This window comes from Nyctibius grandis, chromosome 1 (genome assembly GCF_013368605.1).
Source record: "Nyctibius grandis isolate bNycGra1 chromosome 1, bNycGra1.pri, whole genome shotgun sequence".
In the NCBI taxonomy this organism is placed as follows: Eukaryota; Metazoa; Chordata; class Aves; order Nyctibiiformes; family Nyctibiidae; genus Nyctibius; species Nyctibius grandis.
The window spans coordinates 17,656,828-17,782,374 of record NC_090658.1 but is presented as its reverse complement, the minus strand read 5'-3'; the positions used below and the strand labels follow the sequence as shown (position 1 = coordinate 17,782,374).

The window sequence follows — 125,547 nt, the reverse complement described above, 5'->3', positions numbered from 1 at the left end:
AAGGTGGCTGCCAGCCTGCGCTCGTCCTGGGTGGGGACAGGCCTGGAAACCGGCCAGGGCAACACAGAGGACAGATCTGCCAGCTTAATCCACTGCCCCTGCCCACGGTCAGCCTACACCCATACCGCAGCAGTGAGAAGCGCTCAAAAATAAAGTCCAGGGAAAATTAGAGGCCAGCAAACTGCAGATCAGGCAGCTTTGGTCTGTGGATGAGCAGGGAAATAATCCGGATGCTCCACGCTGTTCGCACACCCGAAGAGAAATGGGGATGGGAGGTATGGCTGGGAGAAGATGGGGAGCAAGGAGAGACAGCGGCACAGTGCTCCTTAACTGAGGATTTCAGCACACAGTGCTCCTTAACTTGACATGAACATGCCAAGTGTTCATGAATGCTTAACACAGTGAAATGTTTATCACCAACAGCTGTGTAAAGGGACTTGGTTAAGGTCACATGTAATCGCTGGTAGATTTAAGCACAGAACTCAGAAATCTGGATTTCCCAGTTATTTTAGTTACGAATTGGAGGAGCGAAAGTAGCGACTTTCCAAGAAGGCTCTTCAGAGGGTGCTTATCCAGTGCTGTAAACCTAATAAGGATCTAAATCCAAACACTAGTAATCTCTAAGAAACCCAGGCAGTGGTAAAACCCATTTTCATATGGCTCGAGCCCAGGCTACTTTAGGGGAATTTGACCTGGATAAAAACTCAGACAGGTCCTGCTATATTTCTATCCTCAATGTGAGTCGCTAGTAAGTAAATATAACTGATGTTTGTAACCAGGGTTTTTTTGTTGTTTTTCCAGTGGTAATATTAATTGTGGAGGGGAGGCAGGACAAATAATAGGAATGACAAGTGGAAATTACCTCAAGTGAAGTACTGGAAAAGTCAAGAGCTGTAAGTGCTCTCAGATCCCAGAGACTTGAAAACTGAAAGAAGTGGAACATGGAGTTGCAGTTCCGATAGTAAACATGATACCAGATGGCTAGAGAAAAGCTAAGATAATTCTTCCATTTCTTAGAAATGTTCCATACTTTGGAAAAAGCAAAGAAAAATCGTAATCCAGGAAAATGAAGGCCTGCTATTTTCACCTCAAGGGTACTTTAGAAAAAGAGTTTGAAGTATAACCAAAGACATGGATGTAAGCAAGATCAAATGTGAGCTTAGTATTATTATGCTTGATGTTCTGGGCAAAGGAAATGTTTTATGACTGATACTGAATAATGGACTGTAGTAAAGTGCCTGAAATGGAAATTATTAGCAATTCTGAAGAAGACTAGAATGTAGGAGAACTTCAACAGAGGTAAAGTGCAAGCACAGGGGGAAACAATGTTGAGTAGAGTTGAATGGAAAGTACTGGGCTGAGGAAGGTTACTGATGACATCCTGGGGTATTATTCTTGGAACTAATCTTTGTTTCATATTTTCCTTTAATGATTTTGACAGGAAAAAACAGGAAACTGATGAGACAAAAAGAATGGAAATATTTGCTCTTAAAAAGGAATGAACTAATAACATTGATGTACAGGATCATTTTATGAAAGTGACTGAGGAAGAGAAAGATGTGATTGTAGTTGACAGTTACACAATGGACATCATTGCCAACACGATGCAATGGCATAAAAAGCAAACACTTATCTTAGGATGGGTAACTGGAGGCTTGTGGCAGGGAAGTATTCATGCCGGCAGGTTCTGCCATCCCTCTGGGAAATTGCACGCAGTTCTGACCACCTTTCTTCAGCAAGAGGCAGCTAATCTAGCATGTCCAGAGATGATTTGCTAGCACAGTCAAGGAAAAGAACAGTCTATTTTAGAGGTTACCAGAGCATGGTTTGTTTAATGCAGCAGAATGAAAGCTGAGACAGAGGGCAAGCCATAAACCATGGAAAATGGTGTGTGAATTCAAAGGTAATGTTGAATATGAGGATAAAACTGTGTGTGAATACTTTTATTCTAGAAAATGAAAGCAAGCACCTAACAAAGCATCTCAGGTTCTAGAATATCCTTCTGGTTGGAGCAGTAAAGGCAAAAACCCAAACATTTTAGCTCAGAGTGAATCCTGTTATTGCTGCAGCGGCAAGGGAGATTAGACACCATTGCCTGACAAAACCTCTGCCTGTCCTGACTTCAACCCCTGGGCCCAGCCATGGAAATTTAAAAAAAAAATATTTAAACCTCATTCTGTAGCTTTTCACAATACCTTTTTCAGCCACTCCTACATGCCAGGATATGAGTTTAAATAAAAGTCTGTTCAGCCTATCCTGTCTGGCTCATTCAGTGCTGCCGTGGGCAGCAAGGTTGCTGAGCACCTGGAGAACTCAAAACAATGGGCTGCAGCAGCTCTGACTGCCTCCGGAGGAAGATGGGGAAACAATGCCTGTGAGCAACAAGCCTGTTTTAACTAAAATATTATTTCACTTCTTGTTTCTCCTTTGGGCAGAAACAGGGCATTACTAACCAGGTCCTCCATCTTCACAAATGCGCATGTCAGAGGAAAGAGATCATTTAAATGTCTTTGGAAGACATGGCAGCTTCAAGTAGAGCCACTCCAGAGCAAGGTTTAGGGCAGCAGAGAGGTTCTGAAAGTGAGCATGCTTACGTACCACCTTCAGTGCAGCTTCAGGACAGCAAGCATGTTCAAAAGATGATTGATACTCCAGGAGCTACCCTCAGAGCTGGGCGTGAAACAAGGAAGCTGCATATCCACCTACAGCCAGGACATTTCTCTCCTACAAAAAAGGCTGCCAGTCATTGTCAGTCTTTCCAGCCCTGCCCATTATTTCCCTGAGGGACACGCCACCCTTCCTCCTTCCAAACATCAGCCAGCACCCTGCCATGTAAATTGCCCTTTCCAGTTTCTGCTAGGTGTGCCAACTCCCAGCTCCTCAGATCACATCCACCACTTCTGGATCCACAGCCTCGAGCCTAGCATTTCATCAAGAGCCACTTGGCTCCTCTCTCATTGGTGCCAAGGCACTGGAAGGAGATAATCTCTCCAGAGTAAATGCCTGCTCTGCATACACACATGTCAGGACTCGCACCAGGATGGCTGCCCCGGTACACCACACTGCTAGGCAGCAGCTGCCATGCTCCAGGCTACCTGCAGGTTTGACGTGGTTTCACACAACTATTGGTGCACACACGGTGGTTGGATATACTCTGCGAGAGGAAGCCAGGAGGAATTCTGTATTTATCTCAATTTTCAGGGAAATCCTGAGACACTTTAGGTGAGAGAACCCACTGGGAACTGGAAGAGGCATGAGGCTAAATAGCTGCTCTCTTTTCTATGGCATCCTGGGATATTTTTCAGGAATATGAATCACCTGGACCTCACTTATAGGTCCTAAATCAACACTACCGCCTTCCACTAGAAATGACAGAAGCCACTGCCTGCCTGTTGAATTGCTAGTCCCTCACCTGATAGGAACTTGCTTCCTTGAAATTGCTCCACAACCACAAACCTGCTTCCACTTGTGAGAACTGACATAACCATTGCCTAGGCTAATGGGACTGTCCCCTTTTAATTTTCTAGATTTGCATAACTCTGGAAATCTATACTTAAAGCTTTATGCTGTTTCACATAATTCTTGGTCTTACCTCTTACCTTTTGGCACTTACTGTCTTGACCATTGAAACCAGCAGTGAATGTATTAGTTATGACAGATAGCAAGCTTTTAAGTACCCATGGATTTCTTAGCAAAGAGAAACTATGACTAAGTGACCAGAATACATATTCCAAAAATAATAGACAAATGTAAATATATCTCACAAAACTACTGCTGACCTCGAGTGGTCATACAATTTTTCTCGACTCCTTTGGGTCATCTGAGTGTACCAACAGCCCTGTGCAGGCAAACCCCCCAAACTGACTCTCTTCACTTTCGTGCTTACGTTTCTTCCTCTGTTAATTCATTTATAAAGTATTTTTGCTAGAAAAGGAAACTGGTTTTCTACCTGTTTTCAACAACTGTTTTTTCTTGTCCTGCTGCCGTTGAAAAAAAAAAAAGCCTGTTTTTGCAAACAGGTTTTTGAAAGCATTGAGTTCACATGTATTGTCTCATGCAATCGGTCTGAAGCAATTTACTTAGAAATAAAAAAAAAAAAGAGAAGGCGTGAGTTGAGCTTCAGACAGACAGTTCTGAAAAGTTTATCCTTGACCCAGAATCAAGATGAATTTTGTCTTTCATTTGCACCATCACCGCTAATAAAGGCTCTGTATAGACTCACTGGTTTCATTTAATTCTTTGCAACTAGATTTTCTTCAAACCGTGATATTCCTATTCCTTACCATTGTCAACAGGTTTCCACAGGGGAAACATGATGAAGCTTTGTAAGTATTTCTGTTAGTGATTACAGAAAGGAGCGAATCTACTCCATGTCCCAGAACATTGTCAGCTCTAGAGAAGAAGCTGAAATAAAAAGCAGCAATTTCTTATTTATTCAGTGATATCTAGGCCAACAATATGAACAGCTCCCTGCTTATATTCAATTTGCTGATATAAAAGAAGAAAAAGCAGGTTTCTTTCAGAGTAAAATATCTCTTTGGAGTTGTTGTTACCACTCAAGCTCTCCACAATTCCTCAGTGAGCAGAAATTCACTTACCCCAGAAGTCATCCACAAATACAAACCTTAAATTTTTAAGACCCTGCATGAGCATTTGTGCGTATTCCCCTTTTAAAGCCTGCAACCTCTCAAAAACAGTCCCTCATTGTCATTTTCCCTTGTTTCCATAATTTTTAAACTTATGTTCCTAGATTCACACTGAAATTTCATAATGTTTTTAATCAATTGACTCTTGTTTTCATAAGGCCCTAAAATCCATCCCATGGTTGCGGCATTGGTTACACCTTTGGGGTCTGAGTACTGCACATCTCCGGTACTCAGAGATGTTCAGGCCTTATTCTTGCCTTTTCTAGGGCACTTATAGTGCCACTTTCAGACTAGTCTTTGGTTTTCATCGTCTGTTGCACCAACTATGTCTGACAAGGTTTGAACATTTAAGTTCTTTCCTCGAGGAGTGCTACATGACCAGGCAGCTCCCTCAAAATGAGAATACTGTCAGTTTTAACTGCAGGAAGAAAGTATATGAAAGGAAGAGCAAAGGCAATTTACACACAATCCACATGCAAGGGAAAGCCTCCTTTAATCCTTAATTATCTTATTTTTGGTGCTTTCCTAGGGTCTGTTCCTCAAACAGAGTTTTGTGTTCATCTGGGGTACTTGTAAAATTGCTCAAGTCAGCAAGTATACAGGTAACAACACTTGGGCGTCTACTTGAACATGACTGTTTCTTTTTCAATTTATGTTCTGCAAACAGTAGCATTGTAAACCAAAATATATTACTATAGTAACTGCACCAGGAATGACATCAACATATAGCATTCATAAATTACAGATTACAGTTTCATCTAATCCTCTTACACTCAAAAATATTTCCTTGTCATTCTCCTCATCGATATTCTCTTGTAGCACTGACTGGTTTTTGCCTAACTTACCCATTTTGTCTTCTCTTTTATCGCATGACCATGAGACAAAGCATTTTCCTTAGCATTTTCCATGAGGTAAAGTATTTGGGTTTTTCTGAAGCGCCTCAGACATGCAAAGCAATATATAACTACTTAGTAACAAGAATATTGATGAGGAAAATGCAGTTTCATAAGTGGTTGGAAACAGGCACATCAAAGTTCCTCTCTCTCATAGAAGCTAAAAAATTTGATGCAACATTAAATAGTCAGATTGCATATACATGCAAACTGCAATTAAAGTTAGGATAAAAGAGATGCCTTGTTGAAACGTGTTTTCTATGACCCCGGATTTCTATTTAATAATAAATAAATAATAAACTGAATATTGGTTTAATACTAATATTTAAAATAATAAATGACTACCTAATAAATAACCATAAACCAGGATTTATCATTTTTTTAACCATGCATGTATTTCCTGTAAGATGTTAATGCATGGCCTGAAAATAACTAGGAAAAAAACAAACAAAAGTGACATGACTGTAAAATCAAAGGAAAAAGTGAAGAAAAAGAACTTCCCAAATAAAACAAACAACTCATATGGGTGTTAATTGTCAAAATTCCCAGTGCAAACAACAGAACTGTTGGAGCTGCTTTTTGAAGAAAAGTCACAAGAGATTTTATTGCACAAGTATTATGCAGCTACATAAAGATGTCTCAACTCCCACTGTAAACAGAAGAGGTGCATTAAAAGGCAATGCAAAAAGAGCTGGGACTGTAGTGTAGAAACACAACATGGTGAGATACAGAAGCAGCCAGAGCGTGATCTACATGACTTGCAAGAAGCAGAGCCAAGAAGTAATTGCCTGACACTTCCCAGAAAAGCATTGAGGGAAATGACTATGCCATCACGTATATTAAGTACAATTTATGTGTTCCAGAAAAATTACTTTAGAGAAAGCACATAGAGTTTTAAAAATGTTCCTGGGAATCACTGTCATGCCTTGTCCCCTGTAAAATCAGGCAATTTTGCTGCCCCTGTTGAACAGAAAAAGAGCTTTGAACAATGAGGCTACAGAGAATGAGTTTCCTTGCAGATATTCAGCTATTGCAGTCCAACACCAAGGAATGAATCATGTAACCAGTTCTTTAAAGTCTAAGAATGTTTTATAGGCTTGGCAGCATGCAAAGATTTTTGGAAATCAGATGAGATACCCACAACCATGCAGTGAGAATTCACATTGCTAGAGAGAAGCCATCATTAGAGTTGGCCACCGTTGTCTGTAACCTTTACAACACTGAGAAATGGCCACCTTCAGCAGAAAAGCTGCATCTGGAAATTAAAAGACAAATCCATTTAGGCCAGTCTGAGTAATGAAGAGGGAGGTTGGGGGTGATTGCTCTTATCACCCTCATTCACACACTGCCCTTCCAAAATAAATACTTGAAAAAGATAAATATCTTCTGCTTCCTCCAGTTCCTACTTTGGCTTCTTTCATTTCTCTTTCAGAGTGGTATTATTCTGTCCTGGCCTCAGAAGTGATTCAGACAACAGCTTTTTTATTTGTTTTGGTTTTTTTTTCAGAAATGGTTCTATATTTTTATTTTGCTAGCTTTTCTTCTTAGAGTTTTAACCCATAAAGTCTTGCAGTTAAAAGAACTAAGCCCTGGCCAATGAAAAAGAAGTAAAAGTAAGCAAGTCACTTTTGTGACTTCAAATTTTATCCCAAGACACTCAGAGGAAGGAAAAAATCAATTTTCATTTAATGTTTTTTTAATCTGAAATTCTACAGTTTAGAACCACTAGATCATCGAATCATAGAATGGTTTGAGTTGGATGGGACCTTAAAGATCATCTAGTTCTAACCCCCCTGCTACAGGCAGGGACACCTTCCACTAGACCATGTTCTCAGAGCCCCATCCAACCTGTCCTTAAACACTACCAGGGAGGGGCATCCACAGCTTCTCTGGGCAACCTGTTCCAGTGTCTCACCACCCTCAAAGTAAAGAATTTCTTCCTGATATCTAATCTAAATCTCCCCTCTTTCAGTTTAAAACCATTATCCCTGGTCCTATCACTACAAGCAGGTGCAGACACCATCTTAACAACATACGGAAAACTTATTCTACAAATACTATTATTGTGCAGTTTGGATTTTCAGGTTGGGAAGTTATCTAGAAGAGAAAAAAAACTTTCCAAGAATGATCACCTGAGGGGAAGAAAAAAAATCAAAATGTTGTTTGGAAGTCTTAGAAGGAAAAAGTAAACAGCTTATCACTTGGAAATTGGGGAAAATTTTGAAGACCCTCAAGGCAGAAGTCTAACAGGCATCTCTAACCCATCTGATTTTGTGTCTTGTACTCTCCAGTGGGTACGTACTCAGTCAAGGTCACCTTTCTCGTGGTTAAGGAGTATTTAGTGGCATTTACGCGCCTGCTCAAATAGTTTCCCTTCAAAAAGGCTTCAAAATACAGTCTCTTCCTTTGAATCTCTTCATTCAATTGTATGTTATGTTTTTGCAACACGGGAAAAAAGGAGGGACAGGTACCAAGTCCTTTTGCCTACCAATATAGTGCAGAAAAAAATCTGCCCTTATAAAAACAACACGGGTGCTGACTGGCTGGTGACTGCTTACCCTAATGAGCTTAAAATCTTATTTGTAGTGGACATCTGTCAAGACAGAAGTGAGGCACGCAAGTCCGCTTTATCCATTAGCTCTAAATCCAGCAGAGCTTTCACACTCCTTTTTTGAATCAAAGAAGAAAACCTGAGTCGGAAAGTACAATGCAACAGTGCACAACTTCAAGAGCAGATCCTAGGCAGTAAGCACGTGAGATTTCAAGGCAAACAACAATGAAAACTGACAACAAAACTGGGATCGTGATGGAAAACTCATGAGAAAAAGGCCAGCCTGCAGTCCAGGATGAAACAGTGAGTTTGATTCTTTGTTGTGTTTTCTCTCGTTCATCTGGATTTTTAATCAAAAATAAAGCCAAAGACAGAGAAAGGATGGGCTGCGCACCTTCTCGCAGTGAGATTGCTAATACCATTGCAAGAAGTGGTCTTAAAGCTTTGAATAGACCCAAAAATACTTTGCGTATTGATCCAGGAGATAAAGGAATCCCTCTGCTAGTTAAAGGTTCATCTTGCTACAGTATAGATGAATTCCACCAGTATGAGATCCAGAGGAAAGACTACCTGACAGAAAAGGAGGATAAACTATCAGAGCAGGACAAAAATTATAATTTGCAGTTATCTTCCAAGGCTCATTCAGATCCCCAGATTTCCAGGGAAGACAAGAGAATTGAGAGGACAGCCACAGATGCTGAAGTCGTTATGTCCAAACTGATTGAGTCTCAAAAACACATCACTGAGGCCATACAGATCAGAAAGCAAAGCTCCTGTGAATCAGAAACATCAGCTTTTATTTGGGATGACAAGAATGAAAGCAATGCAAAGCAAATCCCAAAGAAAGGAAAGAAGCAAAAAAATCATAAGCTGGCAAAACAAGGTCGACCTAGCAAAATTAAAGAAAAGTCCATTTTGGCCCACTATGAGACAGAGGAAAAGGTAGATTTCCCAGAATTGCTTGTTAAGGCTCATCAGAGTGCTTATGCCTACTTAAATCCCAACCTCTCCAAGTATGAAACTATACTTCACATGGCCAACCAGGCTACCCAGACTCAGCTCTTCCTACAACAGATGGTAAGCTTTCTCGTGCTTCGCTTTGATGAAATCAACCAACTCTTAGAAGAAATTGTCAATGATGGGGAAAATCTTCTCAAAGACGTAGGTGGGAATCTGGCATGGCCAGCAGAAAAAGGTGATTTGAAGGAGCACCCTGATCTTCTGCAACAACTACTGCAGTACACGGTCAATAAAATGCAGTTACTGAGTGGGATGCTGGCCTCCCTCACCTCCGATGCCCTGCAGGAGACATGCAGCTACCTGCAGTCTGCTGCAAGCAACTTGGAAGGAAAACTGAAAGCAAAGCAAAGCTTTGATGAGCGCCTGCTGCGGACGGTAAGGCTGCTTGAAGCCTCAACGGTGGGATCTTCTCAGTCCAACGGTGATGACAGGACTCTCTATTCTGTAGACAGTGGCATTTGCGTGGACAATGAATCCCTGAAAGAGTTCAGTGCTCTCAGCCAGCATGGAGGACAAGCAAGCTGTGATTCCTCTGCACATGGACATCTGTCCCAAAAGCACGCCAGAACAGTGGAGCATGTGCGTGATGGGACAGTGTCACTGGGCACAGCCACATTCCATGACTGTGCACTTGAAAAGCATTTTAAAGATGCATTTTACTCATCCGTGCAGAGCAGGGAAGCGACTTCTTGTCAGGGTGTGGTACCAGAAGGCATTTCTACTATGCCCCAATATGCAAGCTTGAGCAAAAGCCGTTCCTGTAACTCCTTCCAATCTGACTCTACTCAGGAGGGTGAACATTTCAAAATCTGTGAATCAACAGATTTTGCTTCTGATGATGATGATGACAACAATGAAGGGAGCACCCTGGGGGAGGATGATGACAACACAAGTTTGTCAGAAATGGGGAAGGATGCTCTGCCGACAAGGCCCCTGTCTTCGCCTGCAGTCACTGATAATACACAAAGGCAGTCCATTAAGAGGACAGAGAATGTAGAGGCAGAGGAAATTATTCTGAAGATGAAAGATGCCATCAGTGAAAAAATCAAGTTCGTCCCAGCTAAATCCAGGCGTAAAGAATGGACAGAGGATGAGAGCGGAAAAGCAGTCCTAACGACAAGGCCCAGTACAGCAACGGGCCGCCAGAAAACCTTCAGGAAACAACGGCGGTCCAGGTCAGAGGAGTCCCTCAGAAGCCAGGCAGAGGACCCAACCCTCCTAGAGCTTCAGAGAACTCAAAAAGAGCTCAACAAAAAACTGGAAATGTTTTATGGAAAGAAGAATACAGATAACAACACAGAGCCTTGCAAATCAAGAACAGCACCTTATTTGCAGGATGAACAAAATACATCTAGGTCCTCTAGCAAACTGAAGGCGTGCCTCTCAAAAAATTTCAGCATCCTGCCGAACCAGGATAAAGCCCCTTTGTTCATGGTTGATCAAAATCCTGCCCATCAGCTGGATGAAAAAAGAGGCAGGAAGCCTTTAAGAGCTACTGTGCCCATGCAGGAGACATCAGAAGGCAAAGAAAAGGAGCCTCCTGGAGCACAAACACTCAGTGGCAGCAACTGTGTCCCCCGACAGTCTGTCAAAAAGCTTATTGAAACGTTCAGTCCTACTGATGATCTTGTAAAAGCCGCACCCTTAAGGTCTTTAGGACCAATAAAGTGCATCAGAAAATTTGGACTTCCGGTCATTCCACCCACCATTCCCTTTCAGAAAGGCCTGGCACCTTTAAATCTTAAGCATCGTATTTCACCAGTAGAAGACACAAACCCTTCAAACACCAACGGAGTTTCTTCTAGCTTTCCAAATGCCTTTCCTCCTGCACCAGATGCAGATTTAAGCAAGAAGGACACAAAGGAAGACACTGATGAAGACACTGAGAACCTGCCACCACCACCACCTGAAATGTTAATGGACACCTCTTTTGACGTATCTGAGCCTGAAGAAACTGCAAGAATAGAAGGAAACTCCTCAGAAGATGCCAAAAAGCCTGCCAAAACAGAATTTCATGCTACTAAGAGATCACAAGTTTCCTCAAAAATGAAAGCCTCCCTTCAGTCCATTGACTTATTGCCAAGTAAAAATATCAGCGGCCCCAGTGCGATCGCTAATAAAGGTCTAAGGAATACCGGAGCAGGGGATGAGAAACTGCAGAGGTACTCTCTGGAGCTGAACCCTGCCAATGTGCACATCCCTAGCCAGGAGGAGATATTGGCAACCCAGAGAAAAGAGGCTATGGATTTGTACAAGCAAACCCATAAAATTATTCCTCTTCAAGATCCCAGTGGGGTTTCAAAACCATGGAGCAACAGCACAGAGAGCAAAGAGTCCAATTCACCTGCGACTTCAGTGCAATACCAGAAGCACGGTTCTCCTGATTTGCTCAAGAGAAATGAAAAAAGCCAAGCACTTGCCAGGAAGGTCTCCCCAACGAGAACTCCTCCTTCTTCTCCACCAACTGAGAAACGGCTTTTCAGCCCCCCAACACACCACAGACACTCTGTGCAGGCTTTTAGCAACCCACAACCGATCTCACCCACCATGCAGAGGAAACCCAGTCCCCCCTCTAGCCCCAGGGTACCCAGCCCACCCTCTCAGAAGAAGCTGCCCTCTCAGCCACCCCAGCGAAAACCACTCAGCCCTCCTGCGGGGCACAAGCAAAGCTCGCCAATGCCGCACCATCTGCTGGGCTCCCCAGTCTACCGCCGAGATGTAAGCCCCCCTCCATTCCCCACCACCCCCTCCTCACCAACCTCCCCATCCCGCTCCTACAAGGGGCCAAGAGCTGGGCTGGATGCTGGGGATGAGCACCAGCTCTCCACCTCCAAGAGGGGCAGCAATGTCTGTTCGATATTTTGCCCGGCCACCTCTTCCTTATTTGAAGCCAGACCTCCACTGGTACCCAGCAAACCTGCTGTGGAGGTGAACAGCCAGCCTGAAGCTTCACCACTTTCCCAAAAGAGCAGTCTGCTTTTCCAGCAGCCTGGAGACCGGATCAGAAAGCTGTCTCTGAGCGCCGCCAATCCTCGGCCATTTGTGAAGAGAAGTTTCTCTGACCGCCGACCAGGGGTCCAGTTTCGTATTCCAGCTCCTGTAACAGCTGGCAGTGAACCCACGCTTAACCAAGCAAGGTAAGAAACTTTCCACTTTAGGCCAAGAAAGCAGAAGCATAGCACTGCATTGGCTTTCTGGACTCCTAATGGGAATTTAATGGCATTAAGAGATTGTCCAGAAAAGTGCCCTGTTCATGTGCAGAACAGATGGCTGGGCAAAGATAACATTGTAGTTGGACTAGATGATTGTTGTAGGTCCCTTCCAACCAAAATATTCTATTCTATTGTCTTGCCCCAGATTTCAGCAGACTACTAGTCTGAATAAAGGGAAGAGTTAGCTTTCCATGGCTTGCTCAAGCCTTACGCTTTACACATCTGCTGTGACAGGCACCTCAAGGAAAATTCAGTGTTGGTTTCATGGCACAGAACTCCCCTTATTTGTGTCGGGGCTAAGGACACCCACATTAAATTCTTAAAACTCTGAAGTAACCCTCAGGTTATAAACATCTTTAAATAACCATGAGAAGGTAGGCTTGGACCAAGAGGAAAGGTATCATCAGCCTCTAAGCCACTAAACTGTTCAGCTGAAATCTGTATTATAATGTTTCAAATCAGCTGGCAAGAATGACGGACAGATAATATGTAGGCAAGGATCTGTATGGATGTAATTATAGCTTGAAATTTTGAGCTTCTCCTGTAGGCTTTCAGATCTAGGTGCTGATTTCAAGTCTGATGAGTCCACAGGCCAAGCTCAGTTTTCAAAGTGGGAAAACCTCCCATGGCTACTGGAGATTCATTGCTCTGAAAAAGTCAGTTTAAAGAAATTGAAGCATCAACATGCCAATTCCATGTTTGCAACCATTGGTGGTCATTTTTTTAAAATCTGGGCTTAGCTTTAAATTTTCTATACCACTTAAAAAAAAAAAAATCACAAAACCAGCCAGGAAACAGAAATGGGTATTTGGGAATACTCAAAGATCAGTGTAACAGCCTGGAAGTACAGAGTGTTGTTATTCTGATTTCTTAGCATTTTAGGATGTTGAAGTCCATTAAGCTCTAAGCTACGGAAGAGGAATAATACCCTTCTCAGGTAACCTTTCCTCATGTGAGGAGTGTTTTTACTCTTGCCACAGAACAGCTGAAATCACATGAATCGTCCCCATGAGTAGGCATTGCAAGACCAACCCTAACAGGAGATAAAATTGCACTTGTAAGTGCACAAGCACTCACTGCATTGTGAGTATAGGGACAGTCATGGATACTGAAGTCCATGTCCAGGCATTCCCTCCCCAAAGACAGAAAAAGGACCAAGTTTCCCACATTGACAGTAGAGAAACATGCTGAACAAAACATGCAAAAAACACCGGGAAATGCACACTGTTTTTCATTCTCAGTTCTAATATTGCATTATATTCTGACATTTGAAGATTTCCTAAAAGTCCTGTACATTGTTGCTGGGTTTGCTGTTGTTGTTATGTACTGTGTGAAGTCAGCGTTGTGCACTCCAGTGCCTGCTAGCAGAAATAAATGTTTTCAAAAGAGGCTTTATGTCAAATCTTGCAAGACAAAATCCCTGACAGTTTTATGGATCAATTTTAAAAACAGTCTATTATAAACTGTTAGCTAATTTATGCTTCAGTGGGGTCTATTATCTTTCTATTGTAGTCTGCCAGAGCATAGAGAGTAATATAAAAAACCCACTGTAAATAAAATCAACCCTTTCATGAAAATAATTATATATCCTGGTGTTATGATATACAGCATTTTGGAAGAACTAAATATATTCTGAGCCATATTCATCCAGGGCATCCTCTGCTTTGCACTTCATTCAGCTGACAGAGGGAAATTTCAAAATGTCTCCCTAAACCAGATGTTGTATATCTAAACCTCCTCATCCTGGCCATGTTTGCATCTGGTCTCAAATTCACAAGCTATTCCTACCCAGCTGCCAGTCTCCTTTCCTTCCTTCCTTCCTTCCTTCCTTCCTTCCTTCCTTCCTTCCCTCCCTCGCTCCCTCCCTCCCTTGTTCTACATCTCTCAAAATACAACAATGCCTTTTTTTTTTGTCTGTGTGGGGTTTTCGTGTGTTATTAGCAGCTTCAAGCACTAGTTGCAGGGAGAAGGGAGACAGAGTCAAACCTGCAATAGCATCACTCTTTCATAGGTAAACCATTTTGAAAATCAATGATTTAGCCAGTTTCTCCCATGCTCCCAAACTCTGGGATATAACCCTCCACTTTTTCCATGCCCAATTAAAACATCCATTTGCTGAGAAGCAGATTGCTAAAGATAATCTGGCAGGAGCTTGTACAAGCAACATGTTCCTCATCAGGCAGCTGAATGCCCTCTCCCCCCCACCCCATTTTAGCAGAAACACCAAAAAAAAGAGGCAACTTCCATCTCATTTTGCTAGCTAGCACTGCCAGGCATTAAATGTCAGTGCTCTGTGCAGATTTGCACATCTCCTGCACACTCCCTGCACCCACAGAAGGCAAAAAGAGCTCCCTCCCCAAGCATGTGTCTTGCCCATCCCATGCTCTAAGGAATATCAGGACTTAAAACATTGTTAGCCCTAACTAGGGCTGGAGTTAGAGCTTTTGTGTTTAGTCTTAGGGCACCTGGACAAGAGGTTCAGGTTTCAGTGCTCAAGTCAGTACAACTGGTTCCCATTTGGACAGCCTGTGGCTGGATAGACTGAGCTAACTTTGCTGGTTTCTAAGCTTGGTCATTTGACAGCAATCAGCAGTTATTGCCATCTCATCAAGGCGTAACATGTACAATTGCTCTGCTCATAAAAATCCTGTTAATCTGTAATAGGATTTCTGGGTATGCAGTTAAATGAAATAATATTTCATTGAGACTGCTGATCTCTCAAGAGGTAGAGCAGAGACAGAAGATTAAATGCTGTTACCTTTAATATATTATTCAAGGAGGGTTTGAGAATTGATTGGGTTCACTGAATCAGGCCCAAAGCAAGTAGCCCAAGTGAGACCTTCTGCAGTTGGGGGATATTTGAATCTGTATTAGTTTCATGACTGATCATGTATCACCAATCTCTTCACTCAGCAGTTCAAATCACTGAAGTCCTAGCAGTCAGAATAGGAACATAACAGCTTGTCTGTAGTTGAAAGCTAATTCAGTTTAGCAGTTTATATACTTAAAATACAGTAATGATTCCCAGATAACCCTGGAATATTTCCCCATGTTGAGTTTAAACCACTTTAATTCGTTACAGCAACACAGGGCACATTTCAGCATGAAGGCCCATGGTGTGAGATATTCATGACTAGCTCCACTGCTATAATCAGTCTTGATTCATGAAGTCCCTGTGCCCCTAGAGATTGCTAGTGTAACCTCAGGAACATCATTTACACTTTCTGTGTCTCAGTTCTCCTGTCTCCAGAGTGGCAGATTTATGCCACCAGAATATACATCCCACAGTCATACTCAGCATACTGGCATACTCAGAAATCACTGTAACCACGCTAAGCAGATGCATAACAAAGGTAAGACCTTTCCTCCAGCGGAGTCTGGAACAAGACTTTTCACTCAAATCTGTCTCTATCTGCAAGTCAACCTAAGTTCACACTGATCCCCTGTTAAACATACAAAATGTTTGCTTCCCAAGAGAGTTTTGGGAGGGGACAGCACAGTGCATTTGGCATCACAAGAATAAAATCTGTATGGTGCATATAAAGAGCACGTATATAGGAGGAGACAGGGAATGACATAGTATCATGCAGCATTTGTGCTTCATGGGCTAACGTGGTATAATCAGCACTGTTTTAAAAAGTCACAATTCATTAGCCTCTTAACTTAAGCATCTTGCCTTCTGCAGCTTGGAGGAGAGCCCTAGAAAAGCAGGCGACTCTTGGACCAGCCCTTGCGTTCCTGAAATCAAAGAGTCCAACAGATCCGCTTCCCACCCTGAGCTCTATGTCGTGGGCCAGGGGCTGCAGAGGGACTGACAGCAGAAGCACTCACGAAGGCAGAGGCACGAGCAAGGCCAGAAGCCCCAGAGGGAGGAAGCAGCCTTACCCAAGCCTCCAAAACCTGGATTCATTTTTTCTCACAAGGAAACTATATGAAGGCATTGCATCTAAAAACCCAAACTGGCCCCAACAACCTAATGAAATATCAGCAGAATGGTAGCCAGCTGCTTCTCCTTTGGATTGCATTTCATGTTTTAACTCAAAGATCTACATTGAGCAAAAGAAACGCTTTGCAGCTGGGTGAGTATGAGGCAAATTGGTTTGATAAAGACGGGACCTGTAGCCAAGACCTTAGTTTTTGAACTCCTTTATCTAAACAGTGAAACAATCAGAAATTATCATTATTTGGCATGTTATTTATTCAGAGGCATCACAGTTTGTTGTGTAAAAAGTGGCTGTTGTGATGTTTCCAGGGGGGAGGTAAAATCCTGAACCCATTGACTTTTATTGCAAAAACATCACTGGCTTCAGCAAAGCCACATCTTTACACTAGGTATTTGTCAACATACAGAGAGAAAATAAGGTTAAATACAAGTTTAAAAAAAATAACCCCTTTTAAAGGAATAAAATTAGGGATCTTATTCCCTCAAAAAGGCTTTGATCTTCTAAATCACCTTTGATTATCACGTAATCTCATCGCCTCTAGTTTCCAGGGTACAAGGCTTAATCCTGATTAGTTTTGTAATAGCCCAATCAAACAACATTATAAATCCTGAGGCACCTAAGGACGTGTATCTTTTTTTCATAAAAGAAGAGAATGCTACCATAGAGATTCCTGTTCTCCCCGAAACAGGTTTATATTCTTTCTGATTTATGCAGTTTGAGGGGATTTATTGTAATTTCACTGAAGAGTCTAGACATTGTTGTTAACAAAAACACAGGTTATTTACAATCAATTAATCCTAGGCTTTTACAGCACCCACAGGAATACAGTTTCAGAATTTACTGGATCTTGCTTACCTAACTAATTTATCATCGCAATTAAGATGCAACTTTTAGTTAATGTAATCTTAATTAATTTAATTTGATGTGTTTTCATATGCAACTTTAGTACAGAACAAGATCGAGAAAAAAAGTCATTTGTAGTCCTATTTTGATAGGAATAGTTTTAATTTTTCCTACAGTTTTCATGATAGGCACTTCAACTTCATGTAGGATTTTTAACCCTTCCTGCCCACAGTCATGATGGGGGTACTGAGGCTTGTCTTATGCTGTATAAGGATCCCTTTGGATACTGAACTCCTGAGTTTTAGTCTAGTGCCTTAATCACAACCATCCTTCAAAAAGTTCAGTACCATTTTATGCCACAGACACAAGGAAACCTTAATTGTTATGTTTAAGGTGGGGGGTTGAATATAAAGAAGAAACTCATAGTGAATAGATGCTTTGGATTGTCAGGGGCTTGGGAGCTTGAGTGGCAAAGCAGCCATACCCATAGCGAACAGCTAGGAGATGTCAACAGATCCACCTTGTAATCGCATGGAGAATGCACCATCCTCCATCAAGTTAGGCAATGACCAGGGAGACACTGCAAAGATAATCATCAGGGCAAACTCTGCAGGCCCGTCTTCCCCCTCATCAGAAGTGTAGTTCTCTCCCAACTGCATAAAAACACAAACACATTTTTGCATGCATTTTGGGTTTGTGTGTTCTGCGGGCAGTACCACACAGAATAGAAACAAACTGGAAACACGACAGCAGAAAACTGGCACTTCCATGCCTAATCGTAGCTTTGAAGATGAAAACGTAACAGAGTGGGAGGGCAGCTTCTGCTCAGCTACTACAATCATTTTATGTCTATATGGTTTCATGCTGAAATGTCCCAGCATCCATGATGGGTGATAAGAGAAAGTATTTATTTATATCACCCAAGCACCAAATTCTGTGGTGCAAGAGCTACAGCAGCACAAGAGGCAACACTTCAGCAATCAAGCCGGAAACCTCCTCACATGTGTGTTAGCTGGATATGGAGTCAGCCAAAGCATATTCCCCCAACAAGCAGGCTCCCCTGAAGACATGGTACATGAGTTGGCATCCTACCACAGCATCTCTCCCAGCTTTGACTAAGGCTGTGGTGATCAGGAGGCTCATTGCAAACACACCCCCACCTATACACTGCAGCTGCTGAAGGATTCTGATGCTGCCCTAAGGATGCTGCAGCAAACTGAGCATTGTATTCAAGAAACAGAGCTTCTCCAGGAGGGATCTACAAGTTTGCAACATGAACTCATGACTACATATAGCTAATGGATTCTCTTCAGCACAGTTAATGTACAGGACTCTTGCAAATAAGGTGTTTGCAAACCTTCAATTTGTATTGCAAGCATGAGATTAAGGGTAACTATAGTATGCAGCAAATGATAGTTTGGCTCACCACTTTTTTGAAAAAATGCTTTTTTTTTTTTTTACAGGTTTTTTGGACAACACTTCCATTTTTCACGAATACGACATTTATGGAATACAATTGTTTTATAAGGCCATACTCAACTTTAAGATTTATTTTTTACTGATGTAAATAAATCAGAGTTTTTATATGCAAGATGAGTTTGATCTCTTTTACTTTCTGTATACCGCCAGCCTAAATCTTAGCCCAATGTTATACTATTGATTCCTTCCTTAGTGCACTAACTAGTGCCCTATGCTATAAAAAGTCCATTTGCTTCCTTCTTCCTCACCTCAGCACAAGCTTGTCTTGTTTTGTGTTTTATTGGTACATCAATTAATTTAGGTTGCATTTCCATTAAGCAAATAAGTCTTTTTTAGGCTACAAGATCCAGCCTGGACACTGACAGACCAGAGCATAGGTCAGCTGTTCTTCCACTCCTCCCCTGCCCTGATTTAAGCTTGAGCTACCTGGCAGTTATGTACTCGGTTCAGTACAGTTTCCATGTACAACCACGGCTATCTCAAGCACGGGGTAGTGGTTTTGTCCTAAGGGTTAAAATCAGAGTGCACCTGCTGCAGTGGAGTTTCATTGCAGAGGGGCTGAGGACAGAGTGAAGCAGTATCAGTTTTCCAGCCAGGGCTTCACAGCTGCCAAAACAGCAGCTAACAGCTCCGTGCTATACTTCATCTGCAGACCTTTATCAAGCTGGCAGATGCCCTTGCTTCCAGTGACACTGCTCAAATCTCAGACCTTTAAGGGACTTGTCATTTCATACCCTCAACATCTGAAGATGACTAGAACACCAAAGCACTATACACACTCCAGTTGCTTTATTTGACTTCAAGAACTACCTCAGATATTAGGAATATGGTTGAGAATGCTATGCAGGTTATCAGTAAACTGTATTACAGTGTTTTCACTGCCACACCTCTTAACATCCAAGGCATTTCATAATCATTTATGAAGTTTTGTCATTAAGAGGAATAATCTGAGAAGTTACCCCCCTTGCTATAAGAAGGAAAGAAATCACAGCATAGAGATGAAGTAACCTGTTCTTACTGTCACATCTCACCAGTAAGGAATTGCCAACGTCTCCTGGATAGAAATCCTTCTAGATTAGCAAATCATTAATCCTTCCACATCAAATATACTCAGTGCCATGATCACTACAGCATGTAGAGATGCATGTTGCAGGCATGAACTTCAAACTGAGATTTTGATCTTCCTGGGCAAGATCCTGAAGGTTTCATACCACTTGCAATATGGATTAGCTGCTCACTTCCATGTTGCTCTCAGGTAAAGGTGAAGGTTAATACAAACTCACAACTGTATATTGGATCATCTGAAAATTGGGGGCAAAGATCCCAAGTTTGCATTTCTTGCCCATTGCCCTTTTTGGATCAATAATGAAAATATTAGTGTCAAAAAAAGATGTGCAGATACAGACAGTAAATACTCAGCGGGACAAGGTGATCAAGACCCAGTATGACATTATCCCTCTGATCCCATTTCCGTTCGTCTCACATATGCCCACCCTGCATCTATCCTGTTCCACCACTGCCAGCACAAAATTATCTACAGCCCTCATTGCCCCCAGTTGCTCTCCACTTTACTGACATTCTGAATTTCAAAATCTGGTCTCTTACCTCTCCTCATCATATTCTTTTCTCTTTCTTTACTAATATAGAACTTTGTTACCCTGTGAGGATTTCTGAAGTTAGACTGTGAAGAGTACACCCTTTATCAAGGTTACTTTAAAGGAGAAAGGGGCAATAAGCCTACCTTACTCCATATGGATCCCTCCTGCTTTAATAAAGTTTTCCTTGAGGCATAGATGAGCTGATTATGTAGCAATTAAAGAGAAACTGAAAGCTTTCGATGTTATAGGCTGCCCTTCATTTATTACTACTTCTACTGAACCATTGGGTCTTTAGTATATGAATGAACCAAAGCTGAAGCTTAAGGATGCTGAAAAGACCCATCCTTCCCCACAGCAGTAACTGTAAAGCTATGAACAAAACTTTCCAGGCGTTCCAGCAGACACACAGAGACATGTAACAAGGCTGAGATGACTCTACAGATAACACCAAAACCAACAAATTCACTAGCTGCTTGGCTTTCAAATGTGACTCTAAGAAGTCAATCTAATGGGGCAATTTCCATCTTGCAGCCTTACCCCCTCTTATACCTAATATCAGTTTAATATCTCTTACATCCAAACTGGAAATGAAACCTGCCAGTACAATACAATGGCACTTTTTTTTTTATTTTTTAGATGTTTTCCTCCACTTTGAAACTTTGTGTCTCTTTGCTCATAAATATAGTTAACATGGACAATCAGGGCACTAGGCAATGCATCTTTCTGGACTTTTTTGAATATTGAGGTTTTTATCAATAACCTGATATCCACACAGATCCTTTCATCTTTATATTTCAGAGAAAACACATGCATATACATACATGCATTAATTATCATAAGAGACTTGGCATGCAGGTAGGTTTACATAGCACAGTTTTTCATGTAGCTAAGCCAGGGAACAGGGAGCATCAGGGATGCCCTGCTGTCACACAGTGCTCTGCAGTTGAGCAGCTAGTAAGACACAGGACTTCTGGTACGCAGTTACCTAATTCTGAATCTTAGACAAACTTCATATCAGTACACATAGCATATTAACAACAGTTGGTAACAGGGTATGTCTAAGATGCAAACTAAAGAAATGATCTAGAAAACACCTTGGAAAAATTAAAAAAAAATACAATACTACATTCTTCATGTTGAAAAACTCAATACTTCAGAACTATTTATCCTACCAATAGCCAAGAGAGGGAGAAAACATGTACTGCGTATCTCTGAGCTCTGCTAGCCAATGACTTCCCATTTCCAGCCCCACAGAGTTCCCTTGACAGCCAAATAGCTAGATTAAGCTTTTCCATAGAAAAAAAAAGCCACCGGAAACAACACAACATGAGGAGTGCTGTAGGCATTTAGACGCTCAGCGTATTCCCAGTTTCCCTTGGCTGTCCAATGTCTCTGCAGCCTGTCTACTCCCAACACATGATGAAGCTTGTTGTAACCTCTTCAGAGGTTGTTTACAAAACAGCAAAAATAGAAAGGTACTTCTTTAAATAAACAGTGTACTAATAACTTTAAGAGTCCTTTGATAGGTTTAATTTAGAATCCTTGCAGCAAAAAGGAGACTAGGACTCGTGTGATCTTCCCTGTTCTTCAGATGATGCTTCCCAGGAGACTTATATGCTGCAGAAGTACAAAGCAACAGCGCTGGGGCTGACCACCTCCCACCCACCCATTTGGGGATGACAACCCAGTCCTGCAAAAACGTAAGCAGAAAGCTAGCACAGGGTCCAATGGATCCAATTATCTCAAGTTTTCTATCTCAAATTTTCTTTTCCTGCTAAATTTGCATAAAACTGAGCCAAGACCCAAGCTTTATCTAAATTTACTTTTGTAAGCCAAGCACTTACCAGTTCTCCAAAGTATCATCAGGAGGACCATGCATCATCCAGGTTTGTTTATTACGATGTTTGAAGACTAAGAATTGTTTCTGGTATGAAAGAGCAATGACTTTAAGGAAAGAAGAAACGGTCAAAACCCTTCAAACAGTGGATGTGCAGGCAGGTGTGAAGTTTCACTGCCTTTACTATGATGTTTTAAAAAGATCTGAGAGAATATTGGGGTGGGGAGGCTGGCAAACAGACAGTTTATCTCCCTAATTTTGTCTCCAAAGAAAATCCAAAAGGACACGTTCACCGTGCTGGTAACGGCAACCCTGGAAGCTCATGGACTGCTCTTCTCTGCAACGTGCTACCCTGCCTGGGCTTTACTAGGCCAGGATTAGATCCATAGCTAAGCAAACACACATGGCCACATAAAATAGATTTTTTTCCTTCAGAAAGCCTAATTAACACATCACACATGCATTTTCTTCTGTAACATCAGAAACTGGCAACCATGCAGAATTTGCTGTCAAAATGTTACAGCTGCACTGGGCTGTGAAGTGTTTTTCCCTAAGGCAGAGGAATAACAGGAGCTACAAATTAAAATGTAAGTTTAAAAGATTCAAATGATTATGAAATGAAACTGTTAAATAATTTCTCAAAAGGCAGCATTGTCAATGACCACGCAGTCCACCAAGAGTCGGAGGCAAACCCAGAAGTTCTTGTTCCAGCTACACAGGAATTCATTACGCTGGCAAGTGCTGGCCCATGGCAATAAATTATCACATAGCTCTGGGCTGAATGGCACCCAGGCTGGAGTATAAATAGATTTGAGAAACCCTTCTCACCTGTTATTGGCCTCGCGGTCAACTCATCCTTCTGCAAACAAGTTATAAACAACACTACTTGACTGCTGTCCTGGGTAAATACACATATATACACCTTTTCAAAAGCCGTGAATCTTTTCCCAGTGAAATATGTTTCCTCTTCTTACATATGAAATTGTGATTGAAGATAGCTATGAGCCAGAAATGACTCAGATTGCAAATGTGCGAAGCTTTGGGATTTGGGCCAAGTTTTCTTTGTTCAGGTCTATTGTGAGCACAGAATACATCTAGTTAGAAAACTTTATTCTATACAGGACCTTTTGGGTACTTTGTCCCCCAAACATGTAAATAAATGGCACCATTGTAACGCCAAATAATGAATAGCAGCAGCAGATTACACAAAGAAGCCACAGCAAAAGAGGAAGAGGAGGAGAGGGCCAGTGAGGAAAGGATATGGTGGGGCAGATTTATTCCTTATTGGAATCGCACTGAGGAAGATTTTAGGCCAACACTAAAAAATGGGTTCCTACAGGTGTGAAATGTGAACTACTGTCATCCTTGGGCAGGACCAGGAGAGAGGCACGCTGTTACCATCACCTTCAAATGGGGTATTAATTGCAGGATCACTGAAGAATGAAACAGCAGTACCTTCCAGCAGCTGCCAGACTGCGCAGGGAGGTCCCACAGCTGCTAAGGTCCCATCTGCAAGGGCACCCACCAGAGCCATTGGGCTGATTTAGCTGGAGGGCAGCTGTTCCCTGGGGAAACAGGAGCATGTTTTGTTTGCACTGGGTGATACTGAAAATAAAAAACTGCCAGAACAATACAGCAGTCAAAGCAATAGAGATCCCAGTAGGAGCACAATTATATCCATATGAAAGTCATCTTATTAGTATAGCCAATTTCCCTTCTGGAAATAACATGTTCAAATATTTGCACTGACAGAAGTGCGTCAACACTACGCAGTTTTACAGCCTAATATATTATATACACTGACAGTATACACAGAGGAGGACTATTGTGTAGAGGAAGCGTCTCCATGCACAGACGCATGTGTATAGATGTGTGCGCGTGTCTGGAGGGGAAGCTGGAGCAGCAGCAGTCGAATCACAAGGGACGTGAAGTTTCAGGCTGTGCCTGAGAGCCGGGGCTTAACTGCAGTTAAGTACGGCCTTTCCAGGGCCCAGCAGTGGGTAGTGACAGACCTGTGCACCCTGCAGCCTTCACCCCAGTCTCCACAGGGAGAGTTCTTACTATGTGCTCTCAAATGCAGCAGAGGTGAAACATGATAAATGGCTGTGAATGTAGCACAGCCTTCATTTACCCAGGGCACAGCTATTAGCACAGAGAGAGGCTTTACAAGCTCCTTTACCACTGCCAACTGCATTCAAAAACTATTGGGGGGGCTTTTAAGGATACACAGTGGCTGTTTGTTGGCCAAAGTTACTGTTTCTTTCAGCTAAAGATAGCAAGACAGAGCCAGGGCTTAAATGTTCAGGTCAACTCTAATTTTAACTAGAATGGATTTCTCACCTCTGCCTGTATCAAAGGCAGTACCAGAGTATCAGGATTCAGTGTCAGCTGTCAGAGATTTGGTAGCAATGCAACCACTTTTATTCCCATCATCACTATTTAACAAGGATGGAAATAGCCACCTCAGTGCAGCCGCCCTCCCTCTGCTTGAGAGAGAGACTTCAGCAGCTGGTTCCCAAGCCCACCTTTAACCTTGGCAAGACCAAACTCTACCAGAATCACCTTATTACACTCCATGACCTAGCTGCATCTCTGCAAAAGCAGCTCCCTTCAGGTACATCCTTTAATTCTCTGCTTCACCTCTCACAGCAGCACCACGAGACAGCATCGACATTATTTACAACAGGAGCCTTCAGCCTCTGCACCATACTTCAGGTCCATCCTTCCTTCCTAGTCCTCCCTCTCTGGCCACCCACCCTATTTGACATTCGTTTCTCCATACCATCCCCAAAGTCTTCTTGGCACTGCCAAGTTCATGCATTTACATTCCTGCAGGGGTTTGTGGTTGCATTCCCACAGGAGATTCAGAGTCCAGCTAACACATTTGCGTGGCACAAACACCCTGAAGAGCAGAGGAGCAATGACACCAGGCATGTGCTTTGTCTCTTGGTGAGAAGAAAATGCCCATTTGAGGATATGATGAATTTTGTAGACTAGATTCAGAGTACATAGCACCAGTCTCTGCTCATGCAACTTCAGAGCTCTAATGCCCCCTTGCATGGGAGATGGCACAAGACCACTCTCTTCCTACTTGTAGGGGAACATGAGCTTTCTTCGCTCCTTTATGATAAAAGCCATGTTACCTTTTATCGCCCACCTTCCCTTGATGATAACAACTCTTACCTTCATCAAGCAAGAGGAACCACCTGTGACAGCCAGGGTCTGTCTTGGGGCTCTGAAAGGATGTAGGGTAAGAGTAAGCCAATGTATCAGATGATTGCCATGTATTTCTTCTGCTATACTAACTTCCGTGGGTTAGCAGCTGCACTGCACATTAAATGCAATAATTAAATGAACTAAACTGGCCCTGCAAATGCAGCAGTCTCCTCTCTGGTGAGACTTCTGTAATAAAATTATAATAAGTTAGAAAAATTAAATATTTACATTCTTACCAGTGCTGGAAGAAGGTCCAACACTGCTCTGCCTTTTGTTTGTATCATCCAAAAACCTTCCTAGCTGCTTAATAACTTCTGAGATGTGCATCTGTGCAAACATGCAGCAGACAATCTCACCCGAGCTCAATTAACCCCTACCCATTAAACCCCTCTGCTTGCCAGTGCAGTCACATTGCCAGGTAAATTTGATCTCGCTGTGGTAGGAGTGCCCCTCTCGTGGGGAAACTATCTCAGCTGGAGAGTTAAAAAAATAAAACACTTAGACAGAAAACAGGTACAGGCAGGCAATGCTTTATTCTCATCGACTGTGGGGAACAGCATGCATGAAAGTACCACTTGAGGTCAATAGAAAGTTAGGAAACCAGTTACATGGGTTACTTTTCAAACCTGCTTTCTAAGTACTACAATAGATGCACAAAAACAAGCTCTAGGAGGCCTCATATGATGCGCACAAAAGCTTTTTTTCTCCAAAGTGCAGAAACTTCCCCCCACATTCCCAAGGGCCCGAGCAAGGCGAAGGGAAAGTAAAGGCAAAGAGCTTTTATTCAGCCCAGAAAAAGCAGCCTGCACAGGACAGCATTTACGGGGCTACAGAGGGAGAGATCTGCAGAGGAGGGAAAGAGCAAGAACAACTTTTGAGGTAGAAGATGCAAAACCAGGAGGCCCTCTTAGAGATGCCAACCACCAAAAAAAAAATGTTGTCTGTTAAAATAGATGTCAGACAGTAGCAAACTGCAGGTGCTTAATGAAGTGACATAGTTCAAGATCTGCTATGTAAACTCAGCCACCTTCTAACATTCTCCAGCGTTTCACCCTTCGCATTTGGGCGCACATGTATACTCTGTGGAGCCCTCTCACACCTGCAAAACAACTGCATGCTACGAGGCTGTTCCTGTGTCTGGTAAGCTGTTAGAAAAATTTATTGAGATGCTAAACTCCAAAATGCTCTAGCAGATCTGCAAGACTGACTTTCCCCAGGCTCTGCAGGATTCTCAGAGACACCGGTGTTTAGAGACAGGTCCCTGGCCTAGATCACATGCCAAGACTTCACGGAGATGAGTTCCTGAGCACTCCCTGCTGCCAAAAGTTGGGAGTTAAAAAAGCAGCAACAAAGAAACACTTTAGAAGAGTCTACTAAATAATTTCACCACTCTAGTACTGTACTGAAAAGAAAAAGAGATTCCTTAAGAGGTGACCCAATGCAATGATAGTATCTGGAAAGTTGGAGTCCCATATAGCCTTAGACATACCAAACAATGCAGCAAATAAACACAAGACCCCAAGACCCTGGGATGGGCAGATCTCCCTGCAGTATTCTTTGGCCCCCCAGCTTCATACAAGGTCCTTGTACCTGTCAAGAACCTGCCAAGGCTCTTTTAACCTTCCATGGGCCCAGTATGCCTCATGCTGTTATTTTCCTGGTTTTACTTCTTCCCAAAACTTCCATTTTAATTTCTTTGAAAACTCTGCCAGTATGTGGAGGATTATAGGAACATAGATCAGGCCGCTCTGCTTTCATATCTGACTATACAGATGTACCAACATCTTCTGCTTTCAGCCCTCCTCCTCTTCTCTCATCACTTCTCCCCTTTGTGCTTCCAAACCTTTGTATGGTGAAGGACTGGCACATCCCTTCCTCGCTCTGTTTCCTGAATCTCAGGTTCAGAAGTGCTTTATTGGTCCGCATATAAGGCAATCCCTTCACTTCTCCAAAGACAGAAAAAAAAACATGTAGAAAATGTGTATATTTAAAGGAATTATACCTTGTCCCACAACGCCTGCCCACAGCTTACCTCTCCCCAGCTTCTGTAGGACACCCTCAGTCCACTCACTGCCCAGCACCCCATGTGTCACCCAGCACCCCCTGCAAGGTGGCACAGCCCCCTGCCCCAAGCCCCTCTCCTGCACCTCCCCAGGGGTGTCCCAAGGTGCTGGGAGACAGTTGGATGGCACCGGTCACCTCACCATGTCAGTCCGTCACACAGGGGAGCACAGGGGACTACAGAGATGATGCATCCCCTGAAAAGGGAAGAAAATGTCAGCGCAGCTGGGGAGATTGCTGCTGTCATGGGACTGGGGGTCTGAGCTTGACCGGGACATCTTGGGTATCTGCCATTGCACCAGCAGCTACCAGAGACTTGTAAAGGGGCCACCTGGGAGCTTGGCACCTACGGGCTACACTGGGACATACAGTGAGCTGCACATCCTCCTACAACTCCACCGCATATCCTCGGGGTGAGCAGGTCCTGGTCTCTCATTCTCTGCTTCCTGAGTCAAGCCATCTAATCCTATAGCCCCAATGCGTCCAAAGCCCATCTCTTACTTTGTAAGTAAATATATATATAAATATATGCACGTCTCTTACTTTCTAAGTAAGTATATAAATATATTATTTTCCTTTTTACAGTTACAAATTGCATTTACACACAGAGGTTTTCTTTTTGGTATCTATGCGAGCTTCTTAAGGAAGATGAGCTCAAGATATAAAACTTTTGAAAAATGCTACCTTTTATTTTTTATTATTTTTTAAAAGCCTACATCACATTGTACTGTGTACATCTTTAGCTATAAACTCTATCAGGTTTAGCTATAAACTCTATCTGGGAACTACAAGCCTGTCAGTCTGACCTCGGTGCGGGGGAATGATATGGAGCAGATCATCTTGAGTGGCATCACCTGGCACGTACAGGACAACCAGGCGATCAGGCCCAGTCAGCATGGGTTTATGAAAGGCAGGTCATGCTTGACTGACCTGATCTCCTTCTATGACAAGATGACCCGCATACTGGATGAGGGAAAGGCTGTGGATGTTGTCTACCTAGACTTTAGTAAAGCCTTTGACACTGTTTCCTACAGCATTCTCCTGGAGAACTGACTGGTCATGGCTTGGACGGGTGTATACTTCACTGGGTAAAAAACTGGTTGGATGGCTGGGCCCAAAGAGTTGCGGTGAATGGATTTAAATCCAGTTGGCGTCCAGTCACAAGCGGTGTTCACCGGGGCTCAGTGTTGGGGCCAGTTCTCTGTAATATCTTTATCAATTATCTGGACGAGGGATCGAATACACCCTCAGTAAGTTTCCAGACGACACCAAGTTGGGCAGGAGTGTTCATCTGCTTGAGGGTAGGAAGGCTTTGCAGAGGGATCCGGACAGGATGGATCTATGGGCCAAGACCAACCGTATGAGGTTCAACAAGGCCAAGTGTTGGGTCCTGCACTTGGGGCACAACAACCCCATGTAACGCTACAGGCTTGGGAAGAGTGGCTGGAAAGCTGCCTGGCGAAAAAGGACCTGGGTGTTGGTCAACAGCTAGCTGAATATGAGCCAGCAGTGTGCCCAGGTGGCAAGAAGGCCAACAGCATCCCGGCTTGCATCAGAAATAGTGTGGCCAGCAGGACCAGGGAAGTGATCATCCCCCTGTACTCGGCACTGGTGAGGCTGCACCTCGAATACTGTGTTCAGTTTTGGGCCCCTCGCTACAAGAAAGACATTGAGGTGCTGGAGTGAGTCCAAAGAAGGGCAACGAAGCTGGTGAAGGGTCTGGAGCACAAGTCCTATGAGGAGCGGCTGAGGGAACGGGGGTTGTTTAGTCTGAAGAAGGGGAGGCTGAGGGGAGACCTTATCGCTCTCTACAGCTACCTGAAAGGAGGCTGTAGCAAAGTGGGTATCGGTCCCTTCTCTCAAGTAACAAACAACAGGATGAGAGGAAAGAGCCTCAAGCTGCACCAGGGGAGGTTTAGGTTGGATATCAGGAAAAAATTCTTCACTGAAACGGTTGTCAAACATTGTAACAGGCTGCCCAGGGAAGTGGTTGAGTCACCATCCCTGGAGGTATTTAAAAGACGTGTGGATGTGGTACTTAAGGACATGGTTTAGTGGTGGACTTGGCAGTCCTAGGTTGATGGTTGGACTTGATGATCTTATGAGTCCTTTCCAACCAAAATGATTCTATGATTCCATGATTAGAGGTAAATACTGTTCTTCAAACACACAGAATAAAACGAATGCCACCGCCACGTCCACCTTTGCCTCCACCTGTCCCACTCAGCACCTCTCCATCATCTTCCTGGAGCACACCAAGCCTTCACTCGACATTCAGGTCCAAAATGTCGCAGAGGTTTTTCGCGACATGCTGAGGCTGGCTGGCGGCATGCTCCTTCAGCCCGGAGCCCATCACTTGGTAGAGGCTCTTCGCAAGCCTGGCAACCACAGCCTTGACATTGCCGCTTCGGACAGGGAGGACCCTGTTTCCCAGGAAGAACCAGAGCACGGGCAGGGCGTAGCGCTTGACGGCTTTGGGTTTCTGGGGATAAACAGATGCCACGAGCACTGCAGGCCAAGAGAGACAAGCTTCTTACCAACCTTAATGAAAACAAGTACCTACCTTTCTTTTTGGTTCTTGGAAGCCTTTTCTGGCTAATATCAGCAAGCACAAAGAGCTCAATGATCCATAAACAGGCAACAGTGGCTGATCATCCACTGACAGAACAACCAGCCTCTGAGGGCCTTAATTTCTCCAAATCAGAGGCTTTGTATCCGTGATAGACTTAGCAAAGTGAATCATACACATTTTGTAAATCATTTCGCTGTCTGCTTCTGCATTACAAATGACAAAAACTGTCAAATCACTATTTATTTCCATCAAGTAGTTGCCTAAACCAGCTGCTGAAGATTTTGAAGTGCAGCTGAGAGAGGTAATTGGAAGATTTCTAATAAAAAGGATGATTACTTTTTTGTGACCTTTGATGAAAAATGCCATAAGTCTAAGCTGGCAGTTCCCTTTGCTCAGTGGCACACAGCAAACGGCAGTATTATACCACACTTCAAAGCTCCAGCCCACAAAAGGTGTGTGCTGCTTGATAGTTTTATTGGAAACACCAGAGACTAACTGATGTCTTTGGCAGAATGGTCTAATTTGAGCTTTTTTCCTACTCATATTTGGTGGCTTCTAATGAACAGCTGTTTCAAACTTCAGGATGTCTTAGATAATTACCCAGACCCCACTGCCATGGCATTTGAGCATCTCACAACTTTAATGGCATTTACCCTCACACTGTTCCCTGAAATAGGGAAAATCTTACACAGGGGGCTGACATTTAACCAAAAAACAAGCGTTCCCACTCATTCTCCCTGAAGTCTGTTCTCGGCTCATTTGCGGAACTGAACTATATTAAATGCAAACAAAAATTTACTACCAATAGGCTCCTTGCGTGGCAGATTTTGCTGAGAGATCAAAATCTGAAATGGTCTGGAGACAGACTTCTTACTTTCTGTTCAGTGGAAATGTTATGCAGTAACCATTTATTATTCTGTAGTGGAAGGACCTTCATTTCCTCTACACTGTTAATCTAGCATCAGTCATCTACAATTAAACAGCTCCTGAAAGTACCTAAAACCAATTCTGGTAAGCAGGAAAAGGGTTATGGTACCTATTTTAAAATGGGAGTCAATTTGAGTGTAAATGCTATTAAACACAGTGGTCCCTACGGAGCTTCAGAAGAGCAAGAGCTGTCCCCACTAAATCCCAGAGAGACCACCTGCTCTCTCTAAAGTAATCTCAATCTATTTTCAAATGCTTTATTTGAAAAAGAGATAAAAATTACTGTAAAATTACATTCTATGTTTATGGACATTTACTTTATTCAAATTAACTTTAAAGGCCCTTTTACATTCGTTATGGCTAAACATGCCTTTTTGAGATGCATAATGAAGAAGCAAAGTGTATTAAACCTTGGATTAAAAGATGCTGGCATAATTAGCAGTGGATTTAGCCCTAATTAGAGGAAGGCTATAAATAGTCTTCTCTAGTATATATCACAGATATATAGAGATTTTAATTTTTTCCATTCCTTGGCTATTGCTGACATAGCAAGTTACTATTATAAATCCATTATCAGCTGCATTTTTAGTGTGTCGGACACCCTGATACAGAAATCGTGAAATGCTCAGAGCCCGATGTCGTATCTGCAATACAGGCAGGGAGCCTCGGTGTGTTGGGCTGAACTGCCCGCTTCTGCCCATCTGCCCCCAATCCTGCCTTGCACAAAATCCTTGCCTGTAATACGTGTGTTGAGTTTTCCCCTACGCTATGACCCTCAGGCTCTGCAGGATTCAGCCTCAAAAGTTTCCAAGAGGAAAACAAGAATCCTGTGATGACAAAACAAAGTGACCCTCAGAAATACCAGTTGCCACATTTTTTCTAAAGGATGGTCGTTCGCTGTAGAAAAGGCACCTCTTACAGACCTCCATGACCTTCACTGTGCTGTCCTTCAAAGAGAGGAGCCAGCCAGGGTATTTTTAGCCCCTCTCCTTCCTGGAGGCAGGTCCTGAGATGCCCCAGTGAGAGCCCAGTGCTGCAGCCCAGCGCTGTCCTCATCTCACATGCTGCACGCCCCCGCAGCAGCCAGGCAAACCCCTGCCAAATACACCTAGTTTGGGCATTTTGCAGGAGGGACAAGCTCAGGACCTTCTGGTATTTGATGAGCTACCATCTATTGAGAGGCATTCCCTCTAAATATTCCCTCTGAAGACTTTGTGACTTAGAAGTGGAGATTAGCTGAAGCAGGTGGTACCTGAGATATATTCTGTGACATCCAGCAGAGCTTGGCCGCTGAGGAAACACACTCGCTGGGCAAGAACTTGGAGCAGCAAGGTGTTATCTGAAAGAGAAACATTTATTTCTGCTTGCTCTTCTGTGGTTATAAGGAAAAACAAAGAAAGTAGGGGAGGGGAAAGGGCAGAGGTAGCTGCATTTGGTCAAATAAAGTAAATTCCTGACAGTTTCTGAGTCCTTTTCTTCTTCTTTCCTTCCAGCTTACCTGGAAGGATTTTAAATTCAAAAAGAAAAGCTCTCATTTCACATTTGTGAATCCAAAGGTGACTGCTGTACAAGGAGCCCTGTTAAACATTTTGCATCAGGGCCCTCAAAATTTAAATCACATGTGAGAAGTGAAAAGGTTTCATGTCCCGGAGCTTTGCGGAAGTGACCTCCTCCCTCCTCTAAGGCAAAGGGTGAGAAGGCTCAAAAGTCCACGCATCCACTCACACTTTAAGGACAAGCTCATGTTAAATCTTTAAGTTTCCTGTTGGGATCTACGGACAAGACCCCAAGTTACTCTTACAAGAGAGAATTACTGCTCATTACCAACATCATCCGCTCTTGGGGGCTCTTGTAACATCTCTGAAATCAGATCTTGGCAGAGAGACTGGAAAACAAACTCATTTCCCAATACTTGACTGTCACGTATAGTTTAGTTTTTCCTGTGCTGCCTGTTGTTGCTTTGGGGTCTTATTTTAATTTATAAACTGTTGCCTGGATTGGTCTGCAAGCCTCCAGTCTGACCGCTTTGATCAGCCAAGCAAAGCTTTTCTTGCAGGCAGAATGCGCATGGGATGCGCTACGATACCTCGCGGTGTCACCAGGAGCGGCACCGATAAAGCAGGCAACCTGCTGCTTTGTGAATGATTACAAAGCCAAATCCCAAAGTAGTTTTAAGTAGCACTGTGCTATTAAGTGCTCCTTTTTGCATGAGGAAGTCCCTAATGATGCTCTTGCAAGCGTGCAGTAAAGAACTGATCCTGCTACGCTAATTAAGCTTCTGCTTTGGTAATTACACTCTTCTCATTCACCTTGTCAAACAGACACTTCACTTTTTGCCTCACACTCTTGCAGTATTGGCAGACACTGTTTCACACTTGCTGTTCCTCCCCAGAGAGTTACCTTACAGCTTCTGCTTTGAAAAAAAGCCCTGAGATCTGCAGATCTTGAAGGAGCACAAAATGTTAATTAATCGTTAATATCGTTAATATGAGCAAAAGAAGAATCTGCTTCTCCGCGCTCTCATTTTCACTGCGTTCCCCTCTTTGCTACGTTAACACCTACAGGGGAAATTTCCCATCCTCACTTGCAGAGGGCTGGTTCCTCTGGGAGCTACTTGGGCTGCTGGCTTGACTCCATGCCCTGGTGTCAGGCAGTGGCCATCTGAAAGGCATCTCTTTCATGACAGAGGACAGGGTAGGACAGATGTCAGAGGAGAGCAAGATCTATGTCCCGGTTCCACTGCAGTCAGGCTTGATTTGCTGATTCACCCCCATCTCCAAGGTGGCTCCCTCGAGTGGGATTAGGGTCCCAGGTCACAGCTAATGAATGTGTGTGACCTTCAGCTGGGGACATCCAAGCCAGTGTCAGGGTTAAGGTAAATAAATGATCCAGGCATTATTTGGAAGCAAATTAGTTTGTTTGTAGGTAGAATTTTGGTCTTTGGGATGGGGGGTTTTTGGTTTTTTTGGGGGGGATTTTTTGTTCTAACATCGAGTGATCAAGCAATTTTAAAACCAGCTTGCATTTTTGCATGGATCATTAAAGATGACAGATGAGGAAGTCTCATCTAAAACTCAGAATCAGAGGCAGGTCAACAGTGTCTCGAAGCAATAGCTGGGCTCTTAGCTATGAAACTCAGCGGAGCAATAGGGCAAGATGTTGCGCTCACTTACCCTAAGCTAGGAGCGCTGCACAGTCCTTTAGATTTCTGAGGGGTTTTTGTCATTTGCCACTTCATTTTAAATTGTAAAGGCAGACAATTTTAAAGCATGCGGAAAGGTTTCGCTCATGCATTTTTCCAGTAGAGCCTTCCTTCCCCCACTAAAGCCCTAGGTCTTGAATTTTGAAATATTTGTGATTCAGTTGCCTGTTTGGATTTTTGCAAATGTCCAGAAAAATGAGCAGAACCAAAAAAATATATCCCACCCTGTTTGCTTGAACCTGTCTCTGGGTAAAGTCAGTGTGATGAGAGGCAGTTGTGCCTCGCTCCTGTTCTGACATATGCCAGCAAGGAAAATTTACAGTCATCTCCCAGAACTGGTGAGAGGGGAACAACAGAAAGCTCCATCCAAAACCCTGAAGGGATCTGTTTGCCGCATCCTCTGTTAGCAGGATTATGCAACTTTCCCCAACCTTCACCCAGGCACCACAGACAATTGGTAAGGGCCATGAGCAGTACAGGTATCACACTCTTCTCCCTACTCATGGTCAGGAACAACCCTATACCCAGGACACAGAAAGGCAGCAAATTCACCGAGTTCACAAAGCAGCTGATGTGGAGAAAGTTGCTAATTCCCCTTGTCACGGTTTAAAGCTGGGCTAGCTATTAACCAGGTGGCAGATGCTCTCTATTAACCCTCTCCCCCCCCACTAAGGGAAAGGGAAAGGGAAAAGGGAGAGAGACTTATGGGTTGGAAAGTTAAAACAGTTTTAATAAACTATAGTAATGAAAAAGAATATAATAACAATAATAATAGAAATAACCAAATATATACAAATATATACAAAGCCAAGATTGAGAGCTTGGAAATCCTCCTCGGGCAGAGTTGCTCCCCCAGCATGGGCAGAGGGGAAAATGCAGTAGCTCCACCCAGCACGGGCAGAGGGCAAAATGCAAAAGCCCCACTGCCATCACACCTGCAGGCTTTTAACTGGAGATTTGGCAAAGCTGGTACCAATCAGTGGGAGACAGGAGGGCCCCTCCCTCCTGGGCCCCACCTCCAGGAGGCAGTGGGTTAGTGATAAACAGGAAAGTGAGAATGACATGTATGGGATGGAATACCTTGCTGGTCAATCCTGGGTCACCTGCCCCGTCCACTCCTCCCTGCAGGTACAACCCCCTTCGGCTCTTTACTCGTAAGCAGTGACCTTGGGTTCTCTAAGGCTATTTGGCCTGGTTTGAGCCAAACCAGGACACCCCTTTAAGACCTGCCTCTTCAACACTACATTTTTCAGGCATATTCACCCAGTGCTGCATTTTCACAGCTGCCATAAATCTGCGTGGCAAGGGAATTTACAGCAGACCTTGGCTATGTAGTTATTGGCTATAGCAGTCTTGCCCCATGCAGAACAACGTTTGGAACAAGCCATCATTTACAGCTGGATTTATACCTCTTTGTTCTGAAGAAATGAACTTGGCAAATCATAAATTCTCTTTAAAAAAACAAATACAAAGAAGAAAGGGGGAAAACAGACAGGACCAGCTAATGCCCATTATGTAGAGTCTTCCAGAAATCTTCTGCAGAAGCTCTGATGGGCCAGTGTCCCTCCACTCCAAAAGCAAAGAAAATCATTTGGGAAGTCAAATTGGGCCCAAACAACCTCCAAAAATCCCTTTGTCCCTGAATTCTAGCAAAATTGTACTCCAGGATTTATTCAGCTCCTTCTGTAGCAAAGCAGGTGATCAGCACAGAGCCAAAGGCTCCTGGGACTTTGGGGAAACACTGGTACACATTCAAGCCTGTCTGGTAACTGGTGTGTAGGGACTCCACCACCACAGGTTCTGGTTACCCAGCTCACCAGTTACAGTTGGCAGGAATACGGGTCCTTTGATAGAGAGCATAAATGACACGAGTGATCTGCAAACCTAGCATCAACCATAGAACCCAAACACTTTATGTGGAAGCTGCTTTTCTGTAGTAGATTTTGATCAGTGTAAAAAAAAACTCCTGGTGAACACTTTTATTGACGACATCCATCTTTCAAAAACCAAACTCCTTGCACGCATAAGTACGCACACACCAGCTCTCATCTCACGTCTCAACAGAAGTCAGAGCTGGAGTAAACAGCAGATGAAGAGCACCAGGGACTAGGAACTTCTGGTCACAGTGGTAACACAAGTATTGCCAGTGTGCTTCTGAATCTACACTAGATCAAGAGGGAAATTCAGGCCTGGATTCAGCTCACAAAACTTTAAACACTTCACTGAGGTTTCAGTGGGCAGACATAAACACCTCCAGCAAGTTACACAAAGCAGCCTTAGTCTCCATTCCTGATGGAAATGCGTGCAAAAAGAAAAGCAAGCAACATCAACACCTCTCCACTAGATCCTTGCAGCTGGATCCTCCAGGAGATCCAGCTGCCTAAAATAAAGTGCATAAGAATAACCTAAGAGTCACAGAGAACAACACTTGCTACAGACCAGGGTCTAGTTTTCAACTGTGTCCTCTGGCCGCAACCAACCCTACCAGCCCCTTTTTCACTTAGACAGCCACCCAGTTGTCTATCATTGTACTCATTGTTGTGAACCATTAATAGCAACCATAAAACTGAGGTGAGAGAAAAAAAAATCCTAGTATAATCCTTTTATTTCTGCTTTTCTGACTCCCTTATTTTTAGGCTACTGCATCCAAATTAAGACAAATTGAAACCTGTGGCAGGTGAGGGGAAGCAGGGAGCTCACATCAGAACAGTATCTCCATATGCTTTTAATACATACATACTACCCACATGCATACAATCAGTTTCTAGAGTAGATCACAGGGGAATAATTCCAAAGACGCTGACCAAAAAGTAGCTGGTAAAAGCTGTTTTGATGAACTGTAAAGACACCAACGTAGACTTCTGTAGTATTACCCGTGAAGGAACATGCTACTGTATTTGCCAGGCCATAGCATGCAAACACGTAGCTTTTGGACAGCGATAAGGGATGGGCTGGAGGTGCACTCTGCAGGGCAGGTGCTCCCAGCTGAAACGAGCCTGAGCATCCCTGAGAGCTTCAGCACAACCCTGGTAGGCAGCAGAAGACATGCTGCACAATCTGCAGTGGGCCATATGGTTCAAGACGCAGGGCAGATCAGGACCTCACCCTCTCCCTCCTGCAGGTACATATTTTACATGAACAGGCATACTTGCGGCCCCATGCTCAAGCATCCAGAAAAGGGGACGATAATGGGCTCCTTCCCCTTCTGGAAGAAGGGAGCCAAGGCACTTCTAACCCCATATAACCTCCAGGCTGACGACGGAACAAGCATTTCATCCTTCCTCTGATCTCCAATACGATCTTTCATAACACAGTATCTTATTAAATTCCAAGTCTCAGTCTTTCAATTCAAAAGGACGTTTTCATTGGGGCTTTACATGGCTAAACTACTATCTGAAACAGCAAAAGGAGTAACTGAGTTCAAAGCTTTTCATACTGGGGTCAGCAAGGGCCCGAAGCATCTGCTTGGCAGAGCCACCACCAACAGAGTGTGGAACGAAGCCCAGCAAGAGCAAGTAGCCTCCACTGCCCTTCCCACCATGTGTTTCAAGTAAAAAGCACATTCCTTTCATCTTGTTTCGGTGAATGTAAACGTAACAGAATGCACATCTTCCAAACCCAATTCAATAAAAACAAAACACATGCAGTTTCCCAGGAGGAAGGGGGAAAAACAGTCACGATAGATCCTAGTCACTTCCCTCATGCTCTTCTGGCAGGAACTTCAAATAATCCCTAGAATGTCTTCTCTACTGAGTTAATAGTCAGGCATATGATCCAGGTGATAAGCAGCATCCATTCAGCTGCACATCACAATATGATACAGCAGATTGGGACAGAAAGAATGCAGGCAGGACTTCAGAAACATCTTGTAGCAGCTGGATATTTCCACAGACAACAACAGCTAACAACAGACTAGGTGTTCACTTGGCTCCAAGATGGAGGAGCCGCAGCTGAGGAGAGTCAATGTCAGAGCTCAGCCTTACCTAGGTGAGCAATGGATGCTTCCAGCACCTTCACAGCTGCAGCATAAATCCCCAAGTGCTTTGAGTTCAGGTTCTCAGTGACTGCTTCTACCAGAGAGACCACCACTGGGTGTAAGGTGACTTTGAGCAAGGGTGTCATCAAAGCCAGCGCCTCCAGCGCCTGCTGGTTCACTTTCTTGTTGCAATCCTGAAGTCTCAGGACAAAGACATCAAATATCTGTTAAGAAAACAAACGACATGAAAGATGGATTAAAATGTCTTTGTTTCAAGAAGGGATGTAGAAAGAAGTACCCAGCACTGTAAAAGATGAAGGTTATGCTTTCCGTCAGGTCAGCGCTTGCTAGCACAATTTCACTCTTTTCCTGTGGGCTACTCACTGTAGTGGTTGCACAGCTTCATGCTGGTTGAAAAGATTTTCGTATTTTATTGAGAGGTTTGAGTAGGGGCAGGGTAGATCATATGGTGTTTCCCTTTACCTATAAATCATTAAATTAATCCCATTTAATAATGCAAAATAGTATCTTTGGTATAGAGGTATGAAAACAGGTTTTTACGATGCCCATTTTTCCATAATGTTGTCTCAAGTACTGAGGGTAGTTTTGATTTTGCCAAAACTGTGGCTGGACAAGATCCAAATTTTGTTTTATCCATCTCAGAACCTGCATCTGGAGGAATGCAGGGCTCTGATGAACTCTCCAGGATCCAGACCATTTGTCTAGCCAACAGGTCCACTTCTGAAGTTTAACGTGCTGTGCAGTTCTCATTAGAGCAGGTTCAGTCCCTTGACAGCCACATTATCAGGTATCATTTTCTGGAAAAGGGGAAAAAAGCAGCTGCTGGGAGGAGAAGGAAGAGAAGATCTATCTCTAGCCATTTTCCTCCTCTTTCCAAAGAGTAAAGAGGACCCCCAGGAAGGGTGAGAACAGTCTTTCCCAAGCAGGAAAGGGATGAGGACAGAAGTGAATCAGCAGAGTCGTGTCTGCGCAAGACAAGATAAAGTTTACAGGACCATCCTTTAAAAAACATATGTTTTTTTATATCAACCCAGCCTGATACTTCTCTCCCTCATCCCAACCCATTTTTCTTCTAGGGAATAATTGCCAAGCTTTCAGTGGCTGGATTGCCTTCATTTCAACCTCAGTGGTAGCAGGAGACAGCAGAAACTACAGCAACAGAGAATTCTGTCATCATCTCATGAACAGCACTAATAGGCACCTGCCAGAGAAATACATCTGGACTGAAATTAGTTGTCCTGAAGCCTGGAGCTGAATTAAATTATTTGGGGTAAGAAGTGACCAGCCTTCCCGAAGGACTAGTACGTAGTGCCAAGACACACTGAGTTAACTTTACTGGTACAGGCTTGGGAAGGGAACTAAGGGGAAAGGAGCAATAGAGAGGCCCTACATACCTGGACAATGTTAGTGGAAACGAGCTGGGGGCTGCTTTTGCATTGATCTAGGAGTAGCACCACTCCCTCCATTCGTGTCTGAAACTCCTTGGCTGTCAGGAGCTGGTAAAGCTTCTTGAGCTGTTCAGTCTCTTCCACAGTGCGAAGTGGCGTGTGACGGACTCTCCGATGGGGTAAGGCGAGTACGTCAGAGCCAGACCTGAAAGTGGAAAATAAACCAAGGTAAAACCTTTTGGAGATAATATCTTCAGTTAATTGTGAGGAAAACATCTCGAGGAGACTTCCTAATGATGTGATTTCAGCTAGGCCCTGATCTGAAAAGCAACTTTGATCTCCTAACAATCATTACAGGAGACAGTCTGCAAGTAACATTATTGCTAGCGCTTCTCAGGAAAACCAAGGCACTGAGGATGAGATTCATCTCGTTTATCTTCAGATGTCTTCCCAGGTACTGATCTAGCATCCATTTGTGGGGAAAATAGGCACTACTTCAAAGTTTAAATGCCTCTTCTTAATGGAGGTGTGTGTATTATAAGGAAATTAATTACTCTGGAGAAGTGTCTCTCCAACAGGTATGGGAATCTGGATACAAGGCTCAGATGCATCTGAACAGATGAATCCTACCCAGAGAGATTAAGGGGCGTATCTGAAAGGATCCAGAGGATCAGTAACAGAGATAAAAACAGAAGCCAACCATCCCACTACTATGCTCATCTTATTGCTTCCCTAGGGACTGGATCCACAGCTTAACAAACCCAATGGGAACAATTCTCTTGGGTCAACCTCTCTCTGCCATGAGCATGGGGAGATCCTAACTATGCAAGTGAGGCGTGTGGTCACCTTCCTGCCACTGCTGAGCACGTGGCGATGGGTCTGAACAACACAGATGGCTACAGAAAAAGACCATGCTGAGACATGTGTCGACCAGAACTGCTCAAGAATTGTCTTGCTCATACTGTTTGAGGGCCAGAAAGGAATGATTCAGCCAGGCCAAACCCCATGCATGGAAAGTGCTATTTTGAGGAGTGGCATCTTGGTTCTAGACTGGGACTTCTCATCAAACCACCCATATAAAAAAGACTCCACTCAGATAAGAATATCCCGATTGAAATTACTTGTCCCAAGTCAAACTGCAGAGACACAACCCTTGCACAGCCTCTGCAACACTGTCCTCACCACTGCACGGGATCTTCTGAGCTGCAACCAGTGGTTGTCTCTTCCTCTCTCTCAATTTTTGTGGAAAACCTTCCAGAGAAGTTGTGTTCAGCCTACTGCAGAAGTAGACATTTTTTATCATAGAAGATTTGTGGGTCAAGAAAACAATCTCTGCTGCAGCTCATATCCACCAGAAAGATTTTACTGAGGAAGAGACAGGTAAAGCTTGTCACGTGCTTTGTCAGATAGAACAGAAGTGCTCAGTACCTTCCATCAGAAGGCAAGTTGTCCAGGACCATCATCAAGTCGTCGTTCCTGGACTTCCTGGGGTCCTTGGCAGATGGAGGTTCACGTTTATGGTCTTCTAACCCCTATATATACGTATAAAAGAGCATGAATCTATAGAAGAAAAAATAGGAAACTACTTGTTTAAACACAAGTTATAACCAGGATCTCTGCTACCAAGAAAAGCTTAGGAAAACATTTCATATCTTAGAGAGGGAGACAGGCCAGAGATTCAGTGATGTCTACTATTAGTTTTCAATAACCCAAGGCAGGTGACAGGTGCTACCATAATGGGCAGCAATATAAAATCCCGAATTCATTAGTCTGCATCACAAATGGGAATAATGTGAACTGGTAGGGAACAAGCCTTCTTAAAGGGAAGAGCGGGAAACTTTTGGACTCTCTGGAGGTTGACCCATTGTGTTGGGAGTTGATTTGGTTCACACTCACTCTCCTATTCCTGCACAACGGCACATTCCTTCCTAGAATGTAAATGGCGAGGAATGAAAAAAACATAGGGATGATTTTCCACTGGATGCTGAATTCACAAAGCTTCTTCCAGCTCCACAGTGCATGACAGCAGGGCAGTGTTCCCAGAATACAGACAATATATGCACTAATTATGATTGCCTTGTGCATCTTTTGTATATTTGGAAATTTTCTTGGCACTACTACTTCCTTCACCTGTTGCAAAGACCCCATTACCTTCAGAAGCACCATTCTCACTTCCTTGCTTTATTAGCAGGGGTGGGGGTGGTGTTGGATTTTTTATGCTTGAAGGTAAAACCATTTTCTCCTACTTCCCTTTCCTGTTTGTGGCTGATATTCAAAATACACCCACTTTATTTCTAGTCATACTAGTTCCTTCACTGTCTGCACATAAACAGGCTAAGGATCAACAGTCCATTCCCAGGAGCAAAATGATTCAGCGGAGGAGGAATGAGATAAAGATTAGATATGTTTAATCTCATATTAGCAATCTCAGTACCTGCATAAAGGAGACATTTCTCCTGCCAAACACTTACTTTCTGCTTAATTGTTGCCATTACATCTTCCAAGTCATGTGAGGGGACAGACTGTTTCAAATACCTATCAAATTTTTTATCACTCATCAATGTATTCAGCATCTTCCGTCCATAACACCTAAGACAGGAAAGAGAAATCAATGACTGTCTTTTCTCCCTTGTGAATAAACAAAGGAAAAGTGTTAATCTGATATTTTAAATTTGTCCTGTGTACTACCTTCATGAGAAGGTATTACCTATTCAGCAGAGAGATATTTACCTCCACTTACTGCCACTACGCAAGGCTGGCAGCTGAACACAAGGGGCAAGAGGAGAACACAATTTCACTCTGAAATTGTGGGTATGCTTCTGGGACGAGCAAAGCCCATTTCCTGCTTTGCTGTCATGGCTTATTTGCAGTGGCTTGCTGCCATTGCACAATAATTTACCTGACTTTAACTGGCGGAGAAGCTAGGACAAACCACCTCATGCTTACTATTTATTATTCTACACTACACGTATGCGTATGGGCAGCTAGTTGCTCATGTGTTCTTGCCATCTATTAATAGGAATCTAAATTAATAATCAAAGTAAGGTTTTTTTGGTTGTTTGGTTTAGTTTTGCTACTATGAAACTACAGCTATCTTCAAGAGGAAATCTGGAGGTCCACAGACAACAACAGGTTCAGCCACAGACAACAACATTATACAATGACTGGAAAGAAAAATTTGTGACTGCCATAGGCAACTACATCTGCAGAAGGAAAGACTGAAAATTCAGAAAGACTGAATACATTGGTTGAAGACAGCTGAAATTTTTCTAGGACAGCCTTAGCCTTACCAGAAGTAAATGTTTGGGATCATTCAGTGATGAACACTGGCCAACGCTTCAGCTTCGCATTGCGCACATAAGACCAAACAAAATTGTCTGACTGACTATCTGAGCTCTGTTGATCTGAATAAAGAATCATTCAAGTCACAGGAATTCGGCAATGGTCCTTCTTGCTGGAAAACCTCATGTTACCCAGTACAGTCATTTCCCCAGACAACATTATCCACACTGTGAAGTAACTTTCTTAATATTTACTCTACCTTCCACTCTTCTGTGGTTTTATGATTTATGGCCAGACATCAAACAGTTTTAAAATTTTAGGAGGTGAAATGAAGATCATCACCTCGTGTCCTGATGACAGTCCTGAGCAAGCTTCACCACCGTGCGCACCAGCAGTTCGGTACTGCTATGCCTGCCCGACAGGAGCTTCTTGGCTCCGATTTTCTCCATCACGGTCAGTAGGTGTTCGGCCGCACATTTCCGCACCAGGACGTTGCGGTGCCTGGAAACAAGAGAACAAACGCTGGGGCAGAGGGAAAAGGAGGGCCAGAAGCAGAGGCCTCGGTTACAGCATGGTCCCTGTCATTGCTGGGGGAAGAAGGCATGTGTTCTTGCTGTGATTTTAGCCACCCGTAGAGGATTCTGTCCTCAGATAAACACAAAATTGGTATTGTACAGAGGTGCTACCTGTAAGGAAGAGGGAGGAATTTAATCTCCCTGGACTGTTTGATACTCAATTTCTTTCCTGAAACTGACTCTGAGAAAGAGAGAAATGAAAAACAATTCATGCTGACTTGTCAGAGGGCTCCCACTACACAGACAGAACTGCAGCAGGATTGGGGCTTATTCCACTCATTTATCTCCAAATCTGCAGATCCCTGAAAATAACAAATTGGGGAAAAACACTGTGGGGCATGAAGCTGCACAATACCCATCTATGAAGCCAGAGGTACATTTGAATGCTTTAGCCTTTTCAAAAGCTGAGGAAAGGATAGCAGTTGTTTTAGCCAGGTTGTCCTTTCTAGAGGACACTATCAGGCACAGCACCAAGACTTTAAGGCAGCTTTTTCTTCAGCTATCCCATGGCAGTCGGCCTGTGAAGGCACTTGTAAAGTGGCTCACCATCTCAAGGCTAACATGCAGCATCAATTTGAATAGAAAGAGGAATTCTAAGGACAGGGCAGTCAGACAGACTCCTCTCGGCAGGAACTGCGCCTGCTGAGCAGGCTTTGCTGCGCCCAGTGGCTTCTCCCCTACATGCTCTGTGCCCCAGCAATTAGCCTCCTTATTTCTCAAGTTAATGGCATAATGATGATGCATGATTTTTCCCAGCGCCTCTGTGGTTAGAACTGCAAAATATCAAAGGGCGCTGGCTGCTGGAACTGCCATTGTTCCTCTTCCCACAAAGCCACAAGCCTGTAACACCGCCCTTTACAGGATTTTTTTCTTCCCCATTATTCACCACGTCTGGGCAGCGTTGACAGACTGTGAGAACAAATAGGCTGCAGTAGGGCAGAAGGAGGTGACACAAGAGGAAGGGACCGAGGTTGATCAGAGAATCTAATCACCGAGTTCCCAGAAGACGGAGGAGAAAGGACCCTTCCCTCCCATCATTCCCCTTCTGCCTCCCATCCCTTCTCCCTGCCCACACAATTTAAGGTGAAGGATATCACTAAGAGAAGAATGACATACTGGACTCCACTAGCCATGAGAGCAGTCATTGCTCGTGCAGGAGTCACGTTCTGCACCATGATCTCCAGGGATCGATTGGCTGCTTTCTGAATAAACTCGCTCGAGTCCCCCATCTTCTGGAGCAAGACGCCAGCAACCTCATCCACCCTGTGGTCCATGTGCTTCTTCATGGTCCTGAAGAGCTCTCCAAGAGTGTTGATTGCAAAGCGAGACACCTTTGAGCGGAGGTTGTTCACCTGGGGAAGACATGAGGGGAAACATAAGAACCACCCTGTAAAGAACATCAGTTCCCCTAGACAGAAGTCCCAGGGAACAACATGACTTCTCACTGTGTCCTGGTGGAACACAAGAGCACGGCAAGAACAGAAGGCCACCAGCACAGAAACACACTCTGATACCTACTTCTTCTCTGGCCTCAGGCCCATTTATACAATACATTTTTAATGAGACTACAGGCCTAAAAAATATTGTTCCACCTAGAACAAAGTGTGCTACTTAGTCCATAATATGCACTGCTTTGATTTTAGTCCCTTTATTGAAAAAAAAAAAGATTAAAGCAAGGGCTGTTTTTAAAGATAGAGACCAGACAGAGGAAAAGTAGCACTTTCCTCCTGTCCAGAAATGCAGCACTGGCAGCTTGAGCACTCAACCAGGCAACAGAAAATACGGGCTCAAGTCTACAGACTAATTCGCAGCAGGGACTTGAGTCCATCTGCTGCTCTGTCTGCTCAGGAGAACCCCAGCTGTTGGACTTAAGGCACTCAAGGATCCTGGAGATGACATGCAATTACAGCTGCGACCAGGGGGGTTTTACAGCATTCAGGGCTGCTCTGGAGTGACCCCTGCTTCCAAAAGGCTCTGCCACAAGGGTAAGGAAGAAGCATCTGAGAGTCATGTGCTTCATTTGAAAGATACTTTGAAGGAGAGATCAGTGCTTCTTTCTGCCAGACTTAGTTGTGCCTGTTAATAAAAATGTCTCTGCACATGAGTGTGTAGAATAGAGAGAGGTATAAAAGTATACTCCTTCCTCAGGAGTATAAAAGTGATACAAAAATCAGATGAGCTAAGCTGAAAGGGCTGCTTCTCCTAACCCTGATCTCAGAGCGGGAGAATCTCAGTCCTGCATATCTAAACAGAAAGGTTTGAAGAGTCCAACAACACAAGGGGCAATTAAGCCTCCAGCGTCATTAAATATTGGCTAGAAGGACTGATTTTCATGGAAATGAGCTAAGCCTTACTGTCATCTGCAAGCAAAGGAGAATTTAGTATATTTGGCAATCATGTAGTAGGAGTACAAGGCAGTTGGTTCAAGCCACAGACAGGTGCCAAGTTGGAAATACAGCCACAGATGTTATTGAGGAGCTTAGGCTGAGACCTCTCTGTTAACTGAGAGATGAGATAGTGAAGCTGTGTGCGACTGCCCTGCAAACCCCACAGCCAGGCCATGCCAAGCACTCAGTGGCTGCAGTGCAAAACTCCAGCGGTGCGTGGAGGCAACACATCAACGGAAAGGGCACAATACCATAAAGCATGCAGAAAGGAAGAAGGAGAAGACATCATCAGGAAACACTGCAAAACAAACACCTGCAGTCAATCCCCCAGGATGCTGAGGAGGAGGAGGAAGTGGGAGGAAGCTGGGAGGCGAAAGCTGCAGTGCTTAATTACAGCTTGGGTGGAGATTTGGGCTGTGGCAATTCACCTGATTAGTGTCTCAGTTTCTGCATTTGTATCTTGCATTAAAATGTCACCTAGCTCAAAGAGGAGAGAGACAGATGCTCTGCATGCCAGCAAATACAGCCATATGTATGGACAGATCATATAGATAGGTGACACAGCAGATCATAGAGATAGGTGACATAGGTATTAGAAAAATGAGGACTAAAAATAGTAACGAAGGCAGACTCTGAGCACACACATAAACGAACAAGCACATATCTACTCTAAGCCCATGTACAAGGCACGTGGGACAGAGTTAACCACAATGTTCTTACCTCTTTGATAACTGCCAAGGAAACATCATGAAGTCTACAAAGAAGGACTTCTGAGTGGCAGATAGCCAGGTGCCTGATGCTGAAGAGTCCCTTCACCTTCTGCTCCCTGAAAGGCAATTACCAATAAGATTGATTTTTCTCACCACCCAATAACGAGGCAGCTCTGAAATTACCAGGGTGTCAGCTCAAACAAACAAAGGGAGCTGCTTCCCATATACCACTTAATTAATTATCATGGAACTCGTCTCCACAGGATGCTGTGGCAGTCAAAAGCGTACATTAATCCAAAAGGCAAATAGATGGTTTCAGAGTGGATGGGTTAATTTGTGGCTCTTAAAGAAGACAGCCTTTCTGAAATCCCTGGCACACCAAGTCCCTATGTCGCTGCTTCCTAGAAGCTGGGACACTGTGCCATGTTTGTGTTTCTTGTACCCTCCCTGTACCCTGTCCCTGAGATACAGTCCCGTCCAGCTGTTACTGGGGCATTTTCCCTCTTTGCCATCCCAGAGGGCCGTTCAGGAGTGAAAGCCTGCACTGCCACTCCATAGCTGAGTTTGCACCCTGCAATCTAGTCATCCCTCCTTGTGCTCAGCCCACCCCTCCGAAAAAAAGAAAAGGCAGGGTGTCCTTAAGGATTGCACACCTGGGCAAGAACAGCCAAAATGCTGGATTTTCCAGAAAATCCCTACTTGAACTGACACCCACAACAGCGACATGTTATTTAAAAGGAGTAAAAACCCGCCTCTTTGTGAAGGGCCTGAGCTACGTGAAGGCACACGATGCAGTCACTGGTTCCCCAGGGCTGCAGGGCAGGACTGGGGACCCATCCCCACTGGGGTCTCTGAGTGTAACCCAGACCCCCAACAGCTGCAGCAGCTCTCTGCACCTCACAGGACACCAAACAGGAACAGGGAAGAGAAAGAGGAGAGGAGCAAAACAAAGCGACCACACAAGGAGATGCATCATGGAAGATTTTTCATGGTTATCCCAGTGTGAACAGAGCCCTCGTGCGTGTATGCTGACCCAGAAATCAGAAAGACAACCAATATCTGAATAGCCTGAAAGTCATAGAGTCTCCTCCTGTCCGTGTCTAATTTCAGGATACACTGTGATTATAAACAAAACATCTTTGGTCCATATTAAGCAGTGAGGGGGAAAAAGTTTAATTCTAAAAGTGCAAGGTGCCTAAATGATTTTTTTCTTTTTCCTTGTCTTCTGCCACGAGCCCTTCAGGAGAAATGACAGGCTGAGCAACTCTGCACCATGTCTCAGTCCATTTCTCAGAAACAGGAACTCCCTGTAGGTGCTCCTGGGACTCGCGTGCAGGAGGTCACAGGGAGGCCCTGTCTTCTGCTGCTGCTGCCAACAGCAGGACCAGAGACAAATCCTTACTCAGTCCCATGGGGGTCAGTGACCCGAGGCCCCCAAATCTCTAAACTCAAGACCACTTCCATCCTGCTTCTGGCCTCAGCTGGCAAATCATCATGTTCCATGACTTCCTCTCTTCCCAGAACATTTCATTTGCCGCTACATGGAGCAGAAGGCAAAGCTAGGAAACAGCATGGACCTGCTGCGGCTGTAGCAGGGCTATGGACAAAGGCAAATAAAAGGCTGCTCTCACGTCTTTATACTGTGACTGCTTTGGAGTGGGTTCACTAGTTCCCTTTGGACATCTGGGCTGTGTGGGCTCAGAGGCACTAGAAAATGTTTCAGGCTTACCTTAGCACTGAGAGGGAGAAAGAGTGAACAGGGGGCTTCCTTACCAGTCGTCGCTGCTGAGCCATGTGAGTGCATTGAGCAGTCCCTGCTGTGGGTGAGGGAAGGGTCTGGCTTCCCAGGCATCCTCACTATCCTGTCCCCACTCCAGGAAGTCCAGAGCTATGTCCAGCAGTGAGTTCACTGTAAGGAGAGGGTCAGACACCAGTATCGCATATCCCAGGGCAAGGCACCCCGTCACCAAGCAGACTGCAACTCAGTCTCCCAGCCAAGATTATATGTGGGTGCAAACTGGCATTGGTTCAGAGACTTCCCTCTCTCGGTCTCATTGCTTTCCCCAAAACCCACCCATCTCCCAGTCACCCCCAGCTGGGCACCAGCTCCTTGTGTAAACCTGAGAACTGCACACAGAGCCAGCTCCCTAGTCCAAATAGAAACCACAGCCAGCTTGAAGATCCCTAGTGCCACAGGGCTCATGCTCACGGAGAGCCAGTGCCGCCCAGCAGGACTTGCTCCCCTAGGAGTAAGCTCCTGAGATGTGCACATACCTCCCTGTATCACCTCCCTGCTACCTGGAGCCCTGGGGACAGAGGCACCCTGTAACTTTCTGAGGTAACACCTTCAGCTGTCCCCAGTGAGCACCGAGCAAGAACAACCAAGTCCTGCTGGGCTCGGGCGAATCTCCAAGGAGCAACCACCAGGGAACGGTGATATCTGACCCTCTAAACCTGACAGTGCCTCTGCTTCCATTTACTTCAAGTATTCTAGGCAGCAGGCAGCTGAGTGCACATACCTTTGAACATACTATTGGGAAAGTAGTAGTTTATGGATTTTGCTATTTTCCAAGCATTATGAATATTTACTATTTCAGAGGTACCCACAGGCTGTATTTCGAAGATGCTGAGGTGAAATTTATTTCTCATCAAATGTACTTGCTTGCAAATTGTGCAATGCCTAAGCTTTCTCTTGTGGAAAAACACAATTTCTAGTCTAGATAGTTGTGACAAAAAAGCCTTCCAAATGTGAACTGAGAATAAAAATAGGTAAATATAGATGCAAATTGTTGGCAAACACACTCTCTTGATGGTAAATAAACAAGATATAAGAAAATTCAGATGACAAATGCGTTTCTTATGAAACCTATTTGTCATCAAAAGCACCATAGGTCAAAAACTTCATGTCTTGCCCTCAAAAGCTCATTTTCTAAAGTGTAGATGAAACACCTGAGCTGTCTAAAAGTATTGAGTATAAATATTGCACAGAATCTAGATGAGCTGCTACAGACTCTGTAGGGTTTTTACTCTACCTTGTGTGTTCTACAAAGCATGGAGGATGGAGAAACTGTAAAATCAAAAATATTCAGATGGAGACTAATTTAAGTGTCACAGATATCACTGTCACTGGCATCAGTGATGTCACCTCACAAGTATGTACGTATACACATCTGTATTCAATATGAATGGAGAGCCATGTCAGGCTAGTTCTGGTCAATTTTGAAAATCAGAGTAGCATCACTAGAAAAGAGCATTCAAAGTATCATTCCTAGCTGCCTTTTCCTTAACTCACGCTACCCAGGATCATTACATGAGGTACGTGACCCCCAAAGGAGAGACATGAATCACTATCTATTCACTATCTGCTGTATATTTACTGCAGTCTAAAACTAACTGAAGAGAGGTTGTAGCGGACCGGGAGTCAGCCTCTTCTCCCAGGCAACTAGCAATAGGACAAGAGGACATAGCCTCAAGCTTCGCCAGGGGAGATTCAGGTTAGACATTAGGAAGCATTTCTTCTCAGAAAGGGTCATTAGACATTGGAATGGGCTGCCCAGGGAGGTGGTGGAGTCATCATCTCTGAATGTGTTTAACAAACGACTGGACATGGCACTTAGTGCCATGGTCTAGTTGACATGGTGGTGTCAGGGCAATGGTTAGACTCAATGATCCCAGAGGTCTCTTCCAACCTGATTGATTGTAGGTGCAACAGGAAAACTGTACCAAGTCACTTATTTCTATGCAGAGACAACCCTTGCTGCGATAGTAACAAAGCTGGCTGGAGAGCCTGACAGCAGCACAGGCAGAGGGCCAAGATGGTGAGTGGCTAATTGATCATGGTGATGCACATATGTGCCCAGTGAGCACAGCCTGCCAGGCTGCACCCAAGCTCAGCAGTTACGGCTGCCTCCCGGCACCAGTGTTCTAGTTTGGACTGTCAGTACGGGCAACAGCTAGAGCTTAAGCTTTACCACTACTTTATTCAGCTAAACTTTCCAGTGGATCTGTAAGCACCAACTGCTCTGGTATCACCAAGCTGGCGTGGATCCAAAGCAGGTTTGCTCTCAATCCTCAGGACAGGCTTTGGACCCTAAATCCTGCCTGTGGTTGAGGACAAGGCAGTGTGTGCTCCCTGTGCAAGGAAAGAGCTGGCGCAGGGGCTGCAGCGGAGCGCGCTCACCTGAGGAGTTGCATGGGAAGCTGCCACCCTGGCTGAAGGTGGGGATGCTGGGCAATGAGGGCCTGTTGACCCGCTTCCTCAAGGCAGTGCCAGCGCTCTCTCTGTGTGCGTTGCCCATGCTGGGGCAAGTGCAAACTGTCCCATTGGCAGGTGGTGGGCCAAAGCCTGCAGAGACCCAAAAGGACCTTCTAAGTAGAGAGTGCTGGACAGGGTGGCTGTGGGCTTGGAAAGGGCTAGAAACCTTGCTGGAGCTGGGTGACATCCCTTTGTTGTCCCAAACAACTCGAAGCATAACAGTTGCACATTAATGTGGGACAGTGATAACAGAATACAGTGATGCTTTTCCTAAGAAACAAGGAAAACTCAGTACTGCTTTTCTTTTGCTTTGCTGTTTCAGAGCTGGATAGGGAAGTTCTATTTCTGGGGATCCTGCCCAGTACTTCACAAAATACTAGCGAGAAAAAGAGCAGATAACCTTGGCTGATGCCCTTGGGCTGAGTGCTGACTCTGAAGGTCACTGTCGCTGTGCTCACGGTAGCACACGCAGCAGTACAATCAGAGCCCGTCAGCTGCAACTAAGTCAGTAACGCCGCTTGCTCGTGCGGGTAAAGCATAAGCAGTGGCTCAGGGCTTCAGCACAGCTTTGCAACGTGAGCTCCTCAGCAGGGAGTGGTGTGAGCAGGATAATCTTTCCTATCATGTGAGCAAGATCTTTTTGGCTTTAATTAGAAATAGTTTAATTTTGTTTCTTCCAGGTTGCACCCTGGTTGAGAAGCATCCTTTTAGATTCATCCCTTCACCTTTGATGAAGGCTGCTCTATATAAGGGAGTCTGAACCCCCGTTGTAGTTTCTGAGATAGAATTATCCAGTCTGGAAGACTTCATAGAAGAAGGGGAGAAGGTGATATTCTGTGACTGATCACTGTGGGCCACGGGCAAGACTCTTCCTACCTATTTTCCTTTGGAAATTGGAAATCAATCCTATTCGAACTTCCACTCAGATGCAAGTGTAACAGCCTTCCAGTGCGATTTCATGGGCATTTGCAACACTATGCAAATAGCAAGTGAACATAAAGGCCCACAGCTATAGCGACCACTTACCTTCTTCAGCTGCATCCCCATGGTCAACACTCTGTGTAGGGAGCTGCAAGGACTTTTCTTTCTCTCTTTCCCTCTCTCTGTGCAAAAGCTCCATCTCTCTCATTCGCTTCTGCTGTATTTTCTTCTGAGCTGACTTGGACAAGGTAACACGGAACTAGTTGCAATGGAAAATACATCATGGAGCATAAAGATACACAAATAATACACTACACCACATCAGGAACACAGTGGTAGAGTGCCATAGTCTTTAATGCAGCTCCATACACATCACAATAATTTCAGAATAATTCCTCCTTTCCGTACCTTGGCATACAAGGACACCCAGTGATGTGTAACACTTCATTGCCATAACCTTCTACTGGTCCAAGATACTCCTTCTCAATCTACAGCAGGAAGGCCTGCTTGAACCAGGAGAGTCATAGGAGTGCTCCAAGATGTATGAAGAGCTCACAGGAGCAGTGAACAGGCAGTTCAGTTCCTGCAGGCGAGGGCAGAGGAGTAAAACCCATCTGCAATAACCAGCAATGAGAGGTAATTTGCTGTTTCCTAACACTCACAGCCAGTAATTGCAGCTGCTTCTCACTTCCTTGCTTCTGAAGGACTCAGCTGCTCTCTGAGAACACGAGTCCAAAAAAGGAGTCATGTGAAAACAAGTTTGAGACACATTGCTCTTAACGAATAGAAACATTGAGAATGAGAGGGCTGTGAGATACAGCAAGAAAGGTAACCAAGGAAAAGCAAGCTCTCCCATTTTATTTTGCAGCCTTGCTTACACTCAACATTATAATCTTTGCTTCTGTGCTTCCGAGCATGCACTTTGCACACATTCACTGATGTGGAACTTGCTCTACCATTCACCTCTGCTCTCAATTGGCCTTTGTACATAAAGAACGCTTCTTGCATAACCTTAGCACCATCTCCCAACCAGTGACTTCTGCACCAGTGAAAATACTCAAGCAATTGCTCTGTATCTGGCAAATGTACTCCCAAGAGAATCTGCTCCCCAAGAGAGGAAGATTATGAATTTCAGTGACATTTTGCTAAGCACTGAACGGTCACTGAAAAGGCAGCCTGCTCACCCCTGTCCTTAGCGCTTACCCTTCCATTGCTGTCCTCCAAATCATCGTCACTCAGAAGATGAGGGTTCAGGAGATGATCCATCTCCTTGGCCTGGCTGAGTGGGAGGCCTGTTAACGGGGGCACAGGTTCACGCAAATGTCCAGCAGACTTCACACCACCAACACCACGATGCTGGAGAACAGGCCAGATGGGTTCCAGAGGCCGGAGCTCTGATAAGACACAGGTACAGATTGTGTATGAGAACAGCAAGGAACAAATAACCTTTCCAGACAGATGGGGTACTACCATATTGCCCTGGCAGCAGAAATGACATTGCTCTCTTGGCCATCAGACTCAAACCTACTGCATGATAAAGGAAGGCCGCAGCCCTTGGCTTCTGGTGAGCAGCTGTGTTTAACAGAGAGGAGAAGAGACTGCCCTTGCCAAAAAGGTTCTTCTCTGTTCCTACCCATTTGGCTTTTAGTAAACATCCTCTTTTTCCCAGTTACTAAAATAACTCCTGGGTTTTAATAGCTGTATTTAATAGCCTTTGTAGAGGTAAGAATCAATATCTCCTCCTCTTCGCTGGAATATTTTAGAGGGCATTTAAAGAAAAGCTTAGGATTGTGAGAGTGTTGCCAAAGACAGAATTGTGTTCTTGAAGCTAGAATTCATTTTCCCTGAGGGGTTTCGTTCTGAATTGTAGCAGATCAGCGCACTTTCTGGGCAGCCCCACTAAAGGCTGATTTTCTTAATGGGAATAGCACAGTGCAGCTCATTCTGAAACACTCTCCAACAGAGCCGTTAAAACTCAAGAGAACCAATAATTCCTTACATGGCTTCACAGATGATAAAATTATGCGATAGCCAAGCAGTAAAAAAGGAACAACTTCCTTAAATCTGTATTTCTTTTCCTGCTGAATAGTCAGGTCAATAATAAGAGAGAGAGAGAAAGATGGTTTAATGATACAGCTCATTTCTAGTCCAGAATGTATCCAGCAAAAATGTCACCTTACTTACTCAGCAATACTTCTCCCTAGTTGCACTCAGCATCCTAGCTGCATATCAGCAATAAAGGAATCATGCCTATGGGGCATGCCCATTATTTGGCGGGGCACGTCCATTATTTGGCACAACACTGAGCTGAGGGACCAGTGGATCTTATCGCTTTTTCTGCATCAGCAAAATTATTTGTTAAATTCTCATCTCTCCTATCGCTACAAACCCACAGATGGCAAAGGGACAGCAACGGTGTCATTGAGGTTTTCAACTTGAAAGTATTGTCTGACACAGATGCCCCAGACACTGCATTTTGTCTTGCAGAACTCTTACTGCTAGTGATAATGCAAGGCAGGGAGGCGGGAGAAGCCAGCAGGCATTTCCTACCTCAGCCTCAGTTTGCAGTACTGATAGGGGAAGAGATTTGTAATAATAAACCTAGCATATGTGGTTTGAGGTTGGAGAAAGGAAATATCCGTTCATTACGCAGCATTTAATTTAGGCTTGTGCTTTACGAGGACAGAAAGCTCAGATCCTGCATTGGCCGCATCCTTTTGTAAGTGTCTTTCTCTGTAAATGGAAAATTCACAAGGACTTCCTATCGCACACGGTTTCACTCTTTCTCCCAGTGCCAAAATACGCAATGTTGATTAATCTACTTCAGATCTCCAAGGGTTTGGTTCAGAAACTGCTCCAAGGGAACATTTTCTCCTTCGAGTGTAGGAGGAAGGAGTGGGAACGTTTCTCATTTCATGCAAAATGCCTTGCTTTTCTCTAATCTTTGTGACATTCGAGAGCATGAAGAGAGATAAAAGGTATGAGCATGAGGCAGAGGAACGTTTTATATTCCTGCTCTGCATTTCCAGGGCCCCAAGTTACCCCTCCAGCTCCTGCCATTCATAACCTCATGCTGGAGTCATTTTCACTGGATCACCAGAGCACATTTCCCAGTGACTGGGCTCTGGGACAGCCAACTGAGCCCATCAAGGAATTGCAAAAAGTTACAGGACGGTTTTCAACCCACGGGTCAGGATTCCTACGTGCATTTTAGGGCGGCCATGCTCTGTACCTACCTTGATATTTAAGGGTCTTCTCTTCACTTCTGCTGCCTGATCTTGGCCTTAAGAAAATTGAGGATAAAAGAATATATGAGGAGATAGAAAGAGAAGGGGAGGTAGCATTAAAGGAGGCAAACTTTCTTAGCAAGGTCATTCTGATGAAGGAGGCAATGCAACCCAGAAAGCCAACAATATGCAAAGCTGATTAATTGGCATTAAACTTTCAGTTGTTGCAGTCACACAGAGCTCATCAAGCTCCAGCTGAAACACAGGAGTTATTCTTCAATTTGGGCCTTAACTATCCCATTCTGCTGCCTCTCCTTTTGGAGCTAAGTGGCTCTCACAAGGTTATGCACATCCTTTCTGAATCAGCAAGAGAGGTTAAGCCAGTCATAAGTCTGTATTGAGGGCAGCTACCTTTATACTGCTGCGGAAGCCCAACTTTGCCTGGCCATGCCTGCAACTAATGACAGCATCTTGTTACACATGGTAATACCACTGCTGTCTCCTGAGAATGATATTACACCTCCCTGCTCTTTCAAGAAGAAAAAGGGTCTGTCCAAATCAACAGGTAGGTAAGGATATTCAGATTGCTCTTTAAAAGCCATGCTGAAGCTTTTAAATTGGACCTGTATTTCTAGGACTCCTTATTTATTGTTATAACTAGGATAAGGCTGACAGCTAGATTTCCCCACGGGTATCCATGCAAATATCTTTCCAGCACTTACAGCCCTATAACTGTTCTCTAGCACCTGCCCCACTCTGACCTTAAAACCATATGTCAACACTAAACATCTACACGATTACACATCTATAAACAGGGATTTCACTGGGCTCTCATTTCACAGTGAAGGCCCAGACACAGAGAAGTTACAACTAGCATTTACAGAAGCAGCATCTGAATTTGTAGACAGCTCTACAACAGCCAATATTTGCCCTAAAATATTCTTGCAGGTACAGATATTGGCAAAGATCACAACCAAAGCAGATGCTGTATTCAGATCCATGCAATACAGTTCCCAAATGGCACCACAAAGACTACAGAGCGAATCAGTGTCAGAGTCCAGCAGAGGACCTGCTTTTAAGGTCCTCTCAAGTCCTGCCTCCTCCTCCCTCCCACTACCACCCCTGCTCTTGGAGTGTATGATTTGGTTTTGACATTGTGCTGGATCATCATAGATACACAAAATGGTGAAAGCACAGAAATTTGCATAAATATATTGGAGAGCTCACTGTGGAAAATAAGCTCATGAGACGAGAAGTGCGAGGTGAATGGCATATTGGAGAAGCAGACACCTTGGCTTACCTCATCTCCAGGGCCTCTTGGAAAAGCAGGTGCTGAGAGTTTTGGAGAGGCACCGCAGAGCTGCCAGGAGCCCCATCCGATGGTCTCGCTGACCTGGGGATAGGGGGAAGCAAAGCCACTCCCAGTGACTTCTTCCCATCCTTATCACTGCAATGCAAGGGCAGCAGGGAAGCCTGGAAACAGTAGAACACAGTGCTCAGCTCGAGCATCCAGCCTTCCCGTTGATGCCACAAGAAGTTTAGTCATGCTCTTAGCTAGGACTCGGCAGGAAAAGACAAGAGTCAAACACAGGGGCACTACCACCGTCGCTGGTGGGCTCGGCCTTGGCCAGTGGAGGGTCCGTCTTGGAGCCATCTGGCATTGGCTCTATTGGACATGGGGAAAGCTTCTAGCAGCTTCTCAAAGAAGGCACGCCTATAGCCCTCCCACTACCAAAACCTTGCCATGCAAACCCAATACAGATACATTTGGCCCTGTATCTGCAAGGCAGAAATAAAGTACTCTAGCCTTTTAGTGGTTATCCTGGTTACAAAAGCTGTTATTCATCTGCCTTCTCCTGCTCACCATGGCAAAAACAAGAGAACTGCAGCTTCTGTCCCTCCTGCAAAGGCAATCGAGTGGATGGGGTCTGGACTTCTTTCCCCATGGCCAGAATTGCCAGTTCCCATCACTTAGCCCTGGGCAGATCCAGGGGAGAGGATGAAGCTGCACAGAAGGCACTGAACTCTAGAAATATTATTAGAGATAACTGTGCACAAGGACATGGCTGTACAACCCAAAAGCTGAGATAACCTAGAGTTGAGTTTGCAGGACTGCCTGCCCCAGCAAACATCTTTTTCCATCTAACCAGACAGAGCTGATATAAAAAGCCACCAAGACACTGGTGTGTCCACAACAGTAAGCACCATGTACAGATGGTTCACAGACAGATGTATTTTACTAACTGTAGCAGCGCTGCTCACCTCCCTCTCTTGGGGGTCCTGGGTGAAGGCTTGATGAGAAAGATGGGAGAGATCACCTCCATACACAGCTCTGAGGTGATGCACACTAACCTTGCTGACCCAGCCATCCAGGGGAGAGATGGTCCTTGGGTATGGAGGTTTCCCAGCTCCATACCCATCCCCTAAACCCAGCTGCTTCTTCATCTCGGTTCTTAATATGGACTGAAAAGAAGCTGTAGATCAGGTAAAAGGGAAGAAGTGAGTTAGTTGACCTCACACCGTTACAATCAACCCATCTCATGGGTGATGCATTCAAGGTTTTTGTAATCATTCAGAAGATCAGTTTGGTTTTATTTTTCATAAAACTACCATCAGTTTAATTCTTCTGAACAGCACTGAGCTAGCAAGCCAGGCGAGAGAGTTTGAAGGTCCCACTGGTAAGAGGGGCAAACAGGTTCCCATTTCAGGCCTTGGCTTCTGTGAAGACTACCAGTAAAGACCCACTGGTATTTACTGGTATTAAAGTGCTGCTGGTATTTCTGGAAAGCAGAAAGACATCTCAGCAAGCAGGCAGACCTTGCTAGTGTTTCTACAGCACCATCCCATCCTCAAGGCCAGATCTGATGGGCAAGCAGAGGAAGAACTGGAAATTTACCTACAGCGAGACCACACATTGATAGCAAGGATAGGAACAGATCTCACATCTCATTACCATGCCTGATTTATGTGCAGTTGTGCCATAGTCCCTGTCCTGGCTGGCAGTAGTAGTGATTTGGCTACTGTTGATAAAGGAGAAAGCATAATGAGCTAATGATAGAGAGATGTGATGCCATGAGCAGCACTGGAGGAGGGCAGGATCATCTGCAGGTCTCTTGTCAGCCACCCACTCTGACACAGAGCCAGCATATGAGGACTGACCTCCAAGGACCATTTCTCCCTGCATTTTTTTTTTTCCATTGGGATGAGGCCACCATTGCATATTCAACCCCTTTCCATCCTCACCTTCTTCTTCAGTGGTCCAACTGCTACCACAAAATTGCAAGTTCGAATCAATGCTTCCACCTCGCAGAGCTGTGTGTCTGGGTTTGAATTTGGGAATGCTCCCACAGTAGACAGCAACTGAAGCATGGTACTTAGCTTTAAAATAAGGACAGTACAAATTACTCATTTACAGTATTTGATACGGAGAGGAAAAAACAGACAGCCCTTCTCCATAGAAGACTAACACACTAGTAGCGTGGTAGAACCTGCAGTCCTGGCCTCTGTGATGGTCTGTATACCATCACAGTACTCTGCCTGGCATTCCAGCACTTTGAGAGCTGAACGTTCTACAAATTTGCATGTGTTTCACTGGTTGCCCATCCACGACGACAGGATTTCTTTCCTCTCCTTTCAAAGGGTAGACAACGCACAGTGGTCTCTACAATTTGACAGTGTCTAATAAGTAGATGCTCTCCTAGTTTGGAAGTCCTTTGTTTCTGTAATTCCCACTCAATTTTGGGTTCGGTTTTGTTGGGTTTTTATTTCTCTTCACAACAAAGGAAGTACAAGGACACAAACAATTAATCACCAGGTGTTATAACTAAAAGAAGGTTTGCACTCTGCATTAGATGTCCCCGATATTCAGTGGGCTTGTTTGATTACTGTATCTGTAGGATGCAAATTGTCCATCCAAACCTTCTCCTCTGTTCTGCTTCACTGTTACAGGGGTTTATTCCCTGCTTTCTTTACTGCAGAGACACCCAAAACCAACATAAACATGGCCTGCCTCAAAACATTTCTCATCTTGGCTGTTCCTGAAAATTCAGGATTATACACAGCGTGTTTCCCTGCCCCTTGTCCTTGCCAGTGTCTTCCCCATTACCCAGCCTGTAAGGCTGGGCTCTCCCTTGTACAGCATGACGAATAGTTGCTGCACTTGCCAGCATCTCCAGGGCCTCGTGATCAGCGCTTTGAACGCAGCTTTTGTACGCGCTCTGCCTCCCTGCGCCAAGCAGCATTCCTGGGCACTGGCTCTGCCGCTGCAGGCGAACGTCCTCCAGGCAAAGGCTGCGGGAACAGGATTGCAACAAGCCCTGGCTGAAGAAGTCTCCAGTCTGCTGCAGCCCTTTACCTGCTGCGAAATCATCTTGTGTTGCCATGGTGGGGGGGATGATGGGCTCTTTGCAGATGAGAGTCTACTCAATGTGCTGCTGGTCGCTGGGCCTCATACAGCTGCTGGTGGGTTCCCCGGCAGCATCAGGAACCTGCATGGAAAAATAACACTGCTTAGTGCAAGTGACAGCCACCGATCCCTGGCATTGCCCTGCCTACGGGGGTTCCTGCGTACAAAACTCCTCCAGCCAGGTGGTGTTAAAACAACATAAGAATATATTCAAGAGAGATATGCATTTTCCACATTCTGTCAAAATCATGGCTGTGAAGTCCAAACGCTGGAGGAACTGTTGTCGGCATAACGGGGGAAACATAACTCCACCTCAGCAGCTCTCTCCCCATGGCTGTATGGGCACGGCAGCAGAGGCAAGTCTCTCACTGCACCCACTGCTGTTGGACGCAGCCCAGCGTGTTGGAGTTGTTCCCACTGAACTCGGCACTGCCGCTGCAGCAGGAGCATCATTTCACACATTTGATAACAAAAAGCTATAACGTCACACTGGACTTGCCCCAAGGACAACTGAAAAAATGGGAGGCAGAAGAGTTTTCTCCTTTTTGATACAAATTTAAGGGGGGCACCGAGCTAACAATAGTGGAGACTGGTGTGTAACTCCTATCTCTCTAGCACTTTCCACCAGTCTGCAAGATTTTTTCTGTAGAAAGGGGTAGATAAGATTTTATGACACATTCGTGAGTAATTCTGAGCCACAACTCAAACTGCGAGACACATAGTTCCAAATCTGCCACCCGTTGGGAAAGGAAGGAGAAAAGCACTTGAAACAACTGCTGCTGTAGCTAAATTGCCTGCATTTACAGCGTTGCTGAGGTATCTATAGCACTTGCAGCACCTCAGAAAGCCTGAGGCTACAGCATAACCCATATTTAGGGATGCCAGCTATCCAGAAACTATCATCTGTCTGCCATGCTCACATCAGCAAATGCACATCCCACTGGGCTAGTGGAGTTGTAGGCAGTGTTATAGTGCTCAGGGTATGTGAGGGTAAAGGAAGTTTATGCTTAGCCCTTCAGGTTAGTGCTATAGCAAAAGGTGACACTTTCCAGCTTCAGTCCCTGCAGTCCATTTCCTTACCAGCTTGGTTGCTTTCACTTCAAAACTATAGAGATTTCTTTTCACCTTCTGACAGAGACTTCAGTCACCACACAGGGCTTTCGCTACCTTAAACGTATTAACCCATTTCTTATGGGCATAAGTGAGAGGTAAGACGGGATATTGCAGAGTGTACCTTAGGACAAGAGGTCACGATGGTAAGCCATCAGTAAAATTCCTATAAATGTCACTGAGTACACAAAGATGCCAATGTGAACTGCTTTTGAAATCCACTCACAGGTGCCTCTAGAGCTCTGCAAACAGAACTATCACATGGTAGCTAACTGCAGCCAGAAGGATCAATCACGGGCACAGTTCAGTTAAATTATTACAGATGGAAAAGTGCCTCTGCACTCAGTGGAAGAAGTAAAGGTAGGTTGCTATTAATGTGTTCTGTAAGCTTAAAACAAATAAGAAAGAATGCCTGTACGAGGACTTTAGGTACCCTCGTATCAATCAAACCTACAATCAGATAAAATGGTATCCTCATGCAAATTTCAATAGAAATTGTTCATATTGCAGCAAGGCAGCTCCATCCCCTGCCCAAGAGATTTAACTCTTCTCAAAAGCTGTCAAAGCGCCCATCTGGAATAAAGCAAATGATTTCAGAAAGGCTGGAGTTAGCTGAGACAGTTAACCCACCTCTGGCTTTCACCCTTTTAGTTAGTCTAGATAAATTCACAGAGACAGCTTAAGATCAAGGAATGAAGGTGCTTAGAGGGATTTTAGAGCCTAATTCCCATTACTTTCAATGAAAGGCAGGCCTAAATATCCTTATAAACTCAAATGTAGGTCTATTTGGACTGTGCACTTTAAAACAAGGAATGGAGGTATTGTTGGGAGTGGGACTAGGGCATAAAGCAGGGATTAAGGTATGTTTTCTTTGGTTTCATTGCATAAGATGAATATCTAAGATATATGCCAGTGGCAATTTTGGCTGGTTAAGATCACTTCCTAAATGAAACTGAGCATGCCCCATTGCTTAAGGTATTAAAAATGCCCAAGAGAAAGCAGTAAGTACCAGAAATGAGTGTATCGTATAGCTAGGATAGAAGGCTACCTCTGCCACTGACTTACGCTGTAACACAACTGATTTACCCTGTTACACAAAGCCAGGCTCTGCATGACTCAGTTTTGTTCCTCTGCCAGGCTGTCCGACCTCAAACCTAGCATGCTATAAAGCGTAATTAGGAAGGGCACCTCCATGGCCCCCAGAGGCTTAAATGCCTAAATTCAGGGCATAGTTCCTAATTCAGGCCAGCTACAAGATATGGAAAACCCCAAATGTACAGCTATGGAGGGCCACCCCTTTCTCCCTTGCACCAAAACCACTGTAACCGGAACGATAATGGCAGAGCAATTTGCCTCCAGCCTGGGGTAAGTGCTGGGTGTGCAGGATTCATCTTCTGCCACTGCTGATAGAAGCATGGAAAACAAGGTGGTGCCATTCTCTGTACAGAGGAGAACAGTGGCAGTGGTTCACTGCTGAGTGGAAAGAAATGTTAGAAAATGGCTTTCTGAGGAGGAAAAATTGGAATACAGCTGCGTTTGAACAGCTCCAGGCCCTGGTAAGGTTCCAGCAGACAGTAACTGTACTCCTTGTCATCCTTCTGCTGGGTTAATCAAAAGGAAATGCATCCTCTGCGATTTTCAGCTTCTTTGGATCATTAGCACCCAGTCAATGAAAACAGATTATTCAATCCTATCATTACCTTCTTTCCCAACTAACAAGCTATGTCTCTGGTGGCTTCCCAGCATGGCAAACATACAGTAGCGTCACATGAAACACACCGATGCCAACAACCCTACAGAGCCCATCAGGATTGGAGCTACGGTGGAGGTTGAACCCAATATCTCACCAGACAGAGGCTTGTTGTGAGGATAACATGAAACTGGAGTGATGACACTTGTTTGCGGTTTTTTTTGGCCAGTCCATTTCAACTTACAGGGCCGTAATGCAACTGTAGCATGAAGTTTTTACACAGAGTAAAAAGCCATTGCCAAGTGGAACATGACAGTTTCCCCAGGCCTGTGGGAGAAGCTAGAGTTAGATCCCTGGGCTACTAATTGCATCTCTCCCCACTTTTCTAAGTTCTTGGTGGTAAAGCTGCTTAGGTTAGACATACAGCTCACAAGAAGTGCTCCTGTATCTTTCTGCACAATGATCCAAGTAAGATCACACATCCAAAATCTGTTTTCTCTTACCATTGAACTTACTGTTTTGAGGAATTTCTGAAGCAGCAAACTTGTTTCCTCAAATATTTACTGTGCACAGCAAGGAGCACAGACAAAAGATGTAACATGAAAAGCATCACCCACGTGATGCTCTTTTTACAAGTTCTGCCCTCAGCTTTCTTTTGGAAGATCTTAAAAGTTTAACACCCCTGTCAAAAGCTCCTGCAATGGCTGCTTCTCAGTACAGCAGGACTGCTCAGCCATGAAACAAGAGTTACCACAAGCAACAGCTTACCCAGGGCAGCAAATCAAGAGTTAGGAATAAGCTGATCTGAATGCCAAACCTCATTAGCTCCTTCAAAAAGCACTTGAACAACCCCTCATTCCAGCTCTAATGAGGTGTTGTGCTGGACACCACGGTTATTTGAGTACTGTACACAAGTTTGCTCCCACTGAGCACTGCAAAAATTTCTGTTGGAGCTGTGGCCAAGGGTAGTCATTCCCCAAAGGCTGATGATGGATTGATTGCTCTATGGGCTCCTGTGACTGCTGGACACAATGAGACAAGAAGGAGCCAAGTACACTGACGCACCTTTGCCTTGAGCATAACCCAGCCTCAATCAAAAGCACTGAAAGGATTCCCCTCCTTTTCAAGGGACTTTGAAGAAAACCCCGAAACTGTGAGATCCTGAGCCCATGCAGGGGTTTGCAAAGCACCTCATGCAGAAAGATCCTCACCCTGGGGGGACTATGGGTGCTAGTGCTGTATGAACACAAATTAGCTGACAGCAGTAACACTGCAGGGAATAGTGCTACCAAGCATACAACAATCAGCTGCTGCTTCTCTTCTGAGAGCAGGTCTTCATGGCACATAGGATTTCTGCCATGATGGACTCTAGGAGAGGCTCTAGATGCCTGACACTGAAGGCTTGGGTACAGAAGCAGTCACAATCGGCACCTTGAGTTAATATATCCTCAAATTAAGTCCAATCAGTGGCCCATGTCTCGAAATGTTAGGCCAGCTGTTTCTCAGCTCAAGTCAGTTTCTTTTAAAAGCATTTTCCTTAGAAATATCAGGCTCATCTCCCTTGGTGCCTTCCTCTCAGCTGCCTTGGGGAAAGGGGTCTCCCACCCCATGCTCCTGTGTGAAGCCATCCCAGAGGGCTACTAAAATACATTCCCTGGCCAGCAGTCTTCTCGTGGTGGGACCCTGCATACTGTTCCACACATCTTTCATAAAGGCATAAACCAACTCCAAGTGCTCTGACTACAGCAGATTTCTGCAAACAGCTGCATAAATCCAAGATAACTGCAATTGAGCATCTTAAGGGCTCTGTCCTGTTCTGTGGAATCATCAGGCAGGGAAATTCTCAATGATCTAAAGCAGTTTTGTTCAGCTGCAACCCGGGATCTGAGTTTTGTCTTGAAATTTTTCATTTTGAGTAACAAGCATTGGGAGCACGAGGTGCAGCACTGACATGCGAAAGCAGAAGCATATCCTCTAATGAGACCAGTTTAATTGTCCATTACTCATATAGCTATTCTACTAAAGTCCCTGTACTCTTCTTGGTGCTGTATGAACCTTGAAATACAACAGTTTCCACTGCTCAGAATTTTGGGTGAGCTGGAGGCCACTAAGAGGTAAAGGAATAATAGTCTATCTTTGCAAACAACAGCAGTGCTTACAGGGAGAGGGACAAAAAAGAGCTGTGAGATATAAACACGCAACACAGTAGAGCTGGCGGACGAAACCTTGCAGTGCTTTGCCTCGCTGACCTGACAGAAAACACCACGTTTCCCAACTGCCGTCACTTCCTACGTCCGAAAGTGAACAAAGCTGAAGAACAGCATGGAAAGTGGAAGTCTGCAAAAGCATGGCTAGCTCTGCTGCCAATTCACTGCTTGGCCTGCAGAGAAATATAAATATTAAGGCCAGAGTAATAACTGGGTACAGAATAATAATAATAATAAGGCCAAAATAAATAATTAAGGACAGAAATATAAATCTTAAATAAAAAACTTAAGAGCATTTAAATGTGACCTCTGCAGGCCACAGATTTTGGATAAGTCAACTTTGCTTTCTTACAGATCAGTATCTCCAACTGAAAAACACAAATGATGCTTGGAAGCTTTGCACAGGTCTCAAAGGCCCTGGGGTGATGGATGTTACACAAATACGAGCAGTTACCATTGTCATTACAGCAGCTGTCTCTGCAGCAGAGCCCCAGCTTGTTAAATCGTTAGGGGTGAGGGAGCATGGATATTACCACGAAGAAAGGGAATGAAAAAAAGTGAAGCAAAGGCATTCTCTCCAGCAAGAGAAAGAGAGAAACAGAGGGAGAAAGTAACCAGCAAACACCTCTGATCGTGAGCAGTCCCTGTACCTCAGTCCTTCAGACTTCAGTTTGTCCTCCCTCTGCTGCTGAGGCAGGCCGGCATCTCCACACCCCAAAAGAAATTCAAGACGCAGTAGACCATGGATCTTCCCTCCCCATGCCCCTACATCTTTCCCAGATCCAATTTTCAGAGATTCATACTTTTAGTAATAAAGCTCTTTGAAAACAGAGGCTAACCGGGAGGCAAGGTTGTTCATCAGAGTGATATTGCTTTGGGACTAGGCCTTTGCGTGTCAGAGCGCCTGTGAGCTCACTAAAGTTCCCTTGTCCTCTCTTTGCTTGGAGCAAAATGATTCCTCTTGCCCCCACATGCTCTGGAGTGAGGCACCGAGGTTAAACTTAGCGAAACACAGCAGTTTAAACCATTGGCAAGAGCAGACTTGATTCCCATGTTCAAGGATGAACTGGCACCCCCGGGAGCCATATAGCGCTGACCTAAACCTCAGCAGGGGCTGATTCAGAAAGTTGATTTGATTTTGACCTTCCTTCATTCTACCTGGAAAATAACAGTGTGAGCCCAGGAAGGACCAAAGGTGCAGTTTTTGCTTTTTGGCCCCAGTCAGAGCAAGGGGAGTTTGAGCAGGAGCTGAGCTGGGACTTGACCGTTTGCCCACACACAGCAGCAAAGGGAGCCCCAGGACCCCGAGGCAGCACCTGAGCCGAGGTGGGAGCTCTCACTCTGCCTCCTGTGGCGCGGCAGAGCCCAGGCTGTCGCTCTTCTTATGAAGACGAGCTTCCCTGTCAACAAACCACCCCGTCTGCTCCTCAGCTCCCCCCTGTCCTCCTCTTCCCTTCGTCCATCTGCCACCCCAAGCATTGCTCTTCTTCTACACCTCCCAGGACTGTGTCTCTTTTAAATGGCACCCAAACTCTCTGGCACACAGCTGGAGTCACCAAGCAGAAGCTTCCCTCATGCGGCTTTAAGACTTTTTGAAACAGCTTCTTGAAAAGAAAAAGATAAAAGGAAAAATCATCAAATCTTTCTCCCAGATTTTATTGCCTTCTGAGTGAGACGCTTACACCAAGCAACCTCCACCAGAGCACAGTAAAAGCAACCCCTCTGCCAGGCTCCTGCCAGCCCCCACCAAAGCACCATCTTGCTGAGAAAGCAATAGCACATGAGACAGGGCTGTCCACCAACCTTCTTCACAAACATGCGTGCTTCACTTTGGAAATCTAGCTCCGTGTTGTTAAGCTTGTAATCCCCCCAGGAGCTGTAGAGCTCCGCTGCGGGTTGCCTCCCACAAGGGAATGAGGATTTCTTCTGCTCCAGACCCTGTGTTTCCAAAACTGGAAGCAGGGATGGCTATTTGTGAAGCCAGACCCCTTCTCCAAGAGGACAGCAGGCTCCCCCAGCCAGGTGTACGAGCTCAGCAGGCAAACAGTGTCACGTACCAGGCATAAACAAGGCTGCATAGCAACCACTCCTCTGAAGAAATCTTGAGCGGGAGATGCAAAGAATCTCTTGCCTGCAGGGCTGCCAGGCAGCTCCCTGGGTGCTGCAGCCACAAGCACCCGAGGGACCTCAGCAGCACCCAGAGCCTCAGACAGGGACACACTCTGAACTGCGACGTGCTCCCGGTCCCTCCCTGCCTGCTCGCGACCGCTGCGTGAGAATCATCCCTAAAGCAGTGCACAACATGCAAGCAAACAGCAAAGTATGCATCTGCTGGAGACTTATAAAAGGGAGGGGAAGGTCTCCACCTCCTTTGCTGCAGGATTTGATGACATCTCTGCATGGCAAATTGCTTAGTTAGGCAGTGTGAGCTTGGAGCCCCTCTCTGTTAGATTGGTGTAAATCCATACCAGCCCCATAGAAAGCACCACGTTCAGGCGGGATTAGGGAAAGAGGAGAATTAATTCCTTCAGCTGGGCCTCTCCAATGTGGCATGGCCACTGTCGCTGCAATCTCCACTAAATGCTGCCAAACTGGAATTCTCCACCACCCCCATTACAAATATTTTATACTCTCCCTGGGCTGTGGATAATTATGCAATATGCAATGCAGAAGAGCAGAAATTTAGTTTTGCTACTATGTGTGTTTTGTTGTTGTTATGCTCAGTCAAAAGCTACTTTCAAATGTAAAAATAATAATATTTTCACCATGTCCATGTCTAGTTTGGAAATCTTCCATAACAAGGTCACTGGTGACTCTTTTTATAAACACCCGTGTACACAAAAAGAGCAATTTTGTGCAGAGGTGCAAGGGCTCACATGAGGTTCTGTTAACCATGAGGAACAGCAGCTCAACCTGTCTTTACAATGACGTGGATGGAGAGTGTCCACATAAGTATTATGAGAAAAGGAATTCAGACACTAAGCAGCGAGAGCTGAGCCATTGTACCCAACCTGCAAGCCAACAGATAAGTGGGAACAGTTTTTTAGCTGTAAAAATGTGCAACATAGCAGCTCCTACAGGGGAAAAAATACTACAGAAAACCATCTGCAGGAATTAGCAAACCTTCTCCAACTAGCACAGGCAGCACATGCACCCTGTTGTAATCTGGGGAGGTGACTGTCATCTCACTTGGTAAAAGCAGCAGCAAAGCCAAAGGGAAGCATCTTCCTGTCACTGCCGAGCCACCCCGTTGGTACTGGCGCTGTAGGAGTAGAGGATTCAGCCTTACAATGAGTCACCTTAAACCACGCAATTCTCTCAGCTTCTCCAAGGCTGAGTAATCAGATGCATGAGAAAATAACAACCCTATATATCGCAGAACGGCAGAAAATGAGCTGGCTGCAGCAAATGGGTCTCCAAATGTGTCATGTCCTGCATGAAACAGGAGAATTCTCCCAAAAGGCTTCTCCATTTTGCCACAAACAAGAGGCAGAGGACTGCCCTCAGACTCCAGCACTGCTTTAGACCTTCAGAGACACAAGGAAAATTCTGCCTCAGCCGTGTTGCAGGCTTCAGGCAAGACCTTATCTGCTCCAGCTCCTGCCTGCAAAGCAAGCATAGAAGAAATGCTGCTTGTTCACCTTCCTTCATATTTTCTTTTAAGGCAATAAACCCCTTAAAGTAGGGAATTATCTCTTCCTATACACGTGTGCATCATCTAACAGCTGGTCCAGCCATCAGCTAGGGACGTTACCATAAAATAGCAGTGGCAGCAGCTCTTCAAAGGACTTTCCCCGATACAGTGTTCGGTCGTTCCCTTTAATTAAGGGGCCAGCAATAGCTACCAGCTCAGCTCTAGTGAAAAAGTTAAGCTCCTGGGTGTCTCAAAGTGATGAGCACTTCTACAGGGAAACAGCATCAGCAGCACTGAAAAGTGTGACCCTCATTAAATCACCAAAAGTGACAAAGTAGAGCAAAGATGCTCAGCTGGCCAGACTAAGACCACCCAGGAGCATCTAATGTCCAGTCTCCCTCCCTGAGCACCTGCTTACACTCCCTTTTCTTTTGGATCAGTAATACTGAAGCTGATAGGACAGATTCAGCCAAAGGGCAACTTGAGAGCCCACATGCTTAGCCTTAAAAACAGTAAGCCAAACTTTTATTTCATACTTTCTAAAAGGAAGAAAAAAGTTGCAGCCATAATCAGGGAAGAGAGCACCTTCCCTCCTGAGCCTAATTTGTGTCAGACCCACTTCACCTCCAGCAGCGTCACCCACGTGGCTGTGCTCTTATGTCACCTGCACACCCTGTAATGAGACATTACATTACACGGGGAAGGGGCAGTGTCCACGTGCACGCATGCATCCTGGAAATGAACCTGGTGACAGCTATCACGCTGTTCCTTGAGACGGCCACGGGATAAACCTTGCTACGAGGTCAAACCCTCTCCCTCACCTATCCATAGCACCCCAAGCACCTCCGCCAGTCCCCCCTGACAGAACAGTCCAGTCATCCCTCATAAGTTAACAAAGCAAATTGTCTTGAAATCCCCTTTCTCCAGACATGAAGCATCGCCTCTCTATTTCAACAAACATATCTTGGACTTATTTGGCTGAACCTCCACACTCTGCTTTGAAGCCTCAGGGCACCACTGGCAGGAGCACAGGGCTGAGCAGGGCTTTTCCCCCATCTGCAGCAGGGATGGAAATCTTGCCCCCTTACATGCTTGTATGCAGAAACCCGCTCAGCTATTCCTCTCAGCACATTTTCTTTCACATGGCACACGTGCTGAGCAGTGCAGCCCTTCACGGCAGCCTCCTGGCACACAGGCAGCTTCTTTTTTGTTTGCAGGAACCTCTGCCAGATTGGGAGCCCTTGGGCTTTCCGCATGGCAACCTCATTTGTGCATTGGGCAAGGGCGATCGATACCGCATGGCAACCAAGCCCATGAGGGAAGCGGCCCAAGCGCACAGAGTAAATGTTAATTAGAGCCCAGCAGACAGTTCTGAAGTCAGTGAGCTTATACAGACCTTCTGGTTACGTGACCTAAAGCAGCAGAAGCAGGTTATTAATTTAGCACTGGAGGACACTTTGCAGACTGGTAGGAAAGAGCTGAGTTTCAGTAACAAGTACAAGCCATGCTCCAAGGCCTCCTCCACTGATAAAAATTAATGTGAGCTGAAATACCAACACACAGAAAAGGTGAGTATGAAGGCCTTTAGTTTTTAAAATGTTCATTTTTATCAATCCTGAATCCAGAGTGATAGGAAAAGAGAAAAAACCTGGACAGGCAACAGGAAGAGTACAGATACTGTTGTATCTGCCTTTCTCCATCTGCCTCTGTTTTGCCCAGCCCTGGGGAACATCAAGACCTCCCTGGCTTTTCCTTATTCATTAATCAGTAGAGGCCCAAGATCTTTGAGAGGGATACCACTTTCTACAACCCTTCCTCCACCAAGTGCTGTCATGAAGAGTAAATCAAATTATCCAATGAGTGACAAGAGAAGTGCACAGGGCATGCATCTCAGTACCATGAAAAGCAAGGAGAGAGGAGCTGTTAAGATACAAAAACATGCAAGGTAGAGAAACCTGCACCTTCAGCATCTACATTTTCAGAAATCTCTGTTGCAGTGGAAGACTTCCACAACCCTGTGTGCTGAGGCCAATGCCTGAAACACAAATCTCAGAAAAACAGTGCTTTGGTTTACTTAAAGGAGATGTGTTTTACGAACAAAGCTCATAAAAGAAAATGGGAAAGGAAATTCAACTTTACACTTTAAAGCATAAACTCACAGGCTCAGAAACACTGAGGTCAAGGAAAATCATGACAGTAATACTTTGGACTCATAATTATATTGCAACTTCCTTCTGATGAGCCCAGAGCAGTGTGTGTAGCCACAAGTGGCACTTAACACCTCTTCATGAGGTGACTCAAGCAGTGTTAAAATACACTGGAAAACTGAGGCAGGCAAAAGTACTCCAAACCTCACTTAGGATCTCAGAGTAAATAAACCTCAGTGAGACCAGCAAAACACAGCTTTTCTTGATCTAGTGACAACTCTCTGTGGCAGGGTAACAATTGGGTTTGGGTCAAGTGGAGGAGAAAATGCAGAGGCATTACAAAAAGAAGTCTAAAACAATGTAGGGTTTAAGGGCACTATTCTCATTTACAGAGGTACTGTATTAAGAGCTGCCAGCTAAGCATTATCAGAGCTTTACATGTGGGGATTAGGGGCTTCCAGACTGATGGATAGAGTATCTTGACTACAGTTTGCCAAATTTTTTTGATGAAGAATGCAGTGATTCCACAAAATTGATGTGATCTGTGAAAATGTGCTTGTTTCAACTTTCTGTGAAAACGTAAGTTTTAGACCTGAACATTTGATATTTTTTCTCAAATTCTTCCATGAATTATAAAATTATCTCCATTCTGAGTAACCCTAATTCTATGCAGTGAAAACCTACCTACCACCTACCTCAGACACATTTCCAGATCAGACCTTGATGAGACAAAAGCCTATTTCCAGTGCTTCCTCAATAGAGCAGTGGAGTAGATATTGCTGTACACCTGGAAAGTCATAGAGAATATTTTAACTTCTGTAAGGGTTGTAAAAAGGACTCAGGATGCTTCTTGAACACTCATGACACAAAGAGATTCAGGCAAATAAGGTCCGAGCTGCAAGTGCGCCCTAGAGGACAAGGATGAGGTATCACAGATACTCAAGCACATCACAGCACCAGTCCCCAAAGAGGACCCACAAACTGGAACAGAGACCTCCATGAGGCAGCAGAAAACCAGCCCAGTTTAGGATGCCCAGAGGCCCTCTAACACCCTCTGGTGATCCAGGGCACTGTACACGCACCATGTTTGCTACCTAATTCATTCAGGATCATGTGGTCCTAAACTAAGGCTGCTTGGTTCCCCATGTTGCTAATCTAGTTAACTGCATATTGGCTAATTGCAGACTTTAACACTGCCAAGTGCGGCATCTCGCCGTCTGCTTGCTCTGGCTACCTGAAGAGTCAGCAGCCACGTGAAGCCGCACCTCATCTGGAGACGCAGAGAAACCAGCTGCCAGTGCCTGCTGTCCAGTCCAAGTCTGCATTTCATCTGCTTCACCGTAATAGAACTGTTATTATATAACAGGGGCGAGGGGGGACATGACAAAACCAAAACCTAATCATCACCTCAGGACACCCTTTGCAAACACAAATTCTGGGGGCAAATGTATGCAGGAGAAAAAAAAAAGAAAAAAGGAAAAGACCCTGGTTCTTCCACAGACATGTCAAAAGCAGGGACAGTGAGCCAGTTTGCTAACCCAGTGTATGAAAATACACCTCTCATACTCCTGAGGGTTAGATAGGACTCAAAAGGCCAAAGCCTTCTCCCCAAGTTTACCAGAATTTAGCCCAAATCATTCTGAAAACTGAATCTGGCTCCTATGTTTTTTACCAAATGCCCAGTCTCTTGAACGTCAGCACGGGTACCTGTCTGTTGGAGGCAGATCTGGGCTGGTGCTCCTCTAAGAGGGTGGGCAAAGTCCATTAGCTCCACTAATGCTGCACTATGGACCACAACTACAGAGCAACACGCGGTGCTAACGGCAGCCCTGCTATACCCGCTCTGCTGCATTGAAGTGCAGGGGTTAAAGGCCCCGACGACTCACTTTTAAGTGTTTCAGCGAGCTACTATACACAGTGAGGCAGCTGCACAACATCAAAGCTGCACAAAAAATAAAACACTTTCCCAGAACACCACATTAAAGCCCAGGCAAGAACCACAAATTGAGCCCCAGTGATGCAGAGTTCAGTCCTCAGACTTCAAAATCCCTCTGCTCCTACAGAAAGGTTAGTTGCAGTTGTCCCAAGAGCCCCATTTTCCCCCTCAATACCATTCATTTGCCAAGCAGAAAATCTGTCGGCGCAGTTTGTGGTGCGGGGCTAAGGCTTCAGGACTGCATTTCTGATTTGAAGGACTCACGAAGATTACAAGGAGAGAACGCACAACCTCAAAACCTGTAAAACAACAGGTACGTTCGTGATAACAGAGACAGACCACCACGGAGATGAAGGGTGAAGGTGCAGAGTAGGTGTGTTTAGAAGTCCACGTTTTCCTGCATGTTTTACCCGGCGGCAGCCACCAAACTGTGTTTGGGTTGCTGGACCTACTAAGCCCTCTCAGTACTCGCCAGAGCACAGCGTGGGTCAGACAGTGGCCAGTCCTGAATGCTCCTGGGGGAAAAGTGACACAGAGAAGCAGAGCTGTTTCTTTAAGTCTTAGAAACAGCTGGAAAGATCTTGTTTCATTCATTTCTGAAAGAGAAAAAAAGTGTGATCATTTGGATGGAAAAATGAAAGCAGATGAAAAGATTTGTTTGGGCTATTGAACATCCATGTAATGAAGGTGAGGGAGACTTGGAGAGAGAGACAAGAGAAATTAGGCCTGCAATTCGTTTTACCTGCCATCAACTTTGAAGGGGTCCTGAAAAACCCTTTCAGCTTCCATCAATCCCTGATAAGAGCTTGGCAAAGTGCATACTGCGAGCTGGAGGATACCCAGACTCACAGGCAGGTAACAGCCTGTCTCAAACAGACGGTGACGTAACAGCTTCTTCCTCACTCTCCCATACTGGAGGACGTCGTGACAAAATAAACACAGAGACGAGAAACGATGAGGAAGGACCCCATTTCCTTGTTAACATCTTTCCATTCAAATCCTCTACGGCTCCAGAAATTAGCTGTCTGAGCACTACAGAAAGGAAAAATAGGCACAGGCTGGTGTATTTTTCTTAAAAAAACCTATAAAACCTGCATATTTACAGACCACAATAAATTAATGGAGAAGACTGCAGTGGTAGATGGATATATTCCCCTTTTCACCTTCACTGTTTTAAACAAAACTCTGTGCCTACAGTGGAGAAAAAGTTTTGTATGGCTACCTTGAATTTAACTTCTGTGAATGGGGTGGTGGGTTTGTGTTTTTTTTTGTTTGTTCCACTTATATAGCTGCTCTTGAAATAAAATTGTATAGGATGCAATTCTGCCTCCTTTTCCGTTCACTGAACCTGCTGCTAGGGGAGAAAAATAGTAGGAATTAGAGGACTGAGTCTGACCCCACTGAAATCAAGCAGCCACCATGCCTGGTCTGCAGACGTTTTGAGAAACAGCTGCTCTTCTGAATCGCTTTATCCCTGCCAGTCTTAGATAGAAAATGATTTCCAGCCACTAGCCCACAGCAAATGATAATAATGGATGAAAAATAGCCAAGCTATCATTTACACAAGATGTCAGAAATGAAGTACAGGGGAATTCTGCGAGCACAGCGCATTGGTGGGAGAACCAAGGAGGAACGGCATCGCCCCTGCCCGCTCCAAGGTGGCAGCAGCACGGTGGGAACAACTCATTTAGTAGACAGCTTTTTCATCAAGCTGTTAGCTGTGTGCTGAGCCTTCGGTATGAAGCGGAGTTTGCTCACAAAGAGGCAAACAATGAGTGTATTGAAATGCCATAAATCCCGTGTGGCAGAGCTTGAAGCAATTCAATCCTCCATGCAAAATTAGGCCTGGTGACTGCTCCTAGAAGCAGGCAGGTAATTGAAACATCAGTACATCTAGAAGAGACCATGTGAGTGCCAAAAAGAGGAGAATCTGGGGGCAGGGAGAAAAACGACACGTGGAGCTAGTGCCTGGGTAGAGGTGACTGCTAACCAGTTTGTGGATCCCAAGCCAGCCACTCCTCATGGCCCTGCAACGTAGATCCCACATGGCCTCACCAAGAACAAGGGTCAGCAGCTCAATGGGTGCTGCGTTTTGCAGTGGATATATACCTTCTCATATCCTCTCTGCACTCCAGCTGCAACAGTATGTTCTTCCCTGCATCTTGTTGATGGTCTTGCCCAGCTACACTGCAAGCTTGCTCAGGATGGAGGTCCTTTCTGTGGTGTTTTCCTCAAGAACAAGGGAAGTTCAGCAGGATGCACTTCGCCTCCACCTGCATTTTTCTGCAAGAAACCCTAGGCATTCAGCCACAGATAAGAAAGCATTTTGGTAAACTAGCCAAGTAGGGCTATCCCTTCTTTGCAGATGGGGAAACTGAGGCACAGAACTTGGAAACACAAGTTTTCAGCCTTCATGGTCACTGGTTTCCCATCGCTCAGTCTTGAGATACTTTGGATACCACTGTGATAGCTTCAGCTGCTAAGGAAACAAATCTCTTTTCATACACCTTACTCATACTGTGTCATTCAGTTCCTCATCTGAGTGCAAGCAATTATGTCGGCACTTTCACTATTGTCTTAAACCAAAGCCAGGACTTCACCATCTTTCTCAAACATAAAACTCCATCATCTAGTTAACAACATTTTCTGATACTTTAGCAAAGCCCTTTATAAGACTCGCCATCTGTGAAGAAACGAGAGGACTAAAAGGTGAGCTTCCCGCAGGAAATAGCTTTGTACTCTGCTGTAGGGCATCAAATGCTGCTCAGCATCAACGTAGGCATTTCTTAATGCTGAATTTGATGATTTTTTGAGCAGTTATTGAAAGACAGTGGAGGTTTGCATTGTTTGTACCTAGGAGTAAGGGCCCAAAGAAATGCACTTGAAATCTGGGTCTGACGGCAAGCTTAATACTGTGACAGGCTCTGCTGGAGACTCAGGCAGGGTCATCTTCCTCTCTACAGCTGCCAAAGAGCTCTGGGTCTGTGGGGCAAACATGGACCATGAAATGGTAGTAAATCCTAGGGCTAATTGATTCTGGCTGCTCAAGTTTTTTGTTTTTGTTTGTGGTTTGGTTTTTTTTTAACCATAGGAGCCACAGGAAATCATGAAAAGAGATGACAGTTTAAGTCTTATCTCATTTCCATCAGTGCTAGTAGCAAACCTGTAATTGATTTTAAATGTCAGGGAAAAACCTTCATCACACAGACTAAAAGATGGAATAAAGCTTCTTTATGTAGCCTGTTGTCTGTGCATTTTTTTAAAAGATGCGATAAAAACCTTCACGGGAAATATATTCTTCAATAAAAATACAAATTGTCTCCAAACACATAGTTTGGTTGTCATCTTTTATTTTCCACAGAACAGGTAAAAATGATCAAAACAATTTTCAGCTAAACAGTAGCTGAGATATTCGGAAACATTTGACAAAGCCGTGCAAACTCCTGAAATATGAACAGCTCTCATTTTTATGTCAAAAGGTTGCCTTGTTTCGTTTCCACTAAAAATATATTTTGGCTAATATGCCTAATGCTTTTGTAGGAAGTTTAAACTTATAGAAATTTCCCAGAAAAGCTACAGCTTCCGAGAGGAAGTTCTCGGCCGAGTTTTTTCCTAAAGCAGAGAATGGCCCACTGGGATCTCACTGGTCCCCAAAGAAGCCCTAAGGAGATCCCTGGAGCAGCTGTGGAAGGAACACGGTGCACACAAGACTCACACAACTCATGCAATCCAGATTGGCACAGCGTTCAGCAATGGGGCCTTTCCTGGGATAGACCGAAATGTGCCACTGGTTCAGACAGCAAAGAAGTGAACACAGAGGCTGCCTGCAGAGCCCTGAAGCCTACTGCACTGGGCATTTTAAGGCGAGCCTAACTGTGTGCAATGGAGCAAAACCACGGACCTGTTCCTGTGAGCTCTAACGCGGTCTGTTTGGACTGAACATCTACTAAGGCTCACCCCAAAAGCACTGGTGGACCCTTGCATGGATGGATCCAGGCACCCTTCCCACGCTGGCCAAAAGGCCAACCGCTGTCATTTCAGTAGCTGAGTGGTCTTCCTGCTGTGAAGAGAAGTGCAGCACACCGTTTCTTTGAGGATCAGTGCCACTGGCTACGGGCTGCGTTTTCAGAAGTGTCAGAATTTCGTGTACCAATCCTTACACAAAAAACATACCTTCTACAGAGCCATTGGTGCACCACCACGGGAGACAGGGAAGGAGCTAGCATGCATTAAATCTGTTTTTCACATTCATTTTGCTAGCAATAATAAAGGCTATTATAATCTTGCATTCCCAAATGATCCTTTAAAACAATTTTTGAAACTCAAATGCTAATAAGTAAAATCTGCTCCCGTGCAACTACCCGAGGAGTTCATGTTCCTTTGCCAGAGGGCATTAACCACAAAGCAAATAACCTGTTTGCTGTAAGAATGACAAGAAGGGAACCTACCTTCATCTTTGTTTTTTGTTTACATGCTTCTGTTAGTACCCAAGAAAGTTTAACTTGGGGATGGGGGACATGGCATGGTCAAATCCTCAGGTTTCAGCACTCCCCTGGCCATCCATCACCCTGCGACTTCTCCTCAGCAATTCAGCCCCGAGGCATTAAACTGTCACAGCTCACTAAGAAATTAGACTTGATGACACCTAAGCAGATTCATTAATGCATTAAGCAAACGCAATCTGATTGGTTCCTTTTTTTAGGCGTTTGGCAAGCAATGTGCAAACAAACCTGGAGGATGAAGCTCTCGGGGAGGGCAGGCAGCTTGCCAGTGTTCTTGCTTAAAGGGAGGGAAAGAAAGTGCCAGCTCCACAAAGCCACAATAGAAGAATTTACAACCTACTGCTTGCTTCAGTACAGCAAAAGACAGAAGGCGGCATCCGTTGCTTCTGCCTTCTGGAGAGATGATGCAGTTCCCATACGTGTCATAGCACACAGGGCATTTCAACTGTAAAGACAATGCTGCACTAACCATGACCGAAACAAATCCCAAGGGACCGCCTGGTCCTTGCATGTGGACTGAATGACACAAACCACCTCTAGATTAATCTTCAGGACCTTATAGGGAATATTCTTGTCATCTATGACCACGTGGCTGCTGGCTATGCAGCTGCACTGACTTACGACTTCCATCGTTCACTGCTCTTCTATCCTAATGACACAGCCTAACCAACAAGGCCACCAAACCAAACCAGTGCAAAGGGAGGCAGTTGTTGGTGTCAGGCAGGTATTTTCACTGTTACTTCTGTCACGTCCCACAACACGCACCAGCTGTCACAGGTGGCAAGACTCAAACATCTGTCCTTCCCAGAGACTCACATTTCATTACTGATAAATATCGCTATTGGCCCTGTAATTTGGTAGTTATAGTTTTGCAGGATACTTGAATATGTTATAATTGGCATATCTTCGACTTGTGCAGGCAGCTTGCCCACAGTACTTTCACCTTAGGCTGTGGGCTCATTGGACCTCACAAATTAAGCAGGATCAGGCTGGAAAGATACCTGGAGAAGAATCCTGAAGTGCAACAGGACACAGGACATGCAATTCCGTAAGAAACACACTTCTACGCGATACTACTATACGAACAATTTGGTAAGACATTTTGTGCATGACTGCAAAATGTGTCTTCTTTTTGGGGAGGAAGAGAGGTGTGAGAAAGCAGTAAAATCCAGACCAGTATGGTCTGTACATTAAGTATACATATACTTAAGTATAGAAATATTATCTATGTGATCCTATCAAATAGGATGTAGCTATCTGTATTACACTCAACTAAATTTCCCCTGAGGCACCCACCACATGCATTGCCATTCTTCATTGCGAGGTGGCTGTAAAGCACCTATATGGCAGAGGATAACGCAGCAGTTCCCTACACGGCACAAGAGCAGCCGTATTCTGGGTCAGACTGAGGGTCTGCCTTGACCACAGCTGTCCTTGGCAGTGGGCTGCAGTAGACGATGGGTGAAATGTAACAACAGGCAACCACATAGCAGTGCTTAACTTCCTCTCCAAGTTACTTTAATTTACTAGAACTAAAGCTCTTGATTATTTCTCTGTAATAAACAGAAATGCCAGCCTCGTGGCTCTAGAGAACCTAGCAAGAACAAAACAACACACATGCAACACAGTGCTTATTCCTTCCTCCAATATCCAAGGAGTCTGCACAGCCTGACACTGTGACCATCTCACTATAACAGAGTAATTCCCATTTCTCATCTAGGCTTTGCGCATACAGATACACACACTTACGTGCCACTTCTCCAGGAAAAGGCTACCTAGATTGCCACCAAAGGAAGTGAGGAAACCAGATTTCAGAATCCCTACTGATGATTTCCTAATTTTGTTTTCAAAATCTCTTTCCTTGTTTCTCTCAACACGTACTTAATTCTACCACTGAATATTTCAAGAGATAAGATGCTTTGCTGAAGTTTTAACTTAGCTGCTGGTTCAGGTAATGGCTGATAAAGCTCTCAAGTTTTAAAGCAAAACAGTATCTATTGACACAGATATTTTCTTTGTTGAGAAAACAAGCTTTGGTTGAAACATTTGTGAATAAAATAGCTGACAAATACAGTTCATTTTGCTATCTACAAACCAATACGGACTTTTATGCAGAAATTGATTATTAGCAAATATTTTCCAAATAGCTCACAGAAGCAACATTCAGCTGAGTTATCATTCTTGGAACAATTTGCCACACCGCTGCCTCTGCACTCATGGTACACATGCAAGTGGGTGCCCAAACCATATGGCATTGTTTGTGATTCCTAAGTAATTGAAGCAGGCAAAAAACAGAAACAAAATGAACCCTAAATTACAGCTGCTTTTCGGTTTGAATTTTGAGCAAGCAACCACATCTACTAAGATTCTTGAATCTTTGCAATTTCTGAGTATTTCACTGAACAAACCAGTAGCTAGGCAAAAAATCTCCTGCAATGGCAACCACAACACATCTTTTCACAGAAGATATCACAAAATGATCATGCGTTTTACTCACAAAAACATAAACTAACCTTTCTTCGATGCATTCAGCCTGCTCTATTAGTTTTTCATCACAGGACTCTTAGTGAGACTGAAGTTCTGGACAAAGCAGGCATTTCTTGCAAAAGAAGGTATAGCTGTGTCAAAGTATAAGTTTTTATGAGTGTTTCCTAGTAGACAGATGTTCAGGGGCTCTGCAACTGCTTGGATAACACTGGTGAAGGCATTTCTGTTTCCTGTGCCTCCAGTGTCCAGAAGGACATGAGACCACACAGTTCCACAGCTCCAAACCCCTGCGGGCTTCCCCTGGCCTCCAGCCCACCCTCTGCTACCTCCACAGGGAAACTTTTCTGCTCACGGCCAAGTCAAAGCACATAAGCCCCAAACAGCTGTGTATTCAGCGGTAGAGCTGAAGGAGTAAATTGATGCCTGTCCATTAGCAGCCTAGTCCTTGTGTAACCCACCTGAAGCATTGCGCTTGCCTCTCTTGGAGGACAGCTGTATGAGCACAAACTGTATGGAGCTGGAAAGCAGCAGTAACAACTTTCAGCCCATCACTGCATTATTTGGGTTTTGCTTTGACACAGCAGGAGGGTTACATGAAGACAGTCTGGATCCTGAATAGGAGGCAGCATCACTGTGTGACTGAGCCATTATATTTTGGGGAAGGGAGTGGGAGAAGAGGAAGAACGACCAGGCTGCAGTGTGGTTTGCCCGCTCATCACAAAACCTTTCTAACACGTCTAACGTACCAGCAGTCTCCTGACCAACAACTGCAAAACCTCCAGAATCCTGCATGTCACTTAAATAGTTAAATTTTGCACAACCCCCTACCTCCTCTTTCCAAGTAGGAGTCAATGTCTTACCCTATTTCACATCTGGCCATCACTTCATTTTTTTTTTAAGCTGTGTAATTAAAAGCTTATATAAAGTTGATTTAAAGAGAGTCTGCACTCTGGATAACTCCACTGAGAGTGAGGTAAAAGAGCCTTGACAGGTCAGGGTTGGGTTCATTTGCTTTTTTTCCTCGAATAGCTGAAGTTTCAAGGAGGGGTCCTAGGGAGCACAAAGGATGTGATCAGAGGTGTGACTGGAATCCAGATCCCTTGGGGATCTGCAGTTCTTGTCTAGTTCATAAATTTCCCAACAGCTCACATCATGCACTCTGAAGCAGAGATCAGGGCTGGGTTTATGCCCTCCATTAGGATGAAATATTGTACCTGCCCACGGAGCTGTTACGGACTGACCGCAGGCCCCGTCCCCCTCCTCGTCAGACTTTGCCCCTGCCCTGCGAGTACTCTCCATGGTCTGCAGTCCTTCAGGATGAGCAGGTCCTCCATGGGCCAGGGCTTTCTTCAGGAAATATCTACCTCCTCCGGCGTGTGGTCCTCCGCGGGCTGAGCGGGGATACCTGCTCGAGCATGGTCTCCTCGCCGGGGGCTGCAGGGCAGTCCCTGCTCCGGTGCCTGCAGCACCTCCTCCCCTCCTCCATCTCTGACCTGAGTGCTCGCAGGGCTGTTTCTCTCACTTTTTTCCTCACACCTCTCTGCCTTTGTAGCATTTCGCCCTTCCTCAAGCACGTTTTCCCTGGGGTGCCACCACCACGGCTGCGGGGCCAGGCTGGGCCCTGCACGGGGCTGCTGCGGGGCCGGCGGGAAGTGGCGCGGGGCAGCGCCGGCCTCTCCTCCCAGAGACCGCCCGCCATGCTGCCCCCCGCCAGCTCTGCCTTTGGGGTGCGCGCCGTGGTTTGGGGCTGTGAGGAGCACCTGCCGGCACTGTGTGTGAAGCTGGAGAAGGTGTTAATAAATGAGCTGTTGAGGACATGGGTGAAAAGGCCTGTGAAATCAGTGAGTTGGAAATGAGGCAGAGGTTTGCAAGAGGAATAAAGCTGCTGCTGACTGAACCGGCCTGTTTCACACAAGCGAGAGACGAGGAATCAGGAGTGTGTGAACTGACGGGCAGGATGAGGCTTAGGTCACCTGTCTTGTCCAGAGTCCCCTCTCTGGCAGTCCTGGGCTGAGTATTTTAGAGCAAGGCACGAGAGCCCCGCCGTGGCCCCCGTCCCCCTGCACCACCCCATCGAGGGTGACAGGGGAGGTGGAGGTGTCAGGAGTGAAGGGGTGAAGTTCAGTCTGGGACAAAGGGGAGGGGAAAGGTGCTGTTTCACTTTTGCCCTTGCTTCTCACCATGCATATCTCTTTTAACTGGCAATAAATTAAATTCATTTTCCCCAAGTCTGGTCTGTTTTGTCCATGATGGTAATTGGTATGTGATGTCCCTGTCTTTATCTCAGCCCATGAGCTTTTTTCCATCTTCTTTTCTCCCCTGCTGTCCCATTGAGGAGGAGGAGCAAGAGAGAAGTGGGGTGGGCCTCTGGCAGCTGGCCAAGGTCAACCCACCACAGGTGACATTGCTATACTGGCACCATAGTGACAACAAGAGATGAAAACCATAGGATCTCCATGTAAGCTCCCAGAGAAACATGGGGTGACCAGACTCCACAAAACCCACTCTAAGTGCTACAAGAGAGTTCAGACGCAAAGGCAATAGGTACCAGTATAAAACACTATGATGACTCCTGGAGGCCCCCTTTGGCAGCGTCTGGAAAGCCAAGGAAGATATCTGCAGCTATTTTAAGACTTCTCATTGCTTGCAGCTGTATTCATATTTCTAAAAGGAAATTACAGGGCAGCACTTGAGGCATGCATCTTCCCTTGAGGTATGCATCAGAGTTGAACTTGCACAGTCACTCATTTTTGTTTCCCCCCTGCCTCTCATGAACAAGGATTTCTTGCACACACATACACCTCCCTTCTGCTTCGTCAGCCTTTCCTCTCTTCACATACCAAGCCAGAATTGTTCCCCATGAAATCATACTTTAAACCCTTTTAGAGTACAGAAATGCAGAATGCTGCAGTTAAGATAGCTGGAGTAGATGAGACTCCCCAAGCCTCCCCTCTCTTCGAGATATTACAGCACTATCATACAAAACAGCGTTAAATGCCATTTTTTTAAACAGCACTGTTTATTTGGCCCTGGCAAGTGAGAGGTGCTAACCAAAGGAAAGACTGACAAAGTCGGGGATGCTCAGAGGAACAAGAACAGGCATTCTTAGGAGATGCTAATCCAGCAACTGAAAGCATTGAGCTGACTGAGGAGGTTAATGGAAGGAAGATTTGTACAGGAGAATCTACTCTAATCTCATCCTTCAACAGCCATAATGCGATGACACTTGGAGCCCCACTCAGCAAGCCCTATTTTTGACATTCAGGGCATTTCTTAGCAGATGCAATTAAGGCTCTAATCTTAAATCTTTGGGAGAAAATAAATATTTGGCCTCAAAGTTAGAGGAGATTACCTTGTCTGATCAGTTATTTCCTCTCCTGAGTGACACACTGACATCGGCTCCTGTACCTGGCCTCAGCATTGTATGCTGAACTCCCTCTGGCAGTTTGCTAGCTGTCAACAGCCTCAGCAGATGGCACCTGAGACACTCCCAGGCCTCCAGGACCTCGGCTACTCTCTCCAACAGTTTCTTCTCTCCTCCCAGCACGTCAGTGGATCTCAGTATCAGACCCTCTCAAAAGAGCAGCCTCTGCAACATATTTAACCACACACTTCAGTCTAGAGCAGAAGTTTCAACTGTGGCAAATGCCACACTGCAACCATCACTGCCTTGAACAGATTCATGGAGAGATCAAGGCGGGGATATGGCCTTTACAGAGGAACTAATGGAGGCATTTATTTAGAAGAGTTTTTTTACAGTCACCCCCTGAGGAACATAATGACTGCCCAAAAATATGGCTATCCCTGCCCTAATCTCAGCATTTCACTCTGATCCCCCCTCCTTTTCACACTAGCCCCTACCAGCAGGGAAAGGGCTAAGTTGTGGACAACAATGCAACAGCACAAGGTCTTAGGACTGGCATGCCAGCCAGTGAAGAACAGGGACTTGCTGTTTCAGACCACCTGTATATTCAGCCTGTTCATCAATAAATCAGGCTTGGTTCTCTTGGGAGGTGCTTTCTGAAGCCACAGGTACTAAAAGTACACTTCAAAAAAAAAATCGATGAAAGCCGAGATTCTGCACACGCTAGCAAATCTTCATGCACCAGAGAAACACACTATGCAAATTAATTTGGACACGTAGACCATGCTTATTCAACTCCCTTTTCCACAGGTCTCTTCTCACAAGGACTGGATTGGCATCCTTTATTGTCCCTGAGTGCACTTAAGTGCTGCGTATTTCCAAAAGTGCTATTACTGCTTTACTTAAAAAGTGATCAAGTTCTTTCTTTTTTTCTGTCATTCCAACATTTTAAGAACATTGCAACAGCCTTCCCCACAGAGAAGACAGACTGATGCCGCACGAGACAAAGAGCCAAAAGTCAGGTTCAAAGGGGCACACGCTGAGGCTTGCCTGCATGATGGACCACAAAGGCCTGGGGACAGATCCCAGGCAGCGCAGAGGGAGGTGGAGTGCCACAGCTGCATTTCCCCCACCATTTTGCAAAGCAATCAACAGCTGGGAGCTGCGGACTGAAAGACAAGAAGAAAAACCTGATGATTATTTTGTCTCTTCCAATCCCCAAAAGCTATATTCTCCCTTCTGAGGGTATATTAGGTGTTTCACTGCCTGGCCCAGTAATGGAAGCAATCTGACATTTGGTCCTCTTTCCAAAATAGTATGGATTACAGCATTGTTGTCAACACAACCGTTTGTAAATGCTGGGCAATGACTAGTCCCAGGAACAGCACAGCTTCCCAGAGCAGTTCTGAACAACACAAAGAACTGAGAGCATCGCATCTGGTGAGCGGCTCTGGAGCAAGATTTCACTTGCACTGCTGCCCACTGCATTACCCCTCAGCAGCTCTCCTCACCAGGAATAAGTTAGGAAAGAAAATTTTCAGGTTGGAATCTGAATTTAAGATGGATTCAATGGTCTTGAATTAAAAAAAAAAAAAAAGAAAGAAGCCAAAACTGACGTAATTGGAGACTGTTTTATGAGTACCTAAAGGAGGTTAAATGAAAATATGAGTCAATTTAAAAATAAACAACTCCAAAGTCAGCAGTTCTGTTAGGATACCAAAGTAAAATGCTTCAGCCTCTCCCCAATAAAAACAGCCAAAAACCTTCAAAATCTCTTCAATTTTTCCCTCCCTTATCATTCACTTCACCCTCTCCGTTTTTTGCACATCGAATTATTAGTCCGTTCAAAATTCATTTCTTCTTCTGCAAACGTACCATTTCCAAGCTGAATTGAAATCTCATTTCAAACTTCAAGCTTCCAGAAAAGCAAAGTATTCAAGACACCACTTCTGAATTAAAAGCAATCTGACAACCATTACAATATACACTTTTCCTGAAGGACAGACAGAAAAAAAGGAGATCATCCATGAAGAGCAGTGAGGGCCTCGGTTCTGATCCATAGTGCAGAGACAAGGGTGGCCTTGCCCGGGACACAGGAGGAGGATGTTAATCAGCCCACCAGTGTGTGCAGCATCCTTTCCTACTTGCAACATTTTAGAAGCACCAAGAAGTACCTGGATAACACCTAGTGCTGTTCCACTCAGGCTTTAATTGTATAGAAATGCAAACACTAGTTTTTCTCATCTTTACAGGCTTAGCACATCATGCATCAGACTGGTTTATCACCACTCCAGTGGGCCGCCTGTGGAAGATCCAGGGATGTGCAGCCAAGGCCTCCTGCGCACTCACAAGCATACTGGCTGCGGAGCAGATGATTGCAGTTCTTCTGCTTGCAGTGTCTAGCAGTGGTCATCACAGCACTAATACACATTAGCAAAAATCATCTAGAATAAGCAAAGATTGGCAAACTAAGTTAGAATTTATGGAACTTGGCATGAGAACCCCTGGAAGCACCAACTGAGCTTCAAAATTGTTATCAGACCCCTTCACGAAGCAGCAGCAAGCACAGGTTTCCATGCCTTACAAAGGGAGTCTTCTGTGGAATTGCCTTAGTTAGAGAGCAATTTATTTACAGATAGAGGGAAAAACCTTTCCTATAAACATGAAAATATCTCACTGGAAATGAGGAGACTGTAGAAAAGGAATTGTCACTTTGAAACTCCCTTTATTTAAAGGTAAAGTCATTTAGTTTGAAGCATCCACCAGAGTTCATATTTTCCAGATCTGTCTTCCCTTTATACTATTAGTTTCCTCCACTAAATGTACCCCTTTTCCAAATCTTTAATTGTATCTACAAATTCTATATCAGCTATACACCTTGCTTTGAGGAGCCTGAATGTACAACAAAGCTTCAGAGAACCACAGGTTTGGAGAGGACCCAGGCTCCTTCCAACCTAAAAGTGCTGGAAGCTAGTCAGCTGAAACGGGGACTACAAATACCCGTGTTCCTGTGCTCCCAGAGTTCACACCATGAGCTTTTTTGCATTACAGAAATCTCTGAACCAACACAGCACAACTTCAGCGAAAACAGATTCTACCAACCTTTGCTGTCAACCCCTCTTCCCAGAAAATCCAGGTTCAGCTGGGTGCAGAAAACATTTCTTTGATATGATTACAGGAACTTCCACGGGTCATCAGTTCCTGTACCAGACAGTCTATGTGATATCATTTCAGTCTGACTTACCTCTACACCACCTTTGTCACAAATGGTCTCGCCCCATTCAGAGTGGGAAGATTTTTAATACTTTCATTGATGTGGACATGAAAAAGATTCTTGTTGATGCCAGTTTCCCACAGCGACTGTTGCCATGGTTATAAATCTTTTATTGCCCCCCATCGGCCAACAGCTGAATATAAAGAATGAGTTTGCTATGTGCGAGAGCATGACAAACGCACAAGCCCACTCCTTCTTAAACGTGCCATCAGGCACCAAAAACATTGTTGACTGTTTTATTGCAGTGGCTTTGGGAAGTCACTAAAATAACCAACAGACAAGTTCTCTCTAATGCTGATGAAAGCAAACAGCTCTCCAATTCACAGATGCAGAGATCAAGGGGGTCCCAAGCTTGTGTGTGCAGTAACCGTCGCAGGAAGAACCTAGAGTCAATCCTCTCCCCTCCAAGAACCCATGGCGCTTAAGGGAAATCCTTTCCTCTCAAGGACAAAATGCACCATTAATTCCTTAAGTTATTCCTAAATAACTTAGAGTGCTCATTACTGAGCCAAGGTATTTGAAATAACCTAGTTAACCCCATCTCTGTGATTAGAAGAGAAGCATTTGGATAGGCTCCAGGTCTGACCATGACTTCACTTCCCCTCCTACATAACGTGAGATTCACTTACATAAATCTCATTTATCTCCCGTACCTCCTTGCTGAGCAATTTAGTATCTTGTTGCCAAAACAGAAGCAGAGATGAAGGCATTTGGACAAAATTTTCCTCATGCAGCGGCCCAGGCTCTCTTCCAAGCAGGATTTTCTTTATGATCTTCTTGATTTTGAAAGGGCTGGGTTTAAGCTAGTTTTGAAGAAAGGATCCAAAAAAGAGACTACGTTTTAGGCGGCAGCTGAGGCAAAAACAATCATGGTGGCAACAACCACACATATCTTGGCAAGTCATTTCCTCTGCTCTAGTGCAGTGGCTTCCCAGACATCATTTCTGCAACCTCAACAGGAATTAAAATCTCTCTCCAGTTCAAAACAAGCCTTTATAGATGTTTAAATGAACCGAAAAACACCACAGCTGTCACAACATAAGAGCTGAGGCTTTCAGACACCATAACTTAATATTACGCGCTACCTGCTCTACAAGATCACCTCCAAACCACAGCTCCAGCAGCCCTCCTGGTGACTCCAAGTGCTATGCACACTCAGTTAGAGAGCTTAGGGACCTACACACCAGGAAAGAGGTGGCAAGACTGAGGCCAAACCCAATCCCGAACTGGAAAGGTATCGCCATGTGGCAACCAGCCAAAGTAGCATTCACTCACTTTTAGCAGACTGGAGATGTTGGAATGATTTTTTCCTTCCAGGGTCAATTATCCTGCTCTCTAAAGCAAAACTGAAGTTTTAAGCCACCCACCATAAATTAACTCACAAATTATCTGTCTTTCCTACAAACCAGGGAAGCAGAGTGTCTCCTGGGTGGTTCAACAAGGTCCCACGGCTGTGAGTTTGGACACACTTGCAAGGAAACAGAGTCTGCCACAATCATCTCTCTCCAGCCCCTCCTTCCAGGGAGCAGAGAACCAACATCCCAAAGGACACATATGAGTTTCTTACAGACTTAATATTAGCTTATGCACAGGTTAAAGGGGCAAAGGGCAAAACTCTACACAGAATAAGTTTTTCTTATCACCAGACAGTTCCCTCTCAAGTAAAGAAGAGTGAAGACAGTATCAAGTCCTTGTGTCATCACAAGACAGACTATACTACAACTTGGCTATCAAGCTGTATGCCTTCTACATAATTTTCATGTGCAGTTTTGAAATGTCTGCATGCTGATGTTCCCAGTAACCAGGAATTTTCTGAGAACTAGGTTGTGTGTCCTAAATCTTTCCTTCATTTCTCTCCTTCCATGTCCTCCTCTTCTGTCCTGTCTCCAATAGCATTTTTTGTTTTTGTTTGCTTCTTCTTAACCAATGCCATTGAGATAGTTATTTTGGCACAGAGAAGCCATAAGCAAAAGTAATTTAAAGGATGAACCAAAAAAGGTTTTGTTTTTAAAATCAACTAAATCACTCCCCATAGCATGCAGGGAGACCAAAAGCTAAACATCCATACTCCAAGTGCTTACAGAGCAGAACCTTTAACAGACACAGGTGCACATCTCACACAGGCAGCTCTTACTCCCCTACCAAACTTCTGAGAATCAGAAGAAACACTGAAATATTTAGCAAGAGAGGCAACAAGCACCTCTTGCACCAAGTCCTGGTGTAGTACTAAGTTCCTTTGGAAGTAGGACCATAACAAGAGGCAACAATGGGAGCCATACCGTCTCACAGCAGGATGCATTTAGCAGCAATGCGATTATGCCATCCTCAACGGCACAAGTCACAGGTAGCTCTTGCTGCCCGGTAATGCAAGGAATTTTTGTGGAGCTGGTGTGACACCTCCTGGCCATCTGTGGTATTGCGCCTTATCACAATCAACGTTTATTTACTTCTATAACCTGGAAATACGGCCACCACCACAAGAAAAACAGCACACAAAAATGCCTCACGCTGTGCAGTGATGCCTGGACAAACGTTAAATACACACCTATAAACAGAACACAATACTAGTTAGACAAATAAAAACAAAAGTACGCCTCAGAGTTTCCACCCCATTGAGTTGTTGACAGCTTAACTGTGGAGTCTTGCTCTGGACACATGTTGGACTCTTTACACAAACTCTCATACAACCTCTGCTGCTCCGAATGAGCAGCTGGTCTGTCCTTACTCTCTTCATTGCTCCACAACTACCAGGATTAGGGCTGCAAGAAAGGACCTACCCCATTTCTAGCCAGTTCCTCCAGACAATGCTGCATCTTTGGAAGATGAAGACACAAACAGCTTAGTCATCAGCTGGCGGAGACCTTGGCTTTGCAGATAAATAATTGCAAGGATTAGAATATGCACAGAACTGGCAGTTAATCAGCTCTAAGGTGAGGGAAATTTTTGGAACAACCAACCCAATTGCTTGCAGCTGCCATACCCAAACAGTTTCACACTGAACAGCTGCTTGAAGATGATAGGAACAGAATCACAGAATCAACCAGGTTGGAAGAGACCTCAGGGATCATCGAGTCCAACCGTTGCCCTGACACCACCATGTCAACTAGACCATGGCACTAAGTGCCAGGTCTAGTCTTTTCTTAAACACATCCAGAGATGGTGACTCCACCACCTCCCTGGGCAGCCCATTCCAATATCTAATAACCCTTTCTGAGAAGAAATTCTTCCTAATGTCCAACCTGAACCTCCCCTGTCGAAGCTTGAGGCTGTGTCCTCTTGTCCTATCGCTAGTTGCCCGGGAGAAGAGGCCAACTCCCACTTCACTACAACCTCCCTTCAGGTAGTTGTAGACTGCAATAAGGTCACCTCTGAGCCTCTTCTTCTCCAGGCTAAACAACCCTAGCTCCCTCAGCCGTTCCTCGTAGGTCAGACCCTCCAGACCCTTCACCAGCTTGGTCGCCCTCCTCTGGACTCGCTCCAACACCTCAACATCTTTCTTGAAGTGCGGGGCCCAGAACTGGACACAGTACTCAAGGTGCGGCCTCACCAGTGCCGAGTACAGAGGGACGATCACTTCCCTAGACCGGCTGGCTACACTATTCCTAATAGAGGCCAGGATGCCATTGGCCTTCTTGGCCACCTGGGCACACTGCTGGCTCATGTTTAGCCGGCTGTCGATCAGCACCCCCAGGTCTCTTTCCGCCGGGCCGCTTTCTAACCACTCTTCCCCCAGCCTGTAGAGCTGCATGGGGTTGTTGTGGCTGAAGTGTAAGACCCGGCACTTGTTCTTGTTGAACCTCATGCCGTTGGTCTCAGCCCATCTATCTAACCTGTCCAGATCCCTCTGTAGGGCCTTCCTACCCTCCAGCAGATCGACACTCCCACCCAGCTTGGTGTCATCTGCAAATTTACTGAGGGTGCACTCAATCCCTACGTCTAGATCATCTATAAAGATACTGAACAGCACCAGCCCCAGAACTGAGTCCTGGGGAACACCGCTAGTGACCGGCCGCCAGTTGGACTTTGCCCCATTCACCACCACTCTCTGGGCTCGGCCATCCAGCCAGTTTTTAACCCATCGAAGAGTCCACCCATCCAAGCCCCGGGCAGACAATTTGTCTAGGAGGATGCTGTGGGAGACAGTGTCGAATGCCTTACTGAAGTCTAGATAGACCACATCCACAGCCCTGCCCTCATCTACTAAGCGGGTCACTTGGTCATAGAAGGAGACCAGGTTGGTCGAGCAGGACCTGCCTTCCATGAATCCATGTTGGCTGGCCCCGATTGTCCTGCATGTGCCGTGTAAAGGCACTCAGGATGATCTGTTCCTTCACCTTGCCTGGCACCAAGGTCAGGCTGACACGCCTATAGTTCCCTGGATCATCCTTCTGGCCCTTCTTGTAGATGGGCGTTACATTTGCTAATTTCCAGTCAGCTGGAACTTCTCCAGTTAACCAGGACTGCCGGTAGATAATAGAGAGTGGTTTGGCAAGTTCATTTGCCAGTTCCTTCATTACTCTGGGGTGAATCCCATCCGGGCCCACCGGATGGTGATGCAGGCAGGGGGCTGAGGACAGTGTGACCCAGTTGTTATAACACCTGAGTAGGAGACCAGAACTCCTACCCTCCCTACCAGCTTGCTGTCTCATATTGAAACAGATTTGCAGAATCTCAATGTTGCCGAGACCGATGAACGAACAAAACGTTCTTGAAATCCCCCTCCTCTTCCTGCTGCCAGGGTCTCCCACAGTTCCACTCCTGCAACAGGTTTCTGGTGCACTGCAAGGACAGACACAGGTAATGTCCCCACCTTACAGATGCAATGGGGAGTGGTGGCAGGTTTCCAATGCTACCACTCCCCATACCCAAACAGTGCCAACAAGATACCCAGCCTGCTCTTTGGTCCCAACCCAGGGCTCCTGCTTCAACTTCTGGAAAGGCTGGGACACAGATACATGTAGGACTTTGCACAACCAAAACACAGCTGCTCCTTATGTTACTCCACACCCCAAAAGCTCAGCAGCACAGCACTCACCTGAGATGCAACAGACCTTCATTAACATCCCTCTTTTGCCTCATTTGAAGCCTGCCTGCATACAGTAACATCAGTGCCAGTTAAAAACTTACACATCAGTTCAGCCTAATTTGGTGGCTTGTGCGAGTACAGACAGTGCACAAGCGTTGGCATTTGTTTTCACAGCATCTCAGAAATGAAATAAAAGCCCAGCTTTACAAATTATGAAGACACTAATTTACTGTCAGTTAAAACCCTCCAAAGACTGGAAGCCTCCAACTGCTGCCCTTCTACCTCCAGCTCTCCAAAGACAGAACATCAGCATCTCTTCCAGCTTTGTCAATGCCACAATCCCCTACACCGCCAGACAACGCTGCCACCCCAATGCAAGCCCCAAGCAGTGAACAAACCAACGGACAGGACTGAAACGTACGGAGCTAAGAAATCAGTAACAATAGATGCTTTGCACAACACTGCAACCTTTCAGGTTGGCTTCCTCCTCCACTAGAAATCTGCTTTCTACAAACGGCATTTCATCCTTCACCACCACCCTTAGCTACCTAAGGTCTCTCTCAACAAACACCACAGGACAGGTATTTGGTAAAGGAGATGTATATTTATTCACTTTACAAAGAGGGTGGTATTTAGTTGCAACAGCTCCATTTATAGACAAATATATTATTGTACATTATAGTGGTGAATGGCTCAAATCTTTACCTTGATTTGCTCTTAAAAATGTGTTTGCACCACTTCAGCTTCCATTAGCTGAGCAAATAGCTGTCCTTGTTCTGCCACTGAGAGATTAAAAATCCATAATAAAGGCATAGCTGTGTGCTACGTATTCACAAGCATTCACCTTCTCGTTTCCCTGTGTACTCCCCTCTCCCCACCCAATTCAACACAGTCTATCCTCTGGGTTAGCATTAAACATATATACAGCCTCCATTAAAACAAAATTAGGAACCAGTGATAGTTCCGATGTCCTTTTGAAGCACAAGAAAAGTCATTGATTTGTACATAGAAAAGTCTTGAGTTCAAATTTGTTAAAAAAAGAAAAAAGCCATTCTTAAGTCAGGTTGGCATTTAGGTATTGCCAAGGCATGGCTAAACCAATGGAGGATGGGGGGGGAAAGAAAAGAATTTCAGCAGAGATTTAAATATTACAAAAATATCTCTTTTTTTCTTTTTTTTCCTGTTTCGTGGTTTTTTTTTTAAAAATGCAGCAGGATGCCCACTTGCTATTGCTAACTGAAGCATGGAAAGAAGGTATAGACCGGTTGTCTTTGATCCTTGAATATCTGAAACAAATTCAATGTAAAGCTGAACCAAGTTTACCACACAAACAGCGGTGGCAGGTTTATTTCACTTGAGATACAAATGCATGTCCACATGACAGGCATAATCTGACCATGAGGTGGCAGAAATGTTTCTAGAAGTAAGCGCAGGGAAACAGGGCGAGAGAAGGCTGGCATGGTTAAACATTCTGGATTCAGAAATGCACAGTGCCCTACATGTGCCTCTGCACACAGGCTGTGCATGAGTCTGCACTCCCTATGTGCAAATATGGCATCTTTCAGCAAGATGATCCAGAATTAGAGAGTTTGGTGGCCCACTTGTTTGAACTGTTAACGTTATTCTTTCGTGCTGTTACTCTTCTTCACTTTCATTTTCTGGTTCCAAATCAGAATCACCATTCATTTCCTTTTCAACAGCCATGTCCTGTTCATCAGATTGCTCCTCTTTTTCTTCATCTTCATCCCAGTTTTCCTGGGGAAAAAATAAATGGGAATATTTGAACCTTTGACAGTCACACAATTTCTGTTACAAGCAAATGGGAGAAGATCTGATCCAGCTCCACTTACATCAGAGTCTTTATCTGCAATCATCTCATCATCTGAGCCTTCCTCCTCTGAGGATTCTGCAAAGAGAAAAAAATCCCTCAGTCTGGAGAACAGACTTTAAAATGTCATTGTGCAAACAAAGCCCAACCCCACAGGCTGCTAAATCTCCAAACTGTGCTATTTCAATTCCAAAACTAACTCTACCTGAAGATTAGGTTGAGCAACACGAATTAGGAACAAGCTGCTTCGTTATGATTATACAGTATGAAGTTGCAGTAGAGAAAAAAAAAGGCCAAACTGGAAGCGTACATGCACACACACACTGACATCCACTACCTTGACGTCCTGCTGACTCAAACGTGAAAGTGCCTTGACTGCATCTACCTTAGCAGAAGGGCAGCTAACACCAGAAATCTGAGGTTGCCAGTTACGTTAAGCACCACAGTGAACTTCCAATTAACTGATTCCTTAATTTGTGAAGCAGGGATGGGAGGGAATGAAAGGAAAGAAAAGGAAGGGAAAGAAGGAAGGAACAACCAGCTACAAGATGCCCGCATCACTAACCACTGACTTTCCTGCCATAAAGTCCCCACAAAAACTCTCTACTTGCAGACTGTACACTAACAGAAAAGCACAGGAGCATGATGAACAGCCATCAGGTAGCAGCCATCATGTGAATTCAGGGGCAGAGCTACACCTAGCATACAACACTTACCATCCTCATATACCAGCTTTGCAGTCTGATTAACCTCAGTTACATCCTGAACCGCTTCCGACGCTGCAACCTGAATGGAATTTGCAGATTAGCCTTAGATGCAATCATATAGTCCAACTTTAAAAGGCAACAAAACTCATAACAATGTAAATGAAGTCTACATCAAAGTTAACACAGATTAATTCATTTATAGTAGTATTTTAACAGCTAAACAGGTATGAAGGACAAAGTAAAATTTTAGAGACATCTGCTCTGAAGTGGCCCAGTACCTCCTATTTATTCACCTTTAAAATTCTATGGGGTAGTAGACACATTTGGCAGGAAAAAATGTGTAACACTTCCAGGGAGCATGGACTGACTAGATAGTCCATTAAGCGTGCTGCTTTGAGTGTTATCAGCATAGCTGTACAGCAGCTGTATTAAGTTCCCAATGACAGGTCCCATCAGACGTAATCACAACAGGAGGTTAAGTCTGCAAACGATACTTCTTCTACACATCCCATGTTATTTAGTTGGAACTCACCTGGGTGACAAGAATGAAGAGTCTTCCATGCAGACGGGAAAGCTTTTGCAAAGTTTTTACTCTGTTCTCCATTAACTGGTACAGTGTTCCCAGCTGAGGAATAAGGTCTGGCAACTTGGGAGAAGAGAGGGATGAAGAAAAACGAAGCTGTTAACCAACACATCGCAAATGTCTTTCTTCTAAATTTTCAGACTACCATTGTACATTTGGGGCAAGCAATCCTTGCTCACATTACTCTAAACAGGAGGGAGAGCTGAGGGTTCACAGAAGTCACCTGCAGTCTGATCAATTAACATTCAGCCATGTTTAGAAACACATCTACTTTCAAAACATGGCAATTCTTGTATTACTTTTCCTTTCCACAGTCACTGCCGTAAGCAGGTGTCGAAGCACTGTTGAGAAAGCTGCGTAAATGGGAACTGAACATACCAGCGTACAAATGCAGCCTCAGCAACGTGTACCAGTTCTGACACACAGCAATCTAACAAATGGGAGAAAAGACTAACAGTGCCAAAATGCCTTTTTCTTAACTGAGCAGGAGTGCTTTATCCATCACTTGTACGGCAAGGCTGGACTTGAACGCAGAAGCTACAATATGTACCTTTGTATCAGAAACAGTGTGGCCAGCAAGACAAGGGAAGTGATCGTCCCCTTGTACTTGGCACTGGTGAGGCTGCACCTCAAATACTGTGTTCAGTTTTGGGCCCCTCACTACAAGAAAGACATTGAGGTGCTGGAGCGGGTCCGAAGAAGAGCAACGAAGTTGGTGAAGGGTCTGGAGAACAAGTCTTATGAGGAGCAGCTGAGGGAACTGGGGTTGTGTAGTCTGGAGAAAAGGAGGCTGAGGGGAGACCTTATCGCTCTCTACAACTACCTGAAAGCAGGCTGTAGCAAGGAGTGTGTTAGTCTCTTCTCCCAGGTAACACGTGATAGGACAAGAGGAAACAGTCTCAAGTTGTGTCAGGGGAGGTTTAGATTGGATATTAGGAAAAATTTAGGTATTTAAAAGACAAGTAGATGTGGTGCTTAGGGACATGGTTTAGTGGTGGACTTGGCAGTGTTAACGGCTGGACTTGATGATCTTTCCAACCAAAACGATTCCATGATTCTATGACATTACTTACTACCCCGACAAATTTGGCACACCTTTACCCTATAAATCTAGCCATGCCCAAGACAGTCTCAAAATGAGCACTACAACAGCAAGGCAAATTTAGTTCTATTAAGATTTAGCGACACAGGCGAGATTACTCTTTGACAGTAATTCTGTTCCCAGACTCTCACAGGTATGATATAACTTATTTTGGTTTGACTTTGGGATGACTATAATTATGTCATGAATGACTAAGACAAACAATTTATAACCCATGTGCAGCAATTTGGCAAAAGTGGCAGAAGTGCAGCCCTCTGTACACTGATTTGGGCACTGCCATATGTGGCGAGCAGGAGACAGACTCCTGAAGGAAGAACATACATATATTTATGCATTTAAATCTAGTTTTAGTTACATGCATTAGCATTAATGCAAAATACTTACCGTGCAAAGGTAGGATGCATGTAGAGTAAAAACAGACTTCAGCCATCGAACCATTAGTGAGGCACTGGAAAAGAAAAATAAACTATATCAAAAGAGATACTGACTGAGAACCACCCGCTTCACATTGTAGATGCTAAATAGTTCTATAGAAAGTGCTCCTCTTTCATTATATAAAAAGATAAATGCAGATAGAAATAAAACAGTTTGGCTTTCCAGAGGAGATACCTATGCAAGTTACTCATTAGGAAAAGAACAGACATTTAAGCAAGGGAATAAACTAGACATTGTTCAGCGGTCTGTGTTTCTGACATCTTTTGTGGGAGGTTTCAATGAATAAAAGATCAAAGCATGCTACTTTTTTCTCCACCTACAATGAGGGAATTTTTATTTAAAAAAAACCCACAAACCAAACACCACAATTAAGCACAGCCAGTCTCAGCAAAGCTGTCCTTATAGCAATATAGCAAGATGGGGGGAGGGAGGAGGAAGAGCTGGTTTTGTTATTAATGAAACACAACACCAGGAGGTGTCTAAATATATTTGATAATTAAACCAAACAAGGTATACATGTGATAGTTATTTTCTTTTACATATTGATCAGGTCCGCAGTGTCGATATTCTGGGACTTCAGATACATTCTCAGGGTTATATGCTTATTTCAGGTATCCTTTTCCCTTTTTAATTTCACTTCAGCCATCCTGACAAAGCATTGCCTTAATAAAAGTTCCTCTTTGCACCCACAATCAGGTGAGAATTTTACCTCAAGATGTTGCAGTTTAATTACAGTTACTATGGAAATCTATCACATAGGTGGAGGGAGGGACCATAACGCACACACTAGAAAAGTTTCAGGTGAATTAAACTGTAGTTGAGCTGTCTCTTACCTGTATGGGTTGCCCTGCAATCTCTTTGTAAGCTAAAAGGACAAAAATAATCAGCAATAAGTAACAAACACATAACAAGTTTAAAAACCCAACACTACATCCATGTGACAGCCCCAATATTGGGGCAGAAAGATCTCCAGGCATTTGAAGTTTGCTCGGATTAACCATTGCCAGGCTCCAGAATACTACACTGCTGGCTCTACCATCCTATACACAAGCTGATAACTTGCAGAAGGCGAATTTCATTATTACCATAGAACTGGAACTCTTAACAGGCAATATATCCAGAGAAACTTAAAGCTGTCAGGGGTAAGTAGAAGGAAATCCCTTTATTTGTGTGTCTCAGTGCACCTGCTTAGTAGAGCTGCTGTTAACAAGGTGGACAAATTGGGGGAACACGTGAAGGTAATATCAGGTAAAGGCAATTTCACAGAACAAATCTCAAGCTCTGGAGAAGACAGTTACATGAAGATCTGTCCATCCACTGAGATTATATAGTCAAACACTTGCACTTACATTGTCTGACAAAGCTCCCAGAAAAGAAACACTGCACCTCATTAACATAAGTCTAAGGAGCTGTCACAACACATGCTTAAAGGAAGTCTAAACATTCAAAACCAGGCCATCTGCATAATTCAGTTAAGATTAGCACCACAAATGACAATTAAATCTAACTTGTGGCCAGCACATTAAAATACAAGAGAAATCTAACCATTAACTTCTGTGACAGAATGTCACTCACATAACAAGAGCCACTAATCGATGTTCAGTTTAAACAAAGTAGTGTCTAGATAAGGCTAATTATTAAAATATTTCTGTCCAAATACAGATTTTATTTCATATCACTGACTAAGCAGCTCAGAAGCCAAAACTCTCTTAAATTTCTAACTAAGTCATGTCGCAAAGCTTAAATATAGCAACTGGGCCTCTGACCTATCTTCAAAAGAGGAAAGAAATTGCCCCTCAATTTCCAAGTGCTATCTAAACTCACTGCTCTAAGTACGTATTCTATTTTTCTTTCTCTCACTTGAATATCTAGCATATTTATGCTCACAGAACCTGCTCTGGCTAGCACTGCTGTTTTCATGTTTCAAATTATCATCCATTTTAATAGTTTAAAAGAAGATGCAATGGTAATTGTTTGCCATGGACTAAACAAGCTTTCGCTTAACCTCTTCCTTTTATTTTACCCACATAATCATTTAAGATAATATTACACGATCTAATGCTCTTCCTAGCTTTGACAGTGGCACTTTGTCCTTTGGTTAAGCTTCAGCCAGAGAAGATAAGAGCGTATCAGAGAGCAATTAAGAACAATTTCTGTCCTGTAAAACTACCAAACCAATCTCATTGGTAAAAATAAAGACACATAACCTGGATTTTCCCCAGCTAGAACACAAACCAAATGTGGCTTGTATGACAGTACAAGAAATGCAGTCTCTCCTACCTCATGCAGCAGCGGAATGACAGCATGGATAGGCATTCTGGCTACTGTGTTCTTTATTACGTTTTCCTTTCTTGTGTTAAGCACTCTCTGTTAAAATGGAAAAATATGATCAGAGAATCATTCAGGTTTAACACATGTATGAGCAATGAGCACAATCAAAAACTCCTGGCTTTAAATCTCTTTTTCTACTCCCCTACCTTTGCATGCTAAGATGAGGATACCAGAAAAGATTTACTACACAAAGGAGTTCCATTTTTCAAGTCATCTACAATTAACAAAAAAAAAGACACTTAACCCATCTAAAACAATCTAGCATTGCCTCTAGCCCATCCACCCCATGTTAGAAATGAAGCATCACATGCACATTACAATTGCCCTTGCTATTTTCTGTGCTTGACTTCTGTAAGTAAATGCCTCTCATCAGTATCTGTGACAAGTAATTTCTATTCAGCATCAAATTCTTAAGATTTCATTTCCCTGCCCCAGAACTATTATTTCCTCCTAGTCCAAGTGCAACAGTAAGCTTTTCAAGTGAAACTGTTGTCTTCAAGGCATTTTTCAAACAGCATCTGCTTGGACACTGTACACTCAGGAGACTAAGCACAGCTCCAGCTCAAGCTAAAGGGAAGATGGCTGCATGAGTAACATCGCTTGTAAAACATCTGAACTGTGACATAAATTTATCATGAACAGAAGTGCATCAAAGCTCACGGGCTGACTCAGAAAGCAAGGTAGATAACAACAAAAAAGTAATACCGCCACGACCATTTACAACACCACTGCCTTGAGGAGCAAATCAGCAAAAAGCAGCAGGGAGAAACAACGGGTTCTTGACTCTTCAGCCCTCCCCGGCTTTCAGGAAGGCTCCCCACGAGTCGCAGTGAATAGATTAAACAGCATACAATGATCTTCTAACACTTACATTTAAGATTTCTGCATCGTTGCTTTCCAAGCCCTGAACCAAAAGGACTGCGAAGCTGTCTGTTTGTGGAAGGCCACCTGGAGTTTTCACTTTGCTCACATCAATATCCAATGCCCCCAGGCGCTCTTCAATGCTTTCCTGTAGACGGTAAACAAGGGCAGTGCTGCTTCAGTGCAGTTTCTCAGAAACATCAGCTGAAAGCAAAGTACCTAACCTACAGCATTCGCTCTGATTCTGCTGGAAAATAACACAAATTCTGTGTATTCTTTTAAATGTACTGAGAGAGAACAGCCTGGGAAGACAAGAGAAGATGAAGTTTTGACTGAAAAGCAGTAATATACCTTAGCACAGAGAGACAGACACAAGCGTGTGACAAAGTTCTGCAAGAACATGGCAAAACTACAGGCAAGGCACACAGGGCTTGAATGAGGGACAGGTTTGGAGCAAAAAGATGGTATCATTCACCGTGCTTCCATGCTGTCACGGTTTAAAGCTGTGCCGGCTATTAAACCTGTGGCAGATGCTCTCTGTTATCCCCCCCCTCCCCCCAAAGGGAAAGGGAAAATGGGAGAAAGACTTCCGGGTTGGAAAGTTAAAACAGTTTTAATAAACTATAATAATGAAAAAGAGTATAATAACAATAATAGAAATAATCAAATATATACAAACATATATACAAAACCAAGATCGAGCTCCCCTGAAGTCAGCCACGTCACCACCGGCACTGCAGGGCAGGCTCCGGGAAGGCCCAGGCTGGGCCTAGCGACGGTCGAGAGCTGGATTCAGGAATGCACGAATCGGGATCGGGGGCAGCAGGAAAACAGACGGAGTCCTCCTTGGACACCGGCCATAGCAGAAAGAGAGCGAGACCCTCGTGATCCCCCCGCTTTATACTGAGAATGACGTGTATGGGATGGAATACCCTCGTTGGTCAATTTTGGGTCACCTGCCCTGTCCGCTCCCCCCTGCAGCTGCGACCCCCCTTCGGCTCTTCACTCGTGAGCAGTGAGGAATTCAGCAGTGACCTTGGTTTCTCTAAGACTAAGTACAGCAAGAGCCTTTCTGCATAACATCCCTACCGGTGCCTCAGCGATAACTACAAGCTTCTGGCGTTATCAGCCCTGGAAGCAGACACTGTCTGCAAAACATGCAGTTAGTTTCAGAAAGTGCAGTTACTTAGAGGAGACTTAGCTGAAAGTAAAAATCACTGAAAGGAAAATTGGCCTGGTTTAGGCCAAACCAGGACACATGCCAAACAAAGCAAGTTCAAGTTCATCTAAAGAAGTTATAATGATGATTTATGATTCTAGTTTCTCCATTATTGCTGTCTTTAAAAGAGGAAGCACTTTACCTCTGTCTCTCCTGGTTTCCTCTCGTTTTCCTTTTTCTCCTTTTGCAAGGATGGAGTTTTGACAGCTGTGCTATGTCCTGGAATGCCAGGCACTAGAACTCTGGTGTCCGAGTTCACAACAGGTGTCTTTACCTAGTAGACAGAGATAACCACATTTGCACAAATTGCTAATATCTTGAGCTTTCTTCCAATTTAAAATACTGATTTTATTCTGAGACTCTCACACACACAGTAAAACCAGACTGCCACAACCCATTTTCTTGACATATGTATTAGGAAAATCCTACATTTTTAAGAGCAATTAATAACTTCAAGCAACAGTCAGCCAGTTTTCATAATTAACTAAAGCAACAGTCTCTTTGGAATCACCTGTGAATCATTTTTCTTACAAGCTTGTTCCCTAACACTCATCAAACTTGTATTGTATCATTGTTTGTATCCAACAACAAATATTTGGATGTTTGCTAGCAATAGATACCACATGTACTAATAGTCAGGCCCATAAACAGCATGCAGATTAACTCAGCTTCCACTGGAAGGTAAGAACTGATTACAAACAGCAGCACAAAGTAAAAGGTAGCTACTATTCACTTCAATCCCACTGATTTTCTTCTAGGGATTGCTCAGACGCAGCTGAATTAGACTATGATCACGATGACAAACAGAGCAACCTTAGGCTACACCAAACAAGCTACGGTATCCATCTTCAATGAACACAAAGGAGATCAAATTTTAAAGGCAATATGTTTAATAACCAAGAGCTCCCCTAACCCACAGAGGAGGTAAGGGAGTATGCCACTTCCAGAATATCAAGAATGGTACCTGCTACTTTCAGAACACTTCTTTAACCACAGCACTTCTGTGCAGGCCTTTTTGTGAAAGACCTGCCCATACTTCTGTATATGTGGGAGCCCTGCTGGATGCCCACTGAAGTGATACAAATATAATCTACTACAGTGAGCAAAGCAACTTCCACATGCCGTGCGTAAAAGTCAAAAAAAATTCGATTTTGTAGCTCAAGAATTTTACTGTAGAACAGCAATGATGTTAAAATACTACCCCCTTTGCTCACCACACTAATCACTGACCTTCTCCCCACAAGGCATGCTCAGACAGCCAAGAGAAATGTGTCTTCACTGGAATTCAGCAAAAAGCGAAACCAAGATGGGTATCATCACTGCATGCCAGAGAGCTCCTACATCTCTCACTGCATTTCAGCTCTGCTACCCACCAGCTCCAGGACTGAGGAATGAGCAAAAAACCCCACCTGGCTGATGGAGCACCATCAAACACAATTCAAAAAGCACAATTTCAAAAAAGTAAAAAAAAACCCCACCCCTCCAACGAGAGCAGTATGCAGTCCATACTACAAAATCCAACACCTCTCCAGTAAGTTTTACATACCACTTTCTCTATGATGGGCTGTAAGGTATTTCCATACACAAGCAGCAGAGACTGTTTGTCCACGCAAAATGCAGCTGCTAGAATAGGGACTGGTTTTGGTGTGGAGTCCCCATCATTTCCAGGCATTGCTATCTGGATAGTACAGTTTGATGTTAAGGGTTTTTTGCAATAACTGGAAAAAAAGGAATGAAAAAATTCCAAGACGTTTAGCTTAATCACTTCAGTATCTTGCACGTCTAAGCACCTTTCATTACCAGGTCCTCAGCAAACTTAGCCAGTTTACACCTTTTACAGATGGCTAAGATGAGGCACAGACACACAAAATCTTGGCTAAAGCAACACTTAATACCAAAGTGCAACACAGCCCCCAGCAAGTAAGTTCTCCAAAAATGTCTCCAGTGATCGAAGACAGAGAACCAGCTGGAACCTGGTTTGTGAACAGATACAAGAGCTTAAAGGCTGCAGCATGACAAGACTGGACTTCGCCTTACAGTAATCCCAGACTTTTCCCAAAGACACCCTCAAGATGAATACTAACTTACCCATTTAAGATATGTTCAAATAAATGCAACTGCCCATCTCTGCACACAACTGCTAACTTCACAGGCTGAAAGAAGGCACAGTAGAAGATCTTCATTAGCTCAAAGGACAAACCTCCCATAAGTACAGGGCATCAAGAGACAGTTGCATGGTTACGATTTGACTTTTTTCAGTAACTAAATGCATTAAAGAGATAACTAAATCCATGATGAAGATTAAAGAGACTAACAGCTCAGGAACATTTATTACAACTATTAGGAGACAAAAAGGTAACCCATAACTGTACTTTATCACTACTGATATATCCAGATTTGAACAGCTTAGACAGTAGCAGACATATGTGATCATAAGTAACAATGTTCCAAAAATATGTTACCCAACATGTTTAGAGGCCCAGGTCTACAAAGGCACTGATACTGTAAGTAGGCTTAGAGGAAAGAAACTGAGATGAGTGCTCTGAGCAATTAAATGACAGGTGTACATTACAGAATACTCTTAATTCCAGTACATGCAGTAAGAGGGCACAACTGGAAACATTAGAAAATTTACATGAAATATTGTTTTTAGAAAGGAATCTAAAAGCAGCAGGAGAAAAATGTTTTAAATAGTTACTGAAACAGCTTATGAACATGTTTCACATGCAGACATTTTTCATAAGACAACTACTTTGACAGACTTGTACTTGCTGAAATTGAGAGACTTGGGGAATGCACTCTGCTGCTTTAACTCATTAAAGGCTAGTTAATTCAAAATGCAGTTACACTGCCAAAGCCACTTGAGATCAGAAAAAACAGGACCATCCCCAAACTGCATTTTTAGAAATCATTTTTTGTGTGTTTTTTGCTGCCGAGTTCTAACAACCATTTTGATTACTAACCTGTTCTGAATACAAAACAACCGACATTTCCACCACCACAAGCAAAATTTCTGAAGAAAACACTGAATTTGCACTTAGTAGCTTTGAAAATGAGTATTTTAAACTATTACCTTCATAAATGTACCTGTAATAAATATCCTTACACCCATGAATTGGCATTCAGCTCTCATCTCTGCATAACAGAAGCCAAATACAAACCAAGCTTCTTTCTTTATACCCTTAAAAAGGAAACTGATGTGACAATTGAAAATTGTTGAACGTATTTGGTGACAAACTATTGGTCCTACCTCTTCTTTGACTTCTGATACAGTCAGGTCAATAAAAGTTGGTTCATCTGTTGCTGTGAAAGACATCACGGCATTCTTTTCTTTCCTATCTGATCTGATCTGCCTGGAAGATACAAACAGTACACGCTATGTACCATAGCACAAACAGCACCCTCTGCACCTGAAAAGCATCATAAAGCCTATAAATCATCAGTGACTGTGGTAGTACCTACCCCACCCAAAAATACTCATGCTGTAATTTCAGCTTTCAGTTTAGAAAGTGTTCTAAATTCCAAGTGCAGAGTAACTCCCAACTCAGCAAGAAAACGTAGCGTAAACCTTACAGTAAGTACAAAGAACAAGGAAGCCTATTGCACAGTATGTTCTTGGCATACGATAGCGATTCAGATGGCAACTGGAAGCATGCTCAGACACAGCCAAGGAAATTCACGTCTTCATTCAACAATCAGTGAGTTGAAACCACCATTTAAGAGATCATCACTGCATTTCTCCAGAGTGCCTCTTCTATTTAACCTTCTGTGTCATCACAGGGTTCAGAACATACTTGTTGAGTCTATCCTCAATACTGATCACAATCCAAGTTACAAGTTCGGAAAAGCTTACATACCATACACTCAGTAATCGGTCATGTACAGCTCCAGACAAGAAATAAAACCCTGTAATTCCGTCAAAGGGTTTATTTTCATTCATAGGTTTCACTGTGGTAAATATTAATGATGACACTGATGTAGCATGGCCTGTGAAATGCTAAAAGAAAAAACAAGAATCTTTTGATGATTGCCATAAGCAATCATGTGGCAAAAATGAAAACATTAGTTAACAAAGAACGTTAGGAAAGATTCAAGTGTTACTAAGCCAACAAGGACATTCCAGTGATTATATTTTTTTTACTAGTGATCAGCTTCCTTGTATTTCTGTATTTCAAGGAAATTTTTTCTGACCCTCCAGATATTTACCAGAATTTTAACAGTTAAATGGGGAATCAAAGGTAAATTCACTGGGACTAAGTCCATGCAAAAGAAGTCACATCCACCTGTACTGCTGTTACTGTCAGAAAGCACTTCCCCCCACCCCTGCATTTTACACTTCAATTTTTACAATGAAACTAGATTCATAGTTTCATTCTCAACTGTAAGATAAATGCACAGGTCTGCTGACACACTAAGGCTGTTCAACCTCACCCACTGCCCCCACCCCAAAAAAATCCGATCTTCAATCTACTTTCGTAAATAGTGCGTTTGGTCATCATGGGATGCAGATATACGTGGTAGTTGCCACGTGCCAGCAAGTCCACAGTAAGAAACTGAACAACATGACAACTTGCTCATGTCTGAGCCCTGCTCAGGGAACAAGGGTTTTGCTCCTACGCCTTCCAACTGTTTCAACAGCAGAACTGGTAATGCCACCACTTGCATAAAGTTTAGCAAAGAAACCTGAAGGCTTTAAGGAGGGGCTCACAACAAAAGTCAGGGAGCTCATGCACAAACCCACACCAGCTGTAACTAATACTGTGGTGAACTGAGTTCTGTTAGAAGGGTATCAGAAAGGGACCCAGTGAAAGAGAACAGCATCCATCTTTCTGCTACAGGCTTGAGAAAGGGCGCTGGTAGCAAGCTCAGACACAGCCAAGGAGTTTAATGTCCTCATTCAACTCTCAGCAAGCTGAAACCACAGTTGAGGGTATCATCACAGTAACAGCTTCCAGCAGTCCCAAAACTGCCAATTGCCCCCTCACACCCAATGAAATTTTCAGATGTCCTGTCGGGAAATACCACATACGTAACGTCACCAATCAAGAAGCATTTTTTTTTGCATTTAGTTTAACAAAGTTACTTACTCTGTAGACTTCTTTGGTCTCCAGGTCCCACAGTTTTATAGTTCTACCGGCTGACAGCAGCATTTTCCCATCTGGACTGATGCATAGAGAGGTGACACTGCTATTGTCGCCTTTCCACTTGCTAGAATTTGGATGGAGGGGTTTTGTACAAAGGGAGAAAGATGAAGAAATAGAAAAAACAATATTAATTAGCATAATCTCAAAATCCACATCAACCATGCTGGAAAATTTAAGGCAAAAATTACTAAAAAAAATTAAGTAGTCAAAGATGAGGTCAAAGCTATTCTGTTTCAGCTCCTCTCCTTCAAATTAGTTCACACAAAAATACAGCAACTCAAAAATGTAAAGCTATTTAATACCTAACAACTGTTGACTTTTTTTTCAATATTTGCCTATTCTGTTCTGAATTCCTCTCTCGAAGTTCTCTACTGCTCAAAACAGGCTACAAGGAGCCATAATCCAGAAAGCTTACACCAACCCATTCAGAAAGGCCTTCTCAACACTAAAATTCAGAGTTTCAAGGCCCTTTCAGTTCCTGGCCCTCCCCCCAGGTCTGTCAATGACATTGACAATAATAAACTTAGCCTTACAGGTCTATGGTTCAAAGCACTACTTAAAAAAAATAAAAAAGAAAGATGCTGTCATGAAAAGCTTGCATCTGCTTTGAAGGAGTCTGAGTACTACTTGTTTCTCACAGGACACAACTGCAAGGAAAGCATTAACACAAACCCTTTACACATAGGAAGTACCCTGCAACCCATCACATTCTGGTTGTAAACAGCTGCTCTGGAAATACTTTCAAATAACTTTCACATGCCCAAGCAGTCCCTCTCCTGTCTTCCAAAACAGAGCTCATTTACTGAACCGCTTTTGATTAGATTTCACAAAAGCTGAAAGTTTTACTGCCTACAAACTTGACAAACAACATTATGCCTTTCAAAGAGTATGACAAGATTTTGTATTGTCTTCCAAATAGAAGGTCAGCACTAAGAATTTCAAGCCATTTAATAATGTAAACCCAAGAAGGTATTTTAAAATATACTAAAAAGACTAGTCTAAACTAGACTGCAGAATACAAGACACAGCAAAAATCCATCAGCTTTTTACTTTGGATACTCTTTATATAATTTTACAGGAAAGAGCTTTAAACATGATATCATCAAACAAGAAGCTGCATAAGGAGATGTACAGAATGCCTCTGAGTATTCAGAGTATTTAAGACATGAAAAAGCTACAACCAGAGAAACAACAAGTCATCCAGAATGTTTGAGACCACCTCTCTCCAACACCTTGTCTTGCCTCTTCAGAAACTCTCTCTTCCCCAACAGCTTGTCCCTCTAACAGATGTTTCAATGTGTGCTGCACAGACCTGCTGAAGTGGTTCTATGGACTACTTCTCCAGCAATTAAGAAAGTCAAGCCAAAGCCACGTGGTTTCAGTTCCCTATCTAGCAGTCCATACTTTGATAGGAAAATGTCTAGAAGCCTGAAAATGAAAAGAAGTTGAACACTTCTCTACCCCAGGAGCAACCATCCTGAGTTCTCTGTGGCATACGTAAGGATTCATTTCCAGGTCCTGACAAGTGTTAAAGAATGCAGGCAATCTCACATGTACGTTGGGCATGAGCAATTATTTGGGATAATTCGTGCCTTCTAGTCTCATCAATTTAGGCAAAATTTTAGAGAACTGTTTTCTTCTGCTCTTTCCAATGTCAATTATCTTAGGTATGACTCATAATATCACCACAGAAAAATTTCAGGTAAAAAGCATGATATTATACTGCTGGTGTACTTTTAATGTATACACTCCAGGAACGGTTTTTTGTTGCCATCTTCGAAATGAAAGAATACAATGCCTCTAATTACCTTTTATAAGCACAGCCCCCAAAAAAGCAGCAGTATGGGACAGAGGCAGAGGGAAACACCCAAGATGAAGCATGACAGGAAAAATTCTCACATTTCCTGAAAAGGCAGCATGACTGGGACCCATCTCAAGTACCTGTACGTGAACACACGTGCTATCGAATACAAACAGGGTGAAGTAAATATCCATGGGCAGCTTCAGAGCTTTGATCTCACTGGGATCACAGAGAAACAGTGGGATAGCTTGCAAAACAAGAGTGCTGCAATAAATGGACCTTTAGGAAGGCGGTTCAGCAAGGAGGTGCCAGGAAGGCAAAAAGGAGAGAGGTTTCTCCACACGAAAGGGTAGCATGAATGCATGGAGCTTTTCTCTGAAAGAAGCAGAGGGCCAGTAGAGAACTTACTGCTAAATATGAGAAGAGACCAACAACACTGGTGTGGTGGTAGGCATCTGCTACAGATTGTCTGATTGAAAAAGAAATAAATGAATGTTCATAATTCCATGCCCTGGTTCTTCTAAGGGGCTTTAACCACCCCAGCAACTGCTGGAAGGGCAGCATCGGAGGGCACAAGTAGACCCAGAGATTGCTGGCAAGTGCTGAGGACCTTTTCTTGATGCAAGTGATTTAGAACCAGACTATGAACGGTGCTTTTCTGGAACAGCTACTCACAAAAAAAAAAAAAAAAAGAAGGAAGAACTGGTGAGGGATATGATGGTTGGTGATAACCTCCAGCTATAAGACAATGGATTTAAAGACCCTAGGAAAAACAAGTAAGATAAACAGCAGAATGACAACCCTGAACTTCAGAAGAGCAGACTGCAACTTATTCAGAGAACTGATTGACAGGATCCCACTGGAGGCTGCCCTGAAGGGCAAAGGGGCCCAGGAAAGCTGGTTGCTCTTCAAAGCAGAAGAATGGTCCATTCCAGTGAGCAGAAAATCACCACATATTGCAGAAGGCCAACTTGGCCAAATGGGTAACTCCTGACTCAAGTCAAAAACACAAAAAAGAGGTATAGAGAAGGTGAAAGTGGGGACAGGTTACACAGAGGAATATAAAAATACTGTCCAGGCACGCAGGGACAGAATTAGCCAAAGCTCAGCTGGTGTTCAAACCAGCACGGAATATGAAGGCCAGCAAAAGGACATCTACATACAGCACATCAGCAACAGTAAGATGAGGACTGAGGAAAGTGTGGGCCCGCTGCTGAATGGTGTAGGGACCCATCCAGTACATAGAAAAGGCCAAAGCCCTGAAGAGCAGTCCCTCAGGCCTCCCATGTTCCCAAACCTAGTGCCAGAGTCAGACGGAGCAAAGCACTCTCCATAGTAAAGGGAGACCAAATTAGGGACGACAACAGCAAATCCAACCGATGCAACTCCATAAGACTGAGAGGGCTGTATCCAGAACTGCTGAGGCCAGTGTCATTACAAGACCACACCATCATTTTGAGTGGTCATGTAGCTCAGGAGAAATTTCTGATTACTTGAAAAGAAAAAACAAAAAGAGACAAAACGTATTCACAAGAAGGAGAATCCAGGGAACAGGGAAGCCTGCTTGCTTAAGTACATTCGGAGAGGAGTATCCTTCCCTTTGTACTCAGCATTCAGGAGTGAGCTATCATCAGATCAGAAGACCCTACAAAGGGGTATCATTCACCTCTCTTAACAACCAAAATCTCTGCAGCTCAAATATACACTTTAATCATTTATGAAAATATTTCCTGGAGTTTATAAAATTTCACTGTTCGAATCGGCACCAGCCAGCTCAGCATATTCCCCGAGTGTCACTGCAAATCAGCTTTGAGCAAGACCAAATACATCACAACAACACATTCTGGTCAGTGAGGACAGCTAAAAGTGACAGCCTTTATTCTAGCAGGAATAATCTTTTAATTCAATCTATGTAAGATAAAAGTACTCGCCAAATAACATCTGCTATCCTGCTCCTATAGAAGAGCAGCCAGTGCTTTACAACGAACTCAGACGGTACATTTTAACCTGAAACTCTTATTTTGTTCATAGTTTTCAAGTATAAATACAGCTTTTCCATAAAACAGAACTGATATTTGTTAGCTACTGTCACTTGCATGTATCATGATTTCAAGAAGTCACTGCTTCCTCTTAATTCATGTACATTGATCACCTACACACAACTAAGAGTTTAGAAGCCCAAGTATCTCCAAGCGTTGCATTGAGTCACTCATACAGATTTATTTTGCTTGTCATGTAACTGTTGTGGTTCAACCCCAGCCGGCAACTAAGCACCACACAGCCACTCGTTCACTCCCCTCTGTCAGAGGGATGGGGGAAAGAACTGGGGAAAAAAAAGTAAAACTCATGGGCTGGGATAAAGACAGTTTAATAGGACAGGAAAGGAAGGGGAAAGTAACAATAATAATAATAATATACAAAACAAGTGATGCACAATACAATTGCTCACCACCCACTGACCAATGCCCAGCCAATCCCTGAGCCATGGTGTGCCCCAGCCAACTCCCCCAGTTTATATACTGGGCATGTTGTAATATGGTACAGAACACCCCTTTGGCTCGTTTAGGTCACCTGTCCTTGCTGTGTCCCCTCACAGCTTCTTGTGCACTCCCAGCTTCTGCTGGCAGGGCAGTATGAGAAGCTGAAAAGTCCTTGACTTAGTATAAACACTGCTTAGCAACAACTACAACATCAGTGTATTATCAGCACTATTCTCATCCTAAGTCCAAAACACAGCACTACACCAGCTACTAGGAAGAAAATTAACTTCATTCCAGCCAAAGCCAGGACAGTAACCAAAGACTAACCCCAAGATACTTAGGAGTAACAGAGAAGTGATCAATGAGAAGGGTAAACTTTGAAAATCAGCATATGTCATTCAAGAAAGATCATGTGCTGAGAGGGCTCGAAAGCTTCCACAAGGGAGGGAAGTTTACACCTGTACAGTAGAGTTCACCAACACGACACCTTTCCAAGAGTCGATGAGTACTTCAATCCTGCCCTCCTCTCCTACCAGACTGTGCAGGAACTGAGGGTACGACACTCCCACGGAGGACTTAACTCTCCAGTTAGGCATTTCACCATTACTGTAATTTTTAATGCAAAGTAACAAATCCATGCACAAAGCTAAGATATTGCATTAACTTTGAAACCAAGAATTCTCAACGTGTACATATGGCCAACAACACAAAAAGCACCACTTGTAGATTCCCAAGCACCTGAATTACAGCCCCTCTATTCATATATGCAGCTACGAAGGAAAAAAAAGATCGGAACAATTAGGTTTATTCTATTTTTGAGCAGCAGAAAGAACAGCATAAGCTGACTGAAACCACCAGTATCTGGTAGCATGTGACGACGAGGGTATTACTCACTAGCTTGCTCTGTAATTCTCCTTTTACTGTGCTGTACAACAAAATGCTACCAACTGCTGTACCAATAGCCAGGATATCTAACTGCTTGTCCACTTCTGCAACTTCAGACTTCCGTTTTTTCCTCTGGGGGCCATCCTGGAAAATCGAAAAAGAGAAAACGTGAAATTAATTAGACTGTCCAGCTATTCTCAGTGTTAAAGGAGAGGGGAAAAACTGCTGTAAGTTTGAGACCCATTCAGCCAGCACAAACTCTTGCTAAGACACAAAATGAAGACACTGAAGCGCAAAGCAACCTAGAGACCCATCTTGTACCTCCATGTACAAGGTAATGACATTGCTATGAGTCACTTGGAAACATTTTGGATGGAATAGTAGGATTCTCTCTATAAATGCCTGGCTACGAGACTGGTGCTACAGGCAGGGCTTTGGGTTCTTTGATAATGGCTGATTTTATAAGACACCAGGCGTGACCGTAATACATGGGAAAGGTTTATATCGTAGGGGCAAAAGGGTTGTGGGACAGGAATTAGCAGGGCTCATTCGGAGAGCTTTAAACTAGATTCGAAGGGGGATGGGGTAGTAGCTGGGCTTGCACCACTGGGGCAACGCTCTAGTGTTGAGGTAGACCAGGAGGCCTCCCATCCCCCTGGGTTAAATCGGTGCTCTCAGCTCGCTCCCTGAAGTGCCTGTACACCAATGCACGCAGCATGGGGAATAAACAGGAGGAGTTGGAAATCCGTGTTCGGTCGGGGGGCTATGATCTAGTGGCAATTACAGAGACTTGGTGGGACACCTCGCATGACTGGAGTGTGGTAATGGATGGCTATGTCCTGTTCAGGAAAGACAGGCCACTAAGGAGAGGTGGTGGAGTTGCTCTTTATGTGAGTGAGCAGCTAGAATGTATTGAGTTCTGTCCAGGGGTGGATCAGGAGCGAGTTGAGAGTTTGTGGGTGCGAATTAAGGGGCAGGCTGGCAGGGGTGATACTGTTGTGGGTGTCTATTACAGGCCACTGTATCGGGATGAGGAGGGTGATGAGGCCTTCTACAGGCAGCTGAGAGCAGTCTCGCAATTACAGGGCCTGGTTGTTGTGGGGGATTTCAACTACCCTGATATTTGCTGGGAGGCCTACTCAGCCAGCCATCCTCAGTCCAGGAGGTTCCTCCAGTGCATTGATGATAACTTTCTGATGCAAATGGTGGATGAGCCAACTAGGAGAGGAGCACTGCTGGATCTTGTTCTCGCTAACAAGGAGGGTCTGGTTGAAGCGGTGAAGGTTGAGAGCAGCCTTGGTTGTAGTGACCATGAGATGGTAGAGTTCAGGATCTCATGTGGCAGGAACAGAATAGCTAGCAGAATTACAACCCTGGACTTCAGTAGGGCCAACTTTGGCCTTTTCAAGCAATTGCTAGGGGAAATCCCATGGGACAGGGTACTAGAAGGTAAGGGGGCTCAAGATAGTTGGTTGGCATTCAAGGACTGCTTCTTCCGAGCTCAAGATCAGAGCATCCCAGCAAGTAGGAAGTCAAGGAAGGGTACCAGGAGACCTGCATGGTTAAACAGGGAACTGCTGGGCAAACTCAAGTGGAAGAAGAGGGTGTACAGATCATGGAAGGAGGGGCTGGCCACTTGGGAGGAATATAAGTCTGTTGTCAGAGGATGTAGGGAGGCAACTAGGAAAGCTAAGGCCTCCTTGGAATTAAACCTTGCAAGAAAGGTCAAGGACAACAGAAAGGGCTTCTTCAAATACATTGCAGGTAAAGCCAACACTAGAGGCAATGTAGGCCCACTGATGAATGAGGTGGGGGTCCTGGAGACAGAGGATAAAAAGAAGGCGGAGTTACTGAATGCCTTCTTTGCCTCTGTCTATACTGCTGGAGGCTGTCCTGAGGAGCCCCGGACCCCTGAGGCCCCAGAAGAAGTCAGGATAGAGGAGGAGTCTGTCTTGGTTGATGAGGGCTGGGTCAGGGACCAATTAAGCAATCTGGATGTCCATAAATCCATGGGCCCCGATGGGATGCACCCGCGGGTGCTGAGGGAGCTGGCGGAAGTCATTGCTAGGCCACTCTGCATCATCTTTGCTAAGTCGTGGGCAACGGGAGAGGTGCCTGAGGACTGGAGGAAAGCGAATGTCACTCCAGTCTTCAAAAAGGGCAGGAAGGAGGACCCGGGTAACTATAGACCGGTCAGCCTCACCTCCATCCCTGGAAAGGTGATGGAACAACTTGTCCTTGGTGCTGTCTCTAGGCACATCAAGGATAGGGGGATCATTAGGGGCACTCAACATGGCTTCACCAAGGGGAAGTCACGCTTAACCAACTTGACAGCCTTTTATGAGGGCATAATCCGATGGATAGATGGTGGTAAAGCTGTGGATGTGGTCTATCTCGATTTCAGTAAAGCGTTTGACACGGTCTGCCACAGCATCCTCGCAGCTAAACTGAGGAAGTGTGGTCTGGATGATCGGGTAGTGAGGTGGATTGTGAACTGGCTGAAGGAAAGAAGCCAGAGAGTAGTGGTCAATGGGACAGAGTCCAGTTGGAGGCCTGTGTCTAGTGGAGTCCCTCAAGGGTCGGTACTGGGACCAGTTCTATTCAATATATTCATTAATGACTCGGATGAGGGAATAGAGTGCACTGTCAGCAAGTTCGCTGATGACACAAAACTGGGAGGAGTGGCTGACACACCAGAAGGTTGCGCAGCCATTCAGAGAGACCTAGACAGGCTGGAGAGTTGGGTGGGGAGAAATTTAATGAAATATAACAAGGGCAAGTGTAGAGTCCTGCATCTGGGCAAGAACAACCCCATGTACCAGTACAAGTTGGGGACAGAGCTGTTGGAGAGCAGTGTAGGGGAAAGGGACCTGGGGGTCCTAGTGGACAGCAGGATGACCATGAGCCAGCAATATGCCCTTGTGGCCAAGAAGGCCAATGGCATCCTGGGGTGTATCAGAAGGGGTGTGGTTAGCAGGTCAAGAGAGGTTCTCCTCCCCCTCTAATCTGCCCTGGTGAGGCCGCATCTGGAATATTGTGTCCAGTTCTGGGCCCCTCAGTTCAAGAAGGACAGGGAACTGCTAGAGAGAGTCCAGCGCAGAGCCACGAAGATGATTAAGGGGGTGGAACATCTCCCTTATGAGGAGAGGCTGAGGGAGCTGGGTCTCTTTAGCTTAGAGAAGAGGAGACTCGGGGTTGACCTCATTCATGTTTATAAATATGTAAAGGGCAAGTGTCATGAGGATGGAGCCAGGCTCTTCTCAGTGACATCCCTTGACAGGACAAGGGACAATGGGTGCAAGCTGGAACACAGGAGGTTCCACATAAATATGAGAAAAAACTTCTTTACAGTGAGGGTGACCGAACACTGGAACAGGCTGCCCAGAGAGGTTGTGGAGTCTCCTTCTCTGGAGACATGCAAAACCCGCCTGGACGCGTTCCTGTGTGACATGACCTAGGTAATCCTGCTCTGGCAGGGGGACTGGACTGGATGATCTTTCGAGGTCCCTTCCAATCCCTAACATTCTGCAATTCTGTGATTCTGTAATTTGGTGGAGGCCATTTTGCTAGCCTAGCAACCACATCCATGAGGGGAAAAAAACAGATTTAAGTTTTTCACAGAGTTTGTGTCCCAGAGGCAAAGATAAAGATTAACACGATCAGGACACTTCATCCACAAAATGGAAACGCTTGATCAGGAATGATCAGTTCATTTTTCCTCAAAAGCTATTCAGAAGAGTCCTGAAAATATTAAGTACTCATGATGCCTCTTAAAAAGAAAGTGCTACCCCAATCAGCAGAGGGAAGCAACCAGGACTCGAAGCTACGTGCTCTACCCAAGTCCTGATGTCGGTACCAGAGGTCCTCTTACGTCTTCACCCTCTTGCTTTGCAAGTGATACCAACCACTTCAAGGAAGGATTTCACTGCATCTCTGCATCTCACTGCATTAACCAAGCACGGGTGAATGCAGCACATCACTGGGAAAGAAAGAAGGAATAAAACTGGCTCTTGAGCCTGTGAAACTACAATAAAGAAGGCAGAAGCAGCCACTATTTATTCTCACTGGCTTAATCCCACATAACTAATCACACACACACTAAAAAAAAAAAAAAGAAAAAACTGTTGAAGGACTTCAGAAGAAAAACATCATCCCTATGCTACTGACTGCTTTTTAAATTGGACTTCAGTAAGTCTCTTCACATTTGTTAAATCACAGCACAGCATTCTCTCCAATTAAAAAATAATTATACACAAACTAATGCTTCCTCTACACAACAGACACATTCGCACTGATGAGAAGCCACAAGAAGCCAAAGGAGACTCTGACAAAACGTGAGCAATCAGCTCTGTGCAAGCTCCATGTGGTGTAGCTAATCTGTCATATAACAGACCATGCAGTGAACATAAATAATTTTTACGCAGGCCCAGAGATATAACGACAATCAGGATTTGGGAGTTTTCACCACAACTAAGATTTAGAAGTTTAACAGCGCAGGATAAATACTTTGGTTCTTTGAAGTGGAACTTTCTTTTCCTCTGTATTTAACACAGACACCACCTTCTGCAAGGAAAAAGTGTTTTGGTTTAGGCCAATAAGTACCAAAATGCTCTATAGATGCTTTTACATCAAAAGCAGCCTCTTGAGAAAAGAGGTTACACTGGTTTTTTTGCAAGCATTTGTTTCATCTTTCCTGGGAAAGAAAAGGGTTTCTAAAATATTATGAACAAGTAGGTGCTGAGAAACCATCACAGTCACAAAGCACAACCAAGTCAGTCAACCAGGTTTTAAAACAATACATGAGAAAAGACTCAACTCGTTCAATTTTTGTCAGCAATGCCAACTAAGCCATCTTGAAACTGCTGTCTGACATGCAAAGTCAAGGGCCACACAGACAGTGGAGATGCAAGGACAGTTCATGTGTTTTCCAGTACTTTTTGACCTCTTTATGTAGTTTTACTAATTATCCCACACACCCCCACTGCAAAGCAAGACCACAATTAAGAAGAGATTGTATTCTCTTCCCTTGCATAAATCCTTTAACTAAAATTTCTTCACCCTCCACTTCAGTTTGTTATGGCCAATTTCCCTTGGAACAGCCCAAAGGTACAACAAAATTCCCACAAAAGTCCATGGTTGTTTCCAGTGTCAAGAAGAAAGCTAGAGGCAGTGAATGTTTTTCCAATTATTTTCTCACATGTATTTCTTTACTGACCACCCTTATCAGTATTATTAGCGGGGCATTTTGTCAGAAATTTTTGCATGAAGGAAATGCCAGTGGAAAATTCAGACACCTATTAATGTTGGAGATTATTTGAAAAAACACTCTTGAGAACTAAAAAAAAAAGTTTAAAAAAAAAAATCAAACTTCTCTACCCTGTGTTAGATGAGCACATAGACAGACTGCCAACTGCAGTAGAGATCCATGTGGGATTCACTTGTGGATCAGGGTCTTAAATATAAGACCACCCTGTTTTCATGGATAGGACAGGACAGCTGAACTATACCAGGTACCAGATTCCTTTTGATTTTTTTTCAGATTTATGGAAACTCAAGCTTACTTAGAAATCCTTCAACTTTGCCTGAAAAAGCAGTGTTTTAATTAGTAGAGATGGTTAAAAGAAGGTATTTGTAAAGGGACTGCGCACATGTTTTTCCATAACGTTCTTTCTTGAGTACGTCAGCCACTGAGACTTTGTTTCTTTAAAAACAGAAATCCAATCTCTGCCGCTCACACGTGAAGTAAAGCACTTAAAATACCGAAATGGGGGGAAGCCTGAAGTCTTGAGAGTTGAAGACGACAGAGCAGTTGCAGCTTATCAGGAAGAAAGTGGAAGAGGGTGTTTTGAAAGTCGGTGGTCCACGTACTCTTGCACAAGGCACCCTTTCATGGAGCAGGAGATGGTGAACACCGCAAGCAGAAAGCACTGACACTACGAAAGCACGTGGGCAGGGAACATCCCAACAAGCCACCACTGCATCAGCAATTCCAGGGCCTGCAGTTCAAAACTTAATTTCTAATACTCCTCTGCAACACGTGGCCTTCATTAACATGGCAGCAGTCCAAAACATACTTAGTTTAGGTGTAACTTGGCCAAACACCATTTATAGATAACTATTGGCACAGTTTTACCCCCCAACATGAGATACTAGTACTACCTAGACAGATGGCAACTCTCCAGGAACAAAAAAAGAAAAAAGAGACTAAATAATGTCAGTAAAATCACATTCAATAAAATAGATTTGGCAGAACCATCACAGCTTTAGTCTAAGGACAAACCAATGAATTATAAAAGTTTATGGTATAATTATTCCAAGAAATGATATGTTTTCTAGCTCCACTTGAAAATGTACCAACTTTCAAGCAATGGACAGCATTCAAAATAATTAGAAAGCACCGAGAGGTAGCCAAATGCTGTCTGATTAAGTCCATTTTCCATACAACTCTAAACCAGGTTAAATTGGAGCATCTGTGTGTTTTAGGGGTGGGTCTCTAGAAAAGGGTTAGTTTTTAAAATCCACCCAGAAACCTCCTGTGCTTGACTTATGGCACCACAGCAGCGCACTATGTTAGCTTAAGTTTTATCTCACACAGAATAGTTTAACCCCATTTTCACAGCCCAGTTTCAGTTTCTTTAATAGTGAAGAAGAACCTGCACAGCCCTGCAATTAACGCATGTATCCTTTCTTCTTCTTATGTGACAAATGGACAGGTTAAGGCCAATCTAAAACTAACCCTTTCTGCCATATTCTTCAAATGTTCCGGGAATTTTCAAAGTTCAGGGACTAAGGTGCTCAACTGAGACAAATGAGACAATACCCTCTTCCTTTGGATTGGTAATCTGTGTGTTAAGCATTTTGAAATACCTCTCACAGTACTTCAAATAAACTAAATTGTTGATATACCAAGACACACTTTAAAAAGCCCTCCCCACTTCCTATGATAAAGGGGGTTGATTTCACATACTTTATCCAAGGGATACATTCTTCCTCAGGAATCCATATATTCTAGCTAAAGAAAATAGGATTTCTTCAACATAAAGAGGATGAAAAGGTACCTGAGTGTATATACTCCAGCTATTTCCAGGTCGAGTGCTCCCCTGAGGTGAAGTTAAATAAAGCAAGTTCCAGGTGGAGAACATCTGAGCCCTCTGACATGTGCTCTGAACAAAGTTGCTGAATACCTTCTTGCAGGATTCCTGAGCTCAGGAAGACATGTCACAGCTTGCATGGAAATACTTCCAAGGGTAAGGAAGTGGGGAGAGATACTGCTGTTATTGTTGTCTGTTGTCAGAGGATGTAGGGAGGCAACTAGGAAAGCTAAGGCCTCTTTGGAATTAAACCTTGCAAGAAAGGTCAAGGACAACAGAAAGGGCTTCTTCAAATACATTGCACATAAAACCAACACTAGAGGCAATGTAGGCCCACTGATGAATGAGGTGGGGGCCCTGGAGACAGAGGATAAAAAGAAGGCGGAGAGCGGAGTTACTGAATGCCTTCTTTGCCTCTGTCTATACTGCTGGAGGCTGTCCTGAGCAGCCCCTGACTCCTGAGGCCCCAGAGGAAGTCAGGATAGAGGAGGAATCTGTCTTGGTTGATGAGGGCTGGGTCAGGGACCAATTAAGCAATCTGGATGTCCATAAATCCATGGGCCCCGATGGGATGCACCCGCGGGTGCTGAGGGAGCTGGCGGAAGTCATTGCTAGGCCACTCTGCATCATCTTTGCTAAGTCGTGGGCAACGGGAGAGGTGCCTGAGGACTGGAGGAAAGCGAATGTCACTCCAGTCTTCAAAAAGGGCAGGAAGGAGGACCCGGGTAACTATAGACCGGTCAGCCTCACCTCCATCCCTGGAAAGGTAATGGAACAACTTGTCCTTGGTGCTGTCTCTAGGCACATCAAGGATAGGGGGATCATTAGGGGCACTCAACATGGCTTCACCAACGGGAAGTCATGCTTAACCAACTTGATAGCCTTTTATGAGGGCATAATCCGATGGATAGATGGTGGTAAAGCTGTGGATGTGGTCTATCTTGCTTGCAGTAAAGCGTTTGACACGGTCTGCCACAGCATCCTCGCAGCTAAACTGAGGAAGTGTGGTCTGGATGATCGGGTAGTGAGGTGGATTGTGAACTGGCTGAAGGAAAGAAGCCAGAGAGTAGTGGTCAATGGGGCAGAGTCTAGTTGGAGGCCTTTATCTAGTGGAGTCCCTCAAGGGTCGGTACTGGGACCAGTACTATTCAATATATTCATTAATGACTCGGATGAGGGAATAGAGTGCACTGTCAGCAAGTTCGCTGATGACACAAAACTGGGAGGAGTGGCTGACGCGCCGGAAGGCTGCGCAGCCATTCAGAGAGACCTAGACAGGCTGGAGAGTTGGGCGGGGAGAAATTTAATGAAATATAACAAGGGCAAGTGTAGAGTCCTGCATCTGGGCAAGAACAACCCCATGTATGAGTACAAGTCGGGGACAGACCTGTTGGAGAGCAGCGTAGGGTGAAGTGAAACATCTCCGTTATGAGGAGAGGCTGAGGGAGCTGGGTCTCTTTAGCTTGGAGGAGACTGAGGGGTGACCTCATTAATGTTTATAAATATGTAAAGGGCAAGTGTCATGAGGATGGAGCCAGGCTCTTCTCAGTGACATCCCTTGACAGGACAAGGGACAATGGGTGCAAGCTGGAACACAGGAGGTTCCACATAAATAGGAGGAAAAACTTCTTTACAGTAAGGGTAACTGAACACTGGAACAGGCTGCCCAGAGAGGTTGTGGAGTCTCCTTCTCTGGAGACATGCAAAACCCGCCTGGACGCGTTCCTGTGTGACATGACCTAGGTAATCCTGCTCTGGCAGGGGGACTGGACTGGATGATCTTTCGAGGTCCCTTCCAATCCCTAATATTCTGTGATCCTGTGATACTGGAATGTGCACTGTACATAAGCTAAGTGGACGCACACCAGCCGACCTGCTCTGTAGCATCACCTTTTTGATTAAGGTGAGATGTGCCATGAAGTGACATACCTTGCTCCTTTAAGGAAGGCTTCTTCCATGCAGGTTCCACGGAAGACAAATGATTTTACACAGTCAGTGCTTCTGCTCATCGCTCCTTTTTTTGTATAAAAGAAAAAAAAAAAAAATCTCCAGTGCCACTTCCCCCACCAACCCGTGAAATTTGCCTTATGAGGAGCAATCCTGCGATGCTGCTCTGAGGGGAGCGATTCCCCCCCCGCACCCCCACGCCTGGGACCTGCACGCGTGGACATGCCCCGAGCACCGCGGGAGTGGGGGCGGTGGGGGCGTGAATGAACCCTGCGGAGCTCCGGTCCTTCCCCACAGGACCCTTCTCCCCTTCCCCGCACCGGGACGCGACCCCCAGGTCGGCGGGGCCCAGGCCAGGCACGTACAAGCAGCGCTGAGGAGGGCACGTACTCGTGCTGCAAGCGGCTGTTCGCCGTCTCCCACACCCGCAGACGCCCATCCGAGCCGGAGATAGCGAAGAAACGACGGTCGTGAGGGGAGAAGGCGCAAAGGGCCCGCGCCGCTTCAGCCCCGCTGCACGCCGCCGCCGCCACTGCCGCCGCCACTGCCGCCGCCATGGCGCTCTGTGCCCGGCCCTCCGCGCCGGCGCATGCGCCGTCTGGGCGTCATCGGGGCGGATGCTGAACGTCTCTTCCCGCCTTGTGCGTCATGAGGGCCTGGCGCGCGCTGCGGCGGGCGGCGTTCTCCGGCCTCTCCTGCGGCCGTGGGGTGGCCCCGGTGGAGGCCTCGGAAGCGGCGTGGTGGGGTCTCACTGTTTTGGAAGTTGGCAGCGAGTCTGGTGCTATGGGCTGTATGTCGAGGGCTGTAGTACAAAGGGTTACCAAAGGCCCTGCAGAAAGCTGAGTTTCAGCCGTCATCATTGTTGGCTTTGGCTTAACCGCACTAGACTCTTTCTCCAATCTCTTGCCTTTCTCAGTTTCCTTTTCCTCATCTTGATAGACCACATGAATAATCAGATGGCTGGGTACCAGGGAAAATGCTTATGTGGATGCACACTGATATTTTTTCAAGTTGTGGCTAGCGTGGTTTGATCTAGGTCACAGTGCTCTAAAACGTAGAGAGCCTTTGCACTCAGCACTGTGAGTGAGGGTGAAACCTCACCCTTCAGCTTCATCTCATCTGTAGCATCCTGTCAGTGGACCACATTTCAGAGTAATTTGATTTATGAGCTCCTGATAGAACAACTTCCTTAAGGAAAGGAAAGAAAACAAACTGAAACAACACACCCCCCCCCCCCCCGCAGTTGTTTGCTGTAATTGCTTGTGCACACACCTGAAAAATAAGGCAGCATTTGAATTTGTTTTTCAAATATTTTTTAATGTATTATTTCCACTATTGCAGAATACTGCCTTTCTCTGCAATACTAAAGGACTTTTGAGGGTAAAGATGGGAACCTCATCATGGATCATCTTGATAAAATGCTTATGGTTTGGGCTGCCTTGTGGTTGTACTGTGTATCATTCGACAGTTCAAGATGCAATACATTTCAGTACTCCCACTTAGAGCCAGCCAAGCATCTGTGGGAGGTGATGCTGCTTCGTACACTCTTGTGAGGAAGAAACTGATCAGCTGCTCTTTTTGTTCAAGACCATTAAATACCTTAGAACTCGAGGACAGCAAGTTAATTTTCTCTTACTGTCCCCAGTAGCAATGCTGTATATCTGCTGTCCCTTGGCACGTCCTCCAGGATAACAACACAAGGCTTTTTAGAAGCATGAGTTCTTCTGAGGAAGTTTAGTATTCAGCAGGTGTGTTACCAGTGCCATCAATCCAGCCCCACTCTGGGATGCCAGGTCATACTGCTGAGGGTAACATGAGGAACTAGGAATGGTTACACTCAGTGAGTGGTACAAACTAGAGTGCTGAGATCCATTAGGAGCTTAAAATTGGTGAGGGCACGTAAGCAGCAGCAAAGGGAATTTGGAGGGTCCCCTACTGAGATGAACAGAGCAGTTTGTTCTTCTTGGTCCTTTGTTTTAGCTGCAGTAATGTCCACCTGGCATAATTCAGTTGAAAATGCTTATTTTAGTGATGAGCCATTAAATGCTGGCCCAAGATCACTCTGCTGCAGGTGGTCTTGATATACATTGGGTTGAGGTTTTGAGGTCAGCAGCTGCACCTCTGCTCCCTCTTTCTGCCTCCTACTTCTCTTCCTCAGTTCTGGCCATCAGTGACTTTGCCACAAGGAGAGAGTCAGACACTGTTATGACCTGGTCGCAACTAGTTCATAGATCCCTTGGAGTAAATTAAGGTGACACGACACCAAATAACTGGTATGGATTTCAGAACAATTTATTACTACAGAGAAAGTGACATGGCCGTGTCTTAGGTTTCTTAAGACACTGTGGAAAAGAGAAAGGAAAAAAGAGAAAGAGGATAGAAAGCGGCCTAAGCAATGGAGAAAAGAGAGAAAAAAGAAAAGAGAAAGAGGATAGAAGATAGAAGAAGGGGAGAGGTATCACCACCCTCGGATCCTGCAACATAACTTGTTTATAGAGTCACTTGGTCCTCAGGTGGTGAGCATGTGTGCAAAGCATGTTTGCTCTCAATCCTCAGGACAGGCTTTGGACCCCAGATCCTGCCTGTGGTTGAGGAATGAGGCAGCGTGTGCTCCCTGTGCAAGGAAAGAGCTGGTGCAGGGGCTGCCGCGGAGCGCGCTCACCTGAGGAGTTGCGCAGGAAGCTGCCACCCTGGCTGATGGTGGGGATGCTGGGCAATGAGGGCCTGTTGACCTGCTTCCCCAGGGCAGTGCCAGTGCTCTCTGTGTGTGTGTTGCTCATGCTGGGGCAAGTGGAAACTGTCCCATTGACAGTCAGTGGGCCAAAGCCTGCAGAGACCCAAAAGGACCTTCTAAGTGGAGAATGTTGGACAGGGTGGCTGTGGGCTTGGAAAGGGCTAGAAGCCTTGCTGTAGCTGGGTAACATCCCTTTGTTGTCCCAAACAACTCCAAGCATAACAGTTGCACACTAAACAGCACGTCAGTACTGCTACGCCTGCCCAACAGGAGCTTCTTGGCTCCGATTTTCTCCATCACCATCAGTAGGTGTTTGGCCGCACATTTCCACTCCAGGACATTGCGGTGCCTGAAAACAAGAGAACAAACACTGGGGTAGAGGGAAAAGGAGGGCCAGAAGCACAGGCCTCGGTCACAGCATGGTCCCTGTCATTGCTGGGGAAAGGAGGCATGTGTTCTTGCTGCAATTTTAGACACCTGTAGAAGATTCTATCCTCAGATAAACACAAAATACATCTGGACTGAAATTCCTTGCCCTGAAGCCTGGAGCTCAATTAAATTATTTGGGGTAAGAAGGGACCAGCCTGTCCCAAAGGACTAGTACGTAGTGCCAAGACACACTGAGTTAACTTTACTGGTACAGGCTTGGGAAGGGAGCTAAGGGGAAAGGAGCAATAGAGAGGCCCTACATACCTGGACAATGTTAGTGGAAATGAGCTGGGGGCTGCTTTTGCATTGGTCTAGGAGCAGCACCACTCCCTCCATTCGTGTCTGAAACTCCTTGGCTGTCAGGAGCTGGTAAAGCTCCTCGAGCTGTTCAGTCTCTTCCACAGTGCGAAGTGGCGTGTGACGGACTCTCCGATGGGGTAAGGCGAGTACGTCAGAGCCAGACCTGAAAGTGGAAAATAAACCAAGGTAAAACATTTTGGAGATAATATCTTCAGTTAATTGTGAGGAAAACATCTCGAGGAGACTTCCTAATGATGTGATTTCAGCTAGGCCCTGATCTGAAAAGCAACTTTGATCTCCTAACAATCATTACAGGAGACAGTCTGCAAGTAACATTATTGCTAGCGCTTACTCAGGAAAACCAAGGCACTGAGGACGAGATTCATCTCGTTTATCTTCAGATGTCTTCCCAGGTACTGATCTAGCATCCCTTTGTGGGGAAAATAGGCACTACTTCAAAGTTTAAATGCCTCATCTTAATGGAGGTGTGTGTATTATAAGGAAATTAATTACTCTGGAGAAGTGTCTCTCCAACAGGTATGGGAATCTGGATACAAGGCTCAGATGCATCTGAACAGATGAATCCTACCCAGAGAGATTAAGGGGCATATCTGAAAGGATCCAGAGGATCAGTAACAGAGATAAAAACAGAAGCCAACCATCCCACTACTATGCTCATCTTATTGCTTCCCTAGGGACTGGATCCACAGCTTAACAAACCCAATGGGAACAATTCTCTTGGGTCAACCTCTCTCTGCCATGAGCATGGGGAGATCCTAACTATGCAAGTGAGGCGTGTGGTCACGTTCCTGCAACTGCTTAGCACGTGGCGATGGGTCTGAACGACACAGATGGCTACAGAAAAAGACCATGCTGAGACATGTGTCGACCAGAACTGCTCAGGGATTGTCTTGCTCGTACTGTTTGAGGGACAGAAAGGAATGATTCAGCCAGGCCAAACCCCATGCATGGAAAGTGCTATTTTGGGGAGTGGCATCTTGGTTCTAGACTGGGACTTCTCATCAAACCACCCATCTAAAAAAGACTCCGCTCAGATAAGAATATCCCGATTGAAATTACTTGTCCCAAGTCAAACAGCAGAGACACAACCCTTTCACAGCCTTTCACTGTCCTCGCCACTGCACGGGATCTTCTGAGCTGCAACCAGTGGTTGTCTCTTCCTCTCTCTCAATTTTTGTGGAAAACCTTCCAGAGAAGTTGTGTTCAGACTACTGCAGAAGTAGACATTTTTTATCATAGAAGATTTGTGGGTCAAGAAAACAATCTTTGGTGCAGCTCATCTTCACCAGAAAGATTTTACCGAGGAAGAGACAGGTAAAGCTTGTCACGTGCTTTGTCAGATAGAACAGAAGTGCTCAGTACCTTCCATCAGAAGGCAAGTGTTCCTGGGCCATCGTCAAGTCGCCATTCCTAGACTTCCTGGGGTCCTTGGCAGATGGAGGTTCACGTTTATGGTCTTCTAACCCCTATATATATGCATAAAAGAGCATGAATCTATAGAAGATAAAATAGGAAACTACTTGTTTAAAACACACGTTATAACCAGGATCTCTGCTACCAAGAAAGGCTTAGGAAAACATTTCATATCTTAGAGAGGGAGACAGGCCAGAGATTCAGTGATGTCTACTATTAGTTTTCAATAACCCAAGGCAGGTGACAGGTGCTACCATAATGGGCAGCAATATAAAATCCCAAATTCATTAGTCTGCAGCACAAATGGGAATAATGAGAACTGGTAGGGAACAAGCCTTCTTAAAGGGAAGAGTGGGAAACTTTTGGACTCTCTGGAGGTTGACCCATTGTGTTGGGAGTTGATTTGGTTCACACTCACTCTCCTATTCCTGCACAAAGGCCCATTCCTTCCTAGAATGTAAATGGCGAGGAATGAATAAAACATAGGGATGATTTTCCACTGGATGCTGAATTCACAAAGCTTCTTCCAGCTCCACAGTGCATGACAGCAGGGCAGCGTTCCCAGAATACAGACAATATATGCACTAATTATGATTGCCTTGTGCATCTTCTGTATATTTGGAAATTTTCTTGGCACTACTACTTCCTTCACCTGTTGCAAAGACCCCATTACCTTCAGAAGCACCATTCTCACTTCCTTGCTTTATTAGCAGGGGTGGGGGTGGTGTTGGGTTTTTTATGCTTGAAGGTAAAACCATTTTCTCCTACTTCCCTTTCCTGTTTGTGGCTGATATTCAAAATACACCCACTTTATTTCTAGTCATACTAGTTCCTTCACTGTCTGCACATAAACAGGCTAAGGATCAACAGTCCATTCCCAGGAGCAAAATGATTCAGCGGAGGAGGAATGAGATAAAGATTAGATATGTTTAATCTCATATTAGCAATCTCAGTACCTGCATAAAGGAGACGTTTCTCCTGCCAAACACTTACTTTCTGCTTAATTGTTGCCATTACATCTTCCAAGTCACGTGACGGGACAGACTGTTTCAAATACCTATCAAACTTTTCATCACTCATCAATGTATTCAGCATCTTCCGTCCATAACACCTAACACAGGAAAGAGAAATGAATGACTGTCTTTTCTCCCTTGTGAATAAACGAAGGAAAAGTGTTAATAAAATAAGCTGATATTTTAAACTCGTCCTGTGTACTACCTTCAACTACCTTCATGAGAAGGTATTGCCTATTCAGCAGAGAGAGATATTTACCTCTGCTGATTGCCACAATGCTGCCAGCTGAACACAAGAGGCAAGAGGAGAACACAGGGCAGGAGGAACATACAATTTCACTCTGAAATTGTGGGTATGCTTCTGTGGGATTACAGCAACCCCTGGGATGAGCAAAGCCCATCTCCTGCTTTGTTTTCATCGCTTATTTGCAGTGGCTTGCTGCCATTGCACAATAATTTACCTGTCTTTAACTGGCGGAGAAGCTAGGACAAATCACCTCATGCTTACTATTTATTATTCTACACTACACGTATGCGTATGGGCAGCTAGTTGCTCATGTGTTCTTGCCATCTATTAATAGGAATCTAAATTAATAATCAAAGTAAGGTTTTTTTGGTTGCTTGGTTTGTTTTTGCTACTATGAAACTACAGCTATCTTCAAGAGGAAATCTGGAGGTCCTTCAGCCACAGACAACAA

General features: G+C 44.5%; 3 protein-coding genes and 3 non-coding genes across 6 annotated transcripts; 1 reads left to right on the top strand and 5 right to left on the bottom strand.

Moving 5' to 3' along the window:
• The first annotated feature begins 8,471 nt into the window (after positions 1-8,471).
• On the top strand, positions 8,472-16,137 carry PCARE (photoreceptor cilium actin regulator). The gene is made up of 2 exons (XM_068415423.1): positions 8,472-12,247; positions 16,008-16,137. Exons 1-2 carry the CDS (start codon positions 8,472-8,474, stop codon positions 16,135-16,137), a joined length of 3,906 nt encoding a protein of 1,301 aa, XP_068271524.1.
• Positions 16,138-29,563: 13,426 nt separating this feature from the next.
• LOC137670366 (TOG array regulator of axonemal microtubules protein 2-like) lies at positions 29,564-59,140 on the bottom strand. The gene is made up of 18 exons (XM_068413168.1): positions 59,098-59,140; positions 57,987-58,121; positions 57,096-57,217; positions 56,044-56,216; positions 54,753-54,799; positions 52,720-52,910; positions 51,622-51,775; positions 50,521-50,685; positions 48,114-48,249; positions 46,351-46,456; positions 44,360-44,595; positions 43,011-43,169; positions 41,858-41,975; positions 40,815-40,918; positions 39,393-39,591; positions 37,985-38,201; positions 32,052-32,138; positions 29,564-29,808 (listed from the first exon to the last, which is right to left on the bottom strand). Exons 1-18 carry the CDS (start codon positions 59,123-59,125, stop codon positions 29,564-29,566), a joined length of 2,622 nt encoding a protein of 873 aa, XP_068269269.1. The 5' UTR covers positions 59,126-59,140.
• Positions 59,141-91,109: 31,969 nt separating this feature from the next.
• LOC137666580 (WD repeat-containing protein 43-like) lies at positions 91,110-119,496 on the bottom strand. The gene is given in 19 exon segments (XM_068407086.1): positions 91,110-92,280; positions 92,376-92,431; positions 93,070-93,139; positions 93,593-93,706; positions 95,130-95,193; positions 96,014-96,045; positions 97,461-97,547; positions 98,383-98,520; positions 99,734-99,865; positions 101,138-101,309; positions 101,680-101,744; positions 102,842-102,944; positions 103,449-103,588; positions 104,679-104,799; positions 105,071-105,120; positions 109,911-110,045; positions 118,922-118,928; positions 119,271-119,319; positions 119,322-119,496. Coding segments are annotated over 19 exon segments (1,830 nt in total). The 3' UTR covers positions 91,110-92,160.
• Positions 100,838-100,916, bottom strand: LOC137672769 (small nucleolar RNA SNORD53/SNORD92). The gene has a single exon (XR_011049633.1). It is a non-coding gene; the product is annotated as a small nucleolar RNA SNORD53/SNORD92 (small nucleolar RNA).
• On the bottom strand, positions 103,244-103,327 carry LOC137672789 (small nucleolar RNA SNORD53/SNORD92). Its single transcript, XR_011049644.1, has one exon. It is a non-coding gene; the product is annotated as a small nucleolar RNA SNORD53/SNORD92 (small nucleolar RNA).
• LOC137672797 (small nucleolar RNA SNORD53/SNORD92) lies at positions 104,453-104,536 on the bottom strand. The gene has a single exon (XR_011049646.1). It is a non-coding gene; the product is annotated as a small nucleolar RNA SNORD53/SNORD92 (small nucleolar RNA).
• Positions 119,497-125,547: the final 6,051 nt, after the last annotated feature.

Coding starts and splice junctions, on each gene's coding strand:
- PCARE (XM_068415423.1), top strand. CDS start 8,472: ATGGGCTGCGCACCTTCTCGCAGTGAGATTGCTAATACCATTGCAAGA. Junction 12,248..16,007: donor CCCACGCTTAACCAAGCAAG/GTAAGAAACTTT, acceptor TGCCTTCTGCAG/CTTGGAGGAGAGCCCTAGAA.
- LOC137670366 (XM_068413168.1), bottom strand. CDS start 59,125: ATGGCAACACAAGATGATTTCGCAGCAG. Junction 54,800..56,043: donor CAAGAGGCCCTGGAGATGAG/GTAAGCCAAGGT, acceptor AATTTTCTTAAG/GCCAAGATCAGGCAGCAGAA. Junction 48,250..50,520: donor CTTCCCATGCAACTCCTCAG/GTGAGCGCGCTC, acceptor CTCTCCTTACAG/TGAACTCACTGCTGGACATA.